At 46.8% G+C, this 144,179-nt stretch overlaps 2 protein-coding genes across 6 annotated transcripts in view; one reads left to right on the top strand and one right to left on the bottom strand.

Moving 5' to 3' along the window:
- The window catches only part of CWC15 (CWC15 spliceosome associated protein homolog), an 18,052-nt gene extending 8,494 nt beyond the window's left edge, over positions 1 to 9,558 (top strand). For both annotated transcript variants that reach the window (XM_065041228.1, XM_065041300.1), the window contains exons 6-7: positions 7,247 to 7,365; positions 8,157 to 9,558. In XM_065041228.1, the coding sequence (XP_064897300.1) occupies positions 7,247 to 7,365; positions 8,157 to 8,286 (249 nt within the window). In that variant the 3' untranslated portion in view covers positions 8,287 to 9,558. The remainder of the gene's footprint in view (positions 1 to 7,246; positions 7,366 to 8,156) is intronic.
- A 23,911-nt stretch (positions 9,559 to 33,469) lies between these two features.
- On the bottom strand, positions 33,470 to 122,676 carry AMOTL1 (angiomotin like 1). 4 transcript variants are annotated; one of them, XM_065040926.1, is made up of 16 exons: positions 122,355 to 122,676; positions 114,856 to 115,151; positions 104,745 to 104,880; positions 102,082 to 102,132; positions 80,632 to 80,778; positions 77,020 to 77,893; positions 63,397 to 63,676; positions 57,789 to 57,933; positions 56,830 to 56,919; positions 49,951 to 50,096; positions 44,498 to 44,647; positions 42,645 to 42,835; positions 41,241 to 41,366; positions 39,152 to 39,378; positions 37,751 to 38,020; positions 33,470 to 36,472 (listed from the first exon to the last, which is right to left on the bottom strand). In XM_065040926.1, the coding sequence occupies exons 3-16, from the start codon at positions 104,827 to 104,829 to the stop codon at positions 36,369 to 36,371; spliced, it is 2,886 nt and encodes a 961-aa protein (XP_064896998.1). In that variant the 5' UTR covers positions 104,830 to 104,880; positions 114,856 to 115,151; positions 122,355 to 122,676; the 3' UTR covers positions 33,470 to 36,368. The 4 variants fall into 4 exon arrangements, with proteins under 4 accessions (XP_064896998.1, XP_064897088.1, XP_064897134.1 ...); XM_065041016.1 differs by lacking the exon at positions 114,856 to 115,151; XM_065041062.1 differs by lacking the exons at positions 102,082 to 102,132; positions 104,745 to 104,880; positions 114,856 to 115,151; positions 122,355 to 122,676 and adding an exon at positions 92,488 to 92,624.
- Positions 122,677 to 144,179: the final 21,503 nt, after the last annotated feature.

Here is a 144,179-nt window from a genome sequence, read left to right as displayed (position 1 = left end):
TTGCCATCTTCATTGATAGTGCGTTCTCTACAGGCACTTGAAATTCTATTTGCTTGGGTTTGAGAGTAGGAAACTAAGACTGTGTTGATGGAAAAAGTAAAAGCTTAGGTGGGACGCAGCCTTGGAAAACAGTTTTTGGGCATAAGAGTCTCCTTAGGAAAGATCTCTTATATGTGTTGTTCCAGGGGTGGTATCTGTTTAGATTATGACTTGTTTTACCTGGTTTAGAAATAAGGCCTTACTGGCAAAGCATTTTATAGCCATTTCATATAAATCCCTTGTCCCTTCACATATGTGGGATTTCATATGATTATGTATTGCAAACCGTAATTTAAACCTAATTTTGTAAGTGACCTTATGTTAATCATCCAGCTGACTTGAGATTGGCAGCTCGTGTAAAGTTGTAATTGTGGGGTCGCTATTTGTCCTAATCCCCATACAGGGATGGTTTATCGCTGGAACTCTGCTGTCCCCAGTAGGCAGCGCAGGTAAAACCCGGTGGCAAGGGAAGGGGACACTGCGGAGTGAGCGCCTGTTCACTCTTCTGCGCATTGTGCTCAGATCTCTTTGTTGTTACACAGGTAGATTAACATGTCTCTGTATCTTGGAACGTACCAGGGCCTTAACAAGGTGGAGTAAAATATAATAATATATCCCAAATTTGTGCCATGTGTACATTTTTTTTCCTGATACTTTAGTTACTTTGATTTATTAAAATGCTAGCTCATTTATTTCTGAGACTTCATTTAAACTGTATTGTTGTTAAGTGTTTTCACTCATCACTTCAGTGTCCAGTAATAAGTTCCCATGAAAGGAGGTCTTCTCCTTTTAAAATGCATTTCTGGTGAGACAACAGATAAAAACCAAAATATGAGAATCTCCTTTTTTCAGGTCATCATGCTCTCTGTTAATTTCCCTTATGTGGTAATACCAATTTCCACAGAAATCCTCTAAATCTGATTTTGACAAATGTTAGTAGTAAGAGGTTCTAACTTCCCTCACACTGATATTTCCCTGTAGCACATAGTTTGTCAACCAAATAAGCAATTGCTGTCAAAGCTGGTTAACTTCTCAAAATGCTTAAATTTCCTTGAAATTTCCTTTTTGTGTAGAAATGCACTATAATGATTTGTAGTACTAAATACTACTAATGATTTAAAAACTGATTGAGCATGGGAGACTTTCCTCATGCCCTGCACAATTTTAATCCCACAGGTTGTTTCTAGTAGACCCTAAGCTGAGCAGGAAATTTTAGTTTTGAAAGCCGTTTCTGTGCAATAATTCTGGGTCTGTCTGAAACTGTGCAAGTGCTTGCCCTGCTGTCTGTGTGAACTATCTATGGGTCTGTTTCATGGAAACATTTCCATGTTCCAAATTCAGCGTTACAATGCTCTTGGTTTTCCATTTTCAAGCACTTCCTTAAAAGGTAAATTGAAATAATTAAAACCAAACCTCAAACCAGTGAGCAGCTGAATGTATGTGTGCAGTTCCAGCAAAGCTATTTTAATATCCAGTCATTTTATGCTTATTTGAGAACTTACTTAAAAGTTCTTGGTTTGTTCTCTTACAGTTTTATCTCCCCAAGTATTTCTCTATAACTGAATATATGTTATTTTATCAATGGTCAAAATAGATCTTAACTCTGTCCTGTGTTTTAGCCATGTCTTAGACTTTCAAATACAACATTAGAAAATGAATCTCGATAGATATCAACCTTTTCACTTAAATTTTAAGGGTCTAACTAAAACTAGAATATCCAATCAGTGATTAGAAAGCATTTCAATAAAGAGGCAAAAGCAGATGGCAGAGTGTTTCTTCATTAAATATTTGAGAAATGCTAGCAATATTTAACCCTTGCCAAGAAGTAACGATAATGCCCCCTGCCTTGTGGGCAAAATGGCAACAAATCTGCGTATAGACACTACAGTTGTGATTACTTTGTGCTTTTATTTTTTGAAGTTCCAATCAGTTATTTGAATTGCTGTATTGCATTGAGTTAGTAATCTGCATAGGATCAAAGAACTGGGGTGGATCTCTGCGTTATTGAGTTTCCTTCCCTGCTGCTAAAGGCAGCGCTGTCATAGTTTGTCATTCAAAAATTACCATTTAAATAAGGTTATGTGGGTTTTTTTATTTTTTTTTTCAGCCTTCAATGAAATGTGGGTATTTCAGGTTTTGTTTTCAGCTACTCAACATCTTTAATAACTGAGCAGGATAACTTACTTTAAAACAATGGAATCGTTTCAGGAGTTTCAGCACTTTCTGTAAAAGTAATCTTGCTCTGTGCAAGGGCTAGGAATTATACTAAAAAAAAATAACCATGGTGACAATAATGTTTTTCTTTCCTTTGCGGTCAGAAACAAATATGCCAAGGGGCTGTTACTCTTAGAGCAAGATAAGGAACAATTGTTTAGTTAAGGTTAGCATAGTTTTGTCCACTTTTTTTGTTCCCCCCGCCAGCTGTGATGCCACATGGTGAGTGCAGTGGTCCAGCGAAGGCTTTGAGATCTGATTGACAGAGCAGCGTCTCCATCTGCTTCCTCGGGTACAGGGCTCCCTCTGCCACTCCTGCCTTATTCCTCACACCATAATATTCCTGTTCTCTTGCCTCTGCCTCTAACACAATGGTTACAACGTGCTTGAGGTCTGATGCATCTCTGCAGGTGGTTGGTGCAACGTGCTGCCGTTGAAAAGCACAGCGCTGCTGTCTAGTGATGAAATAATCTGTAGCCTGTTTTTTTGGCTCAAATGGCTCATGAAAAGAGTCATATACCCTGTGTTGCTGAACATTACTGAGGCATTATTTCAGAAAGGGTGGAGTGAATAAAGATATATTCTTCTCCCCCTTAGGCTTTTCTTCTGTTGTGGCTTTGTTGTATCCATAGTGTTTTAGCTTAATACGCCTTTGTTCCAGCACACAAAAGAACAATGTGGGCTCTGGAGCAACCCGAGCTGTTATTTTGCGAACAGCTGTGCTTGATCGTGCCTCAGAGGTGTGAAGCTCAGACAGCTTGGAAGGTTGTGTCTGGTCTGTTTGATTTGATACAAGCCATGCTCCATCGCCTGGAGCGTCCCGGCTTGCAGGGGAGGAGTGGGCAGTGGAAGATTTATGTGGAAAGTTCTGAAACATAATGAAAACCTTGTTTGGCTGGAAATGAGGGATTCTGCAGCTCTGGCCAAAATCGGTAACTTAGCTTAAGTGTAACTGTCAACTTTACACCACTGTGAGTTATGCCTAGTATTTTCTCCATGTCATGTCTGTAAGATACAAAATCTAATAAATTACCATTTTTTTATCGTTAATGTGTTCTTTGGGAGGTTTTACTGAAGCTAAATAACACAAAAAACTTCGACTAATCTTCAGAATTAGCCTACTTCTGAAAATTTGAAGAGAAATGTCACCTAATGTAGAATGACTGAATTCCATAAATAAATTACCACGCGGAGCAGATGTTCTTTGTGAAGTGACTAAACCTGGCAATGTGTTACTCAGCAGCTTGGTCCCCTGTTTGCTTTCAGCCCCTCATCTTTGATGACAAAGGTGAGCATTGCGGTTTGTTACTGCGTCCAGTTTGCTCTCTCTGCAAGTCTGAAAGACAGCAGAGTTCTGTTTCTGAACAGGGCAGAGAAGCAGCCGAGGGTCACACAAACAGCAGCTCTTACTGTGAACAGGGAAAATCAACCACCGAAAATAAGGTTCATGGATTCTTTCTGTTGCTGTTGTCAATATAAAAGAATGTTCGGCAGTTTCTGTTAGTGTTGCGTTCATAGTTGGTTTTAGTTACTTAATAGGTGCAAATAATTTGAAATTTCCAAGGTTGTCCCTACCATTAAAAGAAATTAAACGTAATTTTTGCTATCCTCCAGTCCTCTGGAATTGTAATTGACTTGAGTCAATGGAGTTTTTTTGCTACTGGTTCACAGTTTTAGAGAGAATCCAGATGAGCTTGGAATGCCAAGTTGTTGGGGTCCATGTGCAAGTTACATATCCCAGCTCGCATGGAGGTGCAGTCAGTAGAGCCTGGAGTGTGGCTGGGCCCTTGTCTGTGTAATTTAGCGTGAGCAGAAAAGCCATCTTGACTCCTTATCATACTCTTTAGATCTCTGCTGAGAAGTGAGCTCAGATGCTGACAAGCAGATACGTAGGTGTAGGTGTCTTAATCTGGTGCTAAATCCTGCTCTTAATCTTATACTACTGCTTGTAGTGTAACACTTCATAGAAGTGTTATTTCAATTTTGTTTGGTTTTATCTTATTTTTTTTTAATCACCACCTTTTAACACTTCAGCCTGATAATACTTTTTTTGTTATCAGAAAGCAAGCTATGTCAGGCTAATTGAGGTTTAAGGGTTGTGTAAAGCAGATAAAAGTTAGGATGATGCCTCACATGCCTTCTTAAAATCTTATTACAGGAAAACTAAATTTGTCTCTGTGTACTAAGAACACTGGAGTAGTTACTACTGTGTCCATATTTTTTATGATTCTTGATATTGGTTTTATTTTCTAATAGCAATTCAAATGACTAAGTGCTTTTCACTTCTCTACATGCATGGTAGAGAATGCTGGAACAATCAGCTTTTTAGGAGATGTTGAGATTAAATCTGAACCTGGGGACAAGCAGGGAAAAGAACTCTAATTCCCATCCCCCCCCAAAGATACTGACTGATTCCACTGGGCTCTTTAACATTGAATAAACACTTTGTGTGGAGTGTGTTTTAGTTCCGTATTTGTCAGTGGTGTGTGGATGCATTTTCACGCATCATAAAAAAAGCCAGCATAAGATATTTATGTGTGCCTCAGATAAAGTGGGGCACGATGCACAGGTTCAGTAACTTTGGGTCGTGGCCAAGGTTCCTGTCTTAGAACTCTGAGGGTAGGAGTGTGCCATGCTCTGCGTGTTGCCTTTAGCACAGTTCTCCTGGAGCTCAGCTCTAAAATGGAAAACTGTCTGTTCACACAGAGAGGACGTGGATGAAGTTCTCTCTACAGAAGCATTTGTCAAGAGGGGAGTATTTCTTGCAATGCTCTTACTAGTGCTCTCTTCTCTTGAGTATAGTCCAGTGTTAATTTTTTGGTTTGTAGCATTCTTACTTGCTTTTAAGATTTGTCCCAGACCTCTTGCTTTTTCAAAGTCTCACTTTTAATGAAGCATCGGACATTAAATTTGATGAGGCAGAGCCCGCTTGATATGGACAACACACAGAACGCTTCACTGCTTGCATCCTGTTGTAAATTTGCCTGATGGGCTTAAATAGAATCTGATCACCTCGTGGGAGGCACCTGAAAATCAATACTTCTTTTTTCTTGTACCAGTATTGTAGGTTTTGCTCAGTCTCAGATCAGCGCTTTGCATGCAGGTGCTGTACGTAGTCTGAGGGGTGCTTGACTTCTGATGGGAACACACGACACAGACCGCAGGAAATTGGATTTTGCTGCTACTGGCTCCTCCATGTTATAAGATGGTAAATCAGAGGTTGGCAGACTGTGAAGAATCAGCTGCGTACATTTCTTGTCTGTAATCCACAGAGGGAAGAAATGTAGAATTTGAATTTGTATTTCTAATATGGGAGAAATTGGTGTTCCATATAAAATACTTTTGCTCTCTCTGTTTCCTCATTCACTGGGGATGGTGATAACAACTGAAGTTGGAATGCAAATATTGGATTCAGAGCTGTGCTTGAAAATGCAAAACTTTAGTTTATTTGTGTTAATAACTTTTAACCACCGCAGTCTGCGTTGAAGCTCCATGGATACAGCGGCAAGGGCAAGTTTTGCCCATGCACGTGTTTTAATGAGGGCGTTACGGGGCTTGTCCTGAAGCCGTGCCATGCTTTTAAGCAATATGCCCTTTTGGGGAGTTTTTCCCCTCCCACTGGCAATTGATTGCAGCTGGTTCTAAATTTTATTTGTGAGAAGCAGTGCAATGGTAGGTGTTTTTTCATAAGTAAAACTCAGGTAGATTTTGAAAGGTAAAAATCTTTACCAGTGGTCCTACACCTACACCATTCATATGTATGTGAAGTTGGCATTGTTGCTAAGAGGGTTGAGGTGTTCTGTAGGAATATTTCACATACCTGATCAGTCCAGTTGAAAAACATCATAAATTGTAGATAGTTTTAGTAATCTTTCGCTTAGTATTGATTAAATGTTTGAAGCTAGAAAACTCTGGCTATCATCAGTGTTCCAGTTTAGCACTTAAAGATTGTAAAGGCTGTCACCAATAAGAACATTCCTTCTTTTGGGATCCCACAGCAGCCCTCAGCCATGAATTCATCTTCAGTTTGGAAAAAAAAGCCAACAACCTTGTGATCTCTTTGTCTTTAGTTTATATAGTTTTTAAAAGCCAGATTTTGACTCTCCTGCAGTGCTAATGAGGCTTCAGTGCATTTTTTAACCAGAGTGTCTTCAGACAATGCTTCAGCGTACAGGGAGCGGGAGACCTAATTAGTCACAGAAATTAAATATGGTTTTTTCCTTCTAGTACTTTCATCAAAGAGCAATCTTAGCAATATAATACATTTGAAAGGTTGTGGAAAACCATGATGATGTATAAATAATATTGCATATTCATTTTGAAGTCGGGGCACATTTAAGTCACTAAGTATATTAATACAGCTTGGAAGCGTGGGCAGTGAAGTCTCCTTTGTGTTGCTTGTAGTGCAGTGCTTCACTAAGGCTTGAGTTCCATGCTTTTGACAGTACAAGGAGAAGAGAATTTGTCTGATCACCGATACTGAAACTCTTAAATATTCTTATGACAACCTCTACTCAGTTTCATCCTAAATTTCTCAATGTTCTCTTTAACTGGTCCTTAGGGAAGCTGTAGTTGTAAAATCCAAGCAGATTGCTGGAGATGACAGAAAAGTTTCAACATGCTGTAAGGTTTTCCACCTAATAAATATTGTATGGTGTAGTCTCTTTTCAAGAGGATAAAGAAAATCTTTTAATCTGTATACAGTTTTTGATATAATAACTATGTAAATGGTAAAGCTAGAACTTAACTGAATGTTTGCTAGAACATCAGAGGTAAGTAGAGCAGATATGAATGTTGCTAGATTGACAGTTTATTAGCAATGTTAAGCTCTGCTTCTATCCTTATTCTACTCAAGTGTCAAATGCTCTGAAGTGTCTGAGCTAGGAATTAAAGCTCTGTCTGTGTGGGTGTTTGCAGCTAAAAAAATATGTATCTCTACCAACTAGATGAGAAAAGTGGCCCAGAAATTAATTTATCCATTTCTGGTTCTCAGGAACAAGAGCAAAAGGCTGAAGAAGAACGAATTCGGATGGAGAACATCCTGAGCGGTAACCCCCTGCTGAACCTCACCGGCCCCGCGCAGCCTCAGGCAAACTTCAAAGTGAAGAGGAGGTACCGTGCGATCTGTCCTGAGATACCCCCCTTGCTCCCCCGTGTCACTCAGTCTGAAAATGTCATCCCTGCCACTGGGTTTTATTTCCTTCCTTGGATCTTGTCACAAGCCATCAAACGTAGAATTGGGATATTCATGCACGTAGTGATTGTCTGAACAAATCATCCTTCTACTTTGTGCTGAAAAAGGAGATAGCGATGGAGAATTGTGCTTGTCTGACATTGTCAATAGTGATACAAAAAGTAACAGGACCAAAGTTCCTCAAGAAAATTGATGAAATCCTCCCATTTAAAATCTAGCTGGTTTGGTGTTTGTTTGAGGGGTTTTGGTTGGTTGGTTTATTTATTTGTTTGAGTTTGTTTTGTTTGTTTGTTGTTGGTTCGTTTTGGTTGTTTGTTTTGTTTTTTTGTTTCCGTGCAACTACAATTAATAAATAACAGCCTTCTTCTGAATACAATTTTTGTTTGCAGATATCCCACTTACTGTTGTGTTTATCAAAAGCAGGCTATTAGACTCAAGGGTTTTTCCTGCCCTGTTCAAATGGTCATTATTTTCTGTAAAGATAAATTAACCTTTAATCTACTGATACTCATCTCACTTCTCAGGAGTGTGTAGGAGGTGGCTTAGATTACAAAAATAGATCCTTTTTTCTTAAAGACTGAAATCAAATGATAATGACTATTTGTTCTTAGCACATGTAAACAGGAAGGCCCAACTTCATTTATATACTTTTGTAAATTACACCTAATTTTCATACAAACTTGCTGAAGCTAAAAATTTTTGGTTTCAGGTGGGATGATGATGTTGTCTTCAAGAATTGTGCCAAGGGGATAGACGAAACAAAAAAGGACAAAAGATTTGTGAATGATACTCTGCGATCAGAATTTCACAAGAAGTTCATGGAAAAATATATCAAGTAGTGCAGTTTTGTGTGTGGCAGTGCTGAAGGACTTGGAAGGCTGTGGCTGTTCCCTCCCTCTCTCTCAGAATTCACGGCTGAACACTTGGTCCTCAATTCCCAAATGCTTTTCCGAGATCATCAATAGCTTCATAATTAGTAATTGCTATGTATCTGGAGTTTTTATTCCTGCAGTATGGTTTTCTTTTCAGTTTTGATTAAATCAGTTTGTTTGAATGTTTTTCTGTTCATGTGCTTTTACTGGCCACCTTGTAAAGGGCAGAAGGGAGAAGTTGGTTTACAATAAATACTTCAAATTGTTTAAATTGCTCTCCAGATCAACCTGTATTTGTACTGAGGGTGGTTTGTAGCTTACACAACTTACAGAAATGTCAGTATTATCAAAGATGGGGAGCAGCTGAGTATGATAAGCAGTATCACAGAATTGACCAGATTGGAAAAGTCCTCAGAGATCTTCAAGTCCAACCCTTGGTCCAACTCCAGTCCATTGACCAGATCATGGCACTTAGTGCCATGTCCAGTCTCAATTTAAAAACCTCCAGGGACGGTGAGTCCACCACCTCCCTGGGCAGCCATTCCAATGCCTGACCACTCTCTCTGGAAACAATTTCTTTCTAATATCCAGCCTAAATTTCCCCTGGCAGAGTTGAAGCCCATGCCCCCTTGTCCTATTGCTGACTGCCTGGGAGAAGAGACCAATCCCCACCTGGCTATAATTTCCCTTCAGGTAGTTCTAGAGAGTGATGAGGTCACCTCTAAGCCTCCTCTTCTCCAGACTAAACAACCCCAGCTCCCTCAGCCTCTCCCCACAGGTTTTGCGTTCAAGTCCCTTCACCAGTCGTGTTGCTCTTCTCTGGACCCGCTCCAGCACTTCAATGTCTTTCCTGAACTGAGGGGCCCAGAACTGAACACAATACTCCAGGTGTGGCCTCCCCAATGCAGAGTACAGGGGAAGGATCACTGCCCTTGTCCTGCTGACCACGCTATTTTTGGTATGAACTGGAAAGAGCTATATTTCTGTCACAAACTGGACTTTCTCGTAATGGCTACTTAGAAACTGAGTTAATAATCTTCCTTTTTAGTTCCTTCTTGCTCTCAACCAAGTTGTGGTTTGGTGGGGTAGCTCCAAGTTCTTCACAGCCCTGCTCTCTGGGCTCTCTTGGCTCAGCGTCCCTGGGGTGACACCACTTAATACTTGGGGGAATGTTGAGAGGAAAATGCGCTGTGGAACTGTGGAGTTTTTTCCTCCTTAATAAACTGTGTCAGTGCTTGATCGTGTGTCCACCAGCCCAGTCTGTGTGTGTGACTCAAAGGTGCTGTCAGAAACTTCCCAGTGAGTGTTTTTATTAAACGAGCGATCTCCTCAAGATACTGTAGTTTACTTCTTAAATGTCCATTTTTACGCTTAATAGGACAATATAAAATACAAATGACTGAAGAAAATCTCAGTTGTGAAGGAAATTTTTTTCCGAGAGCTTTGTCAAGTGTTGGGTTGGGTATGAACCTAACACTTGCAAAATGTAGGAGTTTCTACCTAGGCGGCTACACTGGCAGAACGCAGAGGTGTTTATGTAAAATTCGTACCCTTTTCCTTGCCTATGTTATGTTCATTCTTACAGACACAGTTTCATGGTAATATTATTATTGTCAAGCTCTTAATTTGAAAATATATATGGTTTTCTTTTTAAGAAAGTAAATGTAGAGCACAATGTTTTAGATTTCTGTGGGGCATGACTCTAGTATCCCGAAAAGCTTTTATTAGCTTTAGCTGTGTTTTCCACCCTTTCATTAAGCTATGCGTAGTGTACTGATGCCAGCAGCTAATACCCATATTTACTCAGAAGCGAGATTTCCAACATGCTTGAAGTCATGTGAGCTCCTACAGCTCCTGGAGGAATATGTGTTTGTGTTACTTCTGCGACCTGCCTCAATAATTGTGATGATTCTTGGGAAGAAGAGAAACGGGTGTAGTTTGTAATTCTCTCTCTTTAAGTTAAAGCTACAAATATCTTGGTATATAGACAATGTATTTAGAAGGAGAAAAAAGAAGTTAAGAGCTGTTCTTGTCAGAGTCTGGCAGTGGGGACGGCAGCTGCTGCTGTAGCTCTGACCTGACAGCATGGTTGTCATGGCAGCGACAAAAAATACATTGGTCTGGCAGTATTGCAAGATAGAATCACCGCGCCAGAGCGAGTGAGCATCCCGTTTTATTGGAGGAGGGGAGCCATCGCTGAAACTGCAGTTCAGTGCCTTCGTGGAAATCATAATTGCATAATGCCATCATTTGTGAAGTGATGTAACTCCCTTCTTAGCCAAGGTAATGCCTTTAGGAAGCCAGATGGCCGCAGTTGGATGCGGTTGTCTTCAGCTGTGCAGACAGTTGTTCTCCACACCTGCAGGACGGTCCCTTTCTTAAACTTTTGCATGTTGCATAGGTGTGCTCGGTCATTCTTGCCGGTAGCGCTCTCCCTCCCTGGTGCTGCAGAAGGAGCTGTAGGGACCATACGGCTCCAGGCTGCTGCTTTATGTGCAGGTTTTTGTTGACACTGTTGTTCAGCTCAACCACAGAATTTGCAGATCCTATCTCTAACCTCCCCCTTCAAAGCTTTTGTATTTCAGCCTCCTGCACTGTAAGCTGACCCACAGTCTTGGGGACTCAGCAACACACAAATACAATTCAATAATTAAGGAACCTCAAGCCTTATCTTTCGGTGGGTTTGCGTTATTAACTACTGAATTTTCTTCATCAGTTCAGGAAAAACTAAAGCGCTCTGTGCTTTTTGTCAGGGAAAGAGCACTGTGCTTTCAGTATTGATGCTTAATTTTCTGCTGTGCTGCTTGTACTCATGTAGGAAAAGACAAGCAGATCATTTGTTTTTGTAAAACCGCTGTCTGACTCTTGAGTTCATTAGAAAACAACAAAAAATTCAGACTGTGATGTTCTACACTTCTGCTCCCAGCACAGGGTTTTTGCAGGAATCTCTGTTGATTATGACAGATAACTTTGAACGAAGGCAGTGGAGCTGGCAAGGCAGCTGTTCCAGGGGTGAGGTGGAAGAAAGCCAACATTTGGCACTTGAAGGAACGTAGTATTTTAGAGTTCCCAGCAATCAGGGCTGTTCAATCCTTTATTTTTGCAAGCAACACCTGAACTCACACTAAGTGGTGGCTCGAAACAAAGCCCCTTGCTTTATGAATGACCTGCCCCTTGCTCATGGCTATGTTTGGTGTAGCATTGAAACTGAAAACCCAAATCTCCATAGGGACTGACAGTTAAACTTCTAAGGTTTTTTTAAAAAGCCTTGTCTTTCAAAATTTTTCTTGGAATATGTTTTATAATTCTAAAGGGATTAATAGTATGAGGAATAAAGCTTAATGACTGTCCTGCAGCTGGAAATAATTGTGCTGTGCGTATACAGGGTTCTAAAATGTTTAGCGCCTATTTGTCTTCCTCAAGTAGATGTCTGAATTAAAGGCTTCATATTGCAACCAGCAAAATTATATGCATTTTTCAGGACTTCAGGTAGTCATAGGTAGCACGTAGGCATTCCGTGAATGCCTGGAAGGAGATATATATGTGTGTGTATATATATTTTTATTATTATTATTATTATTAAAAAAACTCCTTTTTGGTGAGTTCCAGTTCCTCTGTTAACTTGTATTTTGTTTGAAATCAGATCCGGTACTTGGGCTGTTTACCTCTGAGTCTCTCATGGGCAGCCCAGCTGGTGCCTGCTGTGGTGACAACCCGTGTCTCCTTTCAGCCCTACGTGGATCGGCCCCCATCCAGCCGCTGAAATTGCTCTCTGCTTTTTTCCTACAACTACAAATACCTTGAGGTCTTTCACACTGCAAGCGAGATCTGAGCGTGGGGTCAAAGCATCAAATAGATGGGGGATGTTGCCTTGAAGCGCTTCACTTCAAAGCGAGATCTGTAGGATTCAAGCCTTGAAGGGGTGTGCTGATGCTCACAAAGTGCTTCAGGCTCAAGTGTTTATTCATATCTGCCTTGCCTGAAGCCTTAATTCTCTTCTAAGGAAAATCATATTCTCTGATTTTATTTCTTTCTCTGTGCCCGCTGCTCTGCAATACAGATTCAGGGGAAGGGAAAGAAAATATCCGCAGAAATGTTTCAGTTTGTGGAAGTCCTCCTTCCATCTCCTGCCAGCTTTTCAATAGAAGTTTAGCTAGTTGTTGGTCAAGATCTAAACTTCCTGCTAAATTTTGTCTTGCTTATTTGGGAAATAAATTTTGGGATGCTTTTTCCAAAGAAATAAAGTCTACGTTTTGTTGGAAGTTCAGCTACTTTTTCCCTAGTAGGCAGACTGACATATTATCACATTTAGCTTCATTACCGTCCTTTATGTCCCCCAAGGTATGGGTCAAGCAGAGTGTCAATAGGCACGTTTGGAAAAGTTATGTTTCCTAAGGGCTCCTCTGAGCGCTTTTTCTTGGATTGAAGATAAGCAGAAAGAAGAATGATGTGCCCATAGGTGTCCAAGTCACTCATTTAAAACAAAAAAACCCTGAATTGTTATGTTGTTCAATCAAGATACATTTTACTGTTGTGCTGCTCTGACTGAGATCATACAGTTTGCCTCTTAGGAATTTCAGAGCTGACTTTATTTTCTTTTCCGAGGGGGACGTATCGTGGGATGTAACTGAAGAAGAGTGACCATGGTACTGTGACCAACAGGGAAATAAGATTGAAAATTAAATAGTGACTATGTCTAGTTCTTAAATTGCTTCAGTTCAAAGGGTTGGAATATACCTAAGGGATGTTATGAAAGTAATGAAGGTGTGTATGTACAACATGCAGATCTTTTTCCCCTTTGTAGACTCTGACCAGCAGTTCAGAAGCAGAATCTTAGTGTCGCTGATCGTATCAAAATTTTACCTTTCAAGTGGGAATTGTAGCTTTGTGATTTAAAAAAAAAAATACAAAATTGCTGGGAATGCTAATTTTCCTAGTGCAGCTCTAACCAGAAGGAAGAGTCATCTAGATCTGAACAAATTATATCTCCTAATTCAAATCCCAACTTGCCACCAAGCCCAAGAAATACCTTCTGAAGTGGAAGGAAGCAGCACTGTACAGGAGGTGCAAAAAGGAAATGGAGGAAGCTGGTAAGTCTGAATGTTCTCTGTTGAAATCGGTAGAATCTGGGTAGGAAAAGAAGATGATTTCTAAATTGTGCTGTAATAGAGTTTTATAGCTGGCAATGGGGATCTGATAGGTTCTATGCATGTGGGGACTGTAAAGCCAGCTGTATTCTGAGCACCCTAAATGCTCAGAAGTTTGGGCTCTTTTCTTAGCAACACTTCTGTGAAGAAGTTGGGTTATTTCTTTATTTTTGAACAGACTTATTTCCAGTGGATGGGATTTCAAGTGGATTTTCCAGCAGAAAAAGGGTTGTTTTCCCTGCGCTGGGAGAACAAGTTGTACGTTTGAGCTGGGTAAGGGTGGAGGAGTTGGTCTGCTTGCTTTCAGATGGGATCCCCTGGGGTTGATCTCTTGTCCTTTGGGGTGGCTTGGTTGGACTTGGTGGCACACGAGTTGTTGGGATCGGTGGGGCATGTGGATGGTTTGCTCTGCTGGAGCATCAATCCCTGAACCACCGCTTGGGTGGATGGTTGAATCCTTTCACCGAACTTTCGGATGTTGTCATTGCAGGATAAATTAACTTTCTGAAAGAAAAGTCTGTTCTGACTGAAATCCCCGTCAATCCTCGCTCTGGTGTGTGTGCATCCAGGATGTCCTGTGTTCACGTGCCCCAGGTTGGAGCCCCAGATGCGCCATTGTGGTGAGATGAGAACAACTCAGAGTTCTGTGGACGTACTTGCTGAATTTGTCCTTCTGGTGCAGATTAACATCACGAAATCACGGTCCCTTTGAGGTCAGCATGACAATGGGCCTGAACACCTCCATTTGTGTCGCCCAATTCAGGACCTGGTTTGCGAAGGCTGATACTCCTGTGTGCTGTTTGCAGCCCTCAAGCTTAGTGTGTGATAGTCTGGTCTCCTCCCCTGCTCTGCAGAGTTGCAGCTGGAGGCTGCTCTGAAGCCAGGTGACAATGGAGGTCGTCAACACCAAGTCGGGGTCCTGTTGAGTTTCTTTCTTCTGATGAAGTGAACTGTCACTTGCACCTCTTAAAGCACTCTGTTAAACCAGCTTTCCCCAGCAAAACCTGCTCCCTCTAGCTATATGTGGATTCATCACATTTCTTACTACAAGACTTTTTTTGGCCAGTGCTGCAAAGATGGTGAATGTTTTGATTTATTTTACATGATACTTCGCTGGAACATCTTTCCAGTTTAGAGCCTTTAGGGCTGAATTCATTTCAGCTGGAGGCACAGATAAGCTCATGGTAACAATGATGAATCGTGTTTTCTGAGAGCTTTAGAAATTATTCATAGATGTTGTATGTAATCTATAGCTATTTTATGCCCACCTCCTCTTTTAATTTATGCTTGCTATTCAAACACTGGCTTTTAAAAAATGTGTATTCTATCTTTCAATGCAGACGGTGAGAGAAAGAATAATATTAGAAAATTCCAGAGCCAAAGAATTTTAAAAAAAAGACAAATTAAAGTCCTTCTTTATGTAATACCACTTTCTGCCATTTGTTCAAATAAAGAATAAAAGCAAGATGGTGTTATGTAGGCGTTAGAGCAGGGGATGGTAATCAGGACTCCAGAGTCTATTTGCAGCTACTAACTGAGGATGGTGGCCTGGTTTTCATTCCCTTTGATGGAGTTAGACTGCAGAACTTACGTTAGTGGAGTCAGGCATGAAGCTAAGGGGTGAAGCAATGATTTCAGCCCTACTCTGAGATTTGAGGAAAGCAGGGTTCGTTTTTTGGCTCTGCTGCAGTTTGTCTGAATTTGCAGGAGTGGCTCAGGTGTGTAAACCCTTCCAGTCCAAACCCTGGATCCAAGCAGGAGCAGTGTGCTGACATCCCAGTTCTGCCCAGTTCTGTTCCCACTGAATCGTTGTCATAGAACAGTTTGGGTTGGAAGGGCCCTTCAAAGCTCATCCAGTCCAACCCCTGCCATGAGCAGGGACATCTTCATCCAGATCAGGTTGCTCAGAGCCCCGTCCAGCCTGGCCTGGGATGTCTCCAGGGATGGGGCATCCACCACCTCTCTGGGAAACCTGGGCCAGTGTTTCACCACCCTCAGTGTAAAAAATTTCTTCCTTTTGTCCAAAAGGGGCTGCACCTTTACCCTGCAGTGCTGAAACACAGGGAACAAGGCAAGGACCCACCTTAGAGCATCTGATGCCCTCAGTGGTCACAACAGAGACACAGGAGGTCTGAATTACTCTTGCTTGAGGCAGGGAGTAGAGGGAGAAGTGCTCAGTGCTGGTCCCTTGGGTGAGTTCATGGCACATGCACCCGCGGGTGCCTCAGTCTGGAGGCTGTTGGCCACCCATGGTCCTGTGACAGGACCTGGGCGGTGACGTCTTCTGCCAGTCTGGGTGGAACACTGGAGGGAGGTGAAGCAAACACAGTCTCTCGTGCAGGAAGGTGTGTGTTGGCGTAGATGGCAGCTGTGCCCCACTTCTGTGTTGGGCAGTGGTCGCAGTGGGGGGACACAGCTTCCCTCTGGGACATGCCTGGGGTGTCATTAGCCCATCTGGACTTGGGCTTTCCAGGTCCTGCAGAAGGACGGAGCTTGGGACATACCTTTGTCTGCTAGGCTGCCCTTTAGCTCCATCATAGCTGCAGAGCACAAGAGTGTGGATGGATCTAGACTGAGAATGGAGACTTAGGGCCTTTGGCATTAAGATGGCATTAAAATTACACACTGTCAAAGGCAGCATTTTTGGTCAATTAGCAGTGAGATCTGTCTCAGAAACACATTTTTAATTTTACTCTTCCTTTTTATAGAAAGCTACTAGCAACTGCTGATTGCAGATGGGAGTGTTTACGGATAAAGCTTTTCCTTTTCATGCTGCTGCAGCCTGGCTGGCTGGCTCCTCTTTGGAATTTGCTGGTTTGAAGTAGGTTTGTTATTTAATTTCATCCTTTTTTTTTTTTTTCCCAATGGTTGCTCCTTGCCAAGAATATCAAATCTGACAACTGGAGCGAGTGTGTTGCAAGAAAACAGAGAGATGCCATGAGGCGCCTTGGTACGAGGGGACACAAGGAGAGACTTGACGGAAGACCTGGAGGGGGTTTGGACCGCACTCAAGACGGGCGCAGCGCAGAGCTAGCAAATGCAGAACGTTAAAGAAAAACAATAATAAAATTGTGAAGTGAAATGAAGCGAAGAGATCAGGAGACTGGAAGGAGTGTGATGGATGAGCAGAGTAACAGAGACAGAGAAGCTCTTCCCCCTCCTTTAACATGCCTTGGCCAAAGAGGTGATAACTCACTAATGAGGACCAGATGGGCTTGTTTGTCTGCTCTCGACAGCAGAACTTGTTTCAGCTGCCACAAAGGATGAGTTTCAGAGTCTCAGCACACAGATCATTGCTCTTTTGACAAACAGTTCAGGGGCCTGTCAACAGGTTTTCCAAAGCATTTGGCATCTGTGATAAAATGCTGAGCAATGTCTGAAATTGTGGTCAGTTAAGAAGTATCTAAAAGGGAGCTGGGAGCATCTGGAGATCTAATTTCTGTCCCAGGATGCTTGAAAAACAGTGCTCAGAGACATTAATCCTGGGACTGGCATGGCTCTGATTTTATCTCAGCGTTACACCACTGACTGCGGTGAAGTTATTCTTGGTCCTCACTGCTGTAAATGGGAGAACAAGACTGAGATGTTTCTAAATACTTGGAATTCTTTTTTTAGTGAAATGCGTTTTCTAAGTGGAAATAACAATAAACCAAAGACTTTTTTTGAATACCCTGAACATCCTAAAAATCAGCCATGTCTTTTCCTGCCAAGTGCAAGGAGTCTGGTGGGACGAGCCACCCCCGCCAGCCACAGGGACGGGGAATAACTGTGTCTGAGAGCTCCAGCTGCAGATCAGAGGTGGTGAGCTGGGCTCTGGAGGGATGGGTTGATGCCGAATGGCATCATTACGGGACTAACCCAGCAGCTGCGCTTCCTAAGGAAAGAGATTTGTCAGCAAGTAGAAAACTCTCTGCAAGTTTTCTTTGCCGATGCAGCAGAAACGGAGGAGACGTGGGGACAGCGGGGTGGGGGCGGGAAGGACGTGGTGGGACCTGCGATGGGTCTTCAGCTGAGCAAATTCTGCCAGTAGAGAAGCAAGTCCAGCACTTGTTTTCTACTCCTGGCTTTTAGTTCTCTTCTTTCCTCTGTAATGCCTGAATTTCAAAGGAAGTCAAAGCAGTGAAGATGGTTTGTTTTTCTTTTCTTTTCTTTCATCCAGCATTCAGTAGGACAGAATACAGCTGGTAATTTTAAAGCAGTATCTAGGGGGTTCAGAAGGTATAAGCATACTCCCAAGCTTTCTCTTCCTTTTTATTGTGAGCTGGAAACTGGGAAAGGCTCAATATCTGCAGGTGCTGCCCTGTGCAAGACGACATGAGTTGGCACTGGACACCAAGGCTGGAGAGAGCTTTGCTGTAACAGCTAATACCCATAGACCAAACGCAACAGGTGGAGCAGGAATGGTGGCTCCAGCTCATCCCTGTCATCTCCCATAGCAAATATATCCTCAGCCTCTGGCGCTTCCATCCCAGTGTTATTGTAGGCACAGTTGGATAGAGGGAATGGGGAGGAAATGTTACATAATTTGAGGTCTTGAGCTTGTTCCTGGAGCTGTTCCCAAGCAGAGGGCTGGTGTGGTGGAGCGGTGTGACTTGGAGCAATGGTTGCCTTCTTCCATTGCAGTTTGATTGCCACTAACCAGTACTGCCATGTAACCACAGCCTTGCCATGGGCTTCTTGTTCCTTGGTGGAGTTTCTGCCTTTGGATGGATCTCTCCAGCATTGTAATTGTCTTTTAAGGCTGTCTTTGGTTTGACTGGGGTGGAGGAGACTTCCCTGTTTACCAGGATTGTTCTGAAATTTAATCTGGTCCTGTAAAACACTTGTAAGCACCCCTCACTCATCCCGGTGAACGTGATGTGGAACTTCACAAGCGTGCTCTCCTTTCCATCATGAGGAAGCTCACAAATGGAGTCCAGGACACATCCCTCTGTAGCTTCGCAGGAGCATCAGCGCATCGCTGCCCTACAGGCGTGAGCATCAGGCAGGACAAGGCAGCTGCTTTATGACATTTTAACAAGTTTTGAGCTGTGGTGTTGGAATTCCCCCAAGCCCATGTGTTCATCATTATGCCAATACCTTGTTTCTTCTCCAAGTGTTCTCACCTGGGGCTCCCCACTGCATTTCCATTAGCCAAAAGCTGGTTCCCACAAGGCTCCCACAATGCACAGGACTCGCTGGGGGGCAGCTGGGAGGGTGAAACCCTGCATGGAAACACAGGGCCACCCCGCCTCCTCAATGCCAGGCAGGTGGAAGGAGCACAGTGCTCATGGAAACACCCTCGTTCTTTTTAATCTTGCTTTCAAGCATTCAGATCCTGAAGCGAAGCCTCGGGCTCGCTGAGCTGCATCTTCACACTCCATTTATGCCACCCTGGTACAATGCAGAGGCCACGGGGAAGACAAAATAACCTCACTCGCCCATCAGGGATATCTCTTGCAATGGCCTCTTTGTTGTTCCAGCCCAGAGGGCTCTTATTTGTTCCAGGCTATAAGACACAGTGCAACAGGTCAAGGCAAGGCCAGAGATCCCAAGAGAAAGAAATGAAAACAAACTCCTTTAATATAAACTATGTTTTCTTGTCCCAGCTCAATTTACACATTGCATTTTTGACTCCTCTTGGACGAGCAGTGTTTATCTGGCAGGGGACAACTCTCATTAACAACGAAGGGCAGCATCAGATTTTTCTGTGCTTTGTTTAAACATCATCTTTCGCTTGTGTTTTCCTTTTAAAACGACTGAGCAAATGGCTCACAAGTGATTGAGGCAAGGATATAGCACCCGGCCCCCTTTCCATGTGCCTCCAACTATTTTAAAAGTTTGAGGGAAAATAAAACATTGAGTCAAGTAAAAGACTTCAACTCACTGGTTCAGAAGGGTCAAAGAAAACCCACCTCCAGCAGATAAAAAAGAAGCGAGCTTTCAGCTTCTATTGAAACTGCTGGCTGGCACTTATGAAAAAGGTTGGATCATGACAACACAGATATCATTTTAATAGTATTTAGAGTAATCTCTGTTTACACAGAAGTCGTGTTTTACATGAAGGTCATTTCTATTAAGTCAGTATCTTTTCCCAGAATAGAACTCTCTTTCTTTGGAAAACCAGAAAAAATGTGCAAAAGCTGTTATTTATAAAAGACTGACCAGTTCTAGAACTCTTCTCAGCCCCTGGGTGGCTGAGGGCCGGAGGGGCAGCGAGCAGGGCAACCATTGCCCCATTGCACTAACCCATGGCCAGTGCAAATCCCTCCACTTAAATCCCTCCACTTACCTCCCCACACCAAATAAATGCTCTTTTCCCAGATCATTTCCTCTCCCTGCTTCCCTTTGATCATAACCTGGAGCCAAGCATCCTGCCCTGGGCCAGCTAAACCGGAGGAAAGATTTACTTTGTTGGCTTTTGGAAACAATAAGCTGAGTTTGGAGCCAACAGGGCTCCTGGCAGCCCTGGTGTCTCACCCAGGAATCACTGTGGTTCTGCCGAAGGCAGCCCTCTTCCTCAAACCCCATCCCACACCAAAGTCCCTCCCTGCACACAGGGGACAGCTCTGTCCCAGCTCCATGAGTGATGTCCCCCTGTGCTGGGATGCTCTGGCTCAGCGTCACATAGAATCACAGAATCATTTTGGTTGGAAGAGACACTCAAGATCCAACTGTAAACATAACACTTTCACTAAACCACGTCCCTAAGAAGCTCATCTACATATCTTTTAACCATCTCCAGGGATGGTGACTCAACCACTTCTCTGAGCAACTTGTTCCAATGCCCATTAACTCTTTCTGTGAATAATTTTTTCCTAATATCCAATCTAAACCTCCCCTGGTACAACTTGAGGCCTTTTCCTGTTGTCCGATAGCTTGTTACTTCACGGATGGGAAGGCACTATCTTATTCAGCAGTCATCATACTCCACGTCAGGGTCCAACCCCGGCGACCTTGATTCAATCTTTGCTGACTTTGGGAGCGTCCACCACCCATGTTTTTGGTACTACATCACCATATGCACTTAGAGCACTGAAAAATGTTTAGCAAAAGACGTTGGCAGTGTTGCAGTGGCCAGTGGGTAAGAAAGCCGCTTGTGCTGACCAGGTGGTACGCTAATGGCTTGCCACCATTAGACCAAAGGCCCTACAGTGCTGTTCCTCCTGCATTTTCTTCTTCCTCCTCCCTTGGTGCCCCCTGGGTGGGTTGGGAGCTTGACTCCTCCCAAACTCCCAACATCTCTTGCCTCCCACAGCCCTTGTGGCCACTCGCTTTGTGCTGGCCTCGCTGCAGTCCCCCCTTCCTGCTCCTCCACAACACACTTCATTGGACCATTTTAATAATTCAGGCAAACGCCAACATGCACTGGTGCTCCTTGACCTGGGGAGATGTGTCTTGAGTGTGAACTGCCCAGGTAACGTTTAGTACCTGCTTCCCACCGTATTTCCTGTCTAAAATGGTAAGTCTGGACCAGCGCTATGAGGTGGGTGGATCCTGCCAAGCCAGCTTAGCAGGACACAGCTCATCCGCGGAGGCTGTGCCAGGTGAGGACATGTGCCTGGGATGCAGGGGGATGGCTGTGTGACCCAGCAGGAGGGTGTCAGGTGCTATGGATGCCACCATTCCAGGGGTTGTCCCTCCCCTACAGCCGCATCCCCATCACGAAGTGCTTGGGCCAGCTCTCCTCCACAGCACTCCTGGGGCTTACAGGTATTATCATTAGTTTGGTGTTTTTTAAAAACTTTTATCCAAGTTTCCACCATAAACCTTAACCTGCTGGTCTAGGGTTTCCTAGCACGAGGCTGAGGAGTGCTGGGTGTCTGGGTGGTGGCTCCCAGGCACACACAGGTTCTGGAGAGGATGAGGTCTGCTGGGACAGCGCTGGAGGAGCCTGGCTGTGCCCCTCTGCCTTTTGCACGTGGCACCTGGACCGTGCCCAGAGCTGGGCTGTGGTTTCACCCTGGGCAAAGCAGGCTGGAGCTCACCACGCTGGAGGGGGCCACCGGGCAAATAGAGCTGTGCTGTGGCCAACCAGAGGTCCAGGCTTTGAGCTTACCCCCCTACCTGTATTTTGGGGGCGGGGCATATAATATCACAGGTGGGTCTCTTTTAACGTTTGCACCCAGCTGGTTGTTAGGTACCTCCTGCATCTGCTATGGAGGTCTTTGTGGGATGAGGACTCAGTGGGACTGGGTTCCCTAGGCTGGGGGACCTGAAACAATAACATTGCTGAGCGTGAAAAGGAGGATCCCAAACCCAGGACCTCTCCAGAGTCCTCCGGCTCCTGTTCAAGGATTATTTTTATGGTTCTGTGGGTGAAAAATAAAAGGTTTGTGATTTATCCACAGCCTGAGACAAGCTGAGGGTTGATCCCCACCCCAGCTCCCTGGTGGGCTGGGGAGATGCTTTGGGCCAGTCTCAAGGACAGCAGGTAAATCCACTGAAGTGGTGGGCTTGCTTCCAGCCTTGCTGACTGCCCGAGGCCAGGAGCTGTGCTGGCAGAAGCCAGGACCAATTTTGCACCTTCCAGGGGACAATGCAGATCTAAGGGTCTGGCTCTGAGCACTCCACTCCTTAGGGGTGGCAGTTGCCTCTGCCACCTACATTGGGGAAGTGCTCAGTGATCCTTGGGTGGATTTTTGCTGTGGAAATATTACACATCACGATGCATTTGCAACTCCCTTTTCAATTCTGCTCTGCCAGACAGCAGATTGCGTTGCCATGTTGCCTATAGCAACAACTCTTGGTTGAAAATAAGCAAGCTGAGACAAGTAGATAGGTTTGCTGGTGGATATGTAAGAACAGTTGATGTTAGTATCATTATTATTATTACTATTCTATCACTACCACCACTATTATTTATAGCTTTGGGGGCCTTGCAGCAGCTATTTTTGGTTAGGGATGCAGCAGTGTGCAATTCAAAAGCAGCGTCATCCAGACAACACCTCCGCCAGCCTCGGGGTGCAGCAGTCTGGGGCAAAGGGACTGAGATGGCAGCAGACCTGTTTTCTCTCCTCTTGCTTAAACAACTGCTTTTCTTGGCAGGGTTCTGGTGGGAAGAGGTCTGCTGCAGCAGGAGGGGGTCCTTTTTCCTGGAAAATACATGTGTGTCAGCGTGCTGGGCAGCGCAGCGTGTCACCGATGGTCGGGCTGTGTGACGTGCTGCCCGTCTCCAGGGACAGTGCTGCCTGCTGAGATTCCAGCTCACGGCCATTCCTGCCTGACACACAAATCAGAGGTTTCTGGCAGAAAATGTCTTCAGGCGGGCTGAGCTGTGCAGAAGTGACTCATGGCATTGGATATCTTGGTTTCTGGGTGACTGTGTTTCAGTTATTTCACGATACTCTTGCTTTTCACTGATTTTTAAGTGTTTCAGGGAGCTCAACAAAGCCCCTGGCTCAGTGCTCCAGGTGTGTGGTGGGAGAGGTGCTTTCTTGTGGGCTCCTGTGTCCTGGCCACGATGAGCTGCCAAGTAAAAATTAACAATTAATAATTGTTTTCAGAAGATGATATTTTTTGAGGAAGAGTGCCTAGTGATGGGGGGGGGTGTGGATTTTGGCCTCATAAGCTTTCATTTTTGATCATTTTCCTGTTGACTGTTGACCTTTAAGCATTTTTTTTTCCTTTCTGAGGCTGAGGTTACTCATCCTTAAAAGAAGGACACGCCTCACATGTGGCTCTAGCTCTCCCCTCCCAAATGCTCAGCAAGCTCACGCTTCCCACATGGGATCACCAATCCACAGCTTTCCTGAGATTTCTGATTTGCAGCACATTTTGCCCAAATCCCCTCAGAGCCTTCTGAAAGGAGTCCAGGGAAGCACCCAAATCTTCAAGACACCGTCTCCTGGGAAGCACCCAAATCTTCAAGACACCGTCTCCTGCTCCACCGCCCTGGGACCTGTTGACCAGTGCAGTGGAGGGTGGAACCAAGCACCCCGAGGTGTGGCTGTTCAACACGTTGTTCAGATCCTGGCTGCTGTGGCAGGGGGTGCTCCTGACCACTTCTGTGCTGGGGAGCAGTGTCAGGGAAGCAGCTCCTCTTACCAGGACTTCCCAGGCTGAGCTGAGCACCACATGGGCCAAGCACGGTGCATTCCCAGCATCATCACAACAGCTTGGGGAGCTCGGCCACGTGAGAAGCACAGCAGAGACCTCGGGGTCCAGTTCGGTACAAGGGGGTAGCTGGGGGTGTGCTTCAAGCCCTTGCAATCTCAAATTTCACACACAACTTGGTTCAGCATCTCTGGGCTTCAGTCCCTGCTACGTAACGTACAGATGGCAGAATAAACCAGGGCATGGTCTGCTGCTGGGGGCAAATCATCCCTGAAGGAGGTGACTTCCCACCCTCATGGAGCAGGCTGGGGTGGGATGCGGGACGATGAAGGAAATGAAACAGCAGCTGTGGGACCCCATGCCAAGGGTGGTTCCATAGTTCAGCACCTCTGCAACCTTCCCTGGTTATACTCTGATGGAAGGAAGAGCATCCATCCAGCGCCTGTCCTGAAAGCTGAAAATGCCAAGCTACCCCTTTCTCCTCTCTTTTGGTGTGCTCCGCATCCTTTCACTCAGCCCAGGATTTGTCCCAGTTTAGAGTCATTTTCCCTCAACCGTGGATGTGCTGTGTTCCTCTCCTTCGTGGCTCTCTTCCAAAAGCAGAAGGTTGCTGTTAAGTGCTTGATATGCCTGCGACGGTATTTGGATTTTCCAGGACGCCATTGTGCCAATGGCTCAGCATCATCTCTATTCAGCATTTGAAACTGAGAGAGAAAAATATGCCAGTCTGCTAGGGGACCTTGCCATTATCCATTAATTCAGGCTTTTTTTCCCATAAAATTTCATCCCATTTCTCCTATTTCACTCCAAAGGGTTGTTCAGTTCCTCGTTCCTCCCAAGTGACATGCAATTTTATATATATATATATATATATATATATATATATATATATATAATTATTATTATTATTATTATTATCATTATTATTATTATTATTTCTATTACGTGTTTATGTTACCACAAATTCATTAGCACATTATTTCTTGTGCTACTGGCATTGCCAGAAATCCTAATTGATCCCTAAGACTGATCTCTGAGGATTCCCAGGAGTTTTCTATCTCCCTATAGCCTGAGACAGAGCATTGTATCTCCCTTAGTCCCTTTGCTACCCATCTCACAGTTTCCTCCCACCAGGTATTGTCTTCCCCATTTTAACTAATAATTTCACATGGGACACCATTAAAAAAAAACCTGCTCAAGTTCAGCAAAATATGAGTCAATGCCTCTCTTTTGCCTAGAAAATCAGTTATTCAGGAAAGCCTGCAGCATTCTCTGGCAAGAACTTCATTTGGCAGACCTACCGGAGACAAGCAGGCCTGTAGTTGCCCAGGGCATCTTTCTTGCCCTTCTTAAATTACTATTTTCCAGCACTGCTTCTAAACCACCATAGATTAATTTCAAATACTCGCTGCTGAACTTGCAATTTCATGGCCATTTCTTCCTTCTCTCTAAGGTGGAGCTGGTCCAGTTCCTCCGATTTGCATGCACCCAACTCTTTGAGATTTCTGTCCCCTTCAGATGTGGTCGTTTCCATACCCTGATGTCCATCCATCTTCAGTTTGGAGTGAGCTTCGGCATCCTCTGTATTCCCAGAGCCTGACCCCAAACAGCCACCTCATTTGAGGGATGTAGTTTTAGTGTCTTTAGACTCCACCACACCCGGGACACGCAGAAGCCACATTTCTTTCTTCTTTTCTCATTTATGACTCATGAACATTTTGCTAGTTGTTTTAATTTCCTTTGCAAGATCTAACACAGCTTGACTTTGGCAATTCTCACATTACCCCTGTACTTCTTGACCTTTAACATAAACCTCTCTTTGCTGGTTAATCCCTTTTTCCTTCCATTGCAAGCTTGTGGTTATTCCTAATAGTCTTTTTGTGGTAATTCTTTATCCAGTTAAGGCTTTGGCCTTTTTTCTGAGAGGTTTCCTCTCTTGCCTGGAATTGCATTCCAGATTGTTGTAAATTCAGTTGATTTCCCTGATTAATTCCCTTAATTTCTCAAAATTCCCCCTCTGAAACTGTTATCAGCAAGCTAACTTCTTTTCAGTTTAAATTGAAATACTACAAGGGCGTTCAATCCAAGATATTTTCTATGAAAAATTTTGTTGTAATGTCCTTACTTCTTCTCAAAGCCAAGCAATGAAGACTTCCCTCCTGTTTGCCTGATGACACTTCAGCGAAGAAACCAAACTGTTGTGCCTGGGAGTAGCCACATCTCATCATCACCATCAGCATGATGGGAAGTTGAGGTCTTCATTAGAGGCGCCACTGCCATGCTTGACAGTATCAGCCATGACAACAGCACCGAAATCCCGGTCCATACCCACATATGACCCTTGTGATCTGGAGGAACGTGTCAGCGCTACTCCCATATGGCAGTTTGATGCTTCTGTATCCTTCCTATCACCACTGATACCTGCCAGACACTTCCTGGCCAGAGCACTGATAGACATGGTTCCTCTCACCCAGGCTGGTCCTCTCATTAGACCATGTTTCTGCAGAGCCACTACAAGGTCCACTTACTCCTCTCCATCCCTGCTGCTGAGTCAGGGTCCCTCTGACAGATTTCCACACGCCTCCCCAGCATGACCCAAATGTTTGTCTCATCTTCTGCAGACTCACCCTGAAAGCTGTCATGAGAAACAGCTGGTTTGCTTGATATAAAATCATATAATCATAAAATCATAGAATCACAGAATGTCCTGAGTTGGAAGGGACCCACAAGGGTTATCGAGTCCAACTCCTGTCCCTGCACAGGACAGCCCCACAGTTCACACCGTGTGTCTGAGGGTGCTGTCCAATCTCTTCTTGAACACTGTCAGGCTTGGGGCCGTGACACCTCCCTGGGGAGCCTGTTCCAGTGTCCAGCACCCTCTGCGTGAAGAACCTTTTCCTCATGTCCAACCTAAACCCCCCCATGGTAAATCAACCCCTTTGAAAAGTATTCTATTGCCTTTCCCTTTCCTTCACCAGGTCTGAGTTAAATCTAAGCTCATTAGATACCACTTTACCTTAGGCCCCCAATTAAGGTGTCACTTAGAAGTGCCTGTAGGTGCTTGGTTGAAAACTGGGGCCCATCCTCAACCTCAAGGCCAAGGGTGACTCCTATGTAGGTTCTCTCGCCCGTTGTCTTCTGCCTCCTTTGCCTCTTCATGGCTGTCATCTGGTGAAGTTTTGTAATCCTCCTAATCTGCAGGAATAGGCTTGTTTTAGGAGCTTTGAGGCTTATGGGTCTTAGTAGGCTGAATTCTTTGGGACCTAGGTACAAATGGGATGTCGAATAGCTACTCCACTGCTGCAACAAGTTAGTATCTCCTGGTAATTTAGGAGGAACTCTATGTGCTGCCAACCTCTCTCCAGTGCTTTTCAGTACCAGAACTGCAAAGCTCGATAAATGACAGAACTAACGTGAACCATTTCATCTTATTTTCTATATGTTTCTTTAGTATGATCCAAGGACCCAGCCCTGCTCCTTATCTTCTGTTGTTTTTCTGGAGACATGATCAGATCCTTAGAACATCTCTGTCCCATGTCTTGAGACCTGCAGGAATGTGCTCTGCCTCCACTACACCGGGGCTGACTCCTCTGACCTATTTTCCAAACACACGGTTCTCGTTACAGCGAAGTGACACACCGCTAGCTTGAGGTCCAAGCAAATATTGATATGACTGAGGACAATTTGCTTCATTGGTGTGGAACAAAAAGTTTGGAAGAGACTTGAGGGGTCTGACAGAGATGTTTTACCAGCTCAAGGGGAAGCATCTGTGGTGCTCACCCCTTCCAGTTCATCCTGTTTCTATGATAGGCTGCTAAGGGAAACCTTCGGTGCATACAGCATCCAAAGGAATAGTCCTTGCACACATGTTTGATGATGGGTGAAGACTCCACAGTGCTTCCCTGATGGTCCCATGGGCTGGCCCAGAGTACACATGGAGCTGGTGGGGTGAGAAGGACATTGCCCAGGGGATTCCCAGCTACTGGTTGGTGCCCAAGCAAATTCAGGGTGCTGCAGCCCTCCGTGCTACCTCTGCTGGGGTCAGGAGGGACTGGCCATGGGTGACGGTTTTGGCACATGATGATAACACAGCGCTGCCGAGGGGCTCAGGGTCCCACCAACAGATGCCCAGCACAGTGCGATGCTTGAGCTGCTCCCAGGACAGGCCTCAGAACGGTGTTCCCCCTCCCCAGTGAGCTGGGGCTGAGTCCAAAAAGACTGTTCTACTTAGGACTTCAAGTGTATTTTTCACATGGGAAAAATCTTGCCATTGGTGAAGGATCCAAGGAGAAAGCCGATGCGTGCCGCGTGAAGGCTGCCAAGTGCCAGGAAATGTTTGCTCTAAAGAGGTGTATGAAATGCCTCTTTAAAACCAACGTGAACCTGGTCTGTGGTAGCTGATTTGGGTCTGAACAGATCAACTGGATGATGAGGCAAGGAGGACTTACACACCCAGAGGCTGTGTAATAAAATAAAGAGTTTTCAAGTGCAGCCCAGTTCCCACGAGCAAATTATCCTGTTTTCCTCATGCAAACTCAGAGCCCTGTGAGCTTTTTACCTGGAACGGTCTAAGTTTGAGCTCTCCTGGCCACAGCCAGTGGTTGCATGGGGATAAGAGACAATTCTCCCCCAGCACACTCTGGAATCAAATTATTCACCTTCAAACCCTTCTTTTGCCACCTGTTGTGAACTATTCTTATTCTTATTTATTCTTATTCTTATTCTTATTCTTATTCTTATTCTTATTCTTATTCTCTCATTCATATTCTTACTGACCTTCTTGTTCCCTATGATAAACTGTTTCTATTATCTTATTTTTATTCTTTTATTCTTATTCCTATTCTTATTTTTATTCCTATCCTTCTTATTCTTATTCTTATTCTTATTCTTATTCTTATTCTTATTCTTATTCTTATTCTTATTCCTATTCCTATTCTTGTTCCTGATCCTATCATAGAATAGTTTGGGTTGGAAGGGACTTTTGAAGGTCAGCTAGTCCACCCCCCCCACAATGAGCAGGCACATCTTCAACTAATTAGGTTGCTCCGATTGTTATTCTTAGTTTTATTCCTCTTGCTGTACCTCTTCCTCTACTATTACTATAATTACTATTACCATATCACTATTGACATTAGCACTATTGACCACTACAGGCCAGAGCCACGCTTCAGCCCAAAAACTGCTGTGCCTTGTGCTGCACAAACACAAATCCTCCCTGACCCCATCTTGGAGCCTCCCCAGTTCAAGTGCCAGGGAAGAGCAGACAGGACAGGGCAGTGGAAGAGCCAGCGCTCACCCAGCCATCTGGGTAACACGATAAGGAGTTCCTGGCATCTGAAAATAAAGGTTCATCCATCTAAAAAAATCCCTGTGGTGGGGGTGAGGCATTATTTAACACCTAAGTGAAAGGGCTCTTAGTTCTGTGCCAGATTTAGGATGGGGGAACTTCTTTACTTTGAGGTGCCAGAGTCCTGGAACAGGCTGCCCAGAGAGGCTGTGGAGTCTCCTTCTCTGGAGACATTCAAAACCCACCTGGACACATTCCTGTGTGATCTGCTCTGGTGAACCTGCTTTAGCATGTGAATTGGACTAGATGATCTCCAGAGGTCCCTTCCAACCCCTGCAATTCTGTGATTCTGTAATAATAATAAACAACATTATTATTTACAGCTTGAAACAGTGCTTTTGAGGCACAACACAAGACTCCACTGCACAAGGCACTACACAAACATCTGCATCAGGGCAAACACTCGCCTGGCTGTCCAATCTTAAGAGGGAAACATGGAAAAATGGTGGCACATGAGGACCTGAGCGCCTGGTTTTCCTCTGTCTGTTTGTGGCAGGGTTGAGTCAGAAAAAGATGTGTGAGACAGCAGGGTGAGAGGGATGGAGCAGAGGGGCATGAGCAGGATAGGTGAGCAGCGTGGGGGACAAGGATGTGTGCTGCAGAGGAGCAGAACATGGATGGAGAGGTGTCCCTGCAGAGGAGCAGGGCACAGATGATGATGTGTCCCTGTGCAGGAACAGGGCATGGATGGGGACAGCCCACTGCAGCCTCCTCTGCTCACCCCGCTCCGCACCGAGGGAGCAGACAGGTTGCTGCTGCCCCAGCATCACGCACCTGCGCCATGCAGGCGATGGCTTCACCTCTTTAACCCGCTTGGGCCCCAAACCTGGCTGGGGCTACATCCACACAACATGGGCTCCTCACAGGTGTGGGGTGAGCGAGTCCTGTCCACAGGCCCTTCTCTAGCCCCTGTGAGAGGTGACTGGACCCAAAGGCATTGGGAGCTCCCCATCCCTGCATCCTCTTTTGCCCAGCAGCAAGGAGGTGAGTGGCTTCCCACAGCCAAGGTCTGCACCTGGGTGATGGGTTAATCCTGCTCCTCCCACAGTCCTGGGCAGCTGGTTCAGGTGCTGCATGTTCTCCATGTGCTCACCAGGTCCCACCGCTGCTTTGATGGGCTCAGGGTGTAGACAGTGCCAGAGCAAACACCTGGTGGCCAGTGGTCCTCCAATAAGAGCAGAAAATCACTGGATTTGGGGCTTGGTCTCCTTGTTTTTGGATGTGCTGCAAATTCAGGTGGAGTTCATCCCATGAGCGGCACTTTTTTTGTGCACCAAATCACAAAGTGATTATAAGAGCAAGACTACCAGACAGGGTCTTCTTAAAAATACTTTGAAAGAAAGCGCCAAGGGAGGGGACCTCCATCTCCTCGTCCCCTGTGACACCCTCCTCCCGCCCAGCACTTCCTCCCAGTGGGATTTCTCCTGCCTGGGTTGATCAAGTCCCAAGCCAGGAACTGGCGAGGGGATGTCAGCTGCCACCACAGTCCCCTGTCCTCGCCCCAAGCCCAGCTGTCCTGCAGGAAGCTTCGCATGCCTGGAGGGTCATGGGCTGCCCGCCCTGCTTCTGCAGGGGCCCGAGGGTGCTCCCAGGGCACACGGGCATGGGGAGCATGAATGGGGAATCAAAGAGGCCACCGAGCAGCCGGGGGAGACACCACAACAGCCAGGTGTGGGTACGGCCTCCTAGGAAAGGTGGTGGCACTGCCGTCCCCCAGATTTTAGCTTGCTGATAACTCTGTCACTGCCTCTCCCAGTGGTACCAGGAAAAACAAGCTCCCGTCCAGCCCTGAGCTTTGCCATAGGTCCCCAGGCCCCTGAAAAGATGAGGGGGCTGATGTGGACCTGTGTCTCATCTCTCATCACTGCCCAGATTTGCACCAAAGTGGAGGGCACTGGCAAAGGACCGAGCTCTGGGCAGTGGCAGGGCCACGCAGGGTTACTCTGGAAAATATGTGCGCTGATATTTTATTCATCTAAAGCTGAAGTGGTTGGTATGAAAGAAAATAGCTTGTGGTCTTTCATACCTCGAGTCAATGAATTCCTGGGCCTTTTATAGCTCAGGAATGCTGGGCGCTCTCAGTTGATTTTACAAGGCTGCGAAGCCACAGCTTAAGGTCTGGATGAGCATTAATCACAGCAGGGACTATGACAGCTGCTCGTGTTTTACTGGGCTTTTAGGCGGGTATCGCACTTCTGCACACTGTACCTCGTTTTCCCCATTTGCTTTGGTCTGTAGAGGGGTGGGTTTGTTACCTTCCGGCTTATGGGACCTCTGGCCCCCTCAGTTTTAGTACTGGGATTCAAAGGGGGGTCCATGCCTGGCATGTTGCTGCAGTGCCAGCACGGGATTGCTTCTCCCCTAGGCTGCCGTTTCAACAGCATTCTTGTACCATGGGGGCAAAGGGAAGTGCTCCCCAAATTTCCATGATCTCTGTAATAAAAACTACAGGCCTGCAAGAAGATGGTGTTTGGAGTGCACGTGCAGTTGGTCCCTCGAGTCGCCACCACTGTAGGCTGATGGGTGGGAAGGGCAGCCCAGCACAGACACCTCTGGGTACCCCCAACCCCACACTGTGGGTTTTCTGAGCGAGCAGCTCATCTGCCACGAGGTACCCAAAAACCTGACTAAGGGTGGCCCAAGAACACAGCAGGATGCTCAGACCCAGGCTGGTTTCTCAGGTTGCATCCAGACCCTAGACTGGGATCCTGATGGCAGGAGGACACCTGGCAGCATCCCTCGTGCCAGTGAGGGACGCTGGCACTTCACGCATGTTTCACTGCAGCGCGCCTCAAGTCCAGCCCCAAGCAATATTTGATGATGTGAGAGATCACAGATTTTTGAGAAATCACAGCTGTGCCGGGGGAGGTTTAGGTTGGACATTAGGAAAAGGTTCTTCACGCAGAGGGTGCTGGACACTGGAACAGGCTCCCCAGGGAGGTGTCACGGCCCCAAGCCTGACAGTGGTCAAGAAGAGACTGGACAACACCCTCAGACACACGGTGTGAACTGTGGGGTTGTCCTGTGCAGGGACAGGAGTTGGACTTGATGATCCTTGCGGGTCCCTTCCAACTGAGGACATTCTGTGATTCTATGAATTCAAGTGAATCTTGAAAAAGTCTCACCGTTTTGGGGGTGGGACTTGACACGTACATGGCAGCTTTTTTCATATTTTTAGCTCTTCTGAGCTCTCTCCCTGTCTGTGGCAAGTAAGGAGAACACTGCCCAGTACTTAGTTCTGGGAGCATGCAACAATCAAGGATCTTAATTTTTAAACAAATTGACTCTGGATGTTTGCTTCTTTGCATGTTTTTTCCTGAGACAAATTTACCTGGAGACAACATTGCAGTCATGTTCACGTTCGGGTTTGGTTTTCTTTTTTTCTTTTCCTTTCTGGAGCATCCATGCTGAAGACACAATCTAACAACCGGGATAAAACCCCTCCTTGTTGCACCTGAACACAGCTGGCCATGAGGCTTTTCCCACCCTAATACTGGTTTTGCCCATTAGTTTCTTTTCTCCCATGGCCTTAAGAAAACAAGCTAAGCCCCACATTTTACTGTCAAATCTTGAAGAAAGTTGAAAAGCCACAGTCTCGGTAATCCCCAGTATTTTGTTCTTAGTAGTAAAGAGCCGGGGCACTACAAATACTTCCAGCTGCCATGTCTTGAAGATGGAGTAACCAGGTGGGTCAGGCTGACCTGCGCTGGCACAGGGAACACAAGGTGATGGATCTGGGTGAAACAAACGGCTGCTCGAGTTTCTGCAAAAGCCCTGGGTGTTTGCTGACACACTCCTGCCCAGGGCAGGTTGTTTTTTCCATGTGTGGAGAGGAGGTTGGGACAGGCAGAGGATGGCCCATCGGGGAGAGATGCCCTTAGTGGCTTTCATGCCTTTCATGCCTGCAGCTCCCTGGGACCCGATTCAGGAATTCTCAAACAGACACTTTAAAGAGCATGTGAGAGCCGGCTGAGCAAACCTCCCTTACTCAAAGCCAGGCACTTGGGTAACTTTCGCTCCCCTCCCCCAGTTTATTTCAGTTGCATAAGCAAACATACGTGCAATATTTCCACCGGGCCAGAGCGTTCCCCTTGCCTGCACAAGAGCTCAAAATGGGACACGAATCTTCATTCCTTACTAAGGATGTTATAGCAATTCAAAAATACCCAGACCCGCAAGGTATTTACCTACCTCACTCACACTGATCCAACACCTCTCAAGAGGCCCCAGACCTTCAAGAATAAAAAAGAAAAAATAATTGGGACTGCTATTCTTAATGGGAATGCAGGGCTAAAGATCTTCAGATCTTCACCAGAGTGTTTCATTAACTTTCCACCTTCATTTCCTTCAGGTTAAGATAATCTCACTAAAATCCTGCTCTACTTGCTTGACAAAGCTCTCAGTTAGATCCTCTGCTTTGCAGACCCGCTGATTTTGTGCCCACGTACACCTACCGATGGCACCTGCTGTGGGGCCTTTCATTAACAGCCACGAAAAACAGAGACGCAACCTTAGAGTCCCCAAGGTATCGCTTTTTAGTCTTAGCACGTTGCGTGCGAAGCTGAGAATTGTTTAAGAAGTCCTTTCTTCTCAGGGACTGAATATATTAACACTGGAAAAGTGAGAAAAGAAACGTCTCTATACATTTATTATATACAATATTAAGGCACAAGTTCAAACAGCAAAGAATAAGAAATCTTTGGCTGACCAACAATATCAATATTCGCTGTGGGTGACACATAACTTTCATTTTCCCACCTATGTACAAATAACCCTCCAGCTGTACAACACTGTACACCAACTTCTCTATACAACCAACGACGATAAAAAATGACAGTATTTTACAACTAGTTACCAACATCACCTGGAATGGCTACAGCACAGTTTCCCCAAACACAAAACAGTTCAAAGAGCTGGGAAAACCAGCACAAACAGGAGTCGTGCCACTCTCCTGAGAGGGGCTGATTTATGGCAGTGATGCTCCACACAAGTCCTGCGAGTGCTCAGGGGAGACCTGCTGGTCCTCCGGACCCTCCCTCCAGGAAAACTGACATCTCTTGAGTTCAACATAATTGAGGAGAATGAACCTTTATTCGACCTGGGATTCCAAAAGCAAACACGAGTTGCCTACACCGTAGTCTTTAACAAACGGTTTCCTATTTGTGACCATGAATCTGAGGCAGCATTGGTTGTAAACAGACCCTGGGATACCAGAAACTGGAGGGACTGTGCTTTCCGGAGGAGGAGGAGGAGGGGTGCTGTGCTCCAGCTGACTTGGAGAAGCTGAACTGCACCACTACCAAACAGAACTGAAAGCCACATCACACACGTTGATCCAACACTGTTTCGCTGGACGCCTAGCTGTCTGCCTGTACACAAATTATTAAATACTTTCATCAAAAGAAATAATACAGCCGGTAATAAAATGCTTACGGACTTCCAAGCACCTGGGTATCCTTATTTCTTGGAGAAAAATGATGAAATGAAATATTCACCATCGTTTTACTTGTAGTCCCTTCCTTTGTCTTCCTCCGGCCCCGCTCCAACCACTGACACTCGAGGAAGGGCCACAGAGGTGGGTCAGCGCTGCTGCTGTGCAAGGGCCCAGCTTTTATGCAAACACTTACAACCTTTAAATTAACTTTAGAGGAAAAAATAAAATTATTTTACAAGGCATATATTAAGCCACGTAACATCTTCCAAGGATTTTACACATTTGGTTTCACAATGCAAAGCTGCTAATACTCGAAACACACAGTTTGCTTGCCCACACAACCTATCACTATTTAATGTTTAACAAGTGCAAAAATCAGAAAGAGGGCAACACTGACGTACGTCTAATTCTACGTACACACAAAAATAAGTGCATAGATTTAACACAGCAATTTTGTTTGTTTGTTTTTTAAAAAAGAAGGTATCATCCAGGCAGTATCGAGCGCAGGGCTCCGGCCCCTGAAGGCTTTGAGGTTGCAAGGACTTCAGTTTTCAGCGAAAGCAGAGTTTAAAGTGCCTAGTGTTTTCACAACCAAGGACTCCAATTCCATCCCCACAGGAAGGAGTGACCTTGAGCCAGCTCTGAGCACACAGTTACTTCCAGCACCCATCACTTTTCCACTCTAGGCAGCTTCACTTAAAAGCCCATCACCCTTTTCCACAAAGCCAAGTTCTTCCTAATGTCCTGACAGTGCACCACAAGGTTCAGGAACTGCAAAGCTAATACAAAAATACCTCAAAGAGGAAAACTTCCCGATCAGCACGTGTAATGCATGAAGCAAACAGTATGCCGTGATTAACACAGCTGATGAGTCGGCTTTCTTACAGACAGTTGCCACCTCCTACAGAAATCAGGGACTAAGCTGAAAATGGAAAATGTTTCATCCTGGGTAAAACAAGGTGAAAAGAAACTGCAGCTCAGCACAGAAAACAGATGATGCTCATGCTTTGCTCTGCAGTTAAACCCTTCTTGGCTGGCCTTACACCCCTTAATGCCCAGTCCCATGTCAGCTTGAACGGCAGGTTTGTATGCTCAAGGGAGGTAGGATTTGGCTGTTGACATTGAAAATAGGGAAAAATCCTGTTCTTACCACACACTGATTCTTCCACTACTATGAACCAGTGTACAGTTAGAGGCATCTCACACACAAGCCCAGATTAACTCAGCTGGAAATGCACCCCGTGACTAAGCTTTGGCAGGACACGGCCTCTCAGGGAGCTGCTGGGGCCCTCCCTTGACTTCTCTTCCCAAAACCTTCCCATCCTTACAAAAGGGATTCCTTCATCAGGGTCCTCCTTCCCCCCTCTGCGTCCATCCTGCATGGGAATTCCAGCCAACAACTGCTCCGACCAAAAAAAGAAGTCTCAGCAAGCTCCGAGGTTGCAAGACACAAATACTTGCATTGTCAATCCAGCTCCAAGAGCAACACTTGTCCAGCCAGGAAAGAGGCACCTGACCTGCCTGCCCAGGAAAACCACACCACAGCACTTCAAACAAATACTTACAAGAACCTGCCGTGTACATCTACAGACCAATTATTCACCAAAACTCAGCAGTGAATAATTTCAGAAATTAATTGATACTGAGGAAGATGCAAGTTTCTCCTGGGTTATTCAGAAACTCCCTATGGCTTCAAAAGAGCCGGGATTTCACTCCCTGTCCTGGCTGCAGAGAGGCAGGAAAACTGTGCAGTAGTTTGCACCCAGTCTGTAACTTCGCTGCCTTCTCTTTACACCAGAAAATGCAGCTTCATTTTCCCTCAACGATCCTCTTCTCATGCCACATTCAATTTTCAACGCCCCTTTCTGCTCAGAAAATCCCAGACGTTCATTTTATTGCTCCTTTTCAGCGCTCTTGACTTCTCGCCTGGTCGAAAGTCCCAACATATCAGACTCAAGCTTTGTTTCAGCTACAAACTTTCTCTATCTTTCTTCAAACTCTCAGGGTTAGTTTTTAAGGTTGGCACACCAAGGACCATCTTGGACCTGGCTGTATGCACACAAACCCCAGAGCTGCCGTCCTCTGCTCAGATGAGGACTTCCATCATGTCCGTATCTGGAAACTCGGGCTTGTGGAGCAAGCTGCTCACTCTGCCTTTGCTGTCAGGTGGTTTCCCATGGCTTGAGTTCTCTGCAACGAGAAGAAGGGAAAGTTGGTCTCCAGCACAAATTCAACAGCAAATTGTTCCATGCAAATATAACACCATTTTTTGGGGTGGTGGTGGAGCACATCTTTAACTGCATGTTCTACATATTGAAAACCAAATTTGATCAGGAGGTCAGAACATGTCCTGCCGAATTCCATGCACAATGCAGGTGTATTGGTTTGCACAGACACCAAGGGCAGGAGTAAAGATGGTATTTAAAAGATACAGACCAAAGTACTTCTTTAGCTGTGGCCCTAGAGAGAAACAGGTCTACATCACTTTACCAAGTTACCACTTGCCATCTGATCCACAGTAGCTCTCCACATTTATGCTCCTATTCTGCATCAGGTACAAAATTCAGGACTTTAAAACATCATGAAGGCAGTGGACAAATAATCAGGTAGGAGGTTTAATCTAAAGAGCATAACTTTGCTAGTGGGATGGGCTGAGAGAATGTATGTGGTCTGTTATCACAATGTATGACAGATGTTGTTAGATCTTTATCTTCATCATCATAGTTCTCAAAAGTCAAATTCAGGGAGAAGGAGGACTCTAACTGCTTATAAGCAGGAATAGCTTGAAAGGCTATTTTAAGAATACCTGGAAACATATTCCAATCTGGATTGCCCAAAACACAGTAATCCACAGTTTCAAGGAATCAGTGATATTCAGCCTTATTAATGATACATGGCATGCTTTTAGAGGGAAGGCAAGATTAATTTGTAAGAAACTGTCTTTTTCAAAATAATGTATGTAAAATAAATGTCTTGTTTGCTAGGGCTGCAAACCAGCAGGTTCCACCCTTTCAAAATCAATTAAAATTGTATTTCATTAACCTCCCTCCCAATCTTATTTTCTCCTTACTATTTCCCCCAGGTTCCTTTTAAAAATTACAGACCAAATTGTGCCTTTAACCATGGCTTAAGTTGAAAAAAAGAGAAGGGTCTGAGTATGTGAGCAGGTGTGGAGTGTTTTCAAGGTGTGAAACTCTGTAATTTTATCTTTGACAGCATGAATAATTACATTTGTTGGAAACTCTGCCCATCGCAGACAAGTGGAGCTTTATAGAGCCTGCTGCGGGCAAAGCTCTGCAGAGCCAGACCGGGCAACCTTGGAATATTCTCTCCCTACAATTATAGTTTCCCTGGAGGAACTGTGAAGGCATCACCCCCTCCATCAACACTGGGGTGTCTCTGGGGATCCACCGACAGCCCTTGGGGTGCCGGCATTTCACATGGATGTGGGGATCTGGCAGAGCTCACCCAGTTTCTCGCTGGCCGCTCGTGTCCCCGGGGGCCGCGGGGCCGGGCTGTGTGACGGGGTGGCACCCAGCCGCCCACGGCCGGGGAAGGAGGCGGTGGTGGGCCAGAAGAGCTCAGTGCTTTTGTCTGTCTGGGTGCTGCTGTCTTTGCTGCCCGTTTTCGTGTGGGAGGCTGCTGGCACCAGGACAGGCATGCAGGACAAGGCGGGCAGCGGAGGAGGCAACGAGGGGCCCGATGGGAGGTCATGGTGCTCCTTCCCCAAGAGCAGCCCTGAAAACACACAGAGGTCAGTCACATCCCGGCTCAAACATAAGTGCAGTCCCCTTGTCCCACCCCAGAGCTACAAGACACTGGTCTGGGCGTCTCCAGCCCTGTAGTTCGGCTTAGCTTTTCTGCTTGATACCATCTTTTGTTGTCTTCCTGACATCCACAAGGTACTTTCCTACAAAAACAGCCTTTTGAGAGCAGCTGCATTTTCCTGCATCCCCTTTTGCACACCCATCCCAGTGGTACCTACACCTGGTACAGACTTGCATGTCCCCGCTGCCTTCGTCCCCACGGTCCCACACCACAGTCTGGCACTCACTTCCCATTTAGCTACCACATCACAGAACCATTTTGGTTGGAAGAGACCCTTAAGATCATGAGTCCAACCATAATATAAATCTAGCACTGAATCATGTCCATAAGAACCTCATCTATGTGTCTTTTAAACACCTCCAGGGATGGTGACTCAACCACTTCCCTGGGCAGCCTGTTCCAATGGTTCATAACCCTTTCTGTGAAGAATTTTTTCCTAATTTCCAATCTAAACCTCCCCCATCACAACCTGAGACTACTTCCCCTTGTCCTATCACTTGGTACTCAGGAGAAGAGACCAACGCCCTTCATGCTACAACCTCCTTTCAGGTAGTTGCAGACAGTGATAAGGTCTCCCCTCAGCCTCCTTTTCTCCAGGCTGAACAGTTTCATCTCCCTCAGCTGCTCCTCATCAGACTTGTGCTACAGGCCCCTCACCAGTTTCATGCACTCCTATCCAAAGGGATGCTCACCCTCTTCTTCAACCAGGATGTTTTTCTAGCCCAAATTTGTTATTTACTCCCACAAAGTTGCAAAGACCATCTGCATATGTCTGGGAAGATTTGCCCCGATCGTAGCTTTCTATAATCAGCACAGAACAATTAAGATGGTTAAAAATTCAATTAAGATACAATGCAAGATTAAAAAATGATTGATTTTTTTACTTCAGCAGAAGAACAAATCTTCTTCCCATGAAAAGAACTCTGGAAATGAGCCACTGGGGCAATGTGTGCTGTGTCCAGGGCACTTTTGCTAAGCTCAAGCAGAAGGATTAGGATGGAGTGATGGATGAGCCAAAGCTTAACCAAAAACTGAGCTCACCTATGCTTCCCTTCCAGATCTTCTCTTCCTTCTTCTCCTCAGCTATCTGGTTGCTGGTGAGCGATGTCTGGCGCGAATGCGTGCCTGTAGCAGCGGCAATGGAGGGGACGGACCGAGCTGGTCGCAGGCTGGCGCTGTCAGCTTTCCCAGGGTCTTTCCGCGACCGCTGCTGAAGGACCTTGATCATGGCATCCTTCTCAATTATTTTTGCATGAAGATTCTTTATTCTGCCAAAATATGAATGCTCTGCTTACAGGAGTGGAAAAAGCGTTTACGCAGGCAGCTGTCCCCACCCTGGGGCAGCAGCCCTGCTGTTCTGTCCCCTCCAGTTTTGAGCGACTCAGACAAGAGCACTCCTGCCAGTTCCTCTGAGGATAACCACGCACCTTGAAACAGGGCATGTTTCTGGACATTAAGCCAAAAGTGGGAACTATTTTCTGTAAGGTTAGCTACACCCATCTATTGCTGTGGCTTTGCCAACCCAGCAGAAGCAATGAGGGCAGTGTCCTGAGGGAGCTGTGTGTTGCTGCCTTCACCTGAACTCCAACATGCATGTAATTTCCACCTCTGTAATACATTGGGGCCAAACCTGGAAGCCCTCCCTTGGCAGGCTGAGTTAACCCTATGATTCGGGTCTGCCGTCAGCTGGAGTAAAGACCCGCTGAAGTGCACAGGAAGGTTCCCTCTGGTTTCTCTACTAGCTGGGCTGGGCTCTTGCTTCTCCCTCACGGCTGCAGAAACGATCAGCACATGGCGTGCAGAGCTGAGCAAAGCTCACTACTTCTCTCATACGGACACCAAAGGCTCTCAAATCACAAAATAATAGGACTATATGAGACTTTTCTGCAGGAATGATTAACACCAAATAATAAAAAATTAATTGTATATGTACAACAAGACAGCCAGATGACTATAGCTTGACTGTGATGAATAACATATAGTCCACTGCAGCTGGATTTTGTGAAGCAGTTAAAGCTAAAATGCTGCACCTGAAAAACCTCTATGTACAAGGGAGATGGCTAGTAGCTTCACTTGAGTGTTAGTTTTCATAATCAGATGTCTAATTTGCAATGAAAACACAAGATCTTAATCTATCATTAATGAAGCCAATGGCAAAACTCCATTACTTCACTGGAAGCAGGATTATATTGCACCTGTGAGTTGAAAACAAAAACTAAACCAAATAAAAACAATTACTGGTATTTTCCACAAGCAACAAATACACCTTTTTATAAACAGTGTATGCAGACCGCTGTTTTTGTGGGGAAACCAACATGGAAGAACAGATTTCAAATAGCTGTTCAGTAAAAACCAAGAGAAATACACAAACTTTCTCAAGGGAATTTTACTCATCAAAAGGCCAGTTTTCACCAGGAAAATAATGTCTGGATTAAAAATACTGCCCAGGTCTAATGCTCATTGATCTACATGTCTACATGTCCACTTGTGTGCTGAAAATGAAAACTATCTGCTGAAAATATAAACTATCTGCAACAACAAATGTTACTCTTGCTGACTGCCTGTGCCCAGAATGTTTAGTTTGTATCTTTTTGCTGTTTGTAAATGCATTTTTTTAGTGGTGCTTGTGGTACTAAATTTTGCTGGTTTGTTCCCAGCTGCCAATGTGACTGTCAGACAACTTGGATGTGGGAAATCTGGTGTATGTAGGAAGGGCAATAGGCAGTCAAGGAGCCAAGAGCGAGGCAAAGGCAAGCCATCGCGCTGCTGCTGATGTAGGAGTGGGATTACAACTTCAGCTTTTACAACCAGACACGCTTGTTTCCAGAGGGGGATTTTCACTGAGATTAAACAAGCATTCAGCTTCCTCATATGCCAACCTACTTTTAACAGTGGAACAGCCCCTGTTTTCTAAGAAGGTAGTTTTTGGCAAACAGAAGGTTTAATGGGAACACTATCCAATGACAGCAACTCTTTAATTCCTCTTCTAATGCTGAAGAGCAAAACTAAGCCACACTGAAGCTAAACCCATCCTTTCCAGGCATGCATGAAGGAACAGAAGGGAACCCTGGTTTATCCAAAACCAGCCCAAACCCCACAACAAGCAGGTCTGGCAACGACGGCCCCTTACGTGTACTCCATGTCCTGGCAGCGCCGGTTGGCTTGCACAATCTCCTCCTCCTCCTGCCAGCCCCGCACCTCCAGCGCGCTCTCGCTGTAGCTGCCGTTGTGTGAGTGATTCGGGGCCGAGGTGTCCCTGGCAAAGCGGTTCGACACGGTGAGTCGGGCTCCCGAGACCACAGGGGTGGCTTTGCAAGTGAGACTGGCACTTGCAAACAAAACCCCAACCCCATGTTAGAAGAGCAAGCTGGTGAGGGCTGCCTGTCTAGTAGATGGCTATCTGGCATCGGGTCATCTTGCTACTCTTGGGTTGGGTTTAGTCATTGACGCCATTAATTAACTGGGCTGATGGAAGAGCTGGAATTGTGGGTGAGCCCCACGGAGCTAAGAGCCATCCTGAAAGACAGGGTCAGACTTCAGAGACACTCACTCACTGGTGAAATGGTTCCAAGTCAACAAGACTACATCACAAACAAGAAACAAAATAGTACGCTTTGGAAGGTGAAAAACAGCACAAGAATTGCTGCCTAGACTGGAGCGCAGAAGAAAAGGATCAACCTGAGTCACACATTTAGCTGCATTTCAAAGGGAAATCTCATTTTAGGATGTTTCAGGGGATTTGGCTTCTAGAAACGGGGGCGAGAAGTTAATTATCCCATCCTCCTCATCACTGGAAAGCCTGGCTGCAGTGCCTTGTGTGCTTCTGGGCAACACACTTTTACATGCACAAACTGGAGATAGTCCAGACAAATGCAACAGGAATGGGAAGGGGTTTACACCAGGACATGTGAGGAATTGCTGAAGGAAGTAAGTTAGTTCAGGCCAGGGAGATGCAACAAGTGTCTGAATATTTACAAGGCTGTTACATTGACAGTGATCTGTTGTTTATCATGAACACCTGGGAAGGACAAGAATCAACTGAGGTAATTTGCAGTAAAGAGGTTTAGCTTAGCTATCAGGACAACCTTTTTATCTTGAAGCTTAATGAAATGGGGAAACAGGGGACTTAGGCCACCAAATTTCCCTCATTACAGGTTTTTAAAACTAGGTTAGACAACCACGTTGCATGGTGGGATGGATGCAGGCTCTGCTGGCTCCATCGGTGCGGCGGGGAGGAGTTGTCTTACCTCTGCTGCGCAATTTGGCAGCTGAAGACTTTGCCATTGAGGTCATTGCTTAAGCCTGGTGCCTGGATTTGATAAACTTTTGGACCTAGTCAGAAGGGTAAATCCTGTCTTAACACCCTGTTGTCTCTCACTGGCATGACACCACGGAGAGGTGCGTTAACCCTGGCAGCACAACTCAGCAGGGAAAGGCAAGAAAAATCCAGCCTTAATACAATATCCATTCCTTATTACTCCCCCATGCTTTCTGTGGTGAAGAGAGCTGCCCGCTCGCAGCAAAGCCGTCTCACCTCTCAGTTGCAGCTGTGGCCGCGGCGTTCATGGCAAAGTGCCTGATTGTGCTCTCCTCCAGGTACTTCTGCTCCCACTTGGTCATGTCGGCTTCCAGGGCCAGGATCCTCTCCTCCTTCTCCCGCACCAGCTCCATCAGGGCCGGGGCATTGTGCTCCGGGAGGCTGCTGGCCTGGAAGCTGCCCTGTCTCTGCCGGTGGAAACAGAGACAGATACTCACCCTCTGCCAAGTACGGGAAGAATACCCTTTTTTCCCACTTCTCTGGAGCACACAAGACATCCCTGTGTCTTTTGACAGTGGAAATCCACAGCTAAGCCCCTTAGGGTGGAGGAGGACAGGCTGGTTGGCCATGAGTGCAAGACCAACACACACTTCTCTGGACCACGCTGACACAAGTAGGGATCCGGCTGCTTTCTTGGATGTGCAGGGATTTTGTGGGATACCCCAAGCCAAGGGAAAAGGCAGGAAAAAAAGCTGGTTGGAAAAAGCAGCAAGGAAGCTTTAAAAGATGTTTTTCTTGCTGGACTTCACCACACATCTGGGTGGTGATCAGTATGGACAGGCAGCTATTACCACAGGATTTATACATAAAAGCAGAGAAAAAAAAGTTACATGTAACCTAGCTACACGCAACCTATTTAAAACAGCCACTGGGAAAATACCCTGGACATGGATTTACACCCATTTCTTCTGGCACATTAGTTATCATGTACCCTCAGGAGATGCTTTCTGTGGTGCAGCAGGTAACTTTTCAACTGGAGGGGCAGAAGATCCTCAGGCACTGAGGGGTGGCTCCCATGAGATGCTGACAAGGAGTAACAGGTGTGTAACCCTTTGCATCTACACTGAGGAAAGCACTTATCCAGGCAGGATTTATCCCACTCAGTCACAGGCACTTAATTAAAGCACCTAAGTGGCACAAGTAGCTGCCCCAAGCTCCTCTCACTGCTGGTGGAGAGTGGAGGAGGATGGAGATCTAGCCCTGGGCTCAGCAGAGGGTGGGTGGGATGAGCCCACGCTGGGGAGAGGCACAAAGCTCTGGTAGAAGTCACTAGAAGTAAATGGTTTTTTTCAAATAAAAAATGCAAGAGATTTGTTACACTCCACAGTGCACAGGATTGTGTTAATGTGGAAATAGTGTCTCAGCAGCACCAGCTTCTCATCTGTGCTACAGCACGAACTTCCACTGCCAAAGCAGTTCCTTGGCGCTGCACTAGCACACTGGAGAGAGGGTTGCAGCAGCTGCTTCCATTTTCCAAACCACATTTCCTCCTTCTAGACACTTATCTCCTGCTTATGGGAAACTAGAGATACCAGGGGAAGGCTGCAGCCTTTGCCTTTGGTGCAGTAATGATGTGTTTGGAAGCCGCCTTCTGGAAGAGTGCATTACAGAGCAGCCCTTGGGAGACACGGCTGTGACTCTGCTCCTGCGAAAACCAGCATTTACACTTCAAACACTGTCAAATCCTTGGCAGGAAGGTGATATTTTGGAAGCATGATCCTGGTCTGTAAATGGCATCTTGGGACATCATGACTGCCTGTCATCTTCTCAGTCAAAACCTCTGCCAGCCCTGCACACTCAGCCTGCAACGCTCAAAGGGAACTTTTTTGTCCTTGCTAACTGAGAGAAGACAGCTCAGAAGTAAAAAGCTGGGGCATTTTGAAGCAACATGATTCATGGCAGAGCAATGCATCCACAACCCCATCCAAAGGAAAGGCTTAGGGGTAAATCTCAACAACCTGAACCCAAAAGCAAGGTGGCACCTGGCAGGACTGCAAGTGACCCTCCCTCTTGAAAAACAACGCCGAAGACCCCGTGCTGGGGTCCCGCACCAACCACCCCGTCCTCACCTGCTGCATCCGCAGCGAGTCCAGCTCCCGCTCCAGGCGCGTGCGCAGCCGCCGCTCCATCTGCTCCCTCTTCTCGCAGGCCGCCTGCAGCTGCGTCAGCGCCTGCTGCAGCTTCTCCACCTTCTCCACGTAGGCCTGTTTCCTGCGCAGCTGTGGGGAACGGGGTCAGCACTGCCGGGGCACTGCACACCCACCCTGCGCTAACAGGACCCCCGTGCGCTGGCTATAAGCATGGCTTTGGTCATTTGATTCACAGAATTTGTCCAGGGGAAGGATGGTGCCCCTTTGATGGGCAGGGAAAGGGCACCATGGGCATTGCTGGGGGAGCTCTACCCCTTCCCAATGCTGCCCAGATGTCCCACCCATCAGGGATCCACTAGCCATGAAACCCCCTGGACATGTCTGAGCAAAAGCCGTCATGTTGATGGACACTCTTCGGGCAAGCACACAGGCTGGCCTCAGCTAAGAGGAATTCTGTAGGTTTTATCAACTGGTGACACTCAACACATTGTCTGCACCTAAGAGTCTCTTTTTTTCAACTTTGTGTATCTGCTCAACGCTGGAGCAAGTGGAGTTCCAGCAGAAAGAAATGCTCTACCTGGCTCACGGGCTTGGCCATGCTGATGTGTAGATGTGCTGGCAGCTAAAGCTGGGCCCTCCTTACGTATATAATGCAATTATTGAAAGGCTAACGATGACACAAGCATTTTGCAATACAGAGTTCTATGGACAGATTGCCTGAGCAGCATACCCCCAAATGAATTTGCAAGTGGATTGCAGATGTTCAGGGTGTTTAGCTGGGAGGTGTTCCCACTTCTTCTGGCCTCTTACCATGCTACCGGCACTCGGTGACACCTCAGAGTATTGTGACAGACAGCCGCTGCACCCTTGAGAGCCCTCAAGGAGAGGAGGCTGCAGACACTGGACATGCTGGGCATCAGCTGCCCCAGGCATTGGGATGGGCATTGAAGCCTGTGCTGAAACCTGACTCACAGCCAAAATCTGGCACCGAGGAGGGGCAAGCTCACTGGGACCAGGCACACCTGGGTGTCTGCAAGCAGTCCTCGTCCCCAGGGACCAGTGAGCACTGACCTGAAAACTGGACCACAGGGCTGTGGCTGCAGGATCTGCCTGCTCTGCCCACTGGCTGAGGTCTCAACCTCAGGAAACCCAGTTCCCCTCTTATCCCCAAAACTTTCGTCATTAATTTTCTCTTCATGAGCATGAATAAATTTACCTTTCTAAAAATACCTACCTTGTAACAGAGAAAGCACCAGTGCACACAAACTGAAGCTGTAAACCCCAAAAGGCCTTGACAAACCCCCAAACACCTCAAACCACTTTCAACTCCCTGCCTCAGAAAGGGGAAGGTGAATCAGTTTGAATGCTGGATCACACTGACTTTGCCAAGCCTCAGTCAGGCCCCACCTGCAGCCTGGGGGTTAACGGGGGGTGCCCGAGGTCATTGCCATGATCACTAACATCATCTTTAGGACTTCTAGTCTCCCTCATTTATTTGTACACCTGCTGTTTGCAACCTGAAGTTTTTAAGAAGTAAACAGAAGGCAGAAAAACACACTAACCTCAGCCGACACTGGGAAACTAGATAAATAAGAGAGGCTGGAGAGGTGCTGTGAGCTGGCAAAGCCAGGGCTAAAACCATATCCTAGTGACTACCTCTCTCTGAAGTACTTCAATCACTACTGAAATTAACTGCAATGTGGGTTATGATGTAGGAGCTATGGCCACAAAATATCTGGGATACTCATCCAGATATCCAGGGGATGTAGTGAGACATTTGCTGCCTTGTTCCTGGGCACACAGAACAAATAAACACCAGCGCTGGGTCCCTCCAGCTCCATGGGGCTCCCTTTCACCCTCAGTACTAGGGTCAGCCCAGGAGTCTCAAGCTGCAAATAAGTTTTTTCTTTTCTTTGTGTGATGCTGATTCACCTGGGTCCTCACTCACTGATTACAATTATTAAAAAAATCACTTTTTCTTGAAATAGCTCTTCTGCCACCCTAAATCCATCTATGTCACAGGTGAAGAGAAATATGGGCTTGTTCACAGCAAAAGCAAAGCTTGGCTTAAACAAAGCTCCCCAGCCAGAGCCAATGACTGGCAGCATGAGAGCTCTGCTGTAATCCGGGCTAACGCCTACTGCTACCAGGGCTTTCCATGAAAACTAACAAGACTGTAATCCCCACTGGCCTCTGGCATCAGCATGAAGACTGCATTCCTCGGGGGCTCACAGCTTGGCAAGACACGCACAGTGGTGGCTTCTTGCTGAAAGTGCTATTTTGGCAGTACTAAGGTGCCTGTGCCACCTCCCAGCCGCACCAGTGTGGATCAGAGAGGGGAGGGGAGCTTCCCCAGGGTCCCCCCTTGACAGCAGATCTCTGCTTCCCCACATCCTGCCAGATGCTGGAGGGTCCATCTGCATCGCAGCAGCCAGAATTCAGCTTTGCAGCAACCTTCTGAGCCACAGTGTTCATGTGATTGCACACGAGTGCACCTCTGCTGTGTGGGTGAGGCGATGCACACGCATCCACTGTCTTACAAAACAATTTTGTTGAATATATGCAATGAGACAGTTCCTACATTCATAAATTCACAGGGAGGTTCTTGAGCCAATTCTGACTTCTTTATCAGGCCTGTAGATTCATAAGTGAAAAATTCACCCACACTTTTAAAAAACAAAGTACAGAATGTTATCATTTAAATTAATGGCCTTGTCAGTGCAATATGCATCTGTAAGGGAGGGGGGCTGCAATCAAAAATACATGATACTAAGTTCCACTACCTCACAGGCACACAGACTCAAACAAAAAAACAGCTGGATGGCACCTGGAGAGGGAACCAGTCCATCCTCCCACCGCAAGGTAGGATCAACTCTTCCTAAAACCTGATGTTTGCCTGTATAATCTGTTCACAAAACCCTTGGGTACTAGGGACTCTACAGCCTCTCCCTGCAAACCACTTCACAGCTTATTTTCCTTTACTGCCAGAAAACTTTTACCCTAATGCTTAATCTGTCTTTCTCTTATGCAATTTAAGCAAATTACTTCTTGTTCTGTTTCCAAATTGTGATCTACTAGAGCAAGAAGCATTTAATGAAACTATTCACAAGATCAGCAAACTTGCCTGAAGACTGCCCTTGTCCCATGGATTAGGAAAATGAAGATGAAGAAGAGCTAAGGCTAAAAGGGGATGATTGAAGCAAATAAATCTGAGTAAAGATGAGCGGGTCCTGGAAAAATATCTCCAGGAGGAACGTAACTCCAGTTTGAGCTATAGAATATCTTTCTATGTAGATATGAGATTTGAATTAAAGACTGTAAGCGATGGAGAATCCACTATCACCCTAAGTAGGTTCAGTGTTAATTACTCTAACTCTTTATTTCTGGCCTGATTTGCTCAGCTTCAGCTCCAAACACTGCATCTCATTACTTCTTCTTATGTTAAAGAGCAATGTGTAATCTGGCTGACAGCAATCCCTTCTTCATGTTCATGGGCATGGACTGGAGCTCAGCCACCTCTTCACTTCAATTGTTCACACCAAAGAACAGCTTCTGTGCCCCAAATAAATTCTACAGATGTTTTCTGAACCCTCTCCAATTATTCAGTGTCCTAACCAAAGAATGAGCCAGACACACAATTCTAGCAGCAATCTCCTAAATGACATGTGGTGATAATACAACCTACATATTTTTGAATTAAATCCTTCTACTAGCAGGCACTCAGGATAATGTAGATTTACACAGTAAAATCTTATGTTAATTCAACCCCGTAGCTACTGCTTATTTCTCAAGCCTTGACTTAAAAAGCTTTTAAACTTAATTACATTCTGGTGGTAGAAGAAATCTAGGTGGATTTACAAAGCAGTATATGAGGTAGAGCTCTGTTAATAATAATAGTCATGTTTATTTGAGTCATTCTGTGTCTCCTTCAATACATTCTGAATTACAGTCCCTAGCTTGACATGAAGGTTCAAAACTTCAACAATATCTGCTCCATACGTGTCAAATTGAGCTCCAGAAACACTGGAGACAGTTGATTAGTGATTTAGCAATGGAACAGGCCAAACGCAAGGGAAATGGAGCACAGGAACTTGGGCACACCCCAGCAGGCACAGGTTACTGCACTTCGCCCAAGCTGCGTGACACTGCCTCGAACAGTTAGAACACAGCAGCTGGGATAAAATTCTTTTTAACTTCCCCTAGAATGAAAAAAACAGTTGAACACTACCAGGTCAGTGTGGGTTTGCCCAGGCTGAGGGCTCTGACGGACAAAACTCTGGCAAATACTGTTGCTTGACCCTCATATGTTGTCACTCCTGAGATATACTGTGCCCTATGCAAGAGGTTACCACCTCCAGAACATCTACCATGCCCCAGTCAGGTGGTTTCTACCTCCATTAAATCTCCCATGCCCTGATCAGGAGGTTATCACCTCCGTAATATCTACCATATGCTGGGCAGGTGGTTACCACCTCTGTAACATCTACCATGTTCTGGGCAGAAGGTTACCACCTCCATAACATCTACCATGCTCTGGGCAGGAGGTTACCATCTCTGTAACATCTACCATGCCCTAGGCAGCAGGTTACTACCTCCATAACATCTACCATAACCTGGGCAGGAGGTTAGGAACTATCTAGATGGGAACATTTGCCCCCTCTGCAGCTCCACCAGTCCACAATCCAGAATCTGAGCTCTGATCCCCAGCAGAGGCACATTTCTGTTGGATGTCTAGATAAGGAACTGGCAGCTGCAAAGCTCTTTGAGACAGAGCCCTAAGTCTGCAAATATATTTACTACAACTCAGCAGGCACAAGATAGCTTCTGCCACAGGGCAGCTTCTTACACCACCTGCCTAGAAATCTGCATTTATGCTTCTGCTGCCTTCAATGGTGTGTATTGAGCAGGTCCGCGTTACCTGCCAATACCACACTGACAGTCTGCGGAGGTAAATGTATTTCCTCCCATCCCCTGCATGATGCCGCAACTGCAGGAGCAGGTGTTGCCAGCTAAAACACTCCTTTATTCAGCCACTTTGTAATGAAATGCAAACAGAAAACCTCTAGTTGCCTTTAAGGCAAACAGTGTCAAGTGAATTATGTACAGATTAAAGGTACTGTAGCTCCTGTAGCTACCCCAGAGAGACTGCCCCAAATACACTGGGACAGGCAGCAGGCTTTAGCCTAACTAACAAAGGAGCAGTTAAACTTAATGTGATCCTCTTCTTGCTGCTGGGTTTATTTACCAGAGGTAATGGAATTTTGCTTGTTTGGCTCAGTATTGTTTAACTACACATTTTCTTTATAAGAGGCCCAGTGCAAGGGGACCAGGAAGACCTGCCACACCATGGCTAGAAGAGACTCAGGATGAAGAAAGCCCTAACCATAAGCCACTACTAGCCTCAGAGGAGAGAAATGTTGGCCATGCCTCACCTCTTCTTCCAGTTTGATGACCTTGGCTTGCGCGTTGTTTAGGGCCTGGTCGAGGATTTCGATGTGTCTCCGCTGGTCCTCATTGGCAGAGCGCACAGCTGCCAGTTCCATCTCCAGCTTCTCCTTCTCCTTCAAGTGCTCTTTGTCTGGAAGAAAGCCAAGAACAAGAGCTGCTCCAGGAGGACAGCTCACAAATCCCGGGCCACAAGCCAGAGGCAAGCTGTTCCATCCCCAGAAAAGCAAAAATTATGCGAAGCAGCAGCAAGTGAGGCTGTTACAACACAGAGCTGAGACACAACTGGCAAGGAGTTTCTACTACCAAGGCTCAGTCCCTCGATGTCCAGCCTTACAAGAGCACCAGCAGCAGCAATGAGCAGCAGCCTGGGCTGCATCTGTACTAGCAGAGCTTGTGGACCTCAGCATCATCTCAGAATTGTCCATTCTGCTGAACCGCTAGCACGTTCCCCAGCAAAATTTTGGCTTGCACCAGCTACTCCTTTCCCACACAATGCCCAGGCCCTGCCTGAGAACAGGCTATGTCAGGGACTGTTTACAGCTGTCAGCTTGGATGCTGCTGCCCTTCTCTAAGCGACAGGAAACGTCAGCCCCGTAGATATGGGTTGTGCTGTGCCTGTTCCATTTTACCTGCAAGGATGGAGATTATGAGATACAGAACATGTGAACAAGCCAAATAATAAACACTGGACAGCCTGAAAAATTGAAACAGGGGAAAGCAGCAAGGAAGAATAAGATAGGAGTCATCTGAATGGGCTTTCTCTGGCCATGCAGAGAACAGGAGGCCGTGGGAGGGATTTCAGCCCTGTGGGGGCCCTAGGTGACTTTCCAGTCCTGCACAATCTAAGGGTCCAGAGGTTGGTTCTCCCCCACTATTAAATGCCTTGACACATCAGGAGCAAGACTAAAACATGTAGATAACCTCTTGAGCTGAAAAATCATCCCTTTTTGGGATAAGATTTGATATGACATTAAAAAAAAAAAAACCCAAACACAAGCTGACTAAGTTCAACCATGTCTTTTTCTTCAGTAACAAACTGCAGGCCCACCACTGACTTTGCTGGCAAGCTGCCTGGGGAAATGCTTGGCTCCATCTCCCTCCATGCTGACAGAGCCGAGGAGCCATTTCAGGGAACATGAGCATCGCGGGTCAATCCCTGGATCCCTGACACTGGACTGCAAAGAGTTAATGACTGGAGGAAGCAGGGGACAGAGTTTTCATTCAGTGAAATCTGAGATTTCAAAATCTGGCCTTCGTTCTGAATGACAGCAAAAATAGAACACTTGGAAAGCCTCCAGGAAGGAAAATTTCTTCAAAAAATTAATTTGGCATCAATTAAATGTTGTTTTGACTATTGACTTTTTGAACAGAGCATTACAGAATTTATTGGTTCTTAACTGAAGTGAAAAGTTGCTCCAAAAACATCGATATGTGGAAAATCTGCCCCTAACTTCCAGCCCACCCCACCTAAGCGTGACCACTCAAGCTGGAAGCCACACCATCCACCTCCTCCCAAGGAGGGTCAGAAAACTTTGCACAGCTAAAGCCAGCCCATTTCAGACCTGAACTACCTCCAGAAAGGCCTTATTCTTCCTTAATTACCGGTGGGATGAGAACAGGTTTAATTTACACACTACTGGTAGGTTCCTACAGCGAGGTGAGATACAGACGAACTGAACCATGTGGAACAAGGTGAGCCCAAACCCACCTGGCCATCTTCCCATTTATCCTAAAAGAAGGAAATCAGCACCTCACAAAAAGAAACCCCAGCAAGCAACACCGGCACGTTGGCCTCTGCAAAGCCCACGAGCAAAGCCCAGCAAGTGCTGCACACATTGTGCCACCGACTGCCACCATGAGTTGCCTCTGTACTATGTGGCCTTAATCTTCCCACCTCAGCAAGAAATTTTGTATTGGACATGCAAATCTCTTCTTTCAATGCAAAGACATCTACTTCAATCAGATTCACCAGAAGGAACATTAATACCTATTGTACAGAAGTGTAAATCCAGGCCAGTTATCAAGCAGCTAATTTCATTACAGGGTGAAGAAGCTGGAAGATGAGTGTTATTTCAGCCCTGCTTCATGCTGGGACCACACTTGCTGTGCTGCAGATTTGGAACCCATGTGACAGGAGGACAGAACATATAAAAACAGGACTTGGAACCTTTACTCTCAGTTTTCATCTGAGGAACTTGAAGCACTCAGTTTGCTCCACTGCATGCATTATGTTTTCTATTTCCCCCTGAAAGCAGGACAAGGACATGCTGTACAAAAAATGGCCACTGAACCCACTAGAAAGTTGACAAGAAAATTTTACTTAACCGCTCTCAACACTTCTCCATACCAGCTCCTCCCTGCAAAATTCTGGAGGTACATTTTATAAGTACTTTCCTATATTGCATTAACTTTTAGTAAAGGAGGTCTTTGTTGAACATGCCTTAAATTCTCTTCAAGTACATACAGGTATCCCTAAAGTCTAAAAATACTGTTCTACTGTGCTACACTTGCATGCATGTTCTGCCCAGGCATGTGCTTTTTACCCAACAGACCCTAGCTAATAACTGCTTCTATTTTCTGGTGGGTCACTGCTACATCCTGTTACTGAACAGTCCTCAAAAGGCTTCTCTGCTGTAGGTTACTGCTGTAATCTCACAGCTTTCCACTCGCTGCCTCTTACTGTTGTACCTCACCACACTGAGGACATTACACTGACACTCTGTGGCTGGGTAGCAGAAAGAGGAGAGAAAGCCAAAAGCCTGCTTGGGTGCTTTGCAAACAAGTTTTTTGTGTTGTCAAGCTGGGTACATACAACACAAGTAGACCAGTCTTGACCCTGCTTTGAAGCAGAAACATTAGACATTCAATCTCTGGCACACCTCCACTATGCTCAGATGTGACCCCCAGCTTTTCACACAAACCTCATGCTTAATAGAAGGTTTTGATCTGATCAGTCTTGAAAGAAAACTAATAAATATGTTTTAAAGGTACCATTTACCTATATCAGTTGAATGTGTTCCCTCAAAGCCACTCACAAGTCAACACTACGTTGTAGATAGCACAGGTCCACCCTGCACGCTTCACAAGGAGCAGCTGCATTAACCCCCACGTCCCAGCCAAACACCAACACAGCTCAGTGCTTTCTGCTCCTCCTGCAGTTCTGCTCACAAACAGCAAATTCACAACAGCTCCCTGGACCACACCAGCACCAAGAAAAGGCTGAGAAGCTGCAGCAAGTCATGCTTGAGGTGCCTGTGTCATTTTCTCAGGTGGTGATTAACAGGGATTCTGCACTGGCATTAATAATTCCGATCAATTGTAATGTACTTAATTAATGGTTTGATACATGGTTACTAGTGGTCACTGACCCAAGCAGGTATGCAGAAAGGTTTGATGCTCTGTTGTCAGAAGTCACCGAATCTCCATCAAAACTCGTGATGGCTTTCCTTACCCTACAAAGTATTGCAGGCAGCTTAAGGATGGTATGACTTACATTTGGGACATTTCCATTTGCGTGTCATGAGGTACAAGTCAGGGGAGAATTTGACCGTCACATGTTGAAAACTGAAATCAGATTTCCCACTCTCTTCCCTTCGAAGGGCAAGGGAAAGTCATGCAGAACAGACATATTTTTCTATATGATGCCATTATTTCAGGATGCTGCTCCCTGCAACTGTGCTCTGGGTGCAGCAGGCCCCCACCTCTCTGCATGCAGCTCATGGCTGTGAAATGAGAGGGCAAGAAGGTGCCTTTCACTCACCCCTAAAACTTCTGCCTCTGCCTAATTACTTCCTGTCTTAACACCAAACGGCTCTTAGTCTGCCCAAAACCTCACCCTCAAAAACATCTACTGTGAGCATTTTCTTTGGTTGGATTCACTCGATGGGAATGGCTTTTTGCCTGGGCTATTTGGGACAGAGATATATGCACAAGTCATATGCGGCACATCCACTGCATGTTCCCACAAAGGAAGCGGCTCCACCAACGCGCTGCCAAAACCGTCTGTGCATCCCTACTGATGGGTGTAGAGCCACGTGGGTGGGCACAGAACTCAGTCTGCCCCAAACACCTGAAAAAACAGCCCCTTGGAGGAACCCCTGCTCTGACAGAGTGTCTGTAAAGTTCACAAATCCCAGAAAAAAATGCAAAATTCTCAGACTCCACAAAAAAAAAAAAATTACCCATGATATGCTGTATCATAAGGTTTCTCTCTGCCCTATGCCCCTGAAACCATTCTCAGTCTTCCTGCCTCTCCCTTTCCACAGCATCTCTCAGCCTCCTCCTGCCTGGCTCTTCTTTCAACTGTAAGAATGCATAAGCCTTCATCGGTCACTGCTTCTGTCTTTTCCTAAAAGAACCTTTTCACTGAAAAAACATCATATAATTATCATGAAACTAAAAGGCTGTGAGTTCTCTCCCACCCCTGATACAGCAGTAGCATTTTCCTTAGGCACAAATGCCTAGCATTTAATACTTGGAGGCATGCGGCCTGGCTTTGCCTACTGTTATTACAAAACTAAGAGTTTTTGTCACCTCCAGCCTCCATCTGAGAGCACACGACTCTCTGCACTGTTGCACTGCTAATGCAGAGCTCTGTGATGATCTGAGAAATGATCCCTGCACGTCATGCATGGCCAGACTTCTTTTTCAGGGAGTTTACCCTGTTATTGGAGTTTTAACATAGTAATAATTCCGCATTTGCAGTATTACTAAGGATGAGTGTTAAGAAAACCTCATGAGTTCTAGCTTTCTTTCTTCATCATGAGACTGGCTTAAAAATGACAACTTTTAGGAACCTGCTGATGTTGGAGTGCTTTTATGTAACTTGGGTTGGGGATGTTAAGGGTCATGTTTTCAGGCTGTTTTTCATGAATGTAGGGACTAGAAATCTGCTTTTGCTTTCCTAATGAAAACTGAGATTTGCATTTACTAATCTGACTTAGTAAGCTACCACCCTTAGGGAAAAAGCAAACCCGAGTTTCACGACAGAATTGCAGCGGCTGATGGGAGTGCAGGTAGGCATCATTTTTTCTCTTCTTCTAAATAGACTATTTCAGTCTCAGTAGACAAGCATATGCATGGCAGTGAAAACAAGCTGCACCCCTTCTCCTCTCAGTTTTCTGCCTGAGCATCCCATTAAAAGACATGAGGAGGGTACAGATCATCCTTGCAATGCCCCCCTCCTGGGTTGTGCTCTACCCCTGGAGAAGACTCACAAACATTAGCATATACATGCAGTCACTGACAGAAGAATTCCAAGCAAAACTCTCTATGAGCTCTCAGAGGGGTGTTTTAAGCTGATACCCTGATATCGAGGTCATTACTGCCTGTGCCCCAGCAGCCCGAAGAACATGATTGAAGAGGATCTGCTCCACATGTGCCCATTTTTCTATTCTTGGAAGCACTCTGCATCGCACTGGTAACATTTAGCTCTCTGGTCTAGCCAGGAGACACTCCAAGCATTCAGCCCATCTTACGTGATAGGATCCCAAAAGCTATATTTGTTCGTAAGCTGCGAATTGATAGCAGTAATATGCTGAGAGCATAGTGCAAAATTTTATTGCCAGATACTTATCAGTGGAAGCACAGAGCATGTTTAAGTGCTGGAAAATGACTCAAATTGAGTCTATCCTGCAGATTTAACTCCCCCTTTTATATGGGAACACTACCAGGCTGTCTCTATAACGAGACAGCAAACCCCAGTCTGCAATTTGCACTGTGAAACTTACCGTGTTTGAACTCTTCCCAAGGTTGATAAGACTCACATAGCAATGCTATTTTCTTAACAGATCATCCCCTTCAACTCACAGAAGTATCTACACACCCCTGTGGCATCTGCTAATATGGCAAAGCTAACACAGTCACGGAAAAGATCATCAGATTCTCTTCTGGTTTGTGCACACACGCACCAAATAGGCAGCGAAGCTGCTGTGCTGGCACCATCACTGCTGGCTGGAGCTTGGAGAAGGTTCTCCTACATTTGGGGCAGCCAGTGGATGCTGTGGGGCTGGCAGCGCATCATGCTGAGTGGTGTCAAACACCACACTGCTAAAGGAGGTGGCCAGTTCTCCACCTAAGGATTTGCAATTTCAGCTCAATCTTCCAAGGAAGCTCTTAGTCCAAGAAATAAAAACAGAAGGATAAGATGTACATGGCATTTAGCTTTCATGGCATTTAAGCCCACAAAGTACTGCTCAACTCCTAGGTGGTCAAGCCCTTCTAGAAGCATGCTGATGATGCTCAGGATACACGAGAAGCCACACAGGGTCATTCAGCATCCAGCTGCTCGGGTTTTGGTTTGGCCGGTCGCACAGAGCCATCAGCACACAGTATGAAAACACTGCAGCACTGTGTTCATCATTACGGGAGCCTAAAACTTGTTGGGAATGGATGTTTTCCATAGCAGTAGAAGTAGTAAAACCTTTGTCTTTTCCATCCTTTATGAAAAGGAGGGTCCAGTTCTGCTCTCCTACTGTTAGTCAGCCCCTGACACTGACAACAAGTCAGCAGAGGTTGCTCTGGGCTTTCCCCAGCCAAGAGAAGAATCTGCTCTAAAAATCATGCATCTCTAGAGATGATCCGCACAAGCAAAACTTCACAATTTCAGATAAATATTTATCAAAAATAAGCTGTGTCACCATTAACTCCCACTGCCAGGTTCTGGTGCTCAGAAAGAAAAAAACCCACAGAACAACAGCCTGAACAATCCAGTCTGCAGCTTAAATAAGTGACAAATTAGCTGAGTAAAAGCAACCCATAAGGATAATATCAATTACTAGCAAAGTATTCACCTCCACTCCAGGACATATATATGTGTATGTATATATACGTGCGCCTTCAAAGCAGATTCCCACAGTACTCACTCTGAGTGACATAAAGGCCCTCTGTTGACTTATCCTCATGCCCATCAAAGTCTCTGCTGGCTAGCTGCCTATTGGCCGTCTCCAGTCGTTCTGCAAAAAACAGGAAATACTTTAAGTATAAATATATGTATATCAAATTGTAGGCCAACCAAGAAAATAAGATGCATGCCAGCAGAGCAGTATAAATAGACTCTCTGAAGGAGGACATTAAAATGGAGGCTGACACATACATAAAAGATGAGGCCCTTGACCTCTTCCATGAAGCTGTGTTGTTCAGATTTACAGAAACTGGGGGAAAAGCCTCTGCCCTTAGTGGCTGATGTGCCCAGGCAGTTCATCTCTCACCCTGTCCAAAATGCACAAGGCATTTGCAATCTGAACTACCCAGCTTTGCGAGGGGATGGGGGCCTTTCTGCAGTGGACTGAGGCTGCTGGTGCAGCGAGATGCCCTGGGGGAAGGTAGCCCCTAGCCCAGTGACACCGATCCCTGGGGATGCCCTAGGAAAGGATCAGTTTTCTGCAGCAAGGTACAGATTCCCCTGGGGAGGGTCTGCCTTCAGGTGCCCCCCTCCTCCAAAAAGACCATCCAGCCCCCTCACACTGTTGCAAAAAGCATGAGCCAGCTTGCGGAAGGCATCTTACTGCCCAAAGACATATTAAAGGACTCCCATCAAGCATCTGGACAGGTAATAGTTCAAGGTCATAGTCAAAGGCACCGTCGGAAGCTGACTCTCATATTTAGCCAGAAGGTTTCTTTGCAGCTTGGGGAGGTGACAGCAGCTTTGTCTTATGCCAATAAGCAGGGTCTGATTTCTCAAAAAGTTTATCTAAAACACGTGTGAGCCCACTCCTTTGAAGCCTGCTGCTCTGGAGCTTGTGAGACACACAAGCACCACACGCGACACCGACACCACATCAACTAGGGGGAAAAAAAACCCACACAGGCAAGTGTAACATACCACGGAGATCCCTGTTGAAGTCATGAAGTCTCCTAATTTCTCCTTCGAGTTTGTTTCTCATTGCTTTGTCCAGAGACTCCCTCTTAGTGGTGGTCTTGACCAGGCCCTCATAAGCTTCTGAAATCCTCTGAATCTCTATTTCAAACTGAAAGGAGAGAGAGCTCTTGTTGAAGTCCATCAGGAATGCATCCCATCCCAGTGTTTGCCCAGTGCGTTTTGATGGGGTGCAGGAGTGCAGGGCAATGCCCATGCCAAGTGTCACACCAGCCACCAGCTCTACAATGACCAATCTCCTCGGTGTAGAATGGTGCAAAGCCCCAGTGGTGCTGGAGGTTCCTGCAGTGGGGAGCGATTGCTGGACCCCTGAAAATGGCCTGTGGGGCAGCTCGCCACACCACAATCCCCACAGCACCCCCTGGCAGCTCCCAAAGGAGCTTGGGATGCGCTGGGATTGATGTAACTGCTCAGTTGTCTTCGCTCTGTGACCAAAGTGCATCTTTAACACCACCCAGGAGGACATGTGAGGGAAACAGCATATTTGCGTGGACTCTATTCTTTCCTATAAAGGATTTTAGGAGGTAAGATTTATTATTCTGCTAGGCCCTTGACCCAAAACTTAGCTCTAAGCTCCACATGCCACAAGAAATGTGTTAGGCTCAGCTCTGACCCCACATCAGTCTTAAACTATCGTGGCCTGCTCCTTTCCATTCTTGATCAAAGACTGCTTTATACAAAAATAAACTATAACAGATCAAACCAATTGTTCAGGTTTCCAATCTTAATTTGATCTCCTTGAAATCTGGCAAGCTGTGGGTAGAACATGCAGAGGGAGCCCTTAGCAGTGAGCTTGCATCTTAAGATCCAAACCCAAAAAACTGACAGGATAGTGCCAGGCACCATTATTGCTGTTCAGGACAATCCCATCCAGCTCTTTTAGTAAGCTAATGTCTTGTTAAGTGCTTTGCTGAAATCATTGCTGCAGGAATGATCAACACCGATGTGGGAATCTGCTCCTGCATGCCTAGCCCTTGTGTTTGTGGAGAAAAGCTTGATAATGTGCACAGGCTGGAAAACCAAGAGATATATATAGCCTCCCACATACCTTTCTAAATCTGGTGCTTTTTGAGCCTCTTGAAATCACGGGTGGGATGGATTAAGTTATTTGTGAAGCCAGGGTGCGAGCTCACCTCCACTTGCTGTGGAGACAGATCCCTCTCCAGGACTCCTTAAGATTTAGGTGTAATTTGCCACCTGCAGCACTTGCAGAATAAAAGCTCCAGGGATGCTGGAGCTGTCACCCCACTGTGTGTGGAGAAACCGGCAGCCTGGACCTGCTCTTCTCATGACACCAGGGCCACTCTGTATACGGCCCATGGGCACCCAGCACCTCCCAACCATGCACTGAGCACAGCCCGGCGGAGCTATGATGGGGAAACCCAGTTACCTTCCACCGTTTCTGCTTTCAGCCAGCTCAGGCACAAAAGCTGAAACAAGTGGCGATACACAAAGCTGCAACACCAGCAGCCTTGAATTAGTACATGGCTGGATAACACATCACCTGTCTCACAACAGTGGAGATTTAACATCTCGCAGCTATTTCACACACAAACAAGATGCTCTCCCATATGCACAACATTAAAAGGTACCATATATACATTAGTTCTCAGCTGACAGTTCTCCACAGTTCCAAGAAGAAGTTGATCTTTTGAACACTCCTTATTGGGTGAACTACAAACTTAGTCAGATTATTCTGACTTTCCATTTAGGTTTTTTTGTTGTTGTTGAGGTTTTTTTGTTTGGTTGGTTTTAAAGCAGGAGCTCCAGGAAACCCTGTTACATTTTTCCTTAACCACACCTAGAAAAGCAGGTCCTGCTTGCCCACCTTTCTGATGCATGGCCAGACACCAAGCATGTTCCCACCATGAGGACAGTACACTCAGAGGAACGCTGCATAAATCCAAACCTGTTTGAAAGTCAGACTGAACCTTACTGTGATTAAAAAAAAAAGTCAATGAGTTTTATTTTCCCTCATAGGCACAGCAATGCAGGCTTGTACAAAGGCCCACCAAGAAGTCTGAACTTTTTTGAGAAAATCACTGTATGCAGTTCTGGGCCCCACAACTGCCCAGAAGTTGGATGTGAGGTCCCTGAAGGCATCCAGAGGAAGGCAACAAAGCTGGTGACAGGGCTGGAAGGTGCATCCTGTGGGGAGCTGCTGATGACTTTGGCCTTGTCTAGTTTGGAGAAAAGGAGGCTGAGGGGCAACTTCATTGCCCTCTACAGCTTCCTGAGGGGGAGAAGTAGAGAGAGAGGTGCTGAGCTCTTCTCGCTGGGATCCAGTGACAGGATGAGTGGGAATGGTTCAAAGCTGCACCAGGGGAGGTTGACTGGACATTAGGAAGCATTCACTAAACAGGAGGGTGGTCAAACACTGGAACAGGCTTCCTAGAGAGGTGTTTGATGCCCCAAGCTTGTCAGTGTTTGAGAGGCATTTGGACAACGCCCTTAATAACATACTTTAACTTTTGATCAGTCATGAATTGGTCAGGCAGTTTGACTAGATGATCATTATAGGTCCCTTCCAACTATCATTCTCTTCTTCTCTTTCTCCTCTTTCTCTTTTTCTTCTTCTCCCACAAACGTCTTTCACGTGAGTTTTCCAGAATCAAAATGACATGTCAATTAGTTACTCCAATAACAGCATAGTTTCAGCTACTTGATTCTGTTATAGCTTTTTCTTTCAATAAGTGTGACTTCTAGTGAAAGTCTTCTCTTCCTATAAATAGTTAGATGCTATATTCAAGCCACCTCGCATTGCTTTCCTTGACCACTTAAGCAGATTGAGCTTTTCCCTCCTTGAAATGAAAGTATGGCTTAGCAAAAGTAATTTTTAAAGCACTTTCCTGAATCCTTAACTACATTATTCCAACCAGGCACCATGCTCGGTTGGGTGCCCTGACACCCCCTGGTTCCCACGCCTCCCCTTTCCTGGGTGAGCTGTATCTGCAGAAGATGCCTGCTCCAGAGAGCTCCTACCACAGCAAAGCAGATTTTCCAACACAGCAGGGGGTTTCCCCAGTCCTGCCCAATGCTACTGGTTACTGCAAGGGCTCTGCTCTGCCCATTATCTGCTCTTATTTCCCAAAACACACCACCAAGCAAGTCTCCTGCAAAGAGGAGGCAAAGACTTGCTGCAGGAAGAGAAAGAACCTCCATCAGCACTGAACAAAATTAAATGAGAACAGAAGAACAGTGATAAATTCTGCTGGTGTTTCTCAGTGGCTCTGGAACTTCCTTCCCCTTCTCTATGACTCTATGAAAAAACAGTTGAGCTTCTTCTCTACCTGGTAGCTCCTGGAGCCAACACACTCAAACAACCCATTCAGTGGGCAAGGGGAAGAGCCAGCCCAGCCTGGCAATTAAACTTCAGCAAGGTACCACCACCTAAAAATAAATAAATAACTAAATAAAGATAAAGTAATGCTTTGCTTTTGCACAAAGAGCTCAAAATAAAATGTCTAAGACCCCTCTTCCTCCCCAATTCTTTTAAGGAAAGAAAACCAGACAACTCGTCAATCAGCACAGGGATTCATCACCACCTTGTACCTCTCTGCAAAAAGTGTGTTCAGACACGACTGAGAATCTGACAACCCTCAGGGCTGATCTGCATGTATGAACACCCAGGGAGCTTTCCACATCAAGCTGATTTTCTCTAATTTCTTCTCCTATTCTGTATTCAACATAAGTGATGGGAGGGTGGCCCTACGTAGAATAAACTTGCTATGCAGGGCCAAACAAGAAGTACTCCTCGTGACACTTCCACTTCCAGCAAGAGGGAAGAGTTTTCACACCCAAGTAAGTAATTTAACTCACTGTTACATTTTCAGAGGTGATGTTTAGCTGAAACTGTGGGAACAGAGGAGGACCTGCCCTGTCCTTGTGTTCATACACAGAGAGAACAGCACGGGAGGGATACTGTGTGTTAAGGCTTTGGTTCAGGCCATTTTCCTGAAGAAAGAATGCACTTGAGCATGTGTTTCACTTTAATACTCTGCTTACATTCCTCAAAGTCAATGGGATTCAGTCCACGCTCCATTGACTGAAGTGAGACTTCAGGCCCTGCTTGAATACCTTTCTGTTGGTGCCTGATGCAATCGACCCGCGGGGCATCCAAGATAAAGAGAGAGCCATTTCCAAGAGCGTAAAAGGAAATCGGAACATTTTTAGGCCATCGCACTCAAATACCTTTTACTGAACAACATGGCTTTTGTAAAATTAATAGCTAGAATATTTCTTTTTGCCCCTGAAGGCCAAAGGGAAGTCAGTGTTAAAACCTTTGCAGACATCTTCACAAAGAGTTAATGTTGCTGCAAAAAATTCTCAACTAAGTTTAGGAAATTATGTGAATAAACTCAACTCATTTGGTTGCAGAGGAGGAGGCTTCAAAGATGACAAAAGCTACAAAACAACAGGTCTTTTTTCTAACCTGTTTGAACTTCATGGTCTCAGACTTTTTCCCAAAGCTGAGGCTGGGACACAGTCTCTCAGAGCTACCTCTCCTCCTAGGAAGGGTGTCTCCAAGAACACCCTGATCCTACATAGCACAGAGGTTGAGCTCCTATATAGGGTCCTAAATTCAGAGAGAAAAGTCCTCCACTGTAAGCCCATTCATGTATAAGCAGTGGGAAGACACAAATGAAAGCAGTGTAGGAGCCTGAATAACTCATTTCACAGAATCATGCAATGTTAGTGATTGGAAGAGACCTCGAAAAGATCATCTAGTCCAATCCCCGGCTTGGGACCCAGAGCCAGCAGATGTGGGGAGCATTTCTGCATTGCCTTCAGTGAACTCCCATTTTTAAGCAACTTCTATTTTGTTTGATTTGACCTTTCATCTTATCACCCTGGGCAGTGCAGGAGACATCATCCTTCTCCACTTAAGTTGCATACAGAAAAGAGGGTACAGGATCTCTTTGCAAAAGAGTTTTTGAGCAAAATCTTTACCAAATGGTTCTTTCAGATAAGGGGCAGTGCTTTTTGAACCCACATGTTCAAAGGCGGTTATCTAACATCAGCTCTTAGAAAACCACCGAGCAATCACTGAAAACCTCTGAGACAACCAAACTAATGCAAGTCCACACAACAGGCAACCCCACTGATGGCTGTTACACTTCCAAGAGTGTGGAGTGCCATGCAAACATATTGTGGTGGACAAGACTGTTCAGGAATGATGTGGCCGTGCTCTTCACATGCTTCTGCTGCCCATGCATATGGTGCAGGACCCTGCTGCCCCAGGAGCAGACTTAGCCCATGGGAGACTTCCACAGAAAGCTTCAGGGAGGCCAGCACAGAAGGATGGAAGGGGAAAATCCCCAACTGAGGGACATGTGATGAGCTGACCCGTTTTGCCCTAGATGAAGAGTAGCCCATGGGCCTCAAGGCACAGGATTACACTTCTGGGAGACCACCATGGAGAGGAAATGGTTAGAGATGGCCACTGGTGCATCCCCATTGCAGTGACATGACTATGCAGAACAGCTTGAGGGGCCCAAATGCAGAAGTACCAAGACGGTTGCCCTGCCCAGGCACCAAACACCCCTCCACATACCTTCTGCAGCTTGTCCGCCTTCTCATAGTAGCCCTCCAGCTCCTGCCGCAGCACGTGGTTCTCCTCAGAGAGCATCTCCACCATCTGCTGTGCCCGCTCCACGATGGCGAAGGCATCGGGCGTCAGCTGCTGGCCCGGCGGTGTCGGTGTCAGCGGCTGGGCAGTGGCAGGGGCCGGCAGCGGTGGCAAGGTGCCTGGGAGCAGAGGGCCGGCGGCGGCCTGCGAGGACATGGGGCTGTGCTGCTGGGCCGGTGGTGGGAAGGGCGGCTGGCATTGTCGGCTGCGGGGAAGCACACAGGGGAGGTGTTAGAGCCGCATGTCCTCAAAACGCGCCCAGGAGCTTTCGCCTAATGACTGCACGGTTTATTAATAGGGTTATAACTGTACAGTCATGATTCCGATCCTTAGTCACTCCTAAATACCAACAATCACAGCAGGGACCAGGTAAATTGTCTCCTCGTCTGCTCTTGACAGTGATGTATACATCTGGCATGAACGAATAAAGGAAGCATTGAGTCGAAAATGTAATTTTTGCCTAGGTGCGCAGCTAATATTTCAGCAGCCAGCCAGCCTCTCCCTGCCCCCTCTTGCCACAAACCCCACCACTGAGAAGCGTAAGCCGGCAGGCTCGAAGGAGACACAAGGGATGCATTACTCCTGCCTCAAACACTGCTCCCTGCCTGGAGCAAGATCGGCTGACCAGCTGAATTGGGAGGCGAAAGGAAGCGATGTGAGCCAAGCCGTGTTCCCGAGCGGCTTTAGCAAGCGGCAAAGGGAAGGGTTCTGAAGAGCTGCTGGAGTCACAGCCCAGGTCAGCCACAGCAAGCCACCAAAGTCATCGTCCAGCGCGAGACCTCATTGTGCTACCCCCTGACTACCGGCATCCATCAACCCACCAGGCTTGTGTTGGGGAAGGATAAGGAACTCGCTGGCGGCAGACCTGCTTGTGGGCTAGGCTTTCTGATGGCGGGTGGCTCCTAAATCCAGCCCAGTCACAGTTTGCTGGAGGATAACCCAGGAGCACATCTTAGTGGTGAGGGTAATCCTGTGGCTGGTGGCCAGGCAGGACCAGAGTCCCTCGCTTCTGTCTTGCGTTTCAGCCCTGCAAGCACAGGAAGGGAGACTGCCCCTGTTTCAAAAGGGGGAATTCTGGCAGGGAGCAGCTCAAAGCTTATCTGCACAGGACCCATTCCCACCCCACAGGCAGCCTGGAGAGCCAGCCAGGCCAGCTCAGAGCCTCGACCAGGAGGAGCGGCCCCACGCAGAGCCCGGCTGTGCACAACCCTAGCCACTCCTCAGCCTGGATGCCTAAACTGTGACACCGCACTTGTCTAAGAGACTCAGCCCAGACAATGCAGGACATCCCTGTCAGAGCCCAGTTTGGCTGGAAAATAAGGTGGCTGCTGGACCCCACCTGAAGGCTGCAATCACTTTAGCTTAACCACAAGCTGTTAGGCTTGCTGTAGCTATTGTTGCCTTTATTTCTGTACCCTACACGAGGCAGGAGACCTAACAGACGTATTTACCCCATCTGGCCCCAGAGATCCATGAAGCCTGTTTTTTAGACAGATGACTTTGTGCTATATAAATACATAACAAATATTATTACCATTGTCTTCAGCACCTACACGGCTTCTCAAAGTGGGGTTTTCAAAAGCTCTCAGTGTTGGCCTAATTCTACTGATAATAAGCCGTCACTGCCTTCAGCTGCAACAGAACAAGATGAAAACTGCTCTGACAAGCTTGTTCCCACCAAGTCAGCAATTCAGCTGTATCTTCTGTCAAAACTAGAGGGAAAGCAAACGGGGCCCTGGGGCCCCCCAAATGCAGCACACAGACAGCCCCATGTTCCCATCCCGGCTCTTGTCCTTTGCCCAATGCATCCACCATGCACGGAAAGGTGTTGAGATGGAGCGAACACCAGTGGTGAGCCCGTTCCCAAATGCGAGGACACTGCGAACCTGCCTAGCAGCACTGACCCTGGTCCAAGCTGTGTCCTTGGGAGGAAGGTCCTGGCCAAGCTTCGTGCAGACAGCACTGGGAAAGCCTGTGCTGAACCAGCCCTGGCCTCCAGACGAGTTTACCTGCACAGCACAGATGCACCCTCAGGCTGTGTCTCCCCCCATAAATTAAATACCCATGGAGGCAGCTCAGAAGGACAGGAGGGCTCCCAGGGCCAGGAGCATTTGTGCTCAGCCCTGGCATGTTACTTCTCTGGCAGAGGTACAGGCTAATGACTAAGGAGCTAAACACCTGCAGAAAGTGGATGACACTTCTCAAAGGACAGTAAGGCAGGGAGGTGTTGTATGACACTTCACATCTGGCCGACGAAACATAAAGTAATTCATACAAGTCACGGAACAGTTGGAGTTAGAAGGGACTTTCAAAACCCATCTGGTCCAACCTCCTGCCATGGGCAGGGACTCCTTCCACTCGACCAGGTTGCTCAAAACCCCATCCAACCTGTCCTGGAACACTTCCAGGGATGGGGCATCTACCATATCTCTGGGCAGCCCATTCCAGTGTTTCACCACCCTCATAGAGAAGAATTTCTTCCATACACCTGATCTAAATCTACCATCTTTTAGATTAAAACTGCTGCCCCTTGTCCTATCACAACAGGCCCTGCTAAAAAATCTCTCTTTCTCATAAGCCCCTTTTAAGTACTAGAAGAGCACAACAAGGTCTCCCCGGAGCCTTCTCCAGGTTGAACAACCCCAAGTCTCTCAGCCTGTTCTCCCAGCAGAGCTGTTCCAGCCTCTGATCATTCCTGTGGCTCCTCTGGCCCCTCTCCAACAGGTCCATGTCTTTCCTGCACTGAGGGCTCCAGAGCTGGACACAGGACTCCAGGTGGGGTCTCACCAGAGCGGAGCAGAGGGGCAGAATCACCTCCCTCCACCTGCTGGCCACGCTCCTTCTGATGCAGCCCAAGATACAATCGTTCTTCTGAGCTGCAAGAGCACATTGCCAGCTCATGTCCAATCTTTCATCCACCAGTACTCCCAAGTCCTTCTTGTCAGGGCTGCTCTCAATCTCTTCATTCCTCCAGCCTGTATTGATACCAGGTGTTACCCTGACCCAGGTGCAGGACCTTGCACTTGGCCTTGTTGAACCTCATGAGGTTCACATGGGTCCACTTTTCAAGCCTGTCCAGGTCTCTCTGAATGGCGTCCTGTCCCTCAAGCACACCAGATGCACCATTCAGCTTGGTGTCATCCACAAATTCGCTGAGGGTGCACTCGATCCCACTATCTATGTCATTCATGAAGATATTAAATAGTACTGGTCCCAGTATGAACCCTTGAGGGACACTGCTTGTCACTGGCTTCCACAGGGACACTGAACCATTGACTGTAAGTCTTTGGATGCAGCCATCCAGCCAAGTCCCATCCATCTAACAGTCCATCCATCAAACCCACCTCTCTCCAATTTAGAGGTAAGAATGTTGTCAGGGACTCTATCAAAGGCCTTACAGAAATCTAGGTAGCTCTTCCCTTGTCTACTAATGCAGTCACTGTATTAGAGAAGGCCTTCAGAATAGTCAGGCACTATTTGCCCATGGTGAACCCATCTTCGCTATCTCTAACCACCTCCCTGTCTTCCAAATGTTTCAGCATAGCTTTCAGGAGGACCTGTTCCATGATCTTACCATTTCTTAAGCAACATTACAAAGTTTTATCTGTTGTTGCTGGTGAAAACTCTGCTCTAGCCCCACTCACCAATCCCATGTTGCAGCATGCACCACAACAGCAACACAACAGCTCAGAGAAGTGGGAGAAAGAAAACTACAGCAGCCACGCAACAACACCCCTCACCAAATGCCAGGCTAACTGGAGCTAAAATCCACCCCACCCCCCAGAGAAGAGGATGCTACAGCAGCTCTTTTTTCTGTACTGACCACAGTGATTTGCTGCAGTGCTTTAGCAGGATGTGGGACATTCCAATGGGGAGCACATCATTTTGATTCAGGATGTGAGGCTGCCTTGCTCTCCTGCTTTTGTCATCAGAAAGAGAAGGAGTGTGCACCCTTAAGCTGACCTCCTGGCTGGTGTATCTGCACTGTGGCCTTCAGATGCTGCTCAGCAAAGCCCAGAGCTGCAAAAGGAAGCATGCAAAAGGACCTCCCCCGAAATCCCTCTGAAGTGGTGGGCTCAAGGTGGTCCCAGAGCTCCTGAACACTGGGACTGGGTTAAGATGCTGCTTCTCCTCATCTGCCTTTGGAGTTTACTGCCTCTTCACCCTCACCACTCCTGTCTGCTGCTAGGACCTCGTGGCAGGATGCCTGGGGGGCACACTGACCTGAAGGGCTTGTTTTACCTTCCTGAGACCAAAACCATGTCTCCTAGCAGTGCCGGGGACCCGAGGCCATGCATACCAGGGAGTCCTGTGCCAAGCTACTCTGCAAATTGTAAGGACAGCCCACCATGGGCACAGCTCTCATACCATCTTCACAGTGCCCCTTTCCTTCTGGTGCCCCAGCATGTAAAGCCCAGCGAGGGACTCTGCACCTCTCATAGGACTGGAATATTTTTTTTCTCAAAAATCTGAACAAGAAAGAACATCATGAGCAAGGGACGATGCAAAAAGGATCACCCATGATGCAAAAGATGCTCCACAGTATGTGCAAATACATCCAAGTGTGTGGCACCTCCTCAGTGCTGCTGACAGCCTACACTTGCATGTTTTACCATGACAATTAATTCAACTAAACGTTTCACAGAATGGTTTGGGCTGGAAGGGACCTCTGGAGATCATCTTGTCCAACCCACCTGCTAAAGCAGGTTCACCAGAGCAGATCACACAGGAATGTGTCCAGGTGGGTTTGAATGTCTCCAGAGAAGGAGACTCCACAACCTCTCTGGGCAGCCTGTTCCAGGGCTCTGGCACCCCCAAGGTAAAGCAGCTTCTCCTCATATTCAGAAGGAACCTCCTGTGTTTCAGTGTGTGTCCATTGCCCCTACTGGGCACCACTAAAAAGAGTCTGGTCCCATCCCGTGACATCCACGTTTGTTTGTCTTTACCAAAATAAAGGCCACAGCTGATTTTATGCAAGTAAAAACCCAGCGGGACACAGTTATATGACTATAAAGATACAGATTTGCTACAGGTACAGATTTTCTCACTTCTTTACAGAAACAGTTTAAAGCAATATAATAGAATTGATCTTTGAATCTAAACCAGTGGAGATGCAGCAATTTTCCTTTTCATAATGAAGTAGTACAGTCTTGGGTTGTAGATACACCCTTTAAATGCTTGCAGGAACTCCTCATACTGTACTTTAGGCAAATCTCAACCTCCCATCAATTTTGATTTTTTCATGTGCACAACTGTCTGTCCAGCTTTACAAAGGGGGAGAAATCCCTGGGACCCCAATTTTCTTGAACTCCAAACCAGTTATTGAGCTATTAAGGATTTACATCCTGTAGCAGCAGCTGGGCACCAGAGTCTTGACCACCAGGGCCACAGGAGAGAATCTCCAAAGTGTTTTACAGCTTGGAAACTGAATGGGCACAATTGACATTACACCTTTCGAAACTTGGCTGTTCAACACAATTAACATGTTTCTGACTTTCCTTTTACTTGTTTAATCTGTCCCTACTTAATTCTGACTTTATCAACTGCAAAATCTCTGAGTGTATATGCAATAAAATCAACACAGGAATTCACATTAACAAATCAACATTTGTGGAAATAGGACAGTTATAATATCAGCTTAGTTCACATCCAACCTCTCACATAAAGCTTCAAAGAAACAAAGCAATCAGAATTATCTTGAGCTCCCTCAGGATTAGTAAAGAACAACATTCTCAAAATGCTTCTACTGCATTTTAAATGTTGATCCTACTCTGCATTAGAGCAGGTTAAAATCTTCCAGCTAAACACATTTTTATCAAAAATTGTCCTTAAAAGCATGAAACTGTGGAACAAGATGAGTTTTGGGTATCTCTGCAACACTTCAGCTACGTTTCTATCAAAAACATATTTTTGTGGGCATTATTGTAGGAGTAGGGCTCTTATATACTTTGCAATGCAGTGTAAAGAAGAAGAAAAAAAAACAAACTAGGGAAACCAGCTTTTAGAATATGGAGTACTAGGCAGGCAGTGAGCCTTTCAAGGGCTACTATTCAAGGGTCACCAGACTGCACCCTCTCTTTTAAGTGATGTACAGCTTGCAATATACATAATAGCTTACTATACATAGCTTGCAATACAGTGTCTTCAGCAAAATGCTTGACCATAGACTTCACTTCAATGAAAAATTCCTCAGAATTCAACAAGGGTGCCCAAGCCCCCAGATTTAGGCATTGGCTTCACACACCTCTTACACTGGAATGCCTGGGAGCAAGAATGACCAACAGAGAGGAATCTGGGGGGAGGAATTACAGAATCACAGAATCCACTGGGTTGGAAAAGACCTCAGAGATCATCCAGTCCAACCCTTGGTCCAACTCCAGTCCGTTTACTAGATCATGGCACTAAGTGCCATGTCCAATCTCAGTTTAAAAACCTCCAGGAACGGCGACTCCACCACCTCCCTGGGCAGCCATTCCAATGCCTGACCACTCTCTCTGGAAACAATTTCTTTCTAATATCCACCCTAAATTTCCCCTGGTAGAGTTTAAGCCCATGCCCCCTTGTCCTATTGCTGACTGCCTGGGAGAAGAGACCAATCCCCACCTGGCTAGAACTTCCCTTCAGGTAGTTCTAGAGAGTGATGAGGTCACCTCTAAGCCTCCTCTTCTCCAGACTAAACAACCCCAGCTCCCTCAGCCTCTCCCCATAGGTCTTGTGTTCAAGTCCCTTCACCAGTCGTGTTGCTCTTCTCTGGACCCGCTCCAGCACTTCAATATCTTTCCTGAACTGAGGCACCCAGAACTGAACACAATAAGTAGCTGTATGTAGGAATAAGAAACCCTGAAATGACAATTAATGATAAAGTCCACTTGCCATTGACAACTAGGAAATTGTAAATACAGAAGAGCTATTGCTTGATAAAGCAAGGCAGTATTAGGAAGCAATTAAATAAAAATGCTTGTAAATGTTCTGGAAAGAAAAGCCCATCTCTCCCCTGCTAGAGGTACAATGCAGCTCTCCTGTATGTAGGGATGAAGAGTGGCCAGTGGAGGAAGAACTTTGTTTCCAACATACCATGGCATTTACATTCATAATTAAAACAGCCTCCTTTAACCTATTTAGCTCCTCTTTCTCCAAATGCTCTGCCTTCCTTTGCCTCCCAGGTAGACTGGCCTACTTCATCTCTGTAAGACTCTCCCAAGGGACTTAATCTCACAACTTCACACACCTGCTGTGGATATTCCAGCTGAGTCAGCAAATAGAAAGAGGTGTTTCTGGGGTGCAGATCTTGAAAGCTGCCTTAGGCTTTTTTACCTTATAATGTGAGTAAAAAGTGCATGAAAGGTGCTTATTTCTGCCCATTGAGTCTGGCTACTAAACTCAGACCCAGGGATCTACCTGACTTCAACTACGATTTCTGTAGTCACGAAGCAGACTCCAAATGCTGTTCTTTGTAGCTGTGGATAACATAGAGGAATCAGTGTTGTCACTGTATGGGAAAAAGACAGGATCTTGGAGGAGTCTGTAAGCCCAATCTGATGGTCATGGTGCAAGGAAACACAGTTATAAACCCATTATTAAATGCCAATAAAGCCAGAAATGAGATACAGCCAAGACATAGCCCCTGTGGTATCCTCTGGCTTGCAGAATCAGCAACAGTTGCAGCACCTTGTAGACACAAAGTTTTATTTCAAAACCATTCTGCAGACTTGGACTCGCATCTCCAGAATTCACTATTTTGTTAATGTTTGTTAATGCTGGGAAGACTTGGCCTGGCTTCTTTGGGGGATGATTACATGAAGATTTGCTGGGCAAAACTGTCACCTGAAAAGACACACACCATATTAAACATATCCTCTGCAGTTAAGAGAGGGACAAGATCTATTTCTTCACAGGGATCCACACTCAGAATAGATATTTCTTCTAAAGCCCAGCTGATTTTCAGGAAGGGAAAAGGTGCCTTCCTCAACCTCTGTGCTCCTAGAGGAACCAACCAGGATAACAACATGGAAAGGTAAAGAGAAATTATACGGGCATCACCCAAGCTGTGGGAACAGCTTCGTTTCTCTTTTATTTATTTTAATGAGAGGCAGATTAGACCTGAAGGAGGGGATACAATGCTCACGCTTGTACCTGGGCTGTCCTTGCAGGGAAACACCAGCAGAACTCAGCTTGGGCCAGACATCCCTGGGCTCAAATCCAGACACCCCTGGGCTCAGCCCCACTGCCAGCACATCCCCAGCCTGGGGGGTCTCGGGGAGGAAAAGGAGCTCCTTGTTGTCCCCTCAGCAGCCACAGACATGCGGTTGAACGAGTAAATATCAACATGTTGTCAGAAAACAGCAGTAATGTGGGGGGGTGGTTAATACACAAATAACTGGAGAAGCCACAGACTATTCTGGCAGTTAAATATAGGCTTCTACATCCAGGCAGGATGGAATTTTATGAGGCACATAAAAAAATTGGATATCTCTAAAAACAGACCAGATTTATTCTTCAGTTGCATGCCACCTTTTAGAATGCATGGATTAAATCAGAATTAAAAGGTGCCTGCACGATTGACTTCTGCATGTAGCCACAAATGAAGTTGTCTCACCAAGCAGTGGTGTTTGCAGTTCAGGGCTTCATGTGCATTATAAACACTTTTTATCAACAGTGTAGAGAAAAAAAATCATTCAGGATAAAAGATACCAGGATCTGACAAGGGCCACTGGGAGCAATGAAGAGGATTCATTGCATTGAGTGATCTGGATCACTGCTTAAGCATGGCAGGGAGAAACAATATGGACTTGGGCAGGTTCAAGTTCATCTTCCCAGGAATAAACACAACAAGGTACAGCAACAGGGTGAGAAAATCTATTCTGGGCTGTGACTACGCCCACATGCCTGACCAGATAACAAGCTGGATGGGGAGCTCCTGGGGTGCAAACGGCAAGTGTTAATGAGCTACATAAATGAGGAACACTGAGTCGCATTGCAGAGGTGATACTATATCTGATTAACCTTTTTTTTCGGCTGGTACTGCAATGGTGTCCAGGTTGGCTTTCCACAGTGAAAAAAGGGGGTTTGACAACAGTGAAATAATTACAGGGCTCCATCTGTTAAGTGCATTAAAGGACCCAAAGCACAGGGCTCCTCACTGTATCTGACAAAGAGATTGCAAAATCCCAGCTGGTAACCAGAAATCACAGGCTAAAACTAAGATGTAGATCTGTGCCAGAGATGGCAATTAGCTAGTGGAACAAGTCTGTAAAGGCCGTGATGGATTCTCCAGACAGAGAGTTTTATAGTCACCAGGACTGGATGTTTCATAAACTGCAATTAATTCACAGCATCGTGCAAAATAACAACTTTGATTATGTCAAAACCCTTTAACCTGACAAGCTCTGACTCTGAACACGCACCTAAGAGAAGTCAGCAAAGACACCATTCAGGAACTGCTGCCCATCTAGGAAAGGACGAGTTTCTAAAAACTGTTATGCTTGGCCAACTTAAAGCATTCAGAAGTCGTGAGTCACGGCTCCAAGCATCATGCAACTGGCTTAAAAATACTGATACTTTAAAACAAGAATAAATATTGGTTCATCTCTATTTGCCTTCTAGGTATGGGGTTTTTTCGCCTTTTAATCTTCAGGCTTCAAGCTCTGCAGCTGTGATGTCCATAAAGCAGTCGCCACTAAGCCTAATTTATATAAATGCTGAGATTAACACAGCATCTTACGACTCTAGAAGATCTTCAGAATAATACCAAACACCTTGAGATTTACTATAAAGTTGTGAGATTTCACCACGGTGATTATAAAGGCAATGTTCCTTTTAAAACCAGTGACATGCAAAAAAGAGCCAAACCAAAAAAGCAAGTCCAGCAGCAGCTGCAGTTATCCCATCTTCTGCAACAGCTCCCTGCCAGCATTTGTGGGTTTCCAGCCCCATTTCCCTCATCACACGAGGACGTAGCGGAGGGAAGTGGGGGATCTATGACCCTACATGTTTTTTCCACCCCTGGTATCTGTGGGCGCTTCCTCTGGACAAAGGCAGCTCTGTGCTTCTCCCCTCTCTCTCCTCAAAGGCAGAAGCCCTTTGCATAGTCTCTGTCCTGAGGATGCCAGGATGGATGGGCTGGAGAACAGACACAGCCAGGACAGAGAGAAGATGATGCTAGGATATATGAGATTCCCATCTGACCACAGGCAAAACTGTGTTTCCATTAGGTTCTTTCCCAGGCCCACCTGGTGAGATGAAAGCTGCAATTTCTCACCTCGCTTGCTCCTCTAACAGAAAAAAAAAAACAAAACCAAAACGGCCTCTCCAAATCCTACTCTTCCATTAACCTTATGAAACTGAGTAGTCCTTGACCTCTCTTATCAAGGTCCTTCACCCCAGCCAGAGAGCTGGCTGTGAGCCTCCCCAGCGCCCAGGTAAAGCAGTGAACAAAACTGGAGGCATGAGCAAGTTTGTGCTTGGGAGCAACCCAGCGGTGTAACAGCCCCCGGGCTCTCCTCCAGCAGCACTTGGGGGCTGCCGCCCAGATGAGTCCTGTAGCAGACATGGGGCTGATGTCTCCGGACAGGTAACCTGCCTTTACCCTCTCCACATAGAGGAATATCTGGGGCAGAGGCCATTTTATAGAATTGCATTTTAACCACGCTCATTCTAGACCTGAGCGAGCCCACCCTGCGACACAGCTCCAGATATGGCAGGGATGCACCGCAGCACCACTGCTGCACACCAAGAAACGGCAAGTGATGAGCACACTGGGATTGCTGCCACTTCCTACAGCCTTTTATCACCCAAATATTTCCAGGTGGCAGGGCCGTAAAGGGATCCTGCAGCCTGTGAGGCCTGTGAGGCCACTTATAAAGTGGGATATGGTACAGGAGAAGAAACCAAGCCAGTTCACACCAATGAAGAACAGGTAATGCCAGCGGTAAATATGTCAGCACTCCCAAGCAAAGTGAAAGGCTGACATCCATGTATCAAAAATATACTAGAAAAAAGCATGAGACAGAATGAAGACCACTGCTTTGCGGAGGCCACAAGGCTCACTGTCTGACATCTTCTGCACAGCCAAACGTCCCCCCAGCCACTGGCACTGTACAAGCAAAAGCACAAGATACAGTCTGCGAGCAAGCAAATGTCCTGCTAGTGCTAATCACTGCCTCACACATAGCTGGCAGGAACACGTAGGCAGGAAACATCCTCCAAAATCTAGGCATCTCATGAAAGGAGCTAAGAGGGACCTGAAAATCCCTGTCTGTGCACCAGGACCTGGACCCACCTTAGAGAAAGCACAAGAGAGAGCACACACCTTAGACCACACCTAGCTTTGATGAAATGCCCTCCAGCCATGCCAACCTCCTCAGCTACCCCTGGAAAGGCCAGCAGGGATATATACAGATCAGGAGCTATTCAGGCCCTGAGCTTGAGAAAGCTATTCAGGCTTGCTAAGCTGCAAGAAAGACACCATTTGAGGTTTTTTAAAAAGCCTGCAAACTGCAGCGGCTCTGCTCGGTTGCACTGCTGCACAACACATTCCCCACTGCCCCTCAACCTGCCAGCAACATGCCAGGACATTTCTCCACCATCATGCAAAGCAAACAGCACACAGGGGTAGCAGGGAAACCCTCTGTACTGTGATTTGGGGATTAAACCGTGGTTCCTTAATGAGAATGAGCAGTAGGGCAATGTAGGGCAATGAAGATGATTAAGGGAATGGAGCACCTCCCTTATGAAGAAAGGCTGATGGAGCTGGGTCTCTTTAGTTTGGAGAAGAGGAGACTAAGGGGGGACCTTATTAATGTTTATAAATATATAAAGGGTGAGTGCCATGAGGATGGAGCCAGGCTCTTCTCGGTAGCAAACAATGACAGGACAAGGGGTAATGGGATCAAGCTGGAACACAAGAGGTTCCACTTAAACTTGAGAAAAAACTTCTTCTCAGTAAGGGTGACAGACACTGGAACAGGCTGCCCAGGGGGGTTGTGGAGTCTCCTTCTCTGGAGACATTCAAAACCCGCCTGGACATGTTCCTGTGCGACCTCACCCAGGCGTTCCTGCTCCAGCAGGGGGATTGGACTAGATGATCTTTTGAGGTCCCTTCCAATCCCAAACATACTGTGATACTGTGATCATGAACCAGGGGCTTCTCCCCCACAGCTGCTGGGGTGATCAAGCTGTGCCTTGGCATAAGGCTTGGACAGGCCCTTGCTGTCAGTGTGGAAAGCTGCACTGAAATCAAGGGGTTTCTCAGCATTAACCTTGCTGATCAGGCATCTGGACAAGGTTTTGAAACCAGTCCCAAAGGGCTTCCCACTCAACGCCAGTGCTGTTCCCAGTCAGCTGCAGCAGTGCATGCAGTGCCCGGGTCTGCTCGCTCACACGGACTCAGCAGAACAGACTCTGTGGGTACTGAATCAGCATTTTTCAAGAGTAATAAAACAACCCAAACCAGCTCCTTTTCTGTGGGGATAAATCTGCTTGGTGCCAGAGATGTTTGCTAGCTCTGCAAATGGCTGCAGCAGAGCACGGCCCCAGCTCAACCCTGCTGCACTAAAGTTCATATAGCTGTTTTTTAGCATAAACAGAGATTTTCGCTGAGGTTTTAAGAATATCATCTTCCTCTGAAATAACTGCACAAACTCCACATAGTGGCGGGCTGGTAATCAAAACACAAGTGTAGCTGGAGGAAGGCTAGCGGTTCTCAGTGCAGGTCCTCTGCCTGCTGCAACTGCCCTGCAACGTTCACCAAAGCCACGCTCCGAGTCCTCCCCATCTTGACACAAAACCTGTCACTTCCGCAAAGATGGAAAGGAAGAGCATTCACTCCCTGATTTCATGCCTTACAAATTTTGGAAAGGAAGAGCTGGGTCAGCTGTGTCACCTTTTCTCTGTGCCTGCACTGTGGCAAAACAAGCGTCTGCAACTTAAGTCAACACCAACAAAACTTTTGGGGACTTTGGGGTCAGTAAAGACCTAATGGGGCAGCTTGCAACATGAAAACCACTCACATCCATACCACACAATTCCAGCCTCCCAAATACAGCAAAATACTATCTGGGAGGTCAAAGAGACAGGGCTGAGACAGGGAAACACTTGCCTTTAGGTACAACAAGCAAAAGGGAGGACTCAGCACACGGGCTCGCCTCTGAAGGCAGCAGCTCTGCCCAGGCACTGGCCAGGACCGCGCTGCTCACGGGGATCAGCACACAGCGAGCGAACACTCTGGATTATTTCTAATGCGCTTGGAATAAACCCGTGCTTGCAGGGAGGCCTGGCACGAGGGGTTCGGCACCGTGAAAGCCCTGCGTGAGCTCTGTTGGGAAGATTTAAATAGGACATAAGCAGTGTATACACTTCATATAGCACTCCTGGAGATGCAGGTGCCTTCACCAGCTGTCCTAGCCGCAGGGGTGTGATGTCCCCACTGCATGCCCGAGGCTGAAGCTCACAGGGACCACGTCTACCCAAGACCCAAGCCCTGCAGACGACTAATCTTTCAGCAAGAGCAGGACCAGGCCCCTCCAGTGACCCACCCCCGGCGGCCATTACCTGCTGACCCCGTACTCCGGAGGCGGCTGGTAGCGGACCAGGGCCATCTCTGCCCGGGCAGGCTGGGGGGCAGCATAGGAGGCCTTGAGGACGTCCTGTGCTGGCTGCTCGCTGTAGAAGAGCCCGTGCTCCTGCGCCTTGCTGCTGGGGGCCGCCGCTTTGCCTTTGTAGGGGTACTCGGGTGGTGGCCCTCGTGGGTCCGTGGCCTTGCTGGGCGGTGGGGCCGCCTTGAAGCCCTTCCCACCCGCCGGGGCCGGGGGGTGCTGCTTGGCCCCGTTCCTCTCCAGTGAGAGCTGCATGATCCTCTCGCTCAGTGAGCGCACATGGCCCTGCTTCAGCTCCTTCAGCGCCTCGTCCTTGTGCGCCTGCCCGCTGTTGGCGCGGTTCACTGTCGGCCTCCCCTCCGTCCTGGACTTCTGGCTGGATGTGCCATAAAATCCCGTGGTGGCAGCGGGCGGCTGGGCTCGGAAAAACTGCGACTGCGCCTTGGCCTCCTCATAGGTGGGGAGCTCCTCGGTGCCGTGCGGGGGCTGTGGCGCCCGGGGCTGCTTCTCCATGGCAGCACCGTCCCCCTGGTGCTCCTGCCCCTGTGGTTCCTGCCGCCCCGATGGCTGGACCATTGGCGGCTCTTCGGGCGCGAGGTTTTCTGCGGAAGAGAGAGTGCTGGCAGTGCTGTTGGAGGGGCCGGCGCTGCCCGTCGCCTGGTGCTGTATGGCCAGCAGGTTCATGTTCTCGCTGGGGTTGCCATACCTCAGCCGCTCCTGGATCAGGCGCTGCAGGACGGTGCCGGCTGCCACCTCCTCCGCCCCTCGCATCTCCACCTCAGGCACCCGGCGGCAGCTGGGAGGGCGCAGGGTGCAGAGGGCCTCCTCGGCTGGGCAGGGAGAGAGAGAGGTGGCCATTAGCTCTGCTGCCTGGGAGGTCTGGTCCCCTCACCTTTTTTTCCCCATCCTACACCCCACACCTGTGACCCCATACCCAGGATGCACCCCCATGCAACACCCTGCCAGGGTCACCCTGGGATGTGGCTGCAAGCAGACGAAGGACGGAGGGCACTGCTCCCTACTCATCCCCCACCCCAGCTCATCCCTAATTCTGTTTGCAGTGACCCCTAAAATCATACTCCTATCCCCTTCCCCGCCATCCCCTCCGTAATACTCCATGCATCCCATAACCATGGCTCTGAACCCCCTCCCAAGTCAATGGAAGGATAAGAAAGGCAAAGGGAAAGGCAAAGGGAAAGGCAAAGGGAAAGGCAAAGGGAAAGGCAAAGGGAAAGGCAAAGGGAAAGGCAAAGGGAAAGGCAAAGGGAAAGGCAAAGGGAAAGGCAAAGGGAAAGGCAAAGGGAAAGGCAAAGGGAAAGGCAAAGGCAAAGGCAAAGGCAAAGGCAAAGGCAAAGGCAAAGGCAAAGGCAAAGGCAAAGGCAAAGGCAAAGGCAAAGGCAAAGGCAAAGGCAAAGGCAAAGGCAAAGGCAAAGGCAAAGGCAAAGGGAAAGGCAAAGGCAAAGGCAAAGGGAAAGGCAAAGGGAAAGGCAAAGGGAAAGGCAAAGGGAAAGGCAAAGGGAAAGGCAAAGGGAAAGGGAAGGAGAGAGAGAGGAGGGGAGGATTTCAGTTGAAAGGGACCTACAACGATCATCTAGTCCAACTGCCTGGCCAATTCAGGGCTGAACAAGTTAAAGCATGTTATTAAGGGCATTGTCCAAATGTCTCTTAAACACTGAAAGGCTTGGGGCACCAACCACTTCTCTAGAAAGCCTGTTGCAGTGTTTGACCTCCCCCCAGAGATGCCTTGCACAGCTTACAGAGGCAGCTCACCTGGCAATACTAAAAGAGGTGCTGCATTTTTGATGGCCAAAGTGAGATGAGTCAAATGCCCTCCTAAGCATGCTGCCTGCCACAATAAAATAAACTGCAGAATGTGTCACAGGAAAACTGTGAAATTACACTAAAAATAAAAAGGTCCCAAAAGTGTAATTAAAGAGTAATCTATGCTCTGTCATCTTCCCCTAAAACTGAAATTTCCCATCTGGCCAATAACACTATTTCTAAGGGAGTCAATACTAACTGTTGTAATTTTGCTGGATGAGTACAAGAAAGGCATTACGGTCACAGATGTAATACCAGAATTTTAAAAAGAGCACAGATGGAACAGCTACACAACTCTAACACAGGCTACTGAAGTTATCCAGAGGCAACAGTACCAATTTTGCACCATATACTCAGTGGAGCTTGCCTGGAGCCAAACATCTAATGGCATATAACCATGGGTGGGACATTGGGATTCCTCCCTCCTGGAGCCCTCCTTCCACACCCATCCCAAAAGTGGTCTCAGACGTCTGCCCAAACAGTGCCTGAGCCCAGAGGGGTGCTCCTTCAAGATCTTGGTGTGGACAAAAGCGAGAACAAGCCCACAGCTCTGGACCGAGTCCTCCCATGCCTCTAGGCAAGAAGGAGGTGTTGTTTTGAGTTCAGTTTTTTTGAGGTCATCCTTGGCAACTTTCTCTCCTGCTGTTTCCAGTTCTCAGAGGAGTTCGTCAGAAGGACTTACATTTGTTTTTTGGCATTTGAAAGCGGTTAGAAAGCAAACTTTCTCTTGAGGTCGGGCATTTCCCAGAGGTTTCATCAGTTACTGCACATGCTGTGGGATAACTTATACACAACCCAGATGCCAGAGGGGGAAGAAAAGCCTTTAAGAGAACAGGTCATTTCCACTAACTTTTCTGTGGCAAAGCCTCAAAGATGATTGTGAGAGAAGATTCCCAGGTGTAAAACATCCCACGCCTGCTCCATGAGATACACATCTCCTGCTTTCCCTGAGATTATGTTATCTGCCTGCCAGCCTGACTTTTGGGGGTTGCAGCCTGGCCACCAGCTTTCAGTGGGTCTCTCAGCTCCCTGGGCTGGTGCTTGAGGCAACAAGATGCACAGACATACACACACCCGTCCATCCAACTGTCTGCACATCAGCCAAGTGCCCATCTACTTTAGATGCCCGTGAAGCTCTTGCTGCTTTACTCATGTTACTGCAGTGCAAAGAAACCTCATCATACTGGCCATTTCTGTAGACATGAAACAAAAATCTCCCCAACATTCCAGAAAGCTCATTCTAACATACCAGAAAGCTCAGTCTGGGTTGTTAGACTATGCCTGAGGTAAGCCTGATGAAAGGCGAAAAAGCCAACTCTACATGGTCAAGACAGCTCTTAATAATACACCAGGAAGATTTTTACCCCTGTACTAGTCATCTGTTACCATCCTCATATCTGGGAGATGTACTTTAGTTGCCTATTCTTAAGGTCCAAGAGTACTGACCATAGTGCACCTGCGGTCCCGCTCCACCAGCAAAAAAAGCTATGGGCAGTGGTCCAGTGGTGCAGTGAAGAGCAACCATGCCCTTAAACGTTGCATCTTCCACAAGCATAAGTGACAGATGACGGCAGGTTGTAACATTCAAGTCAAAGGCAACTCCCCTTTGACTCTACAAAGGATGAGAAGCTGACCTTTAACTCTATAATTATTATTTGTAAATGGTCTAAACTGCTCAATTTATGCTTCAGAAAAAACCTGGAAGTAAATGTGGTGGATTTGTAGGGAAGCGTGGCCACCTACTCACCAGCTTTTTCTTTGGCACTGATTGCTTCAGCTGTTAGTGGAGAAACTTCATGCCTGCCAGCAAACAACTGGTGATCCTGGTAAAGAAAGCCAGTATCTTCCAGTAGCTGGACTGGGCTGGTAGGCTTGTAACAAACAGATGTGGAGCCTGCAAGAAGGAAAAACAGAATGTCAGTAAAGAAATCACTTGAATGACAAAATATAAAGCAATGACTTATGGTGGAACTTTTATTAAGCATGGTTAGGTCCCTGAGAAGCCCTGACCCAACCACCTCTGCTGTCCACACCACCCAAATGACACATTAGCTCTGAGGAACAAGAGGCAGCCACCCAGTCAATCCTGCTGGTTTATGTACTGACACAGCTTGTCCTCTGAGGCCCCCAGACTAGGTACAAAGTAAGGCTGGCACAGCCTGGCTTGTAAGAGCTGACAGTGACAAACTCACAAATCAAGGCACAGCCCTGGGACATGAGGCCAAGAGAGCCAGCCTAAAACTGAGAGAGAGAGTGGGTAAAAAGAAGGACAGAAGGATAGGTGAGGACCCGGCCGCACATTCAATTGGGCTAAAGTCTGTGAGAGGCTTTGCCACAAAATCCGCTCATGAATAATGGTTCAGCAATACAGAAAATTGCTGAGGCATAAAATACAGCCAACGCTATCATGGAAGAGAGTTTATAAATCACTTTGTCGAGATGTTCTTAACATGGCAAGTAGAGGATGTAGCTGGAGAGCTATGGGAATGTGTCCGGCAGACCGACTGCGCAGGAGCCGCACGCCTGAACCCTGGCATCCCACAGACTTCAACAGCCCCTTTCACAACCAGTGAGCAAGAACAAGTTCTCCTGGCCAGCAACAAGGCTCATCCTAAATCTGCTCTCAGGGGTGGCTTTCTCTGGCGGTGCTTGTTTTAACAAGCTCATGCAAAAAAACAGTGTTAAGATAGGAATGATATTGGCTTGACCCCACAATTTCAGAAAGACACAGATGGACTAGAGAGGGTCCAAATGAGGACCACAAAGGTGATCAAATGGCTGGAGAACCTGCCCTATGAGGAAAGGCTGAAGGAGTTAGGTCTTCTATCCCTGGAAAAGAGATGCCTTGGGGAGGGATCTCATCACAGTGTTCCAGTACTTAAAGGGTGGTTACCAAGAGGACAGAGGCTCTCTCATCACACGGACCTACATAGAGAAGACAAGGGGCAATGGGTACAAGTTGCAGCAGGAGTGGTTTTATCTTGACATGAAAATACATTTTTACAGTGAGAACAATCATTCACTGGAACAACCTCCTCAGTGACATGGTGGAGTACCTATCATGGGAGGTTTTCCAGATGTGATTGGACAAGGTGCTGGATAATCTCATCTAGGCTCCCTCTCCCACAGAAGACTGGACCAGATGATCTTTTGAGGTCATCTCCAACCGAGGCTGCTCCATGATTTTCCACTTCCGATTTATTTTTGTGTGCACTACCACATTTTTGTGAAGAGAAGGCTCTTTGAGGTCCAAACCTCCGAGGTGAGTATCTCCCATCCCTGAGTTCCCTGGTGCAATGGGGACACAGCAGAATCACTGTCCATTTACACCACCCACTAGCAGTCATTTTAGACTAAGAGGTGACCACTGATGTCCAGCACTGACCACTGCCAAGGGACAAGCCCAGGTGGGATGTGGAGGACTCACAGTGGCACTGGTGGGATGTCCATCAGTCACAGTGGGACATCTGTCCATCCTGGTGGGGCAGAAAGCCCAGGAGAACAGGGACGCACAGAACCTGCTCTGCAGGAAGAACTATCAGCCATGAATGACCTTCCAATCCCTAATATTCTGTGATTCTGTGACCTGGACTTACTAATCTTGAGTGCTTGGTTTGCACTCAGCTGCATGCTCACTGGCACATATCACATGGGGAGGTTGCTTTGCTCTCCTCCTTACACACAGGTCACCACCAACCCCATGCCCCTGCAAGGAACAGGGAAGCGGAGGGTGGCATGGGACAGGATCCAGCCCGTCCTCTCTACAGGCATGAAGATGCAGATACTATTTTCTTACACACCCAGAGGAGAGGAAATAGGCATTTCTGCAAAATGTTAATGAATTCATCACTTTACCATTCACATTATGCATGAATGTGTATGGCAGTTCTCTATATTTAGAGAGCAAGAGACAAAGACTGCTCACTTGAGTAGATCTACGCCTAATATGTTTGTGAAAATGAGCATGGTAGACTAGTCTGGAATCTCAAGAGCCCTAATTTCCAACATTATTACCCTATTCTGGTACAGAATAACATCAAAGACACCCTTCACTGCCCCTCTACACATGGTCCGGCCTTGGAATCAGGAACCCTGTATGAAACAAGGGATTTTTGAGCCTGGACTTGTTTTACAAATAAAAAGTGATTGGAGTAAAACAAACAAGATCCGCACACCCAAGGAAGTCAAATGGTTTCAAGCATTACAGGCGACCTGAACAGCCAAAAACTACCGGCTTGGCCTCAGCACTCACCAAATAGAATTTAAAAGAAATAAACAGTTACTAAAACTGTACCCTTGCCTCCTGTGTTTTGAGTCTGTAGGCATCGTTGGGTTGTGGTTTCAAATTTTCTGAGATGCAAAATGGAGAATAAAGAATTGAGGTTTTTTTCTGTAATAAGAGCAGAAATTCTCCCCTAAACACTTCTCTTTGGGGGCTGTGGCCATGGCAAAGCAATAATATACTAAAATCAGGACTGGCAAATGCCAGTATCTGCCAAAATGCTCAGTTTCTGATCTCTTGTTATACCAGAGTCAAAACCAAGGAGCTCCAACTCAGGCAGAAACCATAGCACTTTGCTGTACCCATGCTCATGTTTTATCATCGTAAAATGATGTAATGGTGCTTTATGATGTTGAAAATGATGTAATGATGTTTTATGTACATTCAAATTAAGTTTAAATAAAATGTCACCTGTAACTGGCACAGAAAGTCTGTTTATGTGTAAAACAGATAACAGTTGCAGAAAGATCAGTGTTCGGCATGCAGCCACAATCCAGATCACGGACAAGAACGCACCACTTGAGAGCTCAGTGAAGCCTCTCAAGCTATTTGGAGCAAGGCATGAGCCTTTTTTCTTCCCCTCTTGCCGTCATTGGAGCCTCCCAAATTCCAGCTCCTCTTGCCAGAGGAAAAGGGTTTGCTACACCCAGCTCTGCTGGGGTGCAAGGTGCTCAGGCACTTGTTCCTTCCCCAAACCTCCCCAATCTTCTATGATGCTCACCAATAAAGCAATTTTCATCCCTATAACTGAATCCTGGTGCCAGAGCAGCAGTGCCCAGGGCCCATGGGTAAGCAGTCGGTTGAGGGCAGCCTAGGATGGAGACTACCACCCTCCAAGGATGTGTCCCTGGGGAAGGGCTTTCTACCCATGTCCAGCCCAAGCCACAAACCATGGCTGCTGCCCCGTGTTTTGTCACTGTTGCTGCAAAGAGTCAACCCCATCACCTCTGCAGGTGCCCACAGGCAGCTGTCAGCTGTGCTGTGCCCCCTCCACTCCCCCTTCCAAAGCCAGCCCAGCAAGCCAGGATACAGCCTGGGCCATAGACATCACCTCTTCATGTGCCATACATCTGATGTCTCTTATAGCCAACCCTATAAGACATGACCACAATTCTGGGCTGGTTCAGTTCTTGCTGAATTAAGCAGCTGCTCCAGTCCTTGACTGCTGCATCCATACCAACTCTCACACATCGAAGTGATTGCCTGACACCAATTCAGTTGGTTTTTCCTCCTTGACATCTTTTTTTTTTTTTTTTTCCCAAGATAAACATGCATTATGCTATACAGAAGAAGACATACTCTCCTGGAGGGTTACTACACAGCAGCAGAGTTCATTTGAAGATTCAGAACTATTTCAACAAATCATCTGCTAAGATTAACACCAGACAGTCAGCAAGGACCCAGAGACAGAGGAGCAACACTTAAATATTTCATGTTTCTGATGTGGCTTCAGTCTGGTTTTGAAAAGGATCTAAAGCAAAACCTCATAGGAAGCTCATTGCTGCGACATTTCAGGAAAGCCACATTTTTAGAGGAATAACAGCATCCTCAAAAAGCAGATTTCCTCCAAAAAAAAATACTTGGAAGGATGGTTTTCTTACAGCCAAACTGCACTACTACTCTCACCTTCAGTAAAACACCAAAAAAAGCCTGTCATGCAAAGGCAGTTTGCTGCTATTTAGAGGCAACACCTCAAGGCAACACCTGGGTGATGAGTTTCGGCGTCGCACCCCGCTGCCCGCACGATGGCTCCTCCTCTGCCACCCCAAAGCCACCCAGCCAAACAAAAACACGCTTGTCCTCCAAAAAATCCTCTCCCCGTTTGTACCCTACTGACCGAGCAGCTCGAAAGAGACCAAGGCGTTTCAAAAACCATCCAAAGCAATCATCCAAAATTAAAAAGTGAGGCAGCTTTACACTTTCCTATAAACTCTGCTGCGGTTTGTAAGGAAAGTCCAAAAATGACGGAACAAAAATGACATCGTTTCCAAGCCCACATCTGTCCTTCTGTCTCATAGCCAAGCCAGAAAGGAGTATAAATACCTTATTCCACATTTAAAACACTTTCTCTGACATGTCACCGCATAAAGGGCAACAAGAAAGGAAAATAATTATTTAAGGGAAAAAATGAGAGTTGAAGCGTTCCAGTGTCCCAGGGGCTGCCTGAAGGCTGTGACATGAATTCTTCGGGGTAGATCCATCAGTCCCTCCAAAGGGTTGCAAGGACACTCCATCGAGGCTGGTCACCCCTCCAGGTGCTTGCTGGCCCACAAACCTTCCTTTCTCTCCTAAACACCAGCCCAGTTTCAAGAGTAGGGATTGCTGTACCCCAGCCACAAAGCCGTGCCACTCTCCCAAGGCTGGGAGGCAGATCTGAGTTTCCTTTGGCTCAGAAAAAATTAACTCATGTGTCACTTTTCTTGTTTTACCTACAAAAAGGAGACGCCGCTTCCAACAGCACCGCAAAGGAAGCTCTTGGTACCGCTGGCAGCTCTTCTCTGGCAGCGCTGGGACTTCTCTGCAGCCCCAGCTCCAAGGGAGAGCAGGGGCTCAGACACATGCTGGTGACTGTTTCCCACCAGCAGCTCCCCCGTTGATGTGCAGGTTTTCTAGATCTCTTCTGGGGTGGCTGACTCACTCCCACACCCGTAATTCTGCTTGGGAACCCCACATCTGCTGTCAGGGCTCCCGAGCCCTGCGAGGACTGAACAAGCATCACTAATATTATTTTCACAGGAGCAAAGCAACATCTTGCAGGACAGAAATCCAGCCCACATAATACACACCAGATGTGAGCGAGCAGTACCTCTCCTTTTCCCACATGAAAGCCGGGGATCTACCACATCTGAGCTGGGAGAAGCCTCATCCCTGTGGCTGGCATGGTTCACCAGACCGAGCCCCAGCTCCGGGGAAATAAATCCTCATCCCAGTATTAGCTCTGGATCCATGTTGTGCTATTCCTTTGCTCAATAAGAGCTCCTGGAGTCTCCCAGCTCGGGTACCATCATTTCACTCTCCAAAAAGTGCCTCGTCCAAGAAAGCACTAGCAAGACTAATGAGACGAGGTGATGGAGGCAGCCAAATCCCATCTCACCCAAGGAATCGTGCCAACACATCCAAATTCAACTGCCTAGAAGGATCAACGCTTTCTGTGAAACTTCTGCCTCACACGCTTATTTTCATATACGCTTCCCCTCAGCAAAAAAATTAAGCGGACGAGCACAAAAGCTACGAGTGAAGCAAAGCGAAGGTGCCTTGCAAGCAGCTCCCAAACCTGGCACGAGATCAGATGGATACAGGGAAGAGCAGAGCCAAGCCTGCCTGCCCGGGAGATCCCCCACGGATGCCCGCGCCGCCCCAATGGAAATCAGGTGCGCGGGCGTGTGGGGGCAAACAGTGCCCATCACAGCTCTTTCATCTCAGAGGGTTGCAGGTTTTATAGCATTAGAATAATGCGCTGTTTCTTCCTCCCTGTCCCAGGCTCACCCCGAGCGGATGCAGGCAGAGTATGTTCATCACAGCTCCAGGTGCTCCAGTTACCTGGGCATCAACCCGACGGAGGAAGGGATGCATATTCCTTAGGTGGCTGCACTAGACTTTCCACAAATATGTGCATTTTTAACGTCTCTGCAGCTATAACATTGAGCCAACAATACGCACACAGCCTAAATTTATTCAAAGAACTGAATCAATAATTGAAATTTCCACTTTGATCAAAGTGCCAGTGGCACGGTGACGATTCATGTCAGCGTTGCTGCTCTGAGATAAAAGGGTAAGTATTATTCAGAGCTGTAAGTGAGGGAAGAAACTCTCTGTAAAAGAGTGAAATACAAAGGCTGACATGGAGCTCGCAAGTGAGACGAGGCTTCTGCTGCAGCCGTGATGCTTGTCAGCACAGTGAAGAGTCTGCAGACATTTTCACTAAGCTGTAAATTCTGATTTCCAAGACATAAAAAAACCCTCCAAGATAAAAATTAATTACGCAAATTCTTACAGAAGGAAATTTTTTCCACTCGGGAAAAAGATAATCATAAATCATCCAGCTACAACATACAGACAAGACACCCACAAAGCAGGAGTTTAAGCTATGATTAACTTTGCTGTACTTACTGCTTTTAAAAATGCTCACATTACAGAAAAGCACTGGCATGATCTGTGTCGCCTGGATATTTAAACCCTTCCATTAATTAACCAGAAGTGAAACAGGACCTACGACTGTGGATCATTCAGTCCAGTTCCTCGTTACTTTAAGCAACCATATAAAACTCCCTTCTTGAACTGAATAAACAGTATCTGAAGAAGAAATTTTTTTCGCCCCATTTGGAGGAGGTTTCAGGATCCTCTTCCTCAGACACACACAAATATTCTTCCCGGTTCCCACTCGCAGTCACTGACATCGCTCTTTATCCATCTATTTTTTTGCCAGTGGTGTCCTTTAGGTTAAATAGCTTTCTCCCTGAGTCATTCCCACAAACTTGCAGCATACAAAGGAGCCTGGGATAAGGACAGAACAAAAATAGTACAAAGACTGTACAGTACTCTCAAACCGAAAATGCAGGCATTGAACTCTATCGTATGGATATTCAGATTTCTAGAGCTTTTCCTTTTTTTTTCTTTTTAAACACAGACAACAAGCCATAGACTAAGGATCCACAGTGCTTCATTTGATCTGTGTGAAGAACTGCTCCTGATAACCCTACAACCAGCAGAGGCTTTGCATTATTCTTATCTTAAGTGTCAGGTCTAAAGGAAAAAGAAACTAAACCACCTTCCCACCCGAATATATATTAAAATTATGAGCCTTCCGTTATTAAATCATTACACGCAATTTATATTCAGCCACATTTAAAATGCAGACATTTAATAAAGGCATTATACACAGAAGTGCTAACAAGATAATTGCCTTTAGTCCCTGCTCCCAGATGGCTGAGCTCAGATTTAGAACAGGCAAAATCATGGTAACGGCTCACGGTGTGGAGCCAGCACCTCCAAAACGACTCAAAAACGGCCCCAAACCAATGCTCACCACAGGGATGGGGACATGTCCCAGGGGATGGGCTATGTCACTGGCAGGGACCCCCTGCCTACCCTAGGGAGCCGTCCTGGGGGGAGTCCCCCCGAGAAGCGCCTCCCCACCTCTGTGTGATGTGGGAGCCCAGACCAGGTCCCTGAGGCAAGACCAGGTGCCTCCTGCCCTCCAGGCACCTCAGGGGACATGGGTTCTGTCCCACTGCCCAGCAGGGACGTCATTGAAATGTCTGCCCCCAACATACACATTGAGGAGAGAAGGCGAAGGAGTGACAGTCTCTTAATGACTTCGGGTGGGTTAGGTCTTGAATGGAGACTGAATTTCACTAAAAGCATTTTAATTGACAAAATTCTCCATGAAATTAAATTAATAAAATTATTTTGTTATTTTTCCAGCCTGAGCCTTGATCACTAGCATTACTGTTGTCTAAAGCACGCTTATACTTGTGCCAACCCAATACGGTCAGAGCAGATAATCCCAAATCTTGCTCAATTATTTAATCTCAGGCTGTTTTCCTGAGATGTGGCATCCCCTTGTAGATCACCCCGCTCCTCGAAAGGCGTTGCCTTGACACATGCTGGCTGTCATCACCTGGCTCGCTCAATACGGACCTGTTACAACTTCAAGACACGAGTCAGACACATGTGGGAAAAGTCACAGCCACGCACCAGGGCTGTGGCAAGGACACTGAGAGGCAGGGACAAACACACACACCAACAAATGGTGCAGGACCTGCTGCTGCACACAGGATACACCTTATCGCAAGGAAGAACTCAGCTTTCACCCAGGCTTATCCAAACCCAGGGTGGTTTCACCAGCTTGTACAGATTTACTCCAGATTTCATAGTATCACGGAATGTTAGGGATTGGAACGGACCTCAAAAGATCATCCAGTCCAATCCCCCTGCCAGAGCAGGAACACCCAGATGAGGTTACACAGGAAGGTGTCCAGGCAGGTTTTGAGTGTCTCCAGAGAAGGAGACTCCACAACCCCCCTGGGCAGCCTGTTCCAGTGTCTGTCACCCTCACTGAGAAGAAGTTTCTTATCAAATTTAAGTGGAACCTCTTGTGTTCCAATTTGAACCCATTACCCCTTGTCCTATCATTGGTTGTCACTGAGAAGAGCCTGGCTCCATCCTCCTGACACTCACCCTTTATATATTTGTAAACATTAATGAGGTCACCCCTCAGTCTCCTCTTCTCCAAGCTAAAGAGCCCCAGCTCCCTCAGCCTTTCCTCATAAGGGAGATGCTCCACTCCTTTCATCATCTTTGTTGCCCTACACTGGACTCTCTCCAGGAGACTTACACCCACAGCAGCATCCTACCTACTGAAAAAGTCACTTAAAGGACCAAAAAAGAACAGATACACTTCATAAATGAAACATTTCAACAGAAACGTTGCCCTAACAAATTATTTATAGAAGTGATGTTCTCGTTGTTATTACTACTATTTTCTATCTACTTCCATCTATTTCTACTTCTGCCCTGAACCAAAGGCAGGCTGTTCCATTTAAAAATTCAGGACAGAAATGGGAACCAGATTACATCTGTCCCAAAGCTGCCAAAAAGCAATTGCTGTACGAAACCAAAAATCCTCCTGGGATTCTTCCCAAATCCGCAAAAATATTCCCAATCACTAAAGTTTCCACTGGGACTGTTACATTAGCAGATAGTCTCTGTGCGAAAACCCGAGTATGCAGCCGTCCTCCTAATGGTTTCCAGGATAAGGAGGCTGTGCAAGGCACGTACTCCCACCTTAGCACCAAATAACATTTATACCAGATCTGGCCTTTAAAGACACTTATATACCTATCAATGTTAAAAAAAAAAAAAAATGGCACTGGGGACCATCAGGCTTTTGTTTCCTGAAGAAAAGCTGCAATGGTCAGAAGTAACACCACCACATCATCCTGAAACCTCTACGTGCATCCCAAGAGTCTGGCTGAGACAGCCTGTGCACATCCCTCACTTTGGGACAGCCCTGTGCACATCCCTCCCGGCGCTGCTGCTGGGATCCTACAAAGCCCCCTTGGTGTCTCTTTCCTGAGGATGTGCAATGCCTTTAGCTCTGTGATGGCGTTTTATCACAGAGGAGCTCTTAGGAAGAGCACTGGAGCTGTCTCCATGCATCAGTCCCTCCACCCAGGATCCTGATGTGCAGAGGGTCTCGTCCAGACCACTGTACGCGGTCAGGACCTCAAGAACGGCCCCTGCGCTTGTCCACAGTGTCACAGGTGCAAAGAAATGTAAAGTGAGAGCAACCACTGGTCCTGTGGGCATCAGGACTTGGGAGAAGCAGGATGTGGCCCCTCCACATGGGGCCAGGGCACAGTGTGCAGCCACCCGGCAGCTGGGAGATGCGGCTCAGCCCCAGGGGGTTTTATCACAGGCTTTCACCCACCCATTCCCTGCCCTCACCCCTCGGGCATTTATTGATAAAATATTTATAGGACCCTTTTAAGAGCTTTTCTAGCCACTAGCAATGACTACATATATATATATATTTAGCATATATATATAAAATAAATATATTTAGTATACTTTATATTTATATAGATATATATGTAGCCATATATCCCTATATTTTTTTAATCTCTACACATATATAAATATTTTAAAACATATCTCTACATATATTTTTATATAGAACTCTATGTATATGTAAGTATATACATAAATATATATCTCCATGCATACCTGTAAGCAAGAACAGTGCTGCCAGGTAGCCATGCACAGTAAGAAAAAAAACAGGGGACGACTCATCTTTGAGTCCACCCCTCCCACAAAAAGGTTTTTAGGCTTATTTTTGTACAAAAAAAAGACAAAACCTCAGCTCGGGGGATGCCTGATAAGGGCCTTGCAGATGCCTCAGCAGACAGATGTCGGTCTCCAGCCCGGCACCGCTCCACAGGCAGCTGCTCAGCGCTCCCGGGACGTTCACACAGCACCAGGAAAGAGAAAAAAACCCAACTCTTTCCATCGAAAGAGGAAAAGGACCAAGCAGCGACCTTCCTGTGTTTAATACTATGAATCACAAAACCTGGCAGGAGGATTCGGGTTAAATTCACGTAGGGTTTTTTCCCCTCCTCTTTCAATGCTTTAAAAAAAAATAGGCAAAAACAAAACAGGAGTTTAGCTTTGTTCTCCCTGCGGGGGTTGGAAGGTTAAATATAAAAGTTCCCTCTCACCATCCCCCTACAACAACAACGTGAGGAACCGCTCTCCAGGCGTGGGAGGCCCTTCCTGCACCCCCGCCCTGCCCTCCCCACGCTCCCGCAGCGGGACGCGGCCACGCTCGTCCCGACCCGGCGGAGCAGCGGGATGGGACCCGCCGTCACCAGCGGGGGTGCTCCCGGGGGCCCCTCCGCCCCACCGGGCCGCAGGGCTGGGACGAGCGGTGACCGCCTGGCGCCGGGGGACCCACGGGGACGCTGCGATCGCGGCTGCGGAAACACCAGCGGCCGCTCCGGCTCCAGCGGGAAATATTCCCCCGGCCGTCCCGGCCGCTCGCTTCGCTCTGCCCAGGGAAGCTGGAAGCTGCTCCCCTTTCAACGCCCGGCACATTCCTCCTTCAAAACACACCGCAAACATCCCGATGCGACCAGTGGTTGCCCGAGGGTCGCACACCCGGTGGGTTTTGCCTTTCCGGAGCGGAAAAAATTCACAGAAGAACTTAGGGAGGGCTCAGGGCGCGGAGAAACATGGAGTAGCCCGCGGCCGGCCCGGCTAAGCTGGGCTGCTCGGCCCTAACGGTGCGGCGGGGGAAGGATAAACTCGTCCCCGCTCCCACACCGGGTGGGGTTTCCACGCAGCCCGGGGGCAGCCGGGTGTACCGGGTCTGCTGAGGATTGCCCAGGCCTCCCCCATCCTCCCCGGGGCGCAGCGAGGCCGGTCCTCGGGAGCAGCGCGGCACAGCTCCGAGGTGGGGCGGATCGGCTCCTGCGGGAGCTGCGGGTCCGCTCCTGGGACAGCGGCGGGCAAGTCCCGGGGGACTGACGGGACAGGTCCCGGGGGAGCTGTAAGCTCGGCCCGGCACCCCACGCAGCGCCCGCTCCACACACGGGTGGGTATGAGAAGGGACAGCCGGCCCCGGCCCTCCCGCACACACCGGTACACCCCCCCGGGGCACTCCCCGGTACACACGTGGACAAAGGCACACGCACTCCCACGCACACGGGCGCACACAGACACACGTGTGCACACACACGTATGCACGGACACGCACTTGTGCGGTGACATACGGACACACGACAACGCCCACACGCTCACGGACACCGCTGCCGCCGTTACCTCCGGCTCCGCGCCCCGCCGCCCCCGGCAGCACCTTGGCCATCCGCGCCGCTCCCGCCGCCCCCGGGCGCGCACCGCGGGCCGGGCCGGGGCGGGCGGTGCGACGGGGGCGGGGCAGGAGCCAGGGCGGGGCAGAAACCGGGGCGGGGCGAGAGGTGGGGCCGGGGCGGGGCCGGGGGTGGAGCCGCCCGTCGCGGCATGGTCCCGCTGCCGGACCTGGTCCCGGTGCCGGATCTGGTCCCGCTGCCGGACCTGGTCCTGGTGCCGATGCGGCACATCCCGCTGCAGCCTCCCGGCGCGCAGGCCTGGAGCGTTCCCCCTCCCGCAGGCCCGCACCTTGCAGCGGTGAGATGAGAGGTGAGCCAGGGAGGGGGACCCGCCACCGCGGCGGGGAACGCGGGCCCTGACCTCCCGAAGGAGGGAGGTGGCTCCTGAGCACCGCCCGGGCAGCATCCAGGGGTGTGACATCGCCGCGACATCACCGGTGACATTCCCACCAAGGCTACAGGGACGGTACGCTCGGGGGGAGCCCGAGCGCCCCATGCTGCGCCATGGGCTCTGCTGGAGCTTCGCGGCCGCGAACGGAACCACCGAAGCCAGCTGGATGTTCCCAGGGGTGAGCCTGTGGGGCAGCGAGGCCTCTTCTCCACGTGCTTGGGGTTGCTTGGGACCTACATCACATCCTAGAAACCAACACAGGCTCCCTGAGTCCCACCCCAAGCCTCGCAGATCAGTTGATAGGAGGTACCCCGAGTCCCAAACCCCTGCATTAACCCCAGGGCTCCAGCTGCACCCCCTGCACCTGGAGGAGCCGGTAACTGTTTCAGTAGCACATGAGCTGTGTCTAGCCAGTGTGGAGCTGGGGCAGCCCCGTGTTCTCAAACATAGTTCCCTATTCCTAAATGTGGCCCCTTTCCCCTGCTGTCCACCCACTTTGTCATGCATTTTCGCATGAGCCGCAGATGCTTGATGTCAAGGGATTTATGGCTGATGCCAGAAACAAACACTGAGGTAACAGGAATACAGGACATTAGTCAGCTCGGGGTTTCTTTGCAGCTCAGCACATCAGCTCCATGGGATGTATTTTCATCAGGGTTTCATCTCCCCACACCACCCTGGCCCTGCTGCCTAGGGTCTGGCACAGGGACAGCATGGCAGATCAGACCTGCCTCCCTGAGGTCACCTGAAAAGGCTCAAGCAGGAAAGCAGAGACTTGCAAATACTCTGCTGTTCCAGGGACAGGCACGGGAACCGTCGCATCCTTGGCACGCAATTTAGCCTCCTCAGGGGAGAAAACACAGGCTAGTGGTTGAGTTCCAGACTTGGACAAAAGAGGGATATTCAGTTCCATTGCCTCTTGAAGATGCGCTGAGTATTTCAGAGCAAGTCAGGCCCAAATTAAGGTTTTAAAATGCTAAATCCTCTCCAAAAACATAGGAAACCTTGGCAATAGATAGAGCTAGACACCCTCGTCCCCTGGAGGAACTGGCCTTTGGTGTTTCAGATTATATAGCTGCCCCCTTCTACCTTCCCCAGAGATAAATGTTGACTTTGCTTATAGAAACAGGTGAACTGTCGACCTGCTCAGCTGTAAATGAAGGTGAAATTTTGCCCTTGGCTTGTTAAGTGCCTGTTCAGAGTGGTGGATGAAGTTGCATGAGGGAACTGCTGGCCTAGACCAGTTCAAAATGACAATTCAAACTCTATTTTTTGTCATGCTCCGACTTTATCATTTGGTTGGGCAAACAGGACACTGCTTCACAGTCTGTCATGGGGAATGGGGTGCACTCTGGCTGACTGTCTTCGGCCAGACAGATCCAGCCTGTCCAAGGGCTTGTTTTATTTGTCATTCTGGTCCCACAGTCTATACTCCACTTTCACCTAATGCTGAATGATGATCAGTGATTATTTCAGTGCTAGAAAAACAAATACATTGAGAAAAAGGGTTATCTACTGTCTTGTCTTCCAGTAGCATTGCAAGGAGCTCATGAAGCATGCTGTTACATTTCCAAGGAAAAGAGGTGGTTTGGTTTTTTTATACTGAGATTTCTCTTTTCCCCTACATTATTAATTTTCTGGTGTGTGTTTCCATGTGATTTTCAAAATCTTTTTCCTGTTTGGCTCCATTTCGATTTGATAAACTGAGTGACCACAAAGGATGGTGAGTTGGAGAGGGAGTTCCCTGATCCCTCTGTGTTTTGACACATCTGATAACCACTGGGGAGCTGTGTCTGGCCAGGAGGACAAGGCAACTGCCGCTCAAGCTTCTCCCCTTTGCAGCTCCACTATTTTTATATGGTTTTTTTAAATGTGCTTATTTATTCATTTATATTTTAAAATATATTGTTCTCCCACTGTTTTTATATTTTTGTTTACTTATTTATTGTTGTTCCTCCAATGAATTTGGGGAAGGAAAGGAGTTAATCTTTCTACCCCTTTTGGTCCTAACCTTCTGAGCCAGGGCCAAGTGCCACCACAACTCCAGCTGTAGGGTCATAAGAGTAGAGCTTCACTGCCCCCCTCCTGCTTCTCCCTGGTGAGTACAGATCCAGGAGACACATATCATCCATGGGCTGGAAGCACGTGTCTGTTATGCCCCACTGTGGAAGATAAACACCTCTCATGGATTTCCCAAGTGTTCCAGCAAGCTACATGGGAAAGAAGAAGCATTTCCAGGTGCCTCCCCGGCTCAGCCATTAGCTGTCCCTCTGCTCTGGTGAGACCCCACCTGGAGTCCTGTGTCCAGCTCTGGAGCCCTCAGTGCAGGAAAGACATGGACCTGTTGGAGAGGGGCCAGAGGAGCCACAGAAATGATCAGAGGCTGGAACAGCTCTGCTGGGAGGACAGGCTGAGAGAGCTGGGGTTGTTCAGCCTGGAGAAGAGAAGGCTCCAGGGAGACCTTATTGCAGCCTTTCAGTGCTTAAAAGAGGCCTGTAGGAAAGATGGGGACAGACTTTTTAGCAGGGCCTGTTGTGACAGGACAAGGCGTAATGGCTTTAAACTAAAAGAGGGGAGACTTATACTAGATACAAGGAAGACATGTTTTACACTGAGGGTGGTGAAACCCTGGCCCAAGTTGCCCAGAGAGGTGGTAGATGCCCCAACCCTGGAGACATTCAAGGCCAGGCTGGACGGGGCTCTGAGCAACCTGATCTCTGTGAAGATGTCCCTGCTCATGGCAGGGGGTTGGATTAGATGAGCTTTCAAGGTTCCTTCCAACGCAAACTACTCTGTGGTTCTATGATCACTCAGCATCCCTGCTCCATCCCGAATCCCCAGTGGCTGGTAGCTGTTGCTACCACCAGACCCAGGGCTGGATCACTGAGGCCCTATGGAAGGGATGTGGCCTTCCCAACCTGCAAGCACAACCATGTTTTGATGCTCATTGTGTTTGCACCCACCCATGCGTGTAATCCCACAGCTTCCTAACGCTGCAAGCAAACAAATCGTCTCGCTCCACCCGACACTGCGGCAGCCCCAAATGCCTGCACGCAGCTTCAGTTCTTGCTGTCGCTGCTGCTTTTGAGGACAGCTGATGGGCAACAGGAGGTTCACAGCCCCGTTAATGCCACTGCCTGCGACACCAGAGCCCACCGTCACTGGGGATGGCACAAATAACTGCCGGGTGGTGCTGAGACCACAGCAACAGCTGAATCAAGAAATCAGAATACACTGTGTAGAAAGCTTCACCCAAGGAAGTTTAGTAAATAAAAGCCACAAAGCCTTTGACATGAAAGATGCCCTTATCATTTCCCCAGGTGGAGAAAACCCTACCTCTTTTTGACACTCACAGGCTTCACCTGCCCCACAGAGACCCTTTTACCCATCCTCAGCATCCCTGGAGCATCTCTAAGTACTGAGCAGAGGCAAATCTTGCAGCACTGGACCAGCATTTTCTAAACCACATCTGCAGAAGGTTTTTAAGCGATCTTGCTACCAGGCAGTGAGCTCAGCATCTCAGGGAGCCCCAAAGAAACTCGTCTTGCTAAATTAATAGCCACTGTTAAAGATTTCCACAGTGACAACTGTGCATATTTATCAGGTCCCCTCTGATACACACTTAACAGGCAGCATTGTATTTAGAGGCAGCAGAAATATCTCCACACATCTGTTTTTCCAGTTCTGCCAAAGAGCTTTCATTTTTCTCTAATAACTTGACCTGTTTGGTTTCTGGCAGAAGACAGCTAAGCAGAGCACTCGCTCTCTGGATTCGCTCCAGTACGAGATGAGGTCAGGACAACGAAAAAGGAGAAACAGCTGGATGGCTATGAAGCAGTGGGAACAAACAGGGCAGGGACCAGGGCTTTTTCTTTCCTTCCCTTTTTATTTCTCCAATGGGATTTCATTCCTGGGCGTATTTATTCCCCTGGCAGACAGTATCACAAAAGCAGTGTTTCCTGCAAGTTGTGGGAAGCCTCCTCCAGCAGACTGAACATACTCAGGGTGCAGGTATAAATAGCACAGCCAGCAAATCCCTCTTCTGGTCGGCTATGAGGAAATGTGAGGCACAGGTTCCAGGGGCTTCCACTGAGATATTGCATCTCCTACACAAGCATTTTCATCTTGATTTTGGCAAGGTGGAGTTCATACCTCCCGCTCCCACTTTATTTTTCCATTTCATCACATTCTCATTATTCTACTCAAGGCTTTGTGGGCTGGGGGCTTTCAACATGCATTTTTCAGTTGGTCTTTTTTTTTTTCTTATAGTCAGCTAAATCACCTTAAAGCAGCAAGCAGAAAAGCCAGTGGAGCAAGAGGGAGATGGGAAAGAGGGGAGGGATGAGGGAATGGAAGACAGGGAGAAGACATGCAGGTACAGGGGAGAAACAGCAAAGCAGTCTGCACATGTTCCCCTGTTGGGAGAGTTTCTCTCTCCCTGACCTCACTTTCTCCACGGCCAGAAGTTCCACCTCAGGACTTGCCAAGGAGACAATGCAGCATTCCTCTGCTGGGCCACAAAGCAAGTGTGAAATGTTCTGTTTTAATCATTTACAGAACAAAAGGAACACAACAGTCACCGTCTGATTCATATCTGCTGAAATCCAGCAGCCAAAGCTGTGGGAGAGGAGAGACAGATGAAGAAAGGAAAAGAAGAGGAGGTGTGGGTTTGGTTTGTTTTTTCCCTCTGGTTAGTCACTGTGGACCTAAGGGAAGAGAAGAAGGACCACACTGGTTTATGGCAAAGTTTAAGAGCCCCTGGTGTCCTCTCTCTGACACGGTCTCTGGTAGATGACTGCAGAGAAAATACAAGGAACAGTACAAGTATAATACAAATGCTGTTTTCACTAGTACGCGATCCCATTTCCCATCCCTAATCAGACATCATAGCTGCCTCAACAGGTTTGAGAGCCCTTCACAGACCTTTCTTCCATGTTTTCTAACCACTTTTTGAGCCCATTCATACTTTTGGCACCCTGGACATTCTGTGTCAGCAAGTTGCACAATGTAATTGTGCACTGTGTGAAGACAGACTTCCTTTGGGTTGTTTTAAGCCTTTCCTCAATTCACAGAATCTCAGACTGGTTGAGGTCAGAAGAGAGATCATCTGGTCCAAGCCCCCGGCTCAGGCAGGGCCATCTAGAGCCGGTTGCCTGGGAGCACACCCAGATGGCTTTTGAATATTTCCAGGGACCGAGAATCCACAACTTCCCTGGGCAACCTGTGCTTGGTCACCTTCACAGTAAAAGAGTTACCTGACGTTTCAGCAAGAACCTTCTGTGTTTCAGTTTGTGCACCACTGAAAAGAGCCTGATTCCAACTTCTTTACAACCTCTCTGCAGGTATTTATGGACATTGATTAGATCCCTCTGAGCTTTCTCTTCTCCAGGTTGATGAGAACCAGCTCTCTCAGCTTTTCCTCACAGGAGAGATGCTCCAGTACCCTCATCATCCTTGTGGCTCTGGACTGTCCAGTATGTCCGTATCTCTCTTGTACTTTTAAGTTCTATGCCATTTCTAATTCTTGCACTTTTACTGTATCCTCCTTCCAGCATCTCCTTTCCTCATCATCGAGTTGTAGTTTACTCAGTGTCTGCTCTCATAGGAGCTGCTCTGTCCCTTGGTCACCTTTGCCTCCCTAGCCTGGTACTTCTCCAGGAAACCTCAGAAATGTGGTCACTGCTCAAGGTACAGGTGAGCCATGCCCTGACTTGCACAGCATGAGACCACAGAGAGGTTTCCAAAGGCTGGACATGGCAAGCAGAGCACCAGTCTTTAAGACAAGGTGAGAAAGAAGAGTTAGGAAATTATTTCCCAGACATTGTTAATTCCATCCTTGGAAGAACTGGCACAACCAAAGGCTTTGTAAACATGTAAAAAGGAGGATATGAGTAATAGCCAGCACAGATTCAACAAGAACAGAGCTGGTCAGACTCATCTAATCTTCTGCAATGAGGTAATAAACCTTGTGGATGAGGGGGAAAGTGCAAATGCCGTATGTGTTGGCATATAAATAAGGCTTGTGATACTGTGTCATATGGTATCGCTATAGAGAAGAGAGGGATACATGGACTAGAAGAAAATATGAAAAGATGGATGCATGACTGGTCAAACCTTTTCTCAAAGGTTAGTTACTCATGGCATAAGGCAACACAAAAAAGTCTTGTAAATCTGGTACTGATCAGCATTTTCACAGATGGCTCAAAATCCAGGCACGGCTTTTTACATTTGCAGTTGACAGCGGGCTGGGACAAGCTGCCATAAAGCTGGATGCAGGCATAGAGGTCAAAGCAGAGTTGATGAACAGGAAAAAAAGTGATGTGATCCTCTACTGGGATCCTTCTCCAGCCCCCAGACAGAGGACAAGAAACTCTCAGTCTGACCCATGGGAGGCCTTTTCCCTGCTTGTGCCTGCCTTCAGCAGCACAACGTGTAATGGGCTTAAATTACAGAAATTTAATTAGACACTAAGAAAACCTTTCCAGTGCAGTGAAGCACTGGGTGGATTGCCTGGGAAAGCTGCCAGGACAGGCTGGTCCTCCATGTGGGGTGATGGGTGACCGGGAGACGTGAGCCCAGCCTTCGGGCAGGAGGGAGGTGTAGCCGACCTCTTGAAGTCCCGCTCAGACCTGCGCTTCTGTGATTTTTATGGTGATGATGCTTTGTTATGATATTGATGTTTTGTCTCAGGATGTTGTTATTATATCGCTGCTTTATTCTTTGCTCCTCTACTAATAACTCCTGCGGTTCAGGTGACCTGGTATGCCCAGGCTCTGGTTACACAGTTACTTCAACACAGCAGAAATCCAAGCTGCTACTGGGATGGTCTTGTCCTCTCCCACTCCAACGTGTGCTTACTCTTACCCTCGCTTGCCTTACAATGCAGACCATGCATCTCCAGACTCAGGTCAGGAGACTGATCCAGCTGAAAACCCACCAGCTGGGAGGGAGGCAAGAGGAGAGATCAGTTTTCCTTTACTTGTTCTGCAATCTCACAGCCTTTGTATATCTTGTCTACCTTGGATGGAACAATCCCATCTTGTGCTATGTTTGGAAGGCAGAGTGGAAATGTAAGGGAATACAAGCACTGGTTTGAATAATCTTTTCCAGACTGAGGGATGTCTGATACTGCTGTGCAGACGAAAGCGGTGTCTAAGGAGCTCCTGCTGCCCCTCAGATGGGAGCGGGGCTGTGCAGAAGCACTGGGAGATGCCACCCACCACCTCAGGAGGCAATGGACCACACTGGACCGCACGGACTGTTTCCCCATTAAAAGGAGGAGGATGCCAGGAAGCCGGTTGTCCTGTGTTTCAGCTCTGATCTCTGCCCCTCCAGGGTCCTGCCCCTTGACCAGGGGTCACCATGAGCCTCATTTTGCACATCTAAAACATCTGTTTAGCTGCTAATGCATTTCTTTGCTATTCAACTGAAACCACCTAAATCTTGTTGTTTGGGAGAGGGAGCTTGTTCTTTGTCACAGAATGCATTTGCTGAAACTCGCAGGGTTTGCCAAGGTTAGGAGAAACAGGCATGTGTCACTGAGCGAAGGCACTGTTCAAGGGATAAGTTGAGAAAGATGAAGAACAAAAGGAGCTAGTGGAACCTGTGTCACAGAAAATGCACTTTAAAGTTACTTGACTAATTTTAACTGCAAATGGGTAATGAATGAGGCAGCCAAGGGAAGGCTCTTGGCTTTATTCACACTCCCTGTTAGACAGTCCTCTGGGTGAACGCATGTCAGAGCAGTCTCTATCCTGACACCAAGTGGAGAGCACTCACAAGGACTCCTTTAAAATATGACCAAGTGTATGACACTGCCAGAGGACAGCCGCCAGGCCCACAACCCCTTCCAGTGCTAGTGAGGCATCATATGGTTCATAAACAATTTTTGTATTTATAATATTTTTTCAAGAACCCAAGAACCTGGGTTTTAGCAGCAGAGTTCTACAGCAGAGATAGTTACACATGACACAAATCAGCATCCTAGGCTCCTGCAGTTTTACCCTCCCACCCCAAGTTTCCACCAGTGCCACACGTGGTGATCAGTCTGGTGGCTGCACCTGAACCATCCTAACTGGGGGCGAAGTGTGTTTCAAGATCAGAGGGGAAGTCACAGAATCACAGACTTGTTGAGGCTGTCAGGGTTCTCTGGAGATCCAGAGATCCAACCCTGTGCTCAAACAGGGCCACCTAGAGCTACTCACCCAGAACCATGTCCAGAGAGCTTTTGAATGTCTCCAAAGATGGAGAATTCATTGCCCTGAAAGTGGAGGGTGCCTTTTCCCCGGGAGGAAGGGCTGGTGCTCGGCTGTGTGAGGTGATAGGCATTGTAGAATGCCGGAGTGGTCCCACCATGCTGCCGTAGAGCAAGGCAGGGTGCACAGACCTGAGCTCAGCATCTCTCCTGACACATCCAGTTCCAAGTTTCCAGTATGCTCCATCTCCAGCCTTCACCCGTTTCTCAGGAGGGGCTGGGGGCTTGATTTCTTCCCTGCACACCAGAACTCCAGGGCTGGGTGGCCAGATGCCTTCCTGCAGAAGCTCTTCCCATCATGCAGCTCAGTTTCTTACCCTCACCTTACCTTCAGCACCTCTAACTCATTCAGAGAAACACACCTTTTTAGACCTTGGCCCTGGGATTGAGGGGAGATTGCTGCTAGATAGGGTTCCCCTATGGATTCAACCTCTGAAACCTTCAGCTTCACATGCCCATTTGAGGCTGGTTTCTCTCTGGGTATCTGACTCTTCACTCTCACTTTACACACCTCTGGTTCTGTCTGCTGGGAGATAAAACACCTCATAGTGTTGCAGAGCACCAGAAAGTCACAGAAGCTCCAATATCAGTCACAGACTAAGCCGCACACTCCCAGGCAAGAAGCAGCAGCATCCAAGAGCGCTCTGCAGCAGGAGGGTGACAGCTTCTCCCCCAGGGAAAAGAAATCTGCATCAATTTAACAGAGAAATGTACTAAACACTCAAGCGTCAAGCTGTCCCATCCCTCAGATGGGTGGCATTCAAAAGCAGCACAGAAAGGAGGAACTGGTGATGATAAATGTATGCAGTGGAAAGCATTCAGCAGTTGCCCTCTGTTTTAAGCCATCTCCTAACTACTCTACGTAGGAAAAAAGGAGAAAAATGTATCACACATGGACTTACCCAGCTGATCCAGAGCAAGGAGGGCTGGGGCACCTTCGGATTGCTCATTGTCTGAGGGAAGAAGAAGAAATGCTCAGAAAGGTCAGCTGGAGAGGGTGGTGTGGAGAACTGGGTTGATAAAGCTGTGTTAATCACACTGCAGACAAGTCCCTGCTCAGCTTGTTTCCCTTTCATCCTTGACAACCTTCATATATATGTGGTGTTTTTGTTTGTTTGTGGTGTTTTCTTTTGTGGTGGTGGTGGTGTTGTTTTTAATCTAGCTGTTATTGAAAAACCTGGGAATCGGCTCAAGTCTGACACTTGGCAGGATGACCACTTATCCCCTCTCCAGCATCACTGCAGAGCAAGAGCTCTGCCACCCTGTTCCTGCCTGTGCTGGGATCCCCCCCAGCCGTGCTCTCCTTTTCAGCTGTGCCACAGCTCTCCGCTCCCTTTCTCCCTCTCACCCGGTGCTCAGGAGCATCCTACCCACAGCAAAGCTTCCCTGTGTGCCAGAGTTTCCTCCGACAACAGCAGCTGGAGTCAGTTTAATTAGCAGGAGTGGGAAGATGCTCTGGTCGAGATTTTTCAGGGGCTGAGCAAACTCTTGAGTCATCTGACAATATTGCAGGAGCTCAGTGCCTGTGGCAGGTTAGACCACGGGCTCTGGAAACCCCAGAGCTGCTGGCATCTCTCACCGAAAGCTTGTGGGAGATTATTTTGGATCCCAAGTCCAACCCCACCATGAGGCCACCTATTCTTGTCTGCTCCCAGCTGCAGAGCACAGCACACATGGATCACTCACTGTCAGAAAGACCCGCAACCACAGAAGAGCATGTGGCCAGGTGGTAAATGCCATTTGTGCCTTGGAGCTGGTGGGGATTTTGTTATTTTCAGACATCTCTTGTAATACCAAAATGATGCTGAATTGCAAAAAACTCAATTCAATAAAAAAATAATGTAGAGGGTGGGGGGGTCTTTATGTTGGTTTGGGGAGTCTTTTTGGTGTTTGTTTGTTTTTCTTTCAGGTTCACGGCATTTGTTCAATGCACGGGTTAGACTAAAAAGCTTTTTCATCTGCAATCTGTGGACTGTTTCTAGGGAGTTCAAGGAGGATGTTTCAGTAGGACATGTGCATGACACTATACAGTAATCCATAACTGACATTTCTAAGACATCTTGCCCCCCACTATAAAATGCTGTTAGGCCCATCAGTTAGAAAAAGCTGTGAGACACTAGTTTAGGACAGCAATGGGCAGCATACAAAACCCAGTGTATACCCACATTTAACTGTTTTGGATTTTTATAACCTCCTGACAGCAGCAGCTCTGCCCTCCTGTACTTTACAGACCCAAGCAGAGTGGGATCCTGAACTCGACAGGCATCTGACTACTACACCTATAAACAGTAACACATATCACACACATGGCGAAGATTAAAAAAAAAAATAACAGAAGCAGAGTCTGTTCTAATGGGGAAAAAGGTTGGACTGCAGCAGGTGTCCCTGTGCTTGTCCCTTGGAGCCACCCTGGGCTGGGCACTGCAGAAGCAGCAGACATTCTGTCATGAGGATGCCACCCAGTGGTGCTGGGCTGGGGACACGGAACCCAGGGCTGCTGGGCTCAAAAATGTGAACCTCCTTATCTAATTCATCTCTTGTGGAAAAGGAGATGATGCCACATCTCAGACTGTCTCCTTCTCCAGGCATCAGGGCTATCAGCAGGAAGCTGAGGGAAACAGATGGAGATAAGCTAAGCATTTTACCAGAGCAAAATGTTTCCGTTCCCAAGGTGCTGTCATCTGGAGGACTGTGGGTTTGTTTTTGTTTTAGTCTGGGGCACAGCTTGTCCCAGGCAAACAAAGAGCTTTGCCCAAGGAGGGGCAGCTTGTGCTGAGCTGGAGTATGGGGACCTTCAATGACAAGGAGCTGGGGCTGAGCAGGAAGCACATGTGGCTGCTTCTGCCAAATTTTCAAACAGGGATTAAGAAACAAGTTACAGCAGCTGGTTGGAAATTAGGTAAAGATGAACTAATAGAGGAAATACATCTGCTGGCTGTTTCCCACCGTATCTGCCCCGAGTGCTTTCCTGAGACTGGCAGTTTCTGGAGAGCTATGGACCCCCTTGGGCTGCGAGGTCTTGTGTCATGCCAAGGTGGGCTGAAACCCTGACTGGTCCTGCACAGGGAGACCTGGCTGGGGCAGCCATGGGCCCTCCTGTCACAGCTGGGACAGCACGTTTCTCTAGAGCCATCCTAAATTGTCCCACGCAAATATAATTGAAGAGAGAAGGGGATGTTTTACCAGGTCTCCTCCTCACTCCTCTCCTGGCCACTGTCATCTGCAGGGTCCTGCTTGTAGAGAATGAGGGTGGTGACACCTAGCACAAGTGGCATACCAGCTTGGCAAAAGATGGGTATTGTATTTTTGAGTTTTTTTGGCAAAAGGCCACTCCAGAGGGGGAAGTCAAGCCACAGATTACTTGCCTGTGTCAGTGTGCCAGCTCCTGGCAAGCCACTGCAGTTTGGGTCAGAACTTTCACACCTCCATACTGAGTACTGCGTTGCTCTGGACACAGCCCAGCAACACCCCTGGGACCGCTGCAAGCACAGTGGAGGCAGCAGCACATCAGGAAGGTTCCCAACACATTCACTGGACGGATTAAAAACCAGCAGTCGTGTCCTACCTCCTTTCACACTGGCAAAGGGATGGATTCCACCGTGAGACAACCAGTTGGTTTCATCCAGCTTCCAGTTTTCACCAGGGTCCATCTCTGATCTGCAGCATCAAAGATCTGCTTGCAATGCCTCCTGCCGCTCTCTCTGAGGAATAACCAGAAGATACTCTGAGTGCTTGTAGTGGTCTGTACCATGGCCTGCTGCTGAGAAGTTTCCCTCAGGAGAGGAAAATTTGTTGTCAAATTTCAGGGAAAAAGAAAGAAAAAAGATCTCATAGCTCACAGGGGACTACTGGGCCAAGAAGTAGCTGACTCTGCCAAGCCTTGACTTATCACATCAAGTCTCCGTGCTGTGTCAAAAGGCCACCTATACTTGGACCTCTTCCATTTTCTGCTGTCAGTCTGACCAATGTTGAGAAATTCCTAATCCCTCACAATATTTGCAGAGATGGGGTTTTATTTCTGAGCAGGGCGATGTGCCTCGAGGGTGTCCATTTGGGACGAGTGTCTCAGCTCCATGTGCCCAGCCTGACTGAGCGCTGGGGTCTCAGCTGGTGAGGGGAACAGGCAGGTCTGCTGGCCCTTGTTCCCAGTCCCAGATATGCCATGAGCAGGAGCTACAGGCTGGGAGTTACCAGTTGCACATCACAAGCCAATGCTACCACTGGCCACTTGGCTCTTGCAGCATCCCTGGCCCTGGCCAGGGAAGCATGGAGATTACCAAGCAGTTAAAGATGACTCCAAAAACTCCCTTTCTGGTGTAGACACTGAATTATATTCCTGTTTATTGGCCATTTGGTGCTACCTGCAGGTTTGCTGCAGCTGGAAGTCCATGGGAGGCATTTTCCCTCCCTGATCGCTTGGACATGTGCATCCCTAGCAGGGTAAGCACACAGGGGTATTTCAGCTGTCCCTAAATTTTCAGGATTGCATGTATTTGGGAGGGAATAGAGTGTTTTGAGCACTGCCAACCTCTAATTTATCAAGAAAGCACACACCAGTGTTCAGATGCAGTAAGAAGTTACTGCAGAGCTTTTTTGCCTCTTCAGGAAGATTGTAGAGTCATAGAATCACTTTGGTTGGAAGAGACCCTCAAGATCACTGAATCCAACCATTAATCTAACCCAGGCACTAAACCAAGTCCCTAAGAACCTCATCTACACATCTTTAAACACCTCCAGGGATGGTGACTCAACCACTTCCCTGGGCAGCCTGTTCCAATGCATGGTGCTGAAGAGGAGGTGACAACAAAGACTTTCCCTAACATTCTCTGAGCCAAACCTGGACCTCAAATGACACTGATGGAGCTGGTTTCATGGCGAGGTGAGTCCCCTGGGACCCACCACACTGGAAGCCCCTGATTCTCACCATCACACCAACACCATTTCCTTAGGAAATGAGGCAGAGAAAGAGATGGATGCACCTTGTCTCCATGAGGAAGTGAAACCTGGCTGAGCCACAACATTGCGTTTCCCAAGCACTAGCACACCCCAACCACCATCCCACCGGGGGGAGATGCCAGATCTGGGGGGGTCTGCAGGAAGGGTCAACCCCAGATCCCCCATGTGGATGTATCACCCCACTGGCTCCCGGCCCCAGCCACTGCTCCAGTGTGCTGCTGGGTCTCACCAGGGTGAATCATGGCAATGCCGGTGCTTCTCTGGCCAGACAGACCTGCGAAAGGTCATTTCACCCAGTCTCTTGTCCAACACCCAAATTACATAGAATTAAATACTTGTGTGAATACGTTTGCTGTGCAGCAAACAGGACTGGTCAGTGCCGCAAGCAGGTGGAGCTTGCCTGGCATTTTTTGGTGTAGTAATTTCACCCAAAGGGCAATTAATAGGTCCCAAGACTCTGGGTGAATTTGGGTTGAATATGTAATGAGTTTTAGCTGAATGAGAAGGAAAAAAGTTCTGAGAAAAGCCGCAAGGTTCCATTTTGACATTTGAGAAATGAAGCATTTCTTCTTGTTCTTTCAAATGATGTTTTTAGTTTGAAAGTGACCTAGTTTGATTTTCTTTATTTTTCTTATTTTTCTCAGTAATGAAAAGCACTAAATAATCTCAAACCAGAATGTCTCATGCAGTGCTTATGAAAAGAAATCAAAGAAGAAAAGAAACATACTCCTTTAGGGAGTGACCCAAACCAAAAAGTATTTCCAGTTTTTCCATTCAGGCACTGAAACGAAGAATCTATTATTTGTAGAGCTCCACTACTGAAAGGCATCTCATCAGTGTGTATTGCTGGCAATTTATTCTTTCCACCTGCCAAGGGAGAGGTTTGTCTGCAAGTTCAATAAAAGTATAAGAGAGAAAGAACAAGAGGGCAATTTGTGAGCATAGTGTAGAAGATAAAATGGCTTTTCCATCTTCACTGATTTCTATGAAAGATGAAAAAAGCCAACCTCCAGACCTCAGTTCTTTGCCCACTGTCCCCATCTGTTCGGAATCATATAGACATGAGGTCATGTAGAGACAAGTCCTGAGCTCCCATCATGAAGGAGATTAATTGCAAATATAAAACTTCTGACTTTACCAACATGTAAGGTCCAACCAATATTAGAGAAAGCAAAGGCCAGAATTTATTGAGGGCAATAATACTGGCAATGAGAAGCACCTGAAAGATCCTAAACCTCTGTCATTGCTATAGCTTTGGGGCATCCCCCGCTTCCTGCCACGGAAGAGCTTGGTGCCTGCAGAGGCTGGTGGTGTCAGGTCCATCACAGGATCGGGGTGGGTTTGTGGTCCCTGTCTCACCATCTGCCATGCCACTCTCCACTGTGGCCAGGAGGATGGGACAGGAGGGAAAGGGATGGGTACGAGCACAACCAGGACCCATTGGCTACATTAACGTTCACCCGTTAAACTTCTCCCTAAAATGCAAAGCTGAAGAAACCACTCAGCCTGGTGTCTCATGAGGGCTGGGATTTATGCTCCAGATGCTTGAAGCATTCAACCTTGTTGAAATCAACACCTATTGCCTCCATCTTTTAAGAAGACAAATCAAACGTCAGATTTTCCAAAGAGCCTGCACTCAGATCCTGTGTTCAGTCCTCACCTAGGGCAGAGCAAGCTCATTTTACACACCTCCAGCTTCCACCAGTCCTCTGAGAAAAAACAAGAAGAGAGAGAAGACTTGACTCACATTCCTGCTGTATGTCATATCCTGTTACAATATAAATAATAATAGGGGCTGAATGAACTAAGACCCCTTTCACTTCACAGCTTTCACTATACCTCAGTAACACCCACACAGATCACAAACGACTGTTCATTTTTGGCCTAACCTGCAAATCTCTTCCAAACTGCAGAATAAAATAGCTTAATATTGGAATGACCATTTCAGCAATATTTTACAACCCCTCTAATTTGTAAGAAGTGGCTGTCAGTGGACAAGCCCCAGTTAAGCTCCTCTTCTGGAGGATTTCCAGTTTAAGACAATCTGCCAGGCAGCCTCTCAGGGCACTCAACAGCTGCACAGGGATTATTTCTTTTTTAGTACCATAAACTGCAGAATTCACATGGCCAGAACAGCAGGAAAAGAAGAATTAATGACCTGAGACTAACACATACAGACAAGAGATTAAAGCATCAAACCCTAAATGCTCCAGCACACAGGGGCTCGATCTGGAGGACAAGTCAGTAGTGTTTGCCCAAGCATTGCCCTCAAAATTGGCTCCATCCACGTGGCTCACCAAAACCAGGCACTGCTGAGCAGAGATGCAGATGCTGTACAAAGGATCTCCCATTTTTCTGAGCTATCATGTCTCCTTGCATATGCTTCAACTTCAGAGCTCTAGCTGCGTCCATCTACTTACTGGGGGTAAAAATCAGCGGCATCTTCCAGAAGGCACAGACTCAGCTACTTTTCCTCTCCTCCGCAAGGAATGAAAGAGGGCACAGTTTCATGAGATGCTCAGTCCGATCTGACCCAGGCATTGCTAAGGCTGGTGACCACCTAGAGCTGGTGATAACCACACATTGCCTGCTGGTCTGAGCACCCAAAACAGCACACATGAGCCCTTTGCACTTAATGATTTGTAATCATGGTTTGGGTTGGAAGGGATCCTAAAGATCATATAGCTCCAACCATCCTGCCATGGGCAGGGACGTGTTCCACTAGAATCGGTTGCTCAAAGCCTCATTCAACTTGGCCTTGAGCACTTTCAGGAATGGAGCATCCACAGCTTCTCTGGGCAACCTGTGACAGTGTCTCACTATCCACACAGTAAATAATTTCTTCCAAATCTAAATCTAAATCTAAATCTAAATCTAAATCTAAATCTAAATCTACCCTCTTTCAATTTAAAGCCATTACCCCTTGTCACTACATACCCTGGTAAAAAATCCCTCTCCAGCTTTCTTGTAAGCCACCTTTAGGCTGTTCTGAGGTCTCCCTGGCACCTTCTCTTCTCTAGGCTGAACAAGCCCAACTCTCAGCCTGTCTTCACAGGAGAGGTTCTCCATCCCTCTGATCACCTTTGTAGCTTCCCTCCAGAGTTGTTCCAACAGATCCATGTCCCTATTATGTTTGGGGCCACAGAGCTGGACACAGGACTCCAGGTGGGGTCTCACCAAAGCAGAGTAGAGGGGCAGAATCACCTCCCTTAACCTACTGGTCACACTTCTTTTGATGCAGCCCAAGGTATGGTTGGCTTTCTGGGCTGCAAGCACACATTGCTGGGTCACCTTGAGCTTCTCATCCAACAACGTGCCCATGTCTCAGGGCTGTTCTCAATCCATTCTCCACCCAGCCTGTATTTGTGCTGGGATTAGAATCATAGAATTGTAGAATCATAGAATCGTTTTGGTTGGAAAAGACCCTCAAGATCATAGAGTCCAACCATTAACCTAACATTGGCACTAAACCACATCTCTAAGACCCTCATCAATACCTCTTTTAAACACCTCCAGGGATGGTGACTCTACCATTTCCCTGGGCAGCCTGTTCCAACGCCTGACAACCCTTTCCATGAAGAAATTTTTCCTAATATCCAACCTAAACCCCTCCCGGTACAACTTGAGACGATTTCCTCTTGTCCTATAATTTTTTACTTGGGAGAAGAGACCAACACCGTCCATGCTACAACCTCCTTTCAGGTAGCTGTAGACAGCAATAAGGTCTCCCTTCAGGCTCTTTACTCCAGACTAAACAGCCCCACTTCCCTCAGCTGCTCCTCATCAGATTTGTGCTCCAGTCCCCTCACCAGCTTCGTTGCCCCATCTCATGTGCAGGACCTTGCACTTGGCCTTGTTGATCTTCATGAGGTTTGCATGGGCCCATCTCTTGAGCCTGTCAAGGTCCATCTGGATGGCATCCGTTCCCTCTAGTGTATCAGCTGCACCACACAGCTTGGTGTCATCAACAGCTTGCTGAGGGTGCACTCAGTCCCACTGTCCACGTCACTAACAAAGATGTTAAACAGCCCTGGTCCCAATATGAATCCCTGAGGAACACCACTTGTCTCCACTTGGACGTTGAGTCATTGACTGCAACTCTTTGAGTGTGATGATCCAGCCAATTCCTTGTCCAACAAGCGGTCTGTCTATCAATTGCATGTCTCTCCAATTTAGAGACCAGGGTATCACGTGGGACAGTGTCAGATACTTTGCATAAGTCCGGGCAGATTACATCAGTTGATCTTCCCTTATCCACCAACACTGTAAGCCCATTGTAGAAGGCCACCAAATTCGTCAGGCATGATTTGCCCTTCATGAAGTCGTGTTAGCTATCACAAATCACCTCCTTATTTTCCATGTGCCTTAGCATGGTTTTCAGGAGGATCTGCTCCATAATCTTGCTGGGTACAGAGGTGATACTGACTGCCCTGTATTTCCCTAGGTCTTCCTTTTTTCCCTTTTTAAAATAGGAGGTTATGTTTCCCCTTGTCCAGTCAGTAGGACCTTCACTGGAGTACTACGACTTCTCAAATATGATGGATAATGGTTTAGCAACTTCATCTGCCAATACCCTCAGGACCCACAGATACATCTCCACAGGTCCCATGGACTTGTGCACCTTAAGGTTCCTTAGATGGTCTTGAACATGTTCTCCTGCAGTGGGCAATTCTTCATTCTCCCAGTCCCTGCGTTTGCCTTCTGTGACTTGGGTTGTGTGGCTAGAGCACTTGCTGGTGAAGACTGTGGCAAAACAGTCATTGAGTACCTCAGCCTTCTCCATGTCCTGGGTAACCAGGTGTCCTGTTTCCTTCCGGAGAGAGCCCACATTTTCCCTAGTTCCCCCTTTATCACCAGTGTACCTATAGAAGCTTTTCTTGTTGCCCTTGACATCTTTGGCCAGATTTAATTTTTTAGTCTTTTAGCTTTCCTAATCTGACCCATGGCTGCTCAGATAATTTATCTGTATTTCTCCTGGGCTACCTGTCCTTGCTCCCAGCCTCTGTAGGCTTTCTTTTTGTATCTGAGTTTGTCCAGGAGCTCCCTGTTCACCCATGCAGGCCTCCTGGCCTTTTTACCTGACTTCCTCTTTGTCGGGTTGCATCACTCCTGAGCCTGGAGGAGTGACCCTTGAATTTTAACGTGCTCCCTTGAGCCCTCTTCCCTCCAGCTCTTTTTCCCATGGTACTCTATCAAGCAGATCCCTGAAGAAGCTTAAGTCTACTCGCTTAAGCCCAGGGTAGTGATCTTTCTGTGAGCCCTCCTCACTGCCCTAAGGATCCTGAACTCCACCATTTCATGGTCACTGCAGCCAAGGCTGCCCCTGAACTTCACATCCCCCACCAACCCCTCCTCGTCAGTGAGAATGTTTGTGAATGTGAGGCTCATCCTATCTGTCCATAGAGGGCCTCATCTGCTTGCTCTTCCTGGTTGGGTGGCCTGTAGCAGACCCCCACTGTAACGTCACCTGTCCCTGCCCTCCTTGAACCCTGACCTATGAGCTCTCGGTCGGCTCCTTGTCCATCCTCAGGCAGAGCCCCTGCACTCCAGCTGGTGACTCACACAGAGAGTGACACCCCTCCTCATGTCCCCTGCCTGTTTTTCCTAAAAGGTCTGGTTCCTTTCATTCCAACACTCCAGACATAGGAGCCATCCCACCACATCTCCATGATACCAATAAGATCACAGCCCTGCAGGCATGTGTACATCTCTGACTCCTCTAATTCATTCCCCATGCTACATGTGTTTGCATAGAGGCATTTAAGTTGGGCCCCCAATGAAGCTGACTTATTGGCTAGAGGGGCTGGATTTTTTTTGTGCTGCTCTTCAGGTGCTTTCCTGCTGACTGTGGTCCTTCTCCAGGCTATGGGCATCTATTGATGGCACTGACATCAAATTGGTAGGAGTGGGATGAACTGAGGTTCCCTTCCCCCAGCAACTTTAGTTTAAAGCCCTCTATCTTTCTTTGTTTAGATTAACAAACTTTCCAACCACTTGTAGCACCTAAAAAGAGCTCATGTGTGAACCTTTCTGAGCAGAATCTGGCCTGGGGGAATTGAGCAGCATAGAGAGCACACAGCTGATACCTGGAGAGCAGAGCCCTGAGACACACCATCACAGAGCTTGGTGACAACGTCAGGGTGGGTGACTCTGCAGAGCCACTAGCAGCAAGTTGCAGCCCAGTGTAGAGGAGGAGTGAGCATTGGTAGGGACTGAGGCAAGAGAAAGGGCTGCACAACAGCTAAGGCGGCCATCAGTGATGGGAGGTCTGGTAGATGAGGCAGTAGGGAGGACACCAGGGAGAGTAGGGCTGGGTATCAGTTTGGCAAGGGAGGGTGGGACAGAGGAGACAAATCTCTGTTTCTACTCATGTTGCCAGCCCTACAGTGAGGGTTGGACATTGCCAGTGTGTTTTCCAGCAAAAGAGAGCACTGACCCTGACCTGTGCCTCCAAAAATCTTGTGGGGTTTGGGATTGAAGTCCATTACACCAAAGGGATGAGGTGGGCAGCCAAGGCAGGACTGAGGATGAGGCAAAAAGAAGGGAGGCTGGTCCAGCTGGAGAAGAGGGAGAGAGCTTGGGCAGACTGTGGGAGAAGGTATCAGGCAGCAAGAGCTGCAGTAGTCACACATGGGTTTAAATCCTGTGAGAGAGATCCCTTTCTCTGTGATATTTCCCAGTGCTGTGCAAAAATACTGGGATAATGACAGAGCATTCTTCCCATCAGGCATGGGCTGGGAATGTCCAGGCTTATGCTCACCAAAATGGTATATACATCCTTATAGTGCTTGTTCCAGCCCAGTCCTCACCAAAATGGTATATACATCCTTACAGTGCCTACACAGTAACCCAGATTCTTTTCACTCCAAATTAGTCCAGAGAAGTTACACTAACCCTGACCCTCAGTTTTCCTCAGAGCAAAACTTTTATGTGACGAAAAGGCCATGCATGCCAAATGTGGGAGCAGTTTTGAGGTGAAGTGACATCACCTGGGCAAGCAGGGGCTGCTCTTGGGCAGGTACCGCTGCCCTGCAAAGGCATCGCCTTCACATCCACCTCTCAGCAGCTGTTCATCTGCCTAAGGGCAAGGTGAGAAGGGATGATAAGGTCTGACCGAGCCTTACAGAGCTGAGCAGGGCAGGACTGGGCCTTGGAGAGGGACATCACAAACCCATGTAACGGGGAGCATGATGGCCACAGTGAGGGGCACAAGGTGATCAAGTGCTTCTCCTGTACCACAGAGCTCAGCCTGATGGCTGCCTTTAATCATCCACTGCTGTTCGTTATTGCCTTGGATGTAGTCTCCCTTAATTAGCCCAAAATGTGACTAATGAGCTGTTCGTTAATGCCATTATTCAGAAAACTCTATTTGTAGCTGGTCTGAAAGAGGTTTTCTTAAAAACAGTGAGTTTCAGTCAACTGGCACGGAATATGGTTACAAGTTAATTACATGATCTCACGGCAGTTATCTCGAACTAATTAATACATCGTTAATCTGATCTTACGACAGCTAGTGGAGAAGTCCAGAGCCAAGAAACACTTGAAGGTTCCACAGTCCCCAGGACAAGAACCCTTTTTATAAAAGCTGCGGCTTTACGCACAGCAGGCACATGTCAGGACATGCCGCAAGTTGCATTGCTCGCCTCACCCTGATGAATAAAAATATTTGGGAGTCAGGAAACACACAATATCCTCCAAAGGGACCCTTCCCAAAAGCACAGCTGCTGTTCTCCTGCCTTGTTTCAGGGCTGTGAGGAGGGCCAGAGCAGGAAGGGGCTCAGGGCCAGGATCCTAGCATTGCTCAGGTACTGATAAGCCCTCTGTATGATGAAGCCCTTTTGGAGGACCTGTCCCATTTTGGTCTCAGAGGAGATACTAGCAGGTGGGTAGTTTCGGGTCACCCGCACTGATGGGAACAGATGTGAGAAGCTTCTCTATATCCCCTTGGATATAAAGGTAGGAGGCAAATCAATAAATACATCCCTATTTATGTGCCATGATCTCATTTGAATAGCTCACCCCTAGCTAGGGACACACATACCGATACCCAGGAACAAGAACAAAAACTTGAAAAGTGTTGAAAGTATTAGCTTCTATTTCAGCCAAGCTCTTACTCTCACTGCTGAGCAAGGGTGCTCCCCAAAACAGTCCCAAAGGAGCTCACAAGCCTGTCTCAGGCATTCCACAGGCACAGCAGGACACCAAGAGCCACCTCGCAGCACTCCAGAATCACCGGTCTCATGACAAAGTACATGAGATGCTGGGTGCACATGTTGACCCAGATTTGGGGTGTTTTCAAATCTATAAGGTCCTCCTATTTATCACATAAATAAAACTTCTCTTTCTTACTCCTCTGGTTTTATTCCAAAATCAGCAAACTGAATTGCAACTCAACAGTTCAGATGTTGAAGAACTTGAAGCAAAGCCTGTGTCTGTCTCACAGTTTCTGTGCTAAACTAGCGATACCAAACACCACCGCAACTTATTTCTGCCAGTTATCTTCACAGGCAATTAGATGCCAGGTTATTTTAGCCATAACAACCACTTATCTATTTAAGAGAGGATAATTTCTCTGCTCTGTTTCTTTGACTTCTCAGAAAACACATGACTACTTTTTTTTTTTTCTTTTTTTTCCATTCATAGTAGAAAATGTTCCCGTTCCACCCTCAGTTTGAACAAGATCTTTCAAAACCCAGTAAAATAGAAATGGTAAATCTTACCTGACAAAACACCTATGATTTCTCTGGCGACAAAATGTGTCCGTGCCTTGGTGCTGCAAGACCAAAGTTTTCTTGGGGAGAGGTTTGTCCTCTGTTGGGTAAGGGCTCCACAAAAACTATGCAGCCGTTGCCTGGACTTGCTTTGGTTTGGGTAGGTAAGTCTCGGGAATTCAGCTGTTCTTTTGTTCAAAGAGCTTCAAAATGCTCTACACCACCTATCGGCATTATGGTTCCCGAAGGTATGTGAGGTATGTGTTTGTCTTCCTGAGTCATATAATTATCTTTGGGAAAGTAACCTGCAGAAGCACAGCAAAGGAACAAAACAAAACAAAACAAAACAAAAATATCTGGCCATGTAAATCCCTCAATGGTCAGGAGTAGCCCTGCAAGGAGATCACCTTGAACAAAATCTTTGCTAATTCATTTGTTCCACATGCTAGTGGAGATGCTGGGCTGTCCTCTTTTGTTCCTGCCTTCCCTGCAACAGCATGTGTGGGGAGGGCCGAGGAGAAGGAGCAGCACAGTCTCAAAAGCAGCCACAGCACTGGAAGAGCTGAAGCTTGGTGGGTTGCACGGGTTATGGGGTGGCCTCTGGCCGGGAGGAAAGGTAGGATGAAGTAGGCCCTGATGACTGCTGTGTATGGAGGCTGAGTCATCGGTGATACAGGTTGAAAAATGCCATGATGCAGCACTGTCTGGGCTAGTTATATCTTGATAAGGATGGCAGATGTCTTTCTGGGTTTTCCGTTGAGTCAGAACCACCTGGGGAAAAGTAACACCAGGAAAGGGATTTCTGCCATGATCAAATGCCACCTCAGGCAGTCTCAGAAGAGGAATAGATGCCATGAGAGAATGGGATACCACATAAGTGAGCTTCCCCGAGAAGCCCCTTGTGCCAAGCATAAGGGAAGAGAGAAGGCTGAGAATGGAGAACAAACAGTGAAGGGGTCCTTGGTGACACCATCCTCTCACAAGGACGAATATAGGCTTACCATGGAGCAAACAGCTCCAGCAGATGTTCACACCCTGCAAAGTCTTGTCAGAGTTGCCAGTTTTCCCCAATTACTTATAAGAAGGACATCTCAGAAGTGAAGCTTCAATTCATGCACGACAGCAGCAAGCTCACTTGAGCGTAAGCAGTCCACACACCTCTGGCAGATGTGAATGGATGTTGCTCCATCTCCTGAAAGACCAGGTCCATCCATCATATCTCTTGACAGCTTACAGTACTCAGGATGTGATTTAAAAATTATGAGCTCAGCTGTGAAGGACTTCCAGCCAACAGGTTAGACAGAAAACCTCATACCTGGGAGGCAAACAGCTGCCATTCCCAGGACCAGGAGGCTTTCACCCATGTGCACTGAATGACAAAGAGAAATGTGCTGTGCAGCCTTCGAGCCAACTCTGATTGGTGGTCTTCGCTCTTTCCAGCTGGTGCTGTTTTATCACCCCAACCCAGCTTTGGCCAGCATTGCTTGATGCCTCTGATGGTATCTGGCTGTGCTTGGCACCTTTGTGTAGTGTGAGCAGGTTGGAATGCTGCCAGGTGGCGAGATGGGTTGCATGCTGCCTATGTATTTAGGAAGCCAGCAGGTCCAGGAGCAGCAGACATCAGCTGGGGAGCAAAGACCCTCAAAGACCCTGCATTCCCACAGCTCCTCCAGAGGCAAGTCTCAGCTCCAGCCACAAGTGAAAAAGCATCCAAGCTCTTATCAAAGAGGCGTTTTGGGGACTGCTAGCAGCGTGTCAACTTGTGCCAGATGTGGTAGAAGCTGGTGTGTGGGGCAATAAAATTTTCAGGCTGTGCCACTGCCTGTGCACATACGAGGGGCTGAGAGGAGCCCTGGCTGTGCTGGGATGTCCCAAGGCCATCCTCACATTCACCAGAGCTGCAAAGCAACAGGAGCAGCCCCAGCAGTGTTGAAGGTCTCCTACCAAACCCCTGGGGTGCTGTTGCCACAGCACCCACCCTGAGGATGGGAATGCCCCAAGGCTTCTACTCTGGAGTGGGAGACACTTGGAGAAACCACTCATCTTGGACAGAAGTCAACCGATGGACATATGTGCAACGAAGGCTTTGGATTAAGCTTGGGTTTTTTTTAAAAAAATCTTACATAGTAGGGTTGTAATTCAAATGACACTGAGACCTGATGACTTTTCCAGGCCTGCTGACATGGGGCACACTCTTACCCTCTTCCCAGCATGTCCATGCAGGGCTGCGGTCGCTCCATCGTGGCACAGGCTCATTCGCTCCTGCATAGAGATCCCAGGGAGCCAAAACCACCTTCAGAAAGGTGAGCAGGCAGTGCTCCACAGCTCTCACACTGTGAGTCATGATCTCCAGCAGATTTACCGCCAGCAGCACTGATCTGCCTCCGAGACAAATGGAATGGATGGTTGCAGCTCAAGCCAAGTTCCCAGGTGAGACAGGGCGAGGCGGCGACAAGCACAGTGTTGAATCTGCTGCAGAAGGATTTACACACAAAGGAGAGGTCTCTCATCTCTTCCCACCCCGTGCTGGGGACAGGGGTCAGAGCTGGATGTAACCAGTCTCCTGTCCCTTTTCTAGCCACGTTACCTGAGCCTGGCACCTGGGTGTCCATGTCAAAACTGTCCCTCTCAGCTCATCCTGCTCTCCATTTTTTCTGAACTGGTGTGGGAAAGGTCTTCACATTGGGGCCTGTCTTCTGCTAAACATCTGCCCACCCACAAGTGCTGTACTCCTCCAAATGAGTGGGGTGAGTGGAGACAGGGGTTCATACCAGGCAATGGGATGAGAAAGTCCATGCTGCTGTGGTTGGCAAACACTTTTTCCAAGGAAAACCTTCCTGGGGGCCACCTTGCAGGGAAGCTCAGGGAGGAGCTGGGTGGGAGCTTGTCCACATCCCAAACACTGGCAGGGTGTTTCACCACTGCCTCTCAAGCAGCAGCAGAACCTCATGGCTGAGGGATGGTTTGTCCCCCACCCCCATGCCCTGCACACATCGTGCTCTCCCATTTAGTAATGCTGCTTAGTTACCTGTGCCAAGGAAGAGAGAGGAGGGAAGGGTGGCTGGTGGGAGAAAGGAGATAAGTCCTGGGCCAGCTGCAGGCAGCAGGAGCCTCAGGTCACTTGTGGGGCAGGCAGAGATGGGCAGCAGCTCTTGGGTTACTCCGTGGTGGAGGCTTAAAGCAGAGCTCTGTCTCATTAAGACCCTGACAGACTGCACAGGCTGAGGAGGCTCCTTTCTCAAGAGCTCAAGTATATCATTCACTGCAACTGAGGCTCAGGATCTCTGCTGGCAGATGGGAAACACTTTGTCTTTTCATTTAAGTCGCAGTATTATTCAGGGGACTGAGTTAGACATAAAATATCTACCACTCTCTCTTTAGAGGAAGCTGCTTTTGGGGATGTCATTCTGTGCTAAACAAAATCGGAATTCTGCAGGGAAAAATAAAGAGGGAATCCAACTAGCCTCTCATCAAATGGCTTCCCCAGGATCAGACAAGAGCAGAAAGGGATGAGACAGTGGTGGTGTTGGTGACTGTGAGATGAGTTACATGGCAAAACCAGACCTCAGTGGGCCATGCAAAGGATGTTTTGTCCTTCCCTCCTTATCTGGCCGCATACAGGGGATATGGCATCCCACAGCTGGTCTGGCTCCTAATCCATCCTCCCCCATTTCAGGGCTAACCCAGCACCTTTCCTCCCTGCAGTTCACCCACACATGCCTCTGACCTCCCCAGTCCTGTATTTCACCATCCAAGGGCAAGCCCGTGCTCGCTCAGCCGGTACCTGATGTTCCTCTCCCTGCGCTGTGGGAGCGGGGCCACCCCAGCCCCAGCTCCCAGTGAAAGACACTGGTGCTCAGGAAAGCTGGTGTGGGGCCCCCAGGTCCCAGCCCACCATCTGGCTGCCCGTGTGGCACGCTTGTTGGACAGACGTACAGACGGATGTTCATTGGTTGTTTGGAAGAGGAAAGACTCATGTCTTGCTTGGGTAGGCTGGGATATTTAAGCAGACCAGGTATGATCTCTGCCTCCAGGGTGTTGTGACACAGACAACTAATATCTTGCCACTGGGATCAAAGAAACACATCCATGATCCACTTTCTCCTAATTTTCTCCTGGCTCCCCACCCTTCTCTGAGAACTGTGCAGTGGGATGCTGTGGTCACCTCCCACCCCACATCCTCTGTGGATCCCTCCTCTAATTGCAGGAGGACGGAGATGAATCCAGGGCTCAGTCCCTCCTGACACACGGTCCCCTCTGCCCGCTGGCACAGGGGGAGCCGGGGCTGCTCACTGGACATGAGGATGACACAATTATGAGTCCTCACCACTAATTACACTGAGCAAAGGTTTGGCCACCAGTCCCAGATGTGACATGCTGGAGGGCAAGTCCCTGTCACCAAGCCCCTGCCTCACTCTCTTCTGTTCTTGTGAAAAATTAGATAAGACCTTGGTTTTGCTCCTCATCAGAACAAACCCCAAAGCTGAAACTTCTAAATAGCTCATAAAAGAGAAATGCTGTTTTCCAGCTAGGTCTACTTGCTGGTAAAGAAAACAAAACTGTCTCCACCATAAAAATATTGGCATTGCAGTGGCATTTGTTCCAGCTGAAATGTGAAGCATGCCAGCTCTGCTTCTCCTTTCACGTTACTGTGTATGAGTATTCTTTACACTTGAGTTTTGTAGCAATAAGGGGCTTTTGATTTGTGCATGTTATTTAAACTCTCAGCAAGGAACCAATGTAACAATTATGCACCTCATTATCTGGTGATTCATGAGATACTCTGACAAACACAGTGATGCCGTATAACCAGTATGAGCTATCGGTGAGGAACAACCATGAAGAACATCTGCTCAGGTCAGTTATGGAAGAACAGCATCTAACAGGATGTGTCCGGCTGCATCCTGGAGACTGGGACACTGGATGATTTAATCATCCCTTGAGGTAATACACAGCCAGTTATTACTTTCACATGCACATTACTGAAAAATTAATCAGCAATCCAATGTTAGTGGGTAGCACTTCTCAAATGGAAACAGGTCCAGGTGTGAGGCAAAAGAGAGACCTCCTCAGGTCAGTGATGTTCTACCTGTTAACTTCAAAGGATGATGGGCCCCCAGTTGCAACAAAGTGAGTGGATGTGGATAGCTCTATCTTTTTACTGTACGATACACAATAATTGCCCTACATTTCTTAATAGCCAAGAAGACGCCTCCTTTAACACTGACATGTTTGTCATTCTGCCAATAAACTAAAAAACCTTCCTTTGGCTTTACCAGGCAGTTCAGTGTAACAGTCAATCCTATCCACATTCACCACTATAATTCTCTAATCAGAGATATCGTAGATATGAACTCTTTTCAGAGGGTTGTTTAGGGTTTTTTTGCTACCACTCATAAATGAAGAATAAGCTTTAAATTCCACTAAATATTTTTTTGCCTGACTCTCTCTCATCCAAAGAAAGTAACTGCTCTCAAGCCCTTTTTTGTTCTTGCTGTGACCTGCACACTGTAAACATGCCCATTGGGTCTGAGCAAATTGGAGGCACCTTCTAGGGCACTGAGGAATCACATTGTTCTTCCCCAAAGGATGGTGGGACAGAGGGTGCCATTTCCCTTTTGCCTCCCTCCAGTAACCACTTATCCCAAGCTTCCCTCAAAAAACTGACAGCACTCCTTAATTCCCTCCGTATCCCAGTCCCCACAGAGCAGGCACAGTCCCCTGCAAAGCCACCTCCTGCTCTCCTGTGGGGACAGTGGGTGTACAGCTTGGGTTATTTGAAGAGCCAAGAGTCACACTTTTCCTCCAAGACCTTTCATGAGAAAGGAAAACTTGCCTGTGTACTCTGGATGGGAATAGGAGACCAAATCTACCTCTTGTCTCCCATGAGGAAGCTGTAACAACTCGTTCTCGGCCATCTGCAGTTTGGACTGTGCTGGTGGGATTTCCATTGCTGTTTTTTCCCAGGCACTGAATCCTTCATGCTGGCCTCCACACTTCTCTGAAGGGCTGTCATTTGTGTCAGCAGTGGCCAGGACACAGGGAGGCCCCAGGGATGAGCCTGGTCCACCCAAAACTTGCATGCAAGGGGCTCAGTAGTGGCTGCCTGAGCCCCTGCTCCTACCCCACCGCCTCCCAATTGCCAGGGAAATTGATACTTCCTTGGAAAATACAAACTAATTCTTTTTCTCTCCCTCTTTTTGGAAACGTACCACTTTCAACAAAACTTCTGCCAGGAAAAGTTTCTCAGGCTGGAAATTTTTGCCCATGTGTGGAAAAGCCACCTGGAAGGCACCAGCAGCTAGCGGTTAGGGCAGGGTGGTGGTGGGACCTCAGATGGCCTGTTTCAAATGTGGATCTCAGACCTGAGCTTCCCACATCCTTAACCCCTTGGTTACATTATAAAGATGAGATCTGGTCCTTCTGCGAAGTTGGGGAAAAAGGATAAAGCTGGAAAAGCACTTCTTCCCAGGCACAGCTCAGGCTGTTGTCCTCCCAGGGAATGGTCTCCACATGTTTCCCGTGATCCCTGCGTGTCCTGAGCCAAGACTGCACCATCCACGCTGTGGCTCCTCTCTGCTATTCGGGTCTGGGAGACAAGAAGTGCTACAGCAGGTGTGTGACAGCCTGCAGCTAGACCGAAATGCTGAGGTGATGGTTGTGCTGTGCTGGCTCATCTCAAGCCTTTCTGCCTACCCATGCCCTGCCCAGGCAGTAAAACACCCTGCGTGGCTGTGACTGCTTTTCCCTAACAGCATCAGATGACTCCATTCCCTTGACAACCCCCCAGCCAAACACGTTAATGTTAAAAATCCCATCTGTCTCAGCTTGCTCTGCTCATTTCAGTTCTTCTGAAATGGTGCAGGAAAGGTCTTCACACCAGCGCCTGTCTTCTGCTAAACATCTGCGCAGCTGCAAGCTCTGCGCTCCCCCAAATGAGCGGGGTGAATGGAGACATAGCGTCACACCAGGCAATGGGATAAGAAAGGCCACCCCCCTGTGGTGTGCAAATTCTGTCTGAAAACAAACGCTTTTTCCTAGGAAAGCCTTTCCGGGCACCACCTCGCAGGGCAGGTTGGGGAGGAGCGGGGTGGGAGCTTGTCCACATCCCAAACAGTGGTGGGTGCTGCACCACTGGCTTTTGGGATCAGGAAGGGAGAGAAGGGGTGGACAGAAAGCTGGCAGGGGGGGCTGCCACCTCCCCAGTATTTTGGTGAATCGAGCACTTTGTTTCCATTGTTTTCCTTTACCAGCACCCAAAGTGGAAGCACTCATTTCCAGCTCCATCCAACATTTTGTTTTGAACAGAACTTTACTTCTTCCCTTTGCAATTTTAATGACAACAACAACAACAACAAAAGTAACATATATCTAAATCCACACCAGAGTGCGTTTTCTTTCCCCCTCTAGTTTGTCAGTTCAGCAGCCAAACCAAACATAGCCATCCCCACGCCTGCTCTCCAGGCATCACTGGATAAATAAATAACACCGCTCTCTTTCCAGCTTACCTTAAGGGGTTTCTCCTTACACTGCCGGCCGTATCCAGCTCTCCTGTGGTGAGTTTGCCCAGCACCAGCATCTCCTTCCCCAGCAGCTCTGGTGCTGCTCCACCTGCACAGCCGTGGCTCAGGGGTCTGTGTTACAAAAACGAGCATCGAGCGGCATCTCTTGGGATGAGTTTCAAATTTACGTGGTGGTGGAGTTATTCCTGGCTCCTGTTGGCATGTGTGGGTGCAGGACTCGGTGCAAGGAGCTAACATGAGCCTTTGACATCACTGGTTAAATTTAGGGGATTAGCACAGTCCTAAAATGGTCTGGAGGAAAGCTGGGCAGGCAGGAGAGAGACAGCACCCTGCCACCGCCTCCTACCCCAGCACAAAACAGGAGGTGGAGCCAGCAGTTTCTGCACCAGCCCCACTGCTATGCCACGTCACCCCTTCAAAAATAGCCCCCCAGCAAGGTGCACGGTCTTCTGCTACAGCACAAAAGCAGACAGTGTCCTTGCCCTTGCCCATGGCTGGGCTGTAGGGCCCCTCCTGAAATCACATAGCCCCATGGAGCTCTGCTGGTCAAGGTGGAAGGTTGTGGGGTGACAGAGGCATTGGTGATGTGGGAGGAGAGGTAATGCCGAGCAGCTCCCAGCCCACAGACTCCAACATGAACCTCCTGCAGCCACCGTGTCTGCTCTCCAGGAGATGCTGCAGCTCTCACCAACCAGCCCAGCTCCAAGGGGAGTGCACCTCCAAAGGAAAGGAACAGGGAACAGTCACAAAAGGGGCAACTCCCCCCAAAAGATGAAGAGGAAACTCTAAAATCCAATAAGAGTCTATGAATCCCAAGTCTGTCTGCCACTTGTAGAGGTGAGCAAGAAGCTGTAGCTGTGTAATTGCAATTAAGGTTGGTTCTGGCCCTCTCAGTACTTACAGAAGATGGTTTCTACAGTTTATAGTCTCTTTCATGAACAGGTTACTTTTTTTCTCTTGATTCCTTGTTGATTCTTGCAAAGGCCTCTCTATTCCTTGTGTGAAGAACATCCCAGGAAGCTATTGTAATACCCTTGAGTTTTCACATACCTTCCATATGGAGATCGTGGGGCACCCACATTTGACTTTACCAGAAGAAACATCTCTCCATTTCTGAGCATACCATCTTGCAAGAGCAACTGCCTTGTTTCGCTGCAGTCATGTGGCACCTCAATAACCAAAAATGGAGCATTTTGGGTGTGACGAAGGAGCCACCTGTTTGCCTTCCTGAAGGAATAACTTTGCAGCCACCAAACAGCCAGTGAAACAGCAGCTGTGGGAAGAAACTAATTCCAAGCCAGACCATGAGAAACAAGATAATCCTTAATTGCTTTCTCAGTACTTGTCCTCGGGGCCTGCTAATACAAAAAGGCAGTGGAGCCAAGCAGGCTGATGGCCCTCAAGTCCAGCCTCTTGTTTCTGACATTAATGATGCCTAAGAGTACGCTAATGCAATCTGCCCGACAAGTTGTAGAGCTTATTAGTAGAATAACGATTTTTTTTTTCAGATTTCAGTCAAAGTTATTTGATATGTGGAAGGGCTGCTGACAGAATTTCCGTATTTCTCTTTCTTGAGGAAAATCGTCACCATAGGTTCATCCTGTGAAGGTCCTCCATGCCCATGGGATGTGGAAGGCTCAAATTTAGGGTATTCCCCAAACAGCAGTGCCCAGATGAGCCCTTATCAGCACTTCACAGGTGAATATGTTCACCACATCAGGGGATGATGTGTTTCTCAAAAATCTGGAATAATTCTGATTGCAAAATTCAGATACTTTACACAGAAAAGCCCATGTTTCACTCTTGGGGCAGAAACACCTGAAATATTTAAGGATCAAGTAACATCACTTTCATTTTCCTTCCAACATTGCTACTTGTGCATCTAGACATTAATTTACCTGTTTCACAACCGCCTTTCACCGTGCAACATCCCCTAGGCTTTCACTGTCTGTGACTGCTGAGGACACTGGCTGCAATTTGACTCTCCAGCTAATGAGCAAAACATGGTGTTGTTGTCAGATCAGTCATTCTTCTGCCCTCTTTTGTTCGTCCTTTGATCAATGTGTTCTCTTTGATGCCACTCATGCTCAGGGACACGCTGCGATCACCTTCATCTTCCCACCTGCCGCTGCAGACACTGAAGGCTGTCAGCCATTTCCACCGGCCCAATTATCTCTGCCAAAGAGGACCTGATTCTACCTTAAAGCTTTCATGCTGAAGTGCTTGAACATAATGAGCTGGATGGTGATTAGTGGAGATTCAAGAACTCGTTGTAAAGAACCATGGAGGTTATTTACGTAAAATACTCATATTATAGTAGACCCAGAAGATGGCTGGAACAGAGCTCCTGGGTCATTACACTGCATGGCTGTCATGAGATTGTGCTAAACCAGTCAAGGTGTATCTCACAGATGGTTTCATCCTCCATATCCTTTTTTCCTGTCAGAAGGATGTTCTCACCTTCTGATGGTTCAAGAGGTGCTTCTCATTTCCAACCTAAGTACATTCATGGCCAGTTTATGTCCACTTGTTCTTAAGTCTATGTTCACTTTTAGTTCAAATAGTTCAGTTGCATCCCCTTTTCTAACCAAGGAATCTGTTTTTAAAAGAGCAGTCATAACCGGTATATACAGCACTCTGTTGTATTATACAGTTTGGCTGATACATGCTGGCTCCCTAAGGCTGTGACATGCAAACACTCATCTGTTTAATTTTATTCTAACATGTAGGCCTGTTAAAATTGAAGGGACCTCTCAGAAAAAAATGAAGCATAACTTTGCAGGAAAATTGGTTGTGTAATTTACAGCATCTATGTGCGTATTCTACATCTAAAAATTTCAAAAGGATTATAATATGCATTTTCTGTACACAGAAACAAATATCCTTTAATTTGTCTTCTTTCATTATGAAATTACAGAGCTCTATGACAATTTAATACAATCACTTAGGTTTAAAAAATGTTACAAGTGTATGTAAAGAAGTAGTGCTGTCTCAATAATCTTGTGTTAAGAGTAATACAAAAGCAAAACCTAAACCCTTCATCCAGCAAAACCCTTCATCCAGCAAAACCCTTTATCCAGGATGATGCAGAAGAGGTCAAAGGATACGCAGCTTTAATGATGACAGTTCCTAGTTGCTCAGCATACAGTGCTCTGTCATCTCTGATTGCTATATATGGAATTTGCGTGTAATTTAATAATAAAAAGCTAGGAAGACTTTGGCCAAGTTAACACAACATCATCCATAAAATTAGAGAATACACTGTTTTTACCTACACATGGATTAGCATGAAGCTAACAAAAATGCATTTATTGAGTGACAGGGCAACCCAGACTTCCCACCACCTTCACCTACACAGTACCTGGGCACAAAACTAAATTGTTATGCCCAATGCCAGTGAACTTTTGATACAGAAATACCTAGTTCAGATAAAACTGCTTTGCTGTTCGTACCAATATAAATTCCTAATTCCGAGTGCACAAGCACAGACTCATCCTGTAGTAACTGGCAATATGGATCATACGTGGTGCAGCACAGCAGCTTCTGCTCCCATTGACCAACCCAGTGCTTTACTGAGCTCTTTGCGCTTTTAACCAGTGTGCTGGGGCACAAAGTGAGCTTCAGCAACTCCTTCCATGTCAGTCCATTTTAATTCTCTCTGTCTGTATGTATGTACATTCAGATCTATATACATACGTGGGGCTAGACAGCCAGGTGCTGGGTAGACACCTTGGCTGAGGTGTCAGCCCTGTGAAGCTGCATCCAACACGGCACGAATTGCCCGATAGAACAGGGTTTTAAGTTCCATCCTCAGAGGCTACTCTGGGAGTCACACTCCTTATTTTGTCAGAGGTCAGAGAAGTTGTGGGATTTTATTTGTCTGGCACATGTGTAAGTAGCTTTGGGAAGTGCCCCCCTTCACTTCTGTCCAGTGCCTTCAGCAGTGCACCTGCAAATACTGAACCAGTCCCAGGTTCTCCACTTGCTAGCAAACCCCTGCATCTCCATCTCATAAAATATTTTCTCCAAAACATATTTTTCTTATTTTTAAGCATTTTTTGTTAACAGTTACCTGCCTTAACAGAAGGCAGTGATCATTGCCAGGGGATGATTCAGTCAACCAGCCTATCAACTCTCATAAAACAGATGAATCTTTTTCCGGAGTTGCCCATTCTTCTCCAGTGATGACAAAGAAAGCCTAAAGCAACGACTTCAGACTTGGATATCTGCTTTCTGAATGGCATAAAGAGAGATTATTCCCACCCAAAATGGATCTACAACTGCAGACTACTTTCAAAGCTTTCTAACCTGGAAGGGGTACAAAGATGGCATTAGCTTCACCCAGTTTAGGCTGTAAAATTCATCCCACATGAGCGGAGGTGCCTGCTTTCAGGATGAGATGAATCACACCAAATTCCTGACTTGGGATGGGCTGGTTTACCCTCAAAAGCCACATCTGTCTCTCACTCCACTGGCACCACCACTCAGGTGATCCATTCAGGAGCCACCCCCTGCAGTTCCTGTGTGCCAGGAGGGCTGGAGCTGGGGCACCCGTAGTCAGCTTTGGTTTATGTTTCTTGCATTTAAAAGTTGGGATCTTCTTCACCCTTTCAGTTTCTTAAATTTTAGGTAGATTTCCATCCCATGCCTGCTGACACATTTGCAAAGCTAGATTAGGCATGTGCACACTCCCCTGCTGCCCTGTGCCCGCTGGGTGAAGCAGGCTGGTGAGTTATGAGGGTTTTCCTAGGAAGGGACAGTGTTCTGAAGAATTCATTTTCTCCTTGCATTTTAAATGATCTATGTTTTCCCTTGGGGTCTTTTCTCAGTCTGTTTTCATCGCTGGTGTGTTCAGGCAGACCGACGTGCTGGTGAGCGTGGCAGAGGGATGCTCCATGCAGTAGCTGCATCTGCACAAGGCAGCAGCTGTCTCCAGAGAGAAACATTTCCCTGTAGGCTTGTGTGATAGAAAAATTATGTTCCTTTGCCTGCCATAAAATCAAAATATCATATTTCAATTGAGTTATCCACAAACCTCTAAAGAATCAAGCAGGGGACTGTGGCTATTCTCTGGACTGCAATTAGCAGACGATAGTAATAAACCTGAAGTCATCTGCTGCTGATGGATCGGGTGGAAGACAGCATTTCTTTCTGTAGCACAGCTATGACTCTGTCTCTCTGATAAACACACACACATGCATTTTGTCTTCTTTCTCCAGTTCTTCTCATTTTCCTCTTTTCCTTGTACTTTGCAGTGGTTGACATAATTAATGTTTATAAATACACAAAGGGTGTAATGAGGATGGAGGCAGGCTTTTCTTGGTGACAATCAATGGTAAGACTAGGGGCAATGGATACAAACTGGAACACAAAAGGTTCCACTTAAATTTGAGAAGAAACTTTGTCTCAGTAAGGGTGACAGACACTGGAACAGGCTGCCCAGGGAGGTTGTGGAGTCTCCTTCTCTGGAGACATTCAAACCCACCTGGACACCTTCCTGTGTAACCTCACCTGGGTGTTCCTGTTCCGGCAGGGGATTGGACTGGATGATCTTTTGAGGTCCCTTCCAATCCCTGACATTCTGTGATTCTGTGGCTTCACTTTAAATTCAGAGACACTTCACATTTTCTCAGCTTCAGAGTTGACTTTTTCTTTACAGCTCCATAACTGCAGGGACCATACCAGTTTTTCTTGCCACTTTACTCCAGAGCTTTGTTAACTACTTCTTCAAACACAGAACCTGTGGATTTGCAGCTCGGCTGCAAACAGACAACTGACCTCCTCTGGAGAGACCCCGGGGTGAGCGCCTTGCGCTGAGCGTGGCCTCCTGCATCTGCCGACTGCAACCTGCATGCAGGTGTCCTCCAAAACAGGTCAGATCAGCAAAGTTCTGCTATCAGACCCATTTAAATCTGAATAAACTAAAAATTGTTGTGGACCCTCAAATTATGTTACAGCCACTCTTGTCAGAGTTGCACCAGTTTAGTTAAACCAGTGCAATGCTGCGTGTTTAAGCAGATCTATAATAACACAATCTATTTAATAGAACTTTATTATATAATTATATAATAATATAATCTATAGATTAAATTCATCTTTTCATTTAGTACTAAACCTTTGACATGATGTAGCTGGGTCCATGCTCGGTTTAAAGAGTCAAAACCAGACCAGTCTTGTAACATTTAGAATAAATATAATGGACCTCATTCTTTTCTGGCTTACTCTGGTAGATATACCTCAGGCACTACTCCATTAACTTCAGGCATGCTTCTTCTAACCTCATGGGGAAAAGAGAAGGACTGGCACAAGTTTTGTTTCTTGTCTGGTTGAAGTTATGATTGCTAAAGTAAATTGGTTTGTGTTTTGATTTCCCAGAACTATAAAAACGAAGCGAGCAGCTAAGATCAATGTGATGAGTTAGAAAGGAAAATTGTTTGGGAATGGTGTTGAACATGAAGAATAATTTTGTATAATTATGATATTCATTAGTCTCTGGAGAATCTGAGAGGGAAACCTGAAGAAATCACCCCAAATTCTTCTACCCTGCTGCTCTATAGAGAGAGGAAAAATTCTTGCTGACCAGAAACGGGCATGAAGAAAACGTTCTTTTATTAAGCGTCTGTACACTTGCTGCTTTTGGAAGTAGAAAACATTTTACCTTAAGCGCTCGTATGTGCAAAAAAAACACAAGCAGAAAGCCAACACAGCATGTTCTAATACAAAATGAAATGTGACCTTTTAAGGAACTTTAAGCTTCTGAAGAGTAAATGTTAAATCTATATATAATTCAAAGTATATTGCCTAAATTATATGCTGGATTCAAACCTGTCCTGAATAAAACTATCCTCCTGTTCCATTTTTTTGCCTTTTTTTTTTTTTTTCTCTGTGGTTTAAAAAAAAAAGAAAAACCAAGCTTTTGAAATTTTGAAATGTTGGAAAAAAGGCAGCTCCAAGGGCTGGAGGGCCCAGTCCTGGCAGGATTGAGGGTCCCCAGAAGCCAGATGCTGCTGGATCCAGTTCTTGTCTTAGGACTGCCAGGGCAGAATCAAGGGACACACATGGGTCTTCAGGCCATGGATAAAATGCAAGGTGAGGTATTGCAAGGTAACATTCATCTCCTGGCTCTCACCACCCCTGTGAGCTAGCCATTTGCTGAAAAAGTAGGTTCTTTCAAAAAAAAAAGTAAAGTATTGGATACCAATGTTTGAAGATCCCATAGCTTTCCTTGATCCACAAATTATTATGCTGCAATGTCACCAGCAAATGAAAACATTGAGTCAAACCCAGTTTTATCCTGTTAGAACTCCCACTCACTCTGACTTTGAAATTAATTTACTTATTTTGAAAGGAATTGTCTCGAAAATAATTTGAAAATAAATAATACAACTGCAAGTATCACCTTTGCATGAAGTGTACATGTTTAATAGCCCCACCATATTGATTTAAAGACCTTCTGATCCAAGTGGATATGGTAAGATAGATAGTAAGAACTGAGATAATTTTGTATATTGCCACATATCTTACTGATATATTAATAAAGACAGGTAGACCTTGGCCTTGACCATTCTCCCTGCCCTCAAATAAATAAACTCATGCCATCCTTTTCCCTTCACTCTTCCTTGAAAATAATTTCCAGAAAGTTGCCTTATTGTGAAGAGCATGTTGGCTGTTCATGTGTTCATCTAAACTCACAGTCACATATGGCTCAGTTCTCCTATAACCACCTTGTGGATAAGAGCTGGGGAATGAGCTTGGCCTGGCATGTAGAAATAACAGAGGGAGATATTGTCAAATACAGGAAAGGGCTACTGCAAAAACAGCAGGGGTGGGCAAATACTGGATGCCAGAATCAGCTAAAACATCTATAAATGAAATGACCAAATTGTTAGCCTCCTAATATTTGAAATATAAACAGGAAATCCACAAAATACTGCCATTTGAAATGTGTGACCTGATCTTTTTTGTTCCTTGGGCTCAATACTTGAATAACAACACTTATAGTACATAAAATTCAAACCACAGCAGGAGTGTTGCCTAGAGCCACGTTTGCACGGCCACGCGCTGTGCCTTCGGTGTGGAAATAGTTTGCACAGAAAATCACTGGTGTCCAGTGAGCCTGGACTGGAAATGCACAAACTCCCTGCAAAAAAGAAGCTTAGTCCTAGTTCACCCTTACAAATTACATCTTTCGGAAGCCAGATCTGCACTGCAGCCACCGCCTCAGCACAGTTCTTCAAGTAACCATGGCAGGGAGACAGCAAGAATATAATGACCCTCTTGAGCTGTACAAGCCGAGCCCAGAGCAAGGCCTGGAGTGTTTCTTCCATTTCCAGGCCATGTGTTAGTATGTTTTAATGTATTCATTTGTTCCTACACTGCGCTGCATCGACATGAAGCTTCATTTTACAAACCGTTGGTGCCAATGCCTATTTTCTACCAGGATTACCCCTGTATCAAGATTAACAATAGAACGAGCTCAGAAAAAAAGTTCAGTGTCATATATATTTTTAATAACTCAACATTCCTACTATGTAGCAAAAATACTTCTGTATTTCTTAAAGAACCGTTTGAAATCTCTTTTAAACAGACAGTAAAAAAAAAATCTGTAAATGAAGAAGTGACCTTGAAAAAGAACTCAGAGGTTAAATGTGTGTGCCTGCGGAGTAAGACACAGCTAATTTATGTCCCATATCTTAGGGCAATAGCGAGGGGTTTGCTCCTGGACACCAGAATGTGAATTTAAATATGATAATTCCTCATGCTGTGCTACTCCAAGCACACAAAGTGCCTCAGCTGTCCTAATTCAGAGAACATATTATCCCTCATTTTAAATAGAAACCCAAATATTTTCCCCTGTCTAACACAAGAGAGTATTGGAGCGAGGTTATATCGGCAGCCTTGAGATTCCAGCAAGATTTCTGAAAACCATTTTTACAATATGAGGTTATTCCCTTCACTAGACAGAGAAGCCGGTGAGGCATCTCCAGGCTCAGCTCCCCGTGGCTGCTCCTTCCTCCGGCTCATGGGCATGGTGTGCTTACAAGCCAACCAGATTCTGTGAAAGAAGCATCTGAGAATAGGAAATGGTCATTTCTTATCTGCACCACTGTTTTTTTCTCCTTTTTTTTCCTTTTTTTTTTTTTTTTTTTTTTTTTTTCCTGAGAGATACAAGCCCCAGGGAAACACCATTCCTGCACACAATGCTGTCACAGGATTGCTCTTCCCATTGCTGGTGGGCTGCCCAACATCATGTTCTGCATGTCCAGCCAGAGGCCAAATTTCACTGTGAAAACTGTATTTTTTGGGACATGATACCTATATATAGTAAATGGAAGGAAAACCATTTTTTACCATTTTGGACTAAATATGCATAAAGCTCCTTAGAAGTCACCTGAGGAGCAGACACAACACCTTCAGAACTCTTCTTTCCACCAACACAGCAATTGGATGCTCTTGGATTCTACTGCTTCTCCTTTCCTGAGCCTGGAGTGATGTCTGGTGAGGTGCCTGCGCTGATGCTTGTGTGCTGCCTACTGGGGAGATACCTGGTGGGGTGTCTGCTGTGATGTGCATTGAGACCATGGTGGGGTGCCTGCTGTGATGCCTTCTCCATTTAGTCATCTTTCAAGTCAAGTGAGACCAAGTGTTTAAAGCTTTTTAAGTTTTTTTTCTTTCATCATAATGCTTGTGTGTGTGTGCTGTGTGCAGATATACAAATATATTTAAATAATTGTTTTTACAGACTCTGTCTTGTTCCAGAAGGAATAGTCTCAGATGGCCCATGGTCCAAAGCAATGCTTCCAGCCAGTCCTCACCGAGACTTTCAGTCTTCTCTGAATGCTAACACAGAAAGAGCAGATGTTATAGAATCATAGAATGTCCTGAGTTGGAAGGGACCCACAAGGATCATCAAGTCCAACTCCTGTCCCCGCACAGGACAACCCCACAGTTCACACCGTGTGTTTGAGGGTGTTGTCCAGTCTCTTCTTGAACACTGTCAGGCTTGGGGCTGTGACACCTCCCTGGGGAGCCTGTTCCAGTGCTCCAGCACCTTCTGGGTGAAGAACCTTTTCCTCATGTCCAACCTAAACCTCCCCTGGCACATCTTCCTGCCATTCCCTCAGGTTCTGTCACAAGTAACCAGAAAAATCAGTGCCTGCCCCTCCTCTTCCCCTTGTGAGGAAGCTGTAGCGGCCATGAGGTCTCCCCTCAGTCTCCTCTAGGCTGAGCAAACCAAGTGACTTCAGCTGCTCCTCATACGGCTTCCCCTTCAAACCCTTCACCAACTTCTTAACCCTCTTCTGGACACTCTCCAGTAGCTTTTTATCCTGTTTATCCTGTGTTGCCCAGACCTGCACACAGTGCTCCAGGTGAGGCCGCTCCAGTGCAGAGCAGAGTGGGACAATCACCTCCTTCAAGTGGCTGTTAGCTGTTAGCCCCTCTCGTGTGACTACCAGAGATGCTCTTCACAGACAGAAGCCACAACACACACACACTAACAACAGATTCAGACCACAACCACTGCACGTCAAGCAGTTTTTCAGTAACCGCAAGCTTTTGGGGAAGACTTTGCAGTACCTGGCAATGCCCCACATGGCCCTGAAGACCTCCAGGGAGCACAAGCCAGGGAAAGGCTGCTCTGTGCGCAACGCTGGCCCAGGCAGAGCCTCCCAATCTGCACCCCAAACGTACCCTTCTGTTCACCAGGAACCACATAGAGAACATGGCATCTTGCTCAGCTCCTCCAAGGCTTCCCTGGACCTCTTGGGCATCAGAAAGGAGCTTCTGCACAGGCTGCAATGCTCATGCCCACTGAACCCTCACTGCAGGAGGTGGAAGAGCATTTCATGTACCTGAGCATTAAACCCTATTGTTTATATTCTAAGAAAACCTTTCTTACCCAGGACACTTTCAATTTTGATTTTGAATGATATGAAATATGCAAATGCAGACTTCTTCCATGTATGATTTCAGAATATATTACCTGTTGCAATGCCTATTTAATATAGTTTCTTGGCCATTAAAGTTTTTACTACACTTCGCTCTAAAATTGCATTGGCAGCAACACAGGAAGTAAAGGGAATAAGATTTATGTGAATTCTTTCAAGATAAATTCTACAGGTGTATTTTTCTCTTCTAGGAGGGACGTATATTAGGAATTACATTTAAAATCTAAGACTACACCAGTGAAATTGGACTATATGCAATGTCTTCTATTTTTAATGAACTGCAATCACCCTAAAGCAATAAAAACCTTAACACAGATTGCTATGCACCCTTTGCAATGTAACAAATGACTTTTTCAGCAAGTTCTATATTGGAATTTTAATATACAGCTCTAATTTTAAAAACACGAGAATTTCTGTAAAATAGTTAAGGCAAGGCAAGTTTTATGAGATGAAGAAACGCTAAAAATAGTCATGCACTTCTTTATTTGGTCCAGGTATATGGTCTGGTGTTGAATTGAACACTTTCTCATAAAATTGAGTGATGGCAGATACTTTCTGAACAACGTTACTCCCCCTTAGCTTGGCTCTCTCCACTGGGCTCTGTGCAGATGCCAAACTTTTGCTCAGCATGATGTAAATTTCTCCTTGCCATTCAAGGTGCATGCAAGGAACCAAGGGACGCATTTCTCCCAGGCCACAGCTGTGACACTTTGGGTCTTGAAACAATGGAGAAGACAAAAGCACACATATCCACGTGCTTACATATATTATATTTCCTAAATATAAGTGAATCTCATCTCACATTTATTCACCTAAGGATGCGCTTGAAGCAGCTAAATGCTAAGATCCTGTCCTGCCTTCGGATCCCTATGTAGTCACTGCATGAGCTGAGCATCACTGAAGATGGGCTCAATCCTTGTAGGATCTGGTTATCTTCCTGGGGCTGCATGGTCTTCTTCACTGCCTAACAGTGGAGCCTACAGCAACCACCCATCTCATACAGGCATCTGAGCAAGATGTCAGGAGCTGGGGAGGTGAACAAGGCACCAACAGCAGGGGTAGAGCCACTCTGAGGTGTATGACAATGTGACCCTCCACATCTAAGCAATTTGTTGGACTCAGGAGGGGAAAGACATCCAGTGATATAAAACTAGGCAGTTTATCTCTAGATCCAACTTCCTTATAGAAATCAGAAACATTAAAGCTTTAAAGTTTTTGTATATATATTTTCAGGGGGAGCGGGGAGGGAGCCCTCACAGACCAGGTAAGTGCTGAACCTGCTCAGGCTCCAAGAGCATGAAAAGGACAAGAAGAAATCTCAGAAACCTGTCCCTGTGCTGAATCCTGCAGTGACATTTACCAGTTGGGGAACCACAACACATATGGCCATCTCTGGCTGATTTTACTGCCAGGATGACAAACAGAATGGGTATATAACATATGTGTGATTATCCACTATTACATAGGACATTTAAGACATTCTCATCATTTAAGGTGATGCCATGCTCTCAGTTTATTAGAAATCACTTCTCTGTGCTCAGAAACAGTGATGGGACTTGTTTGTGGACTGAAAGAATAAAATCTCTTGACATTTCTCTATCAGCATGCAAGGTGGTAATATGCAACATGAGGAATGGGTGGCCCAGGAAGTCCAGTTCCCAGCTGGGGGTCTGTGCCTGGCTCCCTCAGCTTCCAGATGAGTCATTTCTCATGACTCTGCTCATCCATCTGTGCTTCTCAATACCCGTTCACACCTCAGCTGGCAGCACCCTGACAACGGTTAGCTGACAATTATTGTGACAATAGACAAGATTAGGTTGATTAAAATTTAAACACACTTTTCTAAATAAAAAAGTTATTGAAAAGAGAGTGCCCAGGGCTGCAGAGACCAGTGTTAGCATCAGAAATTATGCTCAGTGTACTGCTGGTCCTCAGCACATGCTCTTAAAATCAAAACATTACCTTACTATTGCTCTTCATTCTCATAAAAAGGTTGGACAGTCAATTAGTTAATATTTAAATGTATTTAATGCTGTCTAAGGAGAGTACACCGCAGGTGATGGTTAAATATGCAGAGCACACAGTGTGTGCATTTTCTATTGTGAGCTCACATTAAGTTTGAATTATTTGAAATATAGGTTAAGCCTGTGACTGTCAATTAGTAGCAACACAGTAATGTGAAAGCCTATGTGGCTTTCATCGAAATTGCTTCACATTTTGTGAATTATAGAGATGAAGAATGAAATGCTGCATTTTAGTGAGTCATTATCTGTATCTGACAGATATAGAAAGATAGGCATGGGCAGCTAGATGGTCCATGTGACCAAGTTGTGGTAACTAAGTGTAATTTAGCCTGTTTTTTTATGATGGAAGTATTTACACTTTTATAGAAAACCTGAGTATTTTAGTCCAAGTGACTAAACAGAGCATCAGAGACAAAGCTGCGGTTTTGTGCCAGGCTCCTGAGCTCAGCTTTGTGAGTCTTCCCTGTGTCACAATGGTCCAGGGGACAAGTCCAGCACTGGCTGCTCAGGTTCACCCATTTGACCACATCAGCTTGCATCATGTGGGGCAAAGGACTCTCACAAATGCATTCTCCTTTAGGGCAGACCATATTTGTCAAATAAATATTTGATTTAAATGCAGTTCATGGTGGAGGACTGATCATGACCCACAGTATTCTTTTTCCAAAAATCAATAATCTTACTAAAATGATTTATTATTTGTTAAAAATGACCTCTTCCCTGAATCCATCTAGCTTTGACTTCAGCCAATGGATTTTGCTGTGACTCTATCTGATACACTGAAAAGTCCATAATCAAATTTGTTCCTCAAATAAACAGCTACAGGGATTGAAGCTGACTCTCAGTCTTCACTTCATTAAGCTCATTAGGAGTCTGACAACAAAGGCACTTTCCCCAATACTTCATTAAATCTGTGACTCATGCCTAAACTGTCTCCGCGTTAAATTGTGACCAAAACCATCACAGCTCAAGGATTGTGACAATGCTGCCAAATGGTCAGGCACAGTAACTCATTTACACTACTCGATATTCTCCTGCCTGCTTGCTTTTCCATAGCACAAGGGAAAAATTCAAGCTGGAAGGAACCTCAGGAGTTCAGCTCCCACATCAGCCCAGGCTGCTCAGAGCTTCATTCAGGTGGGTGCTGAGAGCCTCCAAGAAGAGAGGCTGCAGAGCCTCTATGGGCAGCTGGCATGGGTGTCCTCATGGAGAGAAATCTTCTGTCTGAAACTCTCATGTTTAAGCTTCTGTCTGTTGCCTCTCATCCTCCTGCCCTCCGCCGCCCTGCAGAGCCTGGCTCTGGCTCCTCCGTGCCCTCCTTGTAGGCACTGGGACTGCCCATGGGGCCCCCAAAACCACGTCTTGGGCAAGAGAGAAGCCCCATGCTGTGTAACCAGACTCACTACTTGATAAGTCACCACCTCCTGCTCTTCAGTAAGAATTTGGCCATGGCTGGAGGTAATCTGGGCCACTCAGGATCCGCAGGCTGTCCTTCCTCCTCTTTTACCCATTGCCGGAAGCCATGAGTGTTACCAGTAAGGATTTTGCTGTCTTCCAGTTCAGTGATGATCTGATTTGTCTGGGGCAGTCCAAGTAGAAACTAAACCTCAGACTGCCCTAATAAGGAAGGCAGACATGTCAATAATAGCGGCAGTGTTAGCAAAGCCTTACCTCATGATGCTGGAATTAGGGTGGGCCACCAACCCCATTACCCAGCCTTCTGTGTTGACATAGTCTTTAGCGGCATCAGTCACCAGGAGTGACGTGAACTGTGAAATAACATATTTAAATTTGGAGTGATTTAGTGATAAACTGTTTTTTATGAGCTGCTAATGCATTATTACATTTTATACCTTGTGATTTTTATAATGCTTAATGCCACTTCCTGCACCTTGCACAATCCCTGTCTGCTGTTAAAGGGTTTGGAGAAAATAATGGGCTCTATGACTGTAATCAAGGTGGGAATCTGTCCCACACTGGAGTTGCCCCTGACATCCCCATGAACAGAAGTCAAATCAAATGGACAGATTTCAATAATGAGGCTTCACAGTGATGGGTCACTTCAAATCAAATGATGTGACCCAATTATACTGGTAATAAAACTTCTACAGTGCTGACAATCCTTTTTTTAATAATGAAGATGAGGGGAAAAACAGTAAAGGACGATTTGATGTTATTATGTCAATAACACAGGGGCAAACATTTCCTACTATTAATACAGTGACAAAATGCACAAAGCATTGTCTAAATAGCTAAGCACCCGCTTACTTTTGAAGACCAAGAAACATTTTAATGTAATGAGGCTGATCCACCCTCAAATGACCAACGGCTAGAATTAATCTCTGATTTATTACTGAATGGAAAAGTCTAATTAGCTTTATATTATTCTCTCATGTCAGCTACTCCATGTGACCCAGGTAAAACACCCCACGCGCAGCCCCTTCTGGCTTCAGGCTCTGCAGTGTCCAAGTACCAGGGGGACACATCGTGATCCCCAGGGGACAGGCACCTCACGCTGGTTATGGTACTGCACCAGGATCAAGTCTACTTTCTAAAGCTTCCCACATCACCTGGCAGATCACCACGTCTCTGGGACCTACATGAAGAAAAGGCTAAAAGATTTCCAGCATCCCATTTGCAGAGGAAGAGGTTGTCTCTGACTTGGACTTCCAACTTTCTCAGCAGGGCAGTGTCCCTGGACAATTAGTCCTGAGGGCAACACTCCTGCTGTCTGCTGTTGAATGCTGGCACATGCCCCTTCATGGCACATACTCCCCTTCACACTGGTAGTCTCAGATGCCTTCAGTTTTATAATTCAAATGATCTTATAAGAAATCCACATATAAATTTCACAGCACCCATGTTCCTTCCCAGGAGGCACAGAGATGATGGAGCAGCATTGCACTTCCATACATCTCCTCATACTTAAGGGTTTTCCACTTTTAAAAAAATGTACACAGTCTTTCCCATGAAACAGGAAGAATTTATGAAGCTGAACTAACTTAGTTGTCCTACAAACTTCTTTTTCATACAAGATGACAGCTAGAAAATGGGATCCATATAACAGGGCTGAAGATACTTGCCTAAATGGACCCTGCTGAATGAACCAGTGACTCAGCTCCAGCCCAAATCTTGCCAGGATCAAACAAGCTGAAGCACTGGAGGGTGAGATCCCAGTTATGGCAACACTATCAGGTTGGGGAGCACATGCAGGACATTTAATTTAGCCCAGTTTTGGGGAAGGAAAAAAAAATAATACATTGTTAGAGGATGCGCAGCAGGATGTGGTGTTCCCCAACCTGCCACCCCTGCACCTACTGCACTTTCACTCGGTTCCCTCCACAGCCTCTTCACACCTATATTAACAAATAAAGAAATGACTGCATCTCACATCTCACACAAATATGCCTTATATGACTTTCAACCAGCCTGTCCAAATACCAGTCACAGCCTAAGTATGGGAGCAAAGCCTTCAGTGCAGGTTGCAGGGCAAAACGCAGCCCCCCTCCCCTGCAGTGATGCCACTTCCAGTGCCCGAACTAACTGCTTGAAGGCTTCTCATCTCTGAGCTGCCAACACTTGCTTCCTTCTCCGTCTCTCCTCCCTAAGGGCCAGAAGTCAGGCTGCATCTTCTTCAAATGCAGCGCAAATGGATGCCTGAGCCAAGAAAAGGCAGTAACCCCAGCTGTGCATCGAAATTCATGTGCTGCTGCCCTGCCCGTGGGAATGCCACCCGGCGCTCGGGCCCTTCTCATCTGAGCAAAAGCATGTGCAGTGAGAACATTCAGCTGTGCACTGACTGCAAATATCAGTTTGTGGCTCATCTTCCGAGACAAGGACCAGTCACCAGTGTGATACCACATCTACAAATATAATACTCAAAAACCTCTCTCTCTTTTTTTTTTTAGACTTGATTTTTGTGGGTAACTAGTTCTTAAAAGGAATTAATAGCTTCCCGAATGAGCATATAAAGGATGCTGCAGCAATACCTATATGTTGCAGTGTGTCCGACAGCAGATTCTTGAGGTGTCAGCAGTGCCTTGGACAACTCTGACCCTGGAAACTGAGGCTCTGCAGACATACACACCTTATTCAAGCATAGACCTGCTTGAGTGAGTCCAGAGAAGAGCCACAAAGGTGATCAGAGGGATGGCACACATTTCCTATGAGGACAGGCTGAAAGAGTTGGGCTCATTCAGCCTGGAGAAGGGACACCTTATAGCAACCTTCCAGTACTTAAAGGACGCCTACAGGAAAGCTGGGGTGGGACTCTTTACGAGGGAGTATAGTGATAGGACAAGAGATAATGGTTTTAAAATACAAGAGGATAGATCCGGATTGCATATTAGGAAGAAATTCTTCACTGTGTGGGTAGTGAGACACTGGCACAAGTTGTCCAGAGGAGCTGTGGATGCTCCATCCCCGGAACTGTTCAAGACCAGGTTGGATGGGGCTTTGAGCAACCTGGTCTAGTGGAAGCTGTCCCTGCCCATGGCAGGGGGGTTGGACTAGATGACATTTGAAGGTCCCTTCCAACCCAAACCATTCCATGTTTCTAGGATTCTGTGACTCCATGATAACCTCAACCCTATGTCCGGAATGAGTAGCAAGAAGCTGACAGGTACACAGATTTGACAGAGATGTCATGTTTACTAAGAGCTTAGGAACAATTTTCCTATACCTGTGTGAGTAACTAATATTAAATTATAGAAAGGCAGCCCCTCCTTCCAAATAAAAGCTAAAATACATGAGTAATATCTGGGAAAGGCAGGAAAAAGAGACTGTTTTCATATCAAGGTGGGAGTGTGCCCTGCAGCGGGGTTGGGAAGAGTGAATGGGGAGGGCTTTGGCAGTGCAGGGGGTGCTCTGATGGCACCAATTCAGTGTCTTCCCACCTCATCCAGATCCTCCACCTGTGGATGGGGACCACAAGATTTCCTCAGACATAAACTTGACAGCCTGTGCCAGCTCACCGTGGCATTTGAGCCAGTGTGGCTCTGACAGAGGCTACTTACATGGAATTTGGTTTCAAGACTTTCTTCCTGTCTTCTTATTAAGGCACAGAGTGACTCTTTCACATCAACAGCTTACAATGAAAGTTCCCACTATGGATCAATCATTTCTCCTTAAAAATTGCAGCACTTCCTAGGCACAATGTTGATAGCTAAACACCTGCATGGAGAGATCACCTCCTGCAGCCAAGGAACTTCTATTTGTAAGAACTTATGCTTCAGATACAAACTGTATAACATTAATCACAATCCCCTATGGCTGCTGAAAGACCATGCATTTTTCTTTATAACTGAGACAAAGTTTTATCTGGCATTTCTCCAATAGCAGACTTTCCTGCCTGGGGTTTGAAAGTTATCACAAAGAGCACTTAATGGGCAGTCCCAAACTGTGGAGGTACAGAGAAATACACAATTCATGGTGGAAATTAGGTTTGCAAACTTACTCTCTTCTCTGCTATTAAGATTTCTCTGCTGGGAGAGCTTGTCCATTCAAAGAAATTTGGCACACAAGCTGTATGACCAGATCTCCAATATAAACAAGCCTCTGTTTCCTCAGAAGCATTTTATTTGCTATAAAAGACAAAAATTTACATACACACTAACAAAATTGAGAAACAGCTATAAAAAAAAGGTAAATGTCAGATTTCAAAGAATCTGGTTGTATTTCACACTATTACTTGAGAGAAACAACACAATAGCAGGCGATTATATTGGGTGGCCTTTGCCAACATGCTGTGACTCCTTCAAGAAAAGACATTCTTAGGATATTGCCCATTTTATCAGCTAGTCCCTTGAAAGTGTGGAGCAAACACTGAGAGCTAACCAAGAATTACAGTGCTCTAACACCATCTAGGGGACTTGGTCACTTCTCTGCTCATGAGGGAGGCATTTGCAGCTGGCAGCCCAGTGCTAGGTGAGGAGGGCACTGCTTTTAAATAAAATAACACTGTTCCAGCCCCAAACTCCCACTTCCCCTGCCTTTTCCCTGCAACTAATTTGTGACACAGCTCTTAAACCCTCTTATTTTTACCTGCAGCCTAGCCATTTTTTCAGTTTTCATCTAGTTTTACCACTTATTGTGCTGCTCTAATCTTCATTTTCCCTGCTTGTTTCCACCAATAACTACTGATTACATATAAACCTAAGTATGTGCTATACTAAATCATATATCCTAAGAGGGATTAAACTGGTTAAACACAATCGAAACAAAAATTATTTTTAAAAGCCGGTAAACCCATGAATGCAGAACAATTTGCTACACAAAAAAAAAATAAAATCAAACCTGACTTTGGAAAATGAATGTTGAGCTTCTGCTCACATGATCACTGAGGAGCACAGTGCAACTCCCTCTTCTTGCTGTTCATCCCAGTCTTCACTGAGTGCAGTTGCAGCCCAAGTCCTCGGTGTGGGCAGTCTGGGTCTCACTATTTCTGAAAAAGGTAGAATCATAGAATACTTTGGGTTGGAACTTTTAAAGATAGTCTAGTCCAACCCCCCTTTCATAGGCAGAGACATCCTCCACTAGATCAGTTCACTCGAAGCCTCAAGGCTCATCCAGTGATGGGACATCCACAGTTACTCTGAGCAACCTGGGCCAGTGTTTCATCACCCCCAGCATAAAAAAAATCTTCCTTGCGTCCAATCTAAATTGACCCTCTTTTATCTGAATACTGCTGCCTCTTCTCCTGTGACTACAGGCCCTGGTTAATAGCCTCTCTTCATCTTTCTCATAAGACCGCTTTGAACATTGAACAGCTTCCTGGAGCCTTCTCTTCTCCAGACTGAACAACCCCAGCTCTCTCAGCCTGTCCTCCCAGCAGAGCTGTTCCAGCCTCTGATCATTTCTGTGGCTCCTCTGGCCCCTCTCCAACAGGTCCATGTCTTTCCTGCACTGAGGGCTCCAGAGCTGGACACAGGACTCCAGGTGGGGTCTCACCAGAGCGGAGCAGAGGGGCAGAATCACCTCCCTCCACCTGCTGGCCACGCTCCTTCTGATGCAGCCCAAGATAAAATTTGCCTTCTGGACTGCAAGCACACACTGCCGGCTCCTGTCCAATCTTTCATCCACCAGTACTCCCAAGTCCTCCTTGGCAGGGCTGATCTCAATCCCTTCATCCCCAGCCTGTATTGATACTGGAGGTTGACCCAAACTGGTGCAGGACATTGCACTTGGCCTCATTGAATGTTATGAGGTTCATTTTTAGAAGTGTAATAGTTTGTACACAGACTGTAGGTAACAGTTCACTTTCCTGCAAGGAGAGTTTAACACTATCTTCTACTTTGTGAATCCCTAAGATATAAGTTTAAACCTCATTAGTGTAAATGATGACAGCACCATGCTTATTGGCATTTAAGCAGCTCTGTGGAAGAAAAAACTGTGACTACCCAATCTTGATCCAACAGAATGATCAACCTGATGTGCACCAAACCCTTACTGGAAAAACATCAGGGAATCCTACAGAGGCACATGCCGAGAGTCATGTAGCAACTCTGCAGTCTGAAATCCGGCATCAAGCACATACAAATTTATAGGTGTTGTTGCCATTTGAATGTTACCAACAAAAAACGACCCTTGAAACACATTATACAGGAAGTTGTTTCAATTTATACAACTATTTTGTGTGCATATAGAAATTATCATTTTTAGGCACCACAGCATGACCTTGGTCACAGACTAAAGGGACTGGGACTGGGCAGGGACTGGGATTTCCTGCCCTACACCCACCCCCTTGCATAGCAGCTTCTTATGGGTCCACAGGCTGAAGCCCATCCATTTTATAGATGTTATAGCTGGAAGGGAACACTTTGGCCATCACAAATAGTACAAAGCATTCATGTCATGCTCTGACTCCAATGTGTTTGCTTAGACTAGAGCACTTGCGTCCCCAGGAGGATTTTTATCGTGTAATCTCTACCCTACTTCTTTTTCTGACACTTTTTATATGTTTGTAGGAATGTGGTCTTTTAGCACTGCGGATGATAAGCCTAAGTGTGCTCAGAGTTTCCTGCTTTATGTTTGTCACGGTCTATGGACACAAGCATATGAGTTAGTCCAAGTCTATGTGCAGCTGGGGAGTACCACCTTCTGTTTTACTACAAACACTAGAGAAGACTAGACTAGACTACACTAGACTACTACACTACACTACACTACACTACACTAGACTACTAGAAGACTAGACTACAAAAGCTAGAGAAGCATCTTCACTGGTGCCCCGCTAAGTTTTATGCAAAAAATTAACTCCTGACTTGTTAGAATGAGGTGCAATATGATCTTGCCATGTACCAGAAGAGGATTTCCCCGTGTTGTTATCAGCTACAATTTCTGAATGCTTGGCAGCAGTTCTGTAGCTGTTGGGAGGTAACCACCCAGCAGTGCTCAACAAGCAAGCTGAAGGTAGCCAAAAAGAAAAGAAAAGAAAATGTTTTTTCTGTATTTTACACAGGTGCATCGGAGGCGAGGCTGTACTTCCTCAGAAAAAGATCTGGCGGCTGGCAACAGATGCTTAACGATTCCTATATTCAACTCCTAAGGATGGAAAATGACTCACTTTAAGGCACTGGGAGGACTGTGAGCTGTTTTTGTCAGCATGCGGCTGGTCCTCACTTTCCCTGTGTTTGCAGGTGTTTGTTAATGTGTCAGAAGCAAAAGTTTAATTTGCCATCTCCTCAAAAAAACTCATTATACAGACAAAAAACTTCACTGAAAATTAATATATGGCTTTATTCCTGGTGACATAAGCAAATATATCTTATTAGCCAGCTGTATTTTATGCGCATGAGAATTATCAGAGAATAGACAGGATTCTGATCTGTTTTATCAGT

Source organism: Columba livia, chromosome 1 (assembly GCF_036013475.1).
Source record: "Columba livia isolate bColLiv1 breed racing homer chromosome 1, bColLiv1.pat.W.v2, whole genome shotgun sequence".
NCBI lineage: Eukaryota > Metazoa > Chordata > Aves > Columbiformes > Columbidae > Columba > Columba livia.
This window is presented reverse-complemented; position numbering and strand designations above follow the sequence as displayed.

Excerpts from the sequence above, each read along its gene's own strand:
- AMOTL1 (XM_065040926.1), bottom strand. The coding sequence starts at position 104,829 with ATGGACCCTGGTGAAAACTGGAAGCTGGATGAAACCAACTGGTTGTCT. Across the intron at positions 102,133-104,744 it reads CTTTGCCAGTGTGAAAGGAG|ACAATGAGCAATCCGAAGGT; the intron begins GTAGGACACGAC and ends TTCTTCCCTCAG. Across the intron at positions 63,677-77,019 it reads CCGGAGTACGGGGTCAGCAG|CCGACAATGCCAGCCGCCCT; the intron begins GTAATGGCCGCC and ends GCTTCCCCGCAG.